Raw genomic sequence first — 144,179 nt, forward strand, 5'->3', positions numbered from 1 at the left:
CATAGAGCACTACAAAGACCCTCTGAAGCAAGGACTGAGAGCTACAGCCCCACTCTGATGATGACCAGGTGGAACAGATGACTGTGGGACGTACTGCAAGCACCAAATGAGAGAAGCAGGAAAGGCCTGGCTCTTGTGGAGGTGTTGCTTCATCTTGCTGCTGTTCCCATGCAACTGCAAATATAGACTTCAGACATTCTGCTAAATGGGTTTGGGTGGCTGTCAGTACCAGGCTTACACCAGCAGGGGGACCTGGGGTGGTGGTCGCTTCCGCCCAAAGATGAGTCACTTCCGCCCAAAGGGGAGGCTGATGCAACAGTAACTGGATGTTGCAAATCCACGTAAAGTGCATGCACAGGCTTTCCGAGATATAGCCCCTCCCCTAAAATAAAGAGAGTTCCTGCTTCCAGCCAAGAGAGTGCACGCGTCTTTTCATCCCCAGCCCCTCCGCCGTGTTCCTGAACCCCGTCGGCCTGCAGGCAGGACCGGCAGGGGGCAGGCCAGTGTTATATTGCCAACCCCAACCTCTTTTACCCAGGACAACTATGGGCTGGGTATGGCCTTGGACAGAAAATGTTCCCCACATGCGCTGGATGGACTTGATAGACCCTTGGGAAAGCAGCCTTGAGGCCAAACCACAAATAACACCCTGGGTAACTGGGCAGTGCCCCCCATGGCTTGTGTTACCCACCCTGGGGTAGCAGGTCAGAGGGCAATCCTAAAGGGAACATTTGTATTAACTGTGTGGCCTACTATGTGCTTTCCTCTTTTGTTGCATGTAGTGCCTCTGATGCCTTTTTGTGGCAAAGCATGTGTGGTACTCAAGACCTGGGAGGCCACTGTTGTCATCTACCATGTTGCCCTATGACAAAAAAATTGGCTTGTATAATGTCAGATGGGGGTGATCTGTTGCTGGTGCAAATAACTTTGTCTTTCACCCCTAGGGTGGTATCCCCTAACACCTTAGTAGACTAGGTTTAGTTGTAATATATTGTATTCAGCTGCATTGTTAGTTTGTATTGCTTTTGCAGATTACAGCTACAGTGCCCTACACTCCTCCCCAAGGGAACTTAAGAAAGATTGATGGGCAGATTGTACTTGGAGTGGGGGGGCGGCAGGGGTGTGGAGCGTAAGGAATATGAATAAATCAGGCTATTTTTCACCTTCCTCACAACAGACAGCACATACCTTGGAAAACTTGAAATGCTATGTTTTCCACCCTTCGGACATCTATGAGCACTTAACAGTATAAAGGGGCCTAGGTAGGGGAATTGCTATTTTACCTCTATTGGTATTGGGGTGTCTGTCAGTCATTCTCTGACTGCCTATGTATATGTCTATGTCTCAGCATTAAAGGACTGCAAAATCCACCAAAGGCTCCAAATTCTTTTTTTGTCTGTGAGAACTGACAATGAACCTACCTGGCCTAGGATTGTTGCACAAAAGACTCTTTAACAAAAAGTCCAATAAAACTCCATTATGTAGTTGGTAAAACATTTTCTTGAGAACATTGTTAGCTATGTAACAGCATCGTCTTTATGAGAACTCAAAGGGGAAAATTTTCTATGGACTCAGTATTAGGAATAATTGTGCTTCTTCCATGAAACAAGGGAGTCTTTTCTCCTGGGTACTAAACAACATGTTTTTTTCACTGTTATTATCCTTCTTTGAATGTTTCAAAACTCAAGAGGATATGTAGGACCGCCTCAAGCAAATTTAGTTGACTATGGCACTCTTGCATTACTTCCCCCTTTCTTTCTTTTGGTTTCCTTCTCCTTCTTCCAACTGCCATAAATCACTTACTGGAACAATGTGATGAAGATTAAAAATGTAAGAGAATAGTATCTATTTTTCTATTTTATAATGTATGCCCCCCCCTCCTTTTGACCAAAAGATAGTGAGTCAGCTTTTGTCCATGGGAACAATTTTCAAAAAGAGAGCAGAAAAAAAAAAATAATCAACCCACTTCATTCTTATCTTCTAATTGTTGAATGATTTATCATATGTACAATTTGAGACTGTAAAACGAAACGACCAATGTTTTTTTTTTTTTCTTTTTTTCCAGTTACTACACCAAATAAAGAATTCTCAGAGCTAAGAGAGACAGAACAGAAAAGAAACTGGACTTAAAGTGTAGGTTCTCTGTTTTTATACTCTCCTGGTGTCGTTAGCATCTTTCCTATCTTGGTTGGAGCACCAGAGATGGAGGAGGACAATAAGATCCCAGTGACAACTGATAACTTGTCCTCAAAAAGTTGTCAGTGAGCAGTCAGATCTTTCGCAGTGAGAACCCAGGAAGACACAGCTAGGGACACAGAAGATTGAGCATCAAGGAGCAATGGGATGTTTGCAATAATAGCAACAGAACTAGCAACACAAGGGAGTGAAATCTGATATATTTTCATTCCGTGAACAATAATTTGTACACAAATAATTACCAATTTTGAATTTATGTTTTCAATCTTCAAGTATTTTCTGAGTGCTACCCCTGCATATGTAATTATTGACTTAATTACTCAGTTGCTCTTCATTTAGCTCTTCCACAGGTTCACTGACTTGAATATTTCCAAAAGAGAACTTAGTATCTTTACCTAAAACTAATACCTCTCCTTTGTCCCCAATTTTAGTTAATGATTATCATTGTGATTGTCAGTTACCCTTGTCAATAACTACTAACCAGATCCTATAACTAGCTTCTTAAATGATTATCCAATTTATCATGTCTTCTCCATATTAGCCTCAATGATATTCATATCCTCAACATTTCTCATCTGACCTCAATAAATGTACTCTAAATAGAAAGTATTAAATATATATGTATACATATAAATATATATATATATATAGTTGCAAAGAGTGTTCACTCTTGTGAATCTATTTTTGCCTTTGTTAAAATAGTAAGTCCAATTACTTACTATCTCTAATCTTAGCCAATTTATATAATCTCTGTGCTTCAATGTCCTCTCAATCAAGAAAAAACGTAGTATCCTTATCTGGTCAACTATTACTTATTCTTTCAGTTTTCACCTCTCCAAAGATCTTCTCCCAGTGACATTAAGTCACTGCATTCTCTTGATATCCTCTGTAGCCTCTGTCTTAAAACATACACTTTAATATGTTCTACCATACTACATGTTTATTTAATGAAAATAACTAATTTATGGTTGCTAAGTAGGAGAATGATATCAATATAATGCAGAAGGAACACTAATATTGGTTCACTCATAACATTTTCATATCTATTAATATTTCAAAGAAATTGAGAGCAAACTGTCTCAAAATTATAGATAATGTGTAGATCTTAGTAATTATGAAGATACTGGACCTTCCCTGGTGGCACAGCGGTTGAGCGCTGGGCTGCGAAGCTATCCGCAGCCTCTGTAGTGCTGGTTCGATCCCCGGCCCCCAGCGAGGATCCCACATGGCGCGACAGACCTCTCCTGCTGTGCCCGCTGCTCCCCTCAGCAGTGTATTTTGTCACTCTGCCTGTTCTGTTCCCCGCTCTGGCTCTAGTGAATCCTCTCACCCTCCTGCGCTTCTGACTGTACCCAGTGCTTGTATAAATAAATAAAATAAATCTTTAATAAAAAAATATTATGAAGATACTTCTCATCTGTTATATAACTTGGATAATATTTTTTTTATAATCAAAACCACAACATACCACCTCACACTTGTGATAATGGCTCATATCATTGAGACCGGAAATGATAAATACTGGGCTTCCCTGCTGGCACAGGCAGTTGAGCGCTGCACTGTGAAGCTGTCTGCAGCCTCTGCAGTGCAGGTTCGAAACCTGCTAGCTGAGGAGGGTCCCACATGGAGCTGCAGACCTCTCCTGTCATGCTCACTGCTCCCCTCAGCGGTATATTTTGTCAGTCTGCCTGTTCTGTTCCCCACTCTGTCTCTGATGAATCCTCTCACCCTACCGCACATCTGGCCTGTACCCCAGCACTTGTATAAATAAAAAAATAAATCTTTAAAAAAAAAAGAAATGATAAATACTGGCAAAAATGTGGAGAAAAAAGAACCTTACTACACTGTTGGTGGAAATGTAGATTGGTTCAGCCCCTATTGAAAACAGTATGGAGGTTTTTCACAATACTAGACATGGATTTGCAATATGATCAGCTTTTCCACTCCTAGGTATCTATCCTAAGAATACAAAAACACTAATTTAAAGAAAATGTGCACTGCCATATTCATTATATGCTTATAAAGTCAGGGTATAGAACAGCCTGAATGCCCCTGACCAAATGAAAAGATTAAGAGGATATGGAACACATACATACATTCACACACACACCCCTACACACACACATACACACACAATGTAATATTACCCCGTTATCAAAAAATATAAACTTTTCTTTCATAACAATGTGGATGGGCTTGGAAAGGATAATTCTAAGTGAAATCAGCCAGAAGGAGAAAGACAAGTCCTGGATGGTATCACTTATATGTGGTATACAGAAAAACACAGCAAAAGATCAGATCAGGTTTAATTAAAAAGCTAACGTTTGAAAACTGACTGTGAAATGGAGGCAACCAGTGGGGGAGAGGGAATTGGAAGGGAGAGAGGATAATGAAGAAAGGAGGAAGCACAAAGGTCTATGGTGGTAGACAATGGGTTCTGTGGTGGTGGGTGCACTCTGGCAACAATGCCTGAAGTGGGGAATGTGCACTTCTATTATGGAAACAATGATGCAAATCAATATTATCCCATTAAAATATTTTTAAATATAATTTTACTAAAATATTATTTTTATTGAGGTAACATTGGTTTACAATACTGCACATAATTCAGAAATGTAGACTTTCATCTTTTCAGGTGTATGTTACCATAACACACCCACCTTCAATTCACACACATGCTAACAATAGTTGATTGTGTTCTCTACCCCCACCACCTTTGCCGTACTTCTTCCCCCTTCATTGTTCACCTTCCCCCTTCCTCACTAGTAGCCTCAACTTTAAGTCAGATTTCTATGTTGGCTTTGGTTTAGCCTGATTATTTGTTTTATTTCTCTATATTACACATATGAATGACAGGAATGTTTACATGTATATTTTCTGTTGTAGGTGATTATTCTCAAAGACTTTAGCAGTAAGTATGAAACTTCTCAGTAGTAAGTATGAGACTTCTCAGAAAACTTTTCTCACTATATTCTCATTAAAGTAACTATTGTGTAATATGCTTTTGTCATTAATCATTTGCTCTCATACACTATTACAGATCTTTTTGTTAAGTATAGTATATTTTTATGGTACAGTGTAGCCCTGAAATTTACATTTCTTATCTCCCCTTCAGTTAAAAATGGAAGTGTGTATTTACTATAAACCTGTAATTGAGAAAAATATAGACCTAATCCAAAATAAATCGTTTTGAACTGAAGTAAAAACCAGGTAACTATGGCTCATTAGGGATTATTGCAACAAGTTACAGGTGATATTTTGTGGAACTCAATTATCTTTGTTTAAGTAGGTACGGGAAAGAAGAAACAAATAATGGGAAAATTGGAAAATAAAACTTCTTTAGGTAAGTAAAAAAATAAGCATGAGTAAATACTGACTAAGTTATGTTAGTAATTGCTTACAAATCAAATAGAAGGAAGTTATAAAAACTTACTGTATGACCATTTGACTCTCACTTATACAGTTTAAGGTAATTTATTTTAGTCCACTACCTCCCAGAGATTTGGTTTTAACATTTTTTTTTTAAAGATTTATTTATTTATTTATACAAGCACTGGGTACAGTCAGAAGCGCGGGAGGGTGAGAGAATTCCCCAAAGCCAGAGCAGGGAGCAGAACAGGCAGACAGATGGAGGACACTGCTGAGGGGAGCAGTGGGCACGGCAGGAGAGGTCTGTGTGCCATGTGGGACTCTTGCCCACAGCTGGGGATCCAATGGCGCTGCAGAGGCTGCGGGCAGCTTCGTAGCCCAGCGCTCAACCACTGCACCACCAGGGAGGCCTTGGTATTAACATTTTTAGTTATCTTCTGAAAACTATATATAAATAAAAGGTTAAAAACATATATTATATTCCTAAAAGAATAATGTAAAACTTCATTCCTCCACTTATTTTACAATATAATGGTTATAGCAAGGTATTTTAGAAAATAACTATTTCACATAAGTTGCTGAAATATTTGCTTGTCTGTTTTAAATTAATTTCCTCCACCAAAATCTCATTGTACGAAAATCTAACAAAAAATTTAAAATATAAATATTTTATCATGATGTTAATATGGATTTAATGAAACCATCATATATGATGTCCCTACAGCTTAAACCAATATGAGGTGTGATCTGTACACTTTTATTTACTTTTTACAGTGGAAGCTAGCATATGAATTCAATATTCCTTAAATGTATAAGTTTCTATTTTTTTAATATTTTCTCATAAGTAGAGTGTGAGTTTCATTAACATTTTAGAATTATCTTAATACAATCACTGTAGTCTTTAATATATTCATTGATTATGAAATAAATACATTGATTTTAATTTGTTTCTTATGATGACTACGAAGATTTTCTGAAAGTCTTACTTTTTTTATAAGATTTATTTATGCCTATAAGAAGTGGGGTACAGGCCAGAGGTGTGGGGTGAGGGTGAGAGGATTCTCCAGAGACAAAGAGGGGAATAGAACAGACAGATTGACTGAAATACACTGCTGAGGGGAGCAGCAGGCAAGTCAGGAGAGGTATGCTGTGCCATATGGGTAGCTTCCTGGCTGGGGATCAAACTCGTGCTGCAGTGGCTGTGGATAGCTTCATAGGTTGAAGTCTTAACCCCTTGCATCACCATGGAGGCCCTCTTAAAGATTTTCTCAAGGAAACATTATATATTCTCAAGTAAATCTTCTAAATACACAACTTAAATTTAAAGCAACAATTATTCCTCCCATTTAGTTCTCAGAAGAAATCAAAACAACAATTACATTTTTTATTCTGAGCACATTTTAGAATTCATTGATGATAATAATTTAAACTAGTATTTATTGACCACTTAGCTTTGTCAGTCACTACGAGTCATGCTTTATAGTCATTAAGGTCTTCCCAAACTCTGTGAACTAAGTGGTAACTTTATACTTATTTCATAAAGTAACAAATTGATACTTCAAAAGGTTATATAACTTGTCCAAACCCCACATAATTAGAAAACTGTCAAAGTCATATTTAAACATATGTGTGTATTAAGTTGTAAACTTTATCCTATATTGAGTAAAGTAAAATGATTCTATCCTTCAGTTGTTTTTCCAAATGAAATGTAACTTTCATAGTGTATTTTTCATATATTTCTTCTGAAATTGTAAATAACATATCTTTATTATGTTGCCTTAAATTAAAACCTAAGTATAATTTATAATATTAAGAAAATGATAGTAATTCCAAATAGTATTAAGGTTACTTTGTAATACAAATCTTTATGCTTCTGTCAGAGCCACAATTTTAATGTCTTAGTTGCGTTATGTGTGTGTAAGTGGTTATTGAAATACTTGGAGGTTTTTCCTTGCTGAGAGCTAAGCAAGTGTCATACTGGTCACTTTTCAACTTCAGGCGGAGTAGTTATAATTGTTTTGTTTTTTTTTTTAAGATTTATTTATTTATTTATACAAGCACTGGGTACAGTCAGAAGCGCGGGAGGGTAAGAGAATTCACCAGAGTCAGAGCAGGGAGCAGAGCAGGCAGAAGGACCGAAGTACACTGCTGAGGGGAGCAGCGGGCAGCAGGAGAGGTCTGCCCGCCATGTGGGACCCTCCTCCAGTGGCCAGGGAGCAGCTGGGGATCGAACCGGCACTGCAGAAGCTGCTGGCAGCTTCTCAACCCAGCGCTCAACCGCTGAGCCACCGGGGAGGCCCCGGATTAGTTATAATTGTTCAACTAGAAAGTCATTGCCCACGGCAGTGTTCAAAGTGTTGAATTCTGTGATAGACATAAATTGGCAGAGGGACATTTAAGTATGTGAGAGTAGAGTGTCCTCTTAGTGAGTATATGGTAGAAAACCAGTAAAACAAAATGTACTTTGAGACTCTGTCAGGCTTGATAGGAAGGTTACTCAAAAAGTCACCTTCTAACTGAACAAAAGATAATATCCTCCTTGCACATTTGTATCCGTTTCATGGCCTTTTTTTTTGGGGGGGGGAGGGGAAGTAATATGATTTAACACTAATGTCTACTAGATAAGAAGAGTCTGATTAACATGTGATACTTGATGTTATATTATATATACCCATGCAAGTGATGGAAGACCTTCTCATAATTGGATCTGAAATGTAATAAAATGATGAAAAATTTAGCATAGTCTCTGTCTTCATATGCTACAATGGAGATAGCTGAGAGGTCAGGACACAAGGGAAACAATGAGAGGAATTCCATAGTATCTGCTAGTAAAAAATTGTTTAAAACAGTCCCAAGATTAAAAGGAATATGTATCCTGTTGTGACAGTAAGGTACAAGAGAGGGAATAAAAAATTGGTGCCAGTGACAACATATCATTTGTTATCTGCTTTAAAATGTCAAGTCATGTTATTATGGTCAAATATATTCTCCCTTGATGTACACCTTACGAAGCAGTTTCAATGTTTGCCACTATTCTATTTCAATAAAATAAAACAGCTTTTAATCTAGAAAGCACTGTTGTCAGGAGGAAAATAAGGTCATTGGAAACTCTTATTTGGCTGTTTCTACATAGTGTTCAATTAGCACCATATTCCAATTACCCTTTGATCCAAATTTTTTATTTAATTTATCTTTTGAGGGTTGTAATTATCAATCTGTTCTCTTGACTGAAGACAGGAAGAAAAGAAGATTTTTTTGATATTGCAAGATAGCAAAAAAGGTAAAACCTGATAAGTGCATATTCTATTTGTTGTATACCGTTAATAGATTCATCTTAACAACTTTATTCCAGTCTCAGAATGCAAATCTATTCATCAAAGCTCCCCTGTATTATTTTAATTAAAAATAAGTGAAGTGCGCTGGGTTGCAAAGCTGCCCGTAGCTTCTGTAGCGCTGGTTCGATACCCGGCTGCGCCCCGGCTGCTCCCCGGCCACTGGAGGACAGTCCCACATGGAGCACAGACCTCTCCTGCCGCCCACTGCTCCCCTCAGCAGTGTACTTTGATCTTTCTGCCTGCTCTGCTCCCCGCTCTGGCTCTGGTGAATTCTCTCACCCTCCTGTGCTTTTGACTATACCCAGTGCTTGTATAAATAAATCTTTAAAATAAATAAATAAATAAATAAATAAATAAATAAATAAATAAATAAATAAATAAAAATAAGTGAAGTGAGGGCCTCCCCTGGTGGTGCAGCGGTTGAGCGCTGGACTGCGAGGCTACCTGCAGCCTCTGCAGCGCCAGTTAGTTCCCTGGCCACCGGTGACTGTCCAACAACAACAACAAAAAAAGTGAAGTGAATTTTCAAAACCAAAATGAAGAAAATATAAAAAATTATATAATTGAAGGTTATGTCTGGTACTGTTACCCTAATATACAATTTTATAACCATAAAATAAGATTGAATGAACACATAGCATTAAGAGATTCATCAAGTTGTTTTCCATATTTAAACTGTCTGGTTTTATCTAAGTAAACTCATAGTGATCCTGGACAGAAAAGTCATGTAATGCACACACTAGATTTCCTGGTATCCTAAATTATAGAGCCATGATTTTTGTTGAGCTGAAAGCAAAATCTGTCTTAGGTAACAGAAAACAAATGAAGCACCAAATGAGTAAATAAGAGGTTGTCATTTCATTTTAGACATATTGTAGTTCAATATTATATACAAAAGCTACAATAATAAGTATTGATCTACAAAACTAGAAAAAATGAGAAAGAACAAAAGTTTTCTGACCTACTGCCATGTCACAAAAGAAAGATAATATAAATGTGCTAAGAGATACAAGACATTTTAAAACAATATTTTGTGGCTCAAAGGGTCAAGTCTCAGTATTGGGAAGCTATTGGCAGCCTCTGCAGCAAGAGTTCAACCCCAGGCAGTGAGCTAACCCACATGACGTAGGAGAACTCTCCCTTGCTAGATGCTCTCCTCAGCAGTGTATTTCAGTTGATCTGCCTGTTTTGCTCCCCACTCTGGCTGGTGAATCCTCTCAATTCCCGCATTTCTGACCTATTCCCCCCCCCCGCTCATACATGCATATATAAAATAAATCTAAAAAAAAACCCAGTATTTTACATATAATCTGGGATGAAATTTTGCCTTAAGGATTCTCATATATTTTTTCCAAATAATTTTGGAAATATAAGTGGTAAGTATATTTTTTATTTACCACTAGAGTGGTTTTCAAGTTGTATGATTTTGATGCACAGGATAACATGGTGTACATATCAGAGGTTTAGTGAGGACTGTCAGAAGAGATGACACCCACACCACATTTCAGACAAGCAACGCCATATTGATATTGCTGCTTTCCTTTTTAAAAGGCACTGATTTATTTTTAAAAGTAGTTTGAAAATACAAATTATTTACCAGAAATCAGTGTTACAAAATCCATGTCCACAATAATCAGACAAATCACTTCCTAATTCAGAGTGGAAGTATTCTGTCTGAATTTGCCAACTCAAATTCACATTTACAAAATCTCTATGCCACTTCTCATTTTTTAATAATATTTAAAATTTCAATGCTTAACACTGAAAACTGATTTGCTTTTTAATGTTTATTTATGTCTAGATACACATAATATACATATATAAATAAAATTATGAAGACTATGTTAAACATGTACAAAAAATAGGATGTGACCACTTTCGAGTTGCTGTAAAATAATTTTTTTTCAAATTACTGAATTGTATTTGCTCACAATACTTTATAACAAGTTAGCTATAAGAATTGGATTTGCATTATTATTATCTTATTGTTATAGGCCAGAAGAAGTTAAAAAGTATCTTACAGGTTAACAAAAATCCCAGTAAACTTATACCCCTAAACTTATTCAGGAACCCAAAGAGAAAAGGTCAAGTTATTCACCTCAGAAATACCATTGTTTCAAACTTAGCTAATAGTGTATTGGATAATATAAGCAAATAAATCAAAGCATAAGAAAATTCCTAAAAAATGGCTGATCTTGAAAGCCTTCAATACATAAAAGAAAAACTTAATGAGTTTCAAGGATGGCCTCAGAGGAGAAAAAATTACTCCTTTGAGAAAAATATGAACTTTCACCCACACTTCTGCATGCGGCAGCCCAGTTTTCCCAGCACCATTTGAAGAAGAGACTTTCCTTCTTCCAGGGTATATGCTTTGATCCATTGTCTTACGATTAGTTGACCATATATGAAAGATGTCTGGAAGCTCCTCAAAACACTGAAAAATTGATTTACTATATGATCCTGCAATTCTACCCCTAGGAATCTACCCAAAGGACACAAAAACACTAATCCAAAAAGGAAACCTGTACTCCCATTTTTATTGCAATGGTATATATACACAATGGAATACTCCTCAAACAAACGAGAAAACAACACAGGGCCTCCCCAGTGGCAGAGCGTTTGAGCGCTGGGTTGTAAAGCTGCCCGCGGCCTTTGCAGCACCGATTCGATCCCTGGTTGCTCCCCGGGCACCAGAGGAGGGTCCCGCATGGCGCGCAGACCTCTCCTGCCACCGCTGCTCCCCTCAGCAGTATACTTTGATCCTTCTGCCTGCTCTGCTCCCCGCTCTGGCTCTGGTGAATTCTCTCACCCTCCCGCGCTTCTGACTACCCAGTGCATGTATAAACAAAAACAAACAAACAAATAAATAAATAAGTAAAACATGCCTCTATAAAAAAAAAATAAAAACAACAACACAACATTTGCAACAACATGAATGGAGCTAAACAAAATAGAAAGAAAAAGATAGATATTGGATGGTTTCATTTATATGTGAAATATAGGTAACCAAATCCAAGGGTCAGAAAATAAACAAAATTTGTAAGCTGGCCATTGATCTGAGACATGCAGCAAGGGAGGGCAAAGAATGGGGTTAAACCAGGGGAGGAAGAACACAAAGGACTATGGTGATGAATCATGGGTGTTATGGTAATGGGAGAACTAGGAGGACTACAGCTGGGGAAAGAAATCAAGTACTACCCCAAAATAATAATCATATAAGAAAATTATGAAAAATAAGAAATCAACAAAAATAGGGTATTCAATAGCAATTTACAATTTAATCTTATGTTGAAGTAATTTTGTAAGGAAAATGAGAAATTCTGGCTATTTTTAGCTTTCCACACAACAAATAGTCCTTACTAGAAATGCTGTATTTTCCACCATTGTCACATCTAGGAACAGATGGCCCTTGCATTTACAGTAATGTATCAGTTTTGTGGCTAGGGGCACTTTGTGTAAAGGGGGCTACTTAGGAGAGTTGCTGCCCTGCCTCTTTCAGAGTTGGAGTCTCTTACAGTCTCTCTCTACCTTCCTGTGTACATGGTCCCGTTTCAAAATTAAAGGACTGCAAATCCACTAAAGGCTCCAAATTCTCTTTTCATGTTTGAGAACTGACAATGAACTCAACTGGATTGGGTTGCTGCTCAACAAGTGGCATGGTCAGCAGGATAATTTGGTACAGATGGATATGCAGCCCTATGACACCTAGGGGGAGACTAAGGGGTGGCTAACCATGACTAGATAGTACAAGGTGGTCAGCCTCCTCGCCAGTGGGCATCTCCCCATGAAGAGCCAGAGATACATGGACCCCTGTGGGAGATACAATGGATCCTATACAGAACAGAAGGGACCTATAGTGCATGGGAGGTGGCAGGGGCTGTGGGATGGGTATTTCTCACTGCTCTGAAAATATCTATGTGGAAAGAGGAAGCCAAGGACCGGATGTGGCAGGAGGAGACATAGGCCCTACAAGAATGAGTGGCGAGGCTGAAGGAAGAAATCTGTTGCTCTGGAGGTGCCTGTTCCCCTCTAAAGAGGAGAAGAAAGCTGGCCCCATGCTTCATATTCACCTGGTGGTGACAAGGAAGATTAAGCACTAGGAGACCATGGTCCAGGAAGCTCAGTTTGCTGGGCCAACACAGATGGTGGAGTTTACCACATATTGCCTGTTCCCCCAAGTGGAACTGGTAGACTTGGGTAAACAGTTCTATCAGAAACTAGGAGAGTCCCTGGCAGCCTGGTTGCATCATTTGTGGTACCTGGGAGGAGATGGGAGACTTTGCATGGCAAAGGAAATAGAGAAACTGGCCTCAGTGTCCCTGCACCCACTGTTGAGACAGAATCTACAAAACAGCTGGTGGTTTGGCCAGGGTGATCACACTTTGTTGGATGGGTTAATGGCTGCTGTGGAAATGGTATAGGCCGATGCAGACAGTGTACCAGAAACCATGAATAAATGATAAACATATGTTGAGCTTGTGTAGGTACTTCGTGAACTGGGAATGAGGCAGGCCAGGTTTAATGTAAATTCTCAGGACCCTGACAATGAGGGATTTGATATTGTAAAATGCCCCTTTGTCCTCATTTGGGTCATTCATGGGAACTCTGTCATCCTATGTGGGATGCTGTATAAATGAAGCCCCCACAATGGTAGCCAACTTGGGTAAAGCTGAGAGCCAGTGCTCTCGAAGGAAATATGCACAGTTGTTAAGCAACCAAAAAGGATGCCATGAAAGCTGAGTAAACTTCTAAAGGCAAGAGAGCCTCTTAAATTAATCCATACCCAAAGGTGGGTGGATCTCCTGAGATTGAGAATGTATATTTGTTAGAGTTATGGAGACAATCGTGAAAGGCCCAGAAGTTCACTCCCATGAGAAGATGGGCTGCTGTGAAGGTGAAAGCTGGGGACTCTCTGCCCCAGGCACAGTGTCATGCCCCTGGAGGACCATTTGCACCTAGCCCAACCCAGAGGGAGGCCATGTTCACTTCTAAATAGGAAGAAGGCTGAGGGACCTGTCACAGGGGACAGACAGGCACTGGAGGTCATATGTGTAGCTTGCTATAGACAATGGTCCCCAACCAATGAGCAAAGGGTTTTGGCCTTAGTAGATATGGGGACAGACTGTACTCTATTATATGGGAACCCAGAGAAGTTTCAGGGGTCTGCTTGTTATATTGACATCTATGGAGGCCAGAGTGTCAAGGTGACAGCAGTGAGAGTGTAACCAGTGGCTGAAGCCAAATACAGTTACAGGTGGTGCTCCCTGGAGGGGGTTGATGATGAGAAAGGATAGCCCCAGGGAAAATGCTAACTAAGTATTACATTTTGGGGTGGAGACTGATGAGAAATATAAGGGACTGTAGAAGCAGCCCCCAGGATTCAGTGTTCATGATTCAGCACTTGAACATTTAGTGTTTGGAACTGGAAAACACTGCACACAGCTTCAGGTGAGGTAAAGGCCATATTAGCCTCAGTAACTCTTTGTTTTTCCCTCATTTGCTCAATAAATCCCATTATTGTTCTTCGAACCTCAGTAGTCTTGCAATTGTGCACATGGGTGAAATAGACAGTGACTGATAAACTATTTGGGCAGTGTCCTTGGCCAGTTTTCATGCCCCATTGCTGTCCTGTATCAAGAGTACCCCTAGGGCTTGTGCAGTTACCCCCAAAGGCATATAGAGTGTATGTGTCGCCAACCCCAGAGTACACCCTAGGGGTGGATGTACTATACGGCTTGTGTTTGGAGACCATATTTGGGGAATTTTGCTTTAGTGTTTGTGTGTGGTTAAGGCAGTGTTTCCTGCACATGTTGAATATCCACCCATGCAACTGTCAGTCTCTAGGCGAGTGACCAGCACTAAATAGAATTGGTTGCCAGGTGTCCATGAAGAGATTACAGGCACAATCATAGAGTTGGAGAAAGTGGGCATGTGCATGCTGCCCACAGCCCTTATAATTCACCCATGTGGCTGGTGAAGAAGTTTGATGGCTTGTGGTGTATGACAGTAGATTACTGTGAGTTGAATAGTGCCCCCCGCCCCCCTGCACACAGCAGTGCCTTCAATGGCAGACTTGATGGATCTCCTGAGCCATGAGCTGGGCACATATCACTTTACAGCTGATCTAGCTACTGCTTTCTTTTCCATTGCTATAGAGTCAAGATCAGTTTGCCTTCATGTGTGAAGGCAGGCAGTAGACATTCACTGTGCTTCCACTGGGATACCTGCAAAGCCCTCTTCTACCATAGGCCAGTGGCAGCTGATTTGACCTGGTGGGAGAGGCTGTTCTCAGCACACTTGTACATTTCATTGATGACATTTTGCTGACCAGTGATTTTCTTGCAGATTTGGAAAAGGCTGTCCCTCTCCTATTGACAGACCTGAAAACATGTGGAGTAGACTTGGTTGTATTTTGTTACAGCTTGCATAGCATTTGTAGATTATGGTTACAGTGTCCTATGCTTCTTGCTAATGGAATTTTGGATTGATGTGTGGATTGTACACCAGAAAACACCCTGATGTGGTGGAGTGCAAGGAAAATGAATAAGTCAGACTAATTTTTGCCTTCCGCATGACAGCCCATACCTTGAAATGCTATTTTTTTCCAACATTAGGATATCTAGCAACAGATGGGCTTGGATTTGCAGCAATGCATCAGTTGTGTGGCTATGGGCACTTAACAGTGTAAAGGGGCTAGATAGGGGAGTTGCTGTTCTGCCTTTCCCAGAGTTGGAGTCTCTCTCTTGCTCTGCCTTCCTGCCTGTGTGTATGGTCCCCTCTTTCAGCATTAAAGGTCTGCAAAATCCACAGAAGTCTCCAAATTCTCTCTCTCTCTTTTTTTAAAAGATATATTTATTTATGCATACAAGAACTGGGATACAGGGCCTCCCCTGGTGGCACAGTGGTTGAGCGCTGGATTGCAAAGCTGCCCACAGCCTCTGCAGCGCAGGTTCAATTCCCGGCCGCCAGCGAGGGTCCCACATGGCGCGACAGTCCTCTTGTGCCATGCCCACTGCTCCCCTCAGCAGTGTATTTCATCAGTCTGCCTGTTCTATTCCCCGCTCTGGCTCTGGTGAATTCTCTCACCCTCACGCACTTCTGGCTGTACCCAGTGCTTGTATAAATAAATAAATAAATCTTAAAAAAAAGAACTCGGATACAGGTCAGAGGTGTGAGAAGGGAGAGGATTCACGAGAGACAGAGTGGGTTGCAGAACTGGCAGATCTACTCAAATACACTGCTGATGGGAGTGGTGGGTGAGATAGGAGAGGTCTGCTGCGCCATGTGGGTAGCTCGCTGGCAGGGGATTGAACTCGTGCTGCAGTGGCTGTGGATAGCTTCATAGGTTGCATCTTAAACTCTTGCACCACCAGGGAGGCCCCCGACTTCTCTTTAAATCTGTGAGAACTGACAATGAACCTACCAGGCCTGGGATAGTTGCACAATAAATGTCCTAAACACAAGGCAAGCTGAGCTGTATTTACATGCGACAAACTGTGATACAATTTCACACATCTTGTCAATGCTTAAAAATCCATATATATATATATATATATATATATATATATATATCCATATATCCATATCCATATAGCTAAGTGCTTCAAGGAACACTCAGTTATAACATTTTATTCAATTAGTTGAAAAAGCATCTAGTCAATAATTAATTTTTCTTTCCTCACTATACAAATATTTGATTTTTTCTTTCAACAGTTATTTTTTTTAGAATACAATATAACATGTGACCTCTCTTGATATGCCTAAGAAGTGAATAAAGCAAAAATGTAATAGAATTCCAGATTAACATTGTAATATGTGTTCATTTCAAACATTCATTACAATTACCTATGAGGCATACATTTTACTTAAAACATTTACTCACTAAAACTAAAAGATGAAAGATGTCTTAAACACAAGTTAAATAAGTTCTTGCACTTGAAAAGTTCAACCAGACTGCAAAATGATCCTTTAACAACATAGGGTCTCCCCGGTGGCACAGCGGTTGAGTGCTGGGTTCCGAAGCTGCCTGCAGCCTCTGCAGCGCCGGTTCGATCCCCGGCCACCGAGCGAGGGTCCCACATGATATGCAGACCTCTCCTGCCACCCGCTGCTTCCCTCAGCAGTGTATTTCATCAGCCTGCCTGTTCTGTTCCCCGCTCTGGCTCTGGTGAATCCTCTCACCCTCCCGTGCTTCTGACTGTACCCAGTGCTTATATAAATAAATAAATAAATCTCTTTTTTTTAAAAAAAGAAAACAACATAAATACCTCCAAAGAGTCTATGGTTTGACAGATAATTACCATTAGGAAACAAATACATTGGAAAAAATGTATGCAGTGTTTACAAAGAGTAAACACATCAAGTTCCATTTTGCGTTCTTGCAATGTCATACTTTGACTCAGATAATTTTTGTTGTGGGCCACTATCCTGTAAGTCCTTCAGTAGTAACATGTCTGATGTCTCCCTGGTGGCTTAGTGCTTCACGACCTGCAGAGTTACCCCCAACCTTTCTCTAATTGAGTAAGAACTTTTTGCCTTCCCATGTCATAGTTGATCAGCATTGTCTCAACGATAGAACCCATGTATAGACTGAAAAAGAAAATGTCACATTTCTATGAAAAACTAACTTGAGCAACTTACATGCAAAGCATAGTTGATTAGTCCTTTAATTGCTTGAAAACTTCAAGAAATCTCCCAAGGAAAACAAATGAAGCCAACAATGGACATGTGGATTTACAGATTTCTGTGTGAGAGAAACATTTTTTTTTTTGAGGAGCTCTCTGGTCAATCTGGGAAAGTTAAATTCAGACAGCTGTTTAAATAGAGTGACTTTCCATATGTGCTTGGATTTTCCCCTCAAGATCCCCTGAGTGCCAGGATCTTTGAAAAGAAATCAGACTAATGTTTAATCAGAATTGAATATTTAGGGGCCTCCTCTGGTGGCGCAGCAGTTGAGTTCTGGGCTGTGAAGCTACCCACAGCCTCTGCAGCGCTGGTTTGATCCCTGGCCACTGGTGAGGGTCCCACATGGCACGCAGACCTCTCCTGCTGCGCCTGCTGCTCCTCTCAGCAGTGTATTTTGTCAGTCTGCCTGTTCTCTTCCCCGCCCTGGCTCTGGTGAATTCTCTCACCCTCCCGTGCTTCTGACTATATCCAGTGCTTGTATAAATAAATAAATAAATCTTTGAAAAAAAAATTGAATATTTAGGAATGCCTAATTTCACTGAATTTTGTCATCCATTGCTAGGGCTATTGTTTTTACCAGTAACAAAAAAGCTGCAGCAATAATTGGCCTGAGAGGCGTCATTTCTTTCCCTGTAAATATTGAAATAAATGGCTTTATTTTAAAATATCAGTGAAGCAAACTATTAAAAAATATGCAATCTATGTTACTGCTGTTAGAATGTTGGCTCTATTACATAAGTTGTTTATATCAAATAATATGAAAAATGAGATCCTTTTTCCTTCTCACTAATGAGATAATTAGAAGTATTTAAAGTGTTTGACATATGGAGGGGAAATCCAACGATAACAGGGACTTTTAATCTTGGCGTTATCAACATTTTGGACCAGATTTTGTTGTAGGGTAAGAGTTTACCTGTGTCACTTGACTCTACCCAGTGGATTTCAGTATCACTATGACCTATTGCCCTGTAATCACCTGCCTCCACACAAACCCCAAGGTTGTAGCAATGGAAAATGTCAGTTGACAAGGCAGAGAATGTGGGGATGCCACAGACTGATCCTACTCTCCAATCAGGTAGACAAACTGGGAATGATTCAGCTGATGTCCATTCCCACACCCACTGGAAATTGGAGAGATGGACTGAAGGGTCATGCTCCCAAGCCCAGGAAAGGTTGTTTGTGACATTCTCATCAAGCTTGGAAAAAGGACTACACAGATACCAGTGAAGGCAGGCTAGTTGTCAGCATTCATTGCTTAGTAAAAGAGCAAGAAAAAGAGATCCAGGGAGGTCTCTCTGGGAATGAAAGACTTGCCAAGTATCCAGAATGGAGCTGCTAGAGGTCTATATAGGTTTTAGGACAGGTTTGAGAACAAATGAATTAATCTTTATTGATTAAAAAAGCAAGGAGAATGGGCTTGCTTAAGTCAATTAATTCTTGATAATTGTGAGCACCAATTTGTTATAACTCAGTAATTGCCCAGGGTTGTGACCATCTCCAAGGTTAGCATCTCATAAATGCTATGTGCCCACAGATCCAGTTTGAAATAGTCTGGCCTCACAGTCTGTGATTCATTCCTTCTGCATTTATAACTAATTTTTTCCCAAAGCAGCCATAAGCTATACAAAGTATGCAAAGCCATACAAAGCTATACAAAGCTATCATAAGTTATACAAAGATAGTTCAGGAATGTCTTAAAAATGGGCAGAGAGATTCTTTCAAGATAAGCTCATTTTCAAAAAATGGTTTGATTATTTTACTTTTCTTGCCGTTTCATTCATTTTTTTTGTTAGTTTGCATATATCCAATATAAATTATATAGAGAGGTAGATAAATAGGATTTATAATTATAAGTGATTTATATACAGTATAAGTACTATATAGATACTGCTTAAAACAATGTGTAATATACTCATATAAAATATGGGTTATATGTGTGTGTGTGTGCGTGTGTGTATGAAAGAGATTATTATTGTTTTTTGGGGTTAGTTGTTTTTTCATTGTTGAACTGTGTGATCTTTTTATATATCTTGGATATCAATAATTTATCAGTTATATATTGTGTAATTTTTTCCCATTTACTAGGGTGACTATTTTATTTTCTTATATTTTATTTTGTTGCATAGAAGCTTTTTAACTTGAGGTAATCCCAATTGTTTATTTTCAGTTTTAATTCTATTGCCATGTCGAATCACACACACACAAATCTTTAGTGTTTGTTAATATGAAATATATAACCGATGTTTTATACTACGCATTTTATTGTTTCAGGCCTTACATAAAAATAGTTAATACATTTGTATATGGTGTTAATGAGTACTTCAACTTCATTCTATGGTATGTGTCTTTCTGATTTTCTCATCACCATTTATTAGAGACAGTCTTTTCCCCATTTCATAGATATGGATGTTTTACCATAGATAAGGTGCTGGTATATGCATGGATTTATATTTGGAATTTTGATTCTTTTCCTGTACCATATTGGTTTTAATTCTGTTGCTTTGAAGTTTGGTAATGTGACATCTCCATTTCTTTTTTTCTTGGGGTTGCTTTTGCAATTTGAGGTTTTTTGTGGTTCCGTATAAATTTTGATACTTTTTTATTCACTTTCTTTGAAAAATATTGCTTTTATTTTCATCAGTATTGCATTAAATTTGGATATGATTTTAGGCAAGATAGTCATTTTAATATATTGCTTTCCCTCATCCATGAGCATGGGATATACTTTCATCTAATGTTGCTATATAAGTACTTTACTAACAGCTTGTACTTCTCATTGGTAAGTCCTTTAATTCCTTTTAAAAGTTGATTACAAAATATATAATTCTTTTTGATAAAATTATAAACTGATGTTTGTTTTGTTGAGTTTGTAACCTTCCACTTTGCTATACTCATTTATAGTTTCTTTTCCTACTTGGATTTTCTTTATTGTTTTTATGACAGCTCTGATAAAAAACCTTAGTACTAAATTAAACAGAAGTAGTGACAATGGGCATCCTTGTGCCAATCTCATGGGGAAAGCTTTCAGTCTTTCACCACTTACTATTATATTGGTTGTTGGTTTGTAATACATGACCTTTATTATATTTTTTAATTTAAATTTTATTTTTATCTTCCCCATACAATTACAACCCCTTATTTTTACCCCAAGCCCGCCTTTCCCCAACCCCACCTTCCATAGAGTGTCTCTTGTTCATAGTTATTTGTTGATTTTGATATTTTCTTTCTTATAGTTATTCTTTTTCCTGGTCCCTTATTTAAGTTTTCTAGATTCCTGCTATGAGTGAGACCATCTGGTATTTTTCTTTTTCTTTCTGGCTTATTTCGCTGAGCATGATCCCTTCCAGCGCCATCCATGTTGCCGCAAATTGCATGTGCTTATCTTTTATTATATTGAGATGAGAACTGAAAACCTTCTGTTCCCATGTTGATTACCATTTTTACCATAAATGGGTGCTGACCCTTATCAATTATATTTTTGTGTCAATTAATATTATAAACTTTTTATCTTTACTTTTGTAGATATGGTGAATTTCATTAATTGATTTACATATATAAAACCATTCTTGCATCCCTGGGATGAATCCCACTTGCTCAAGATGAATAATCATTGTGATACATGTTGAATTCAATTTGTTAGCATTTTTGTTGAAAATTTCTATATGATTATTCAACAGGGATATTGCTTTATAATTATGTTCTCATATTGTTGTTCAGTTAATTTTGTCATTAAGGTCAATTTTATTTTTTTTAATTTTTTTAAAGATTTATTTATTTATTTATACAAGAACTGGGGTACAGGCCAGAAGTGTGGGAGGGTGAGAAGATTCACCAGAGACAGAGTGGGGAACAGAACAGGCCAACTGACAAAATACACTGCCGAGGGGAGCAGCGGGCACGACCGGAGAGGTCTGCCATGCCATGTGGGACTCTCCCGGTCGGCTGGAATCAAACCAGCACTGCAGAGGCTGTGCACAGCTTCACAGTATAGTGCTTAACTGCCTGTGCCACCTGAGGAGGCCCCTATTAAGGTCAATTTTAGCATCAAAAATGTATTAGGGATCATTCTTTCTTGCATTTTTTTCAAAACAATTTGAGAAAAATGGACATTAATTCATTTTTAATAGTTTCATAAAATGTACTTGTCAAGTCACCTGGAGGTTTTTTTTTTTTTGCTTGCTTGTTTGTTTTATTTTCCCAGATTTCTTTTTTATTGTTTAAATTTCCATGTTTTTTAATCAGTTTGTTCAGTTCATCTATTTCTTTCTGGGTTAGATCTAGTCTTTGGCTGGTTCTAATAGGCCACATTGTGTTACTTTCCTCCTTCTGCTCCCTGTTTAGTATTTAGGATTTCTTTTATGTGCTGCTTAGTGTTGACAAATTCTTTTAGTAGTTAATTTTAAGTGAAGCTTCATATTCTTCCTTTTATCTTAATTGTTAATCTCCCTGAGTAAAGTATTCTGGGCTGGGTTCTTTTCTTTAAACATTTTAAACATCTTAATCCGGTCCTTTTGTGATTGCTAATGTTTCTGCTAAAAAGTCACTGATAGACTTTTTCTTGCCCTTTTTCTAAAATCTCACAATTTATCCCAGTCTGCTGCAGACTTCCTGCAAAGTACCCATATTTAAGACTAAGAGGTGTGAAGATGGGAAAGGAAGAAAATGTGATTGGGCATTTCCTCTACAAATCCCAATTCCATTGGCAGTGAGTAAGTCCCCATTCCATAGATTAATGTTCTTGTTTACCACTGCAATCCACACTGTTACTGCTTCCATGGAGTCATTTGGGCCACAGGTAGAAAAATAACAAAGACAAAAACAAAAAGAGAAAATAATGGTGACATTTCTTACTTTCTCTATTAGAATACCATTTTCTTGTTCATCAAGCTGATTTATTGATTTTTCCTGGTGTTCTCTATGCACTTGCAGATTTTAGCCTACATTAAATTAAGGTTTACTTCTGTAGCTTAAAAGAATGTCCTCACAGAGACTTTTTGATATTTAGAGTATTTTAAATGAAAACAAATAAAATAATCATAAAAATATAATTTTCTAAGAAAGATTTGCCAAGTAAGCATTTTCTTAAGTACTTACTTGAACAGTACTTTTTTTTTTTTTATTTTATCTCTTCAGATTTAGGTTGACATTTGCAGTATAATCATTCAATGGGGGGGTAGAAATAAATAACCTTTTAAATGATTACTGCACATACAATTTTCTTTAGACAAAGGTATCTTTTTATAAATGTATCATCATATTGTTGAGTCTTTCTTTAACACCTCATATTAACTGTACATTTAAAAATTTAGGTTCACTGGGGGCCTCCCTGGTGGAGCAAGGAGCTGTCCACAGCTACTGCAGCACGAGTTTGATCCCTGGCCAGGGAGCTACCTATGTGGCGCAGCAGACCTCTCCTGACTTGCCCGCTGCTCCCCTCAGCAGTGCATTTCAGTCAATCTGCCTGTTCTGTTTCCTGCTCTGTTTCTGGTGAATCCTCTCACCCCCGACATCTCTGTATGCACAAATAAATAAATCTTTAAAAAAAAAAAAGATGATTATGCTAAGTAAAATAAGGGAGAAAGACACTATATGGTTTTACCTATTTGTGGAATACAAATAACCAAAGAACACATACAAGAAAAGCACAGCAAAAATAATTTGTTGAGGGCCTCCTGGGTAGTGCAGCAGTTGAGCTCTGGGTTGCAAAGCTGCCTGCAGCCTCTGCAGCACCAGTTTGATCCCCGGCCACCGGGTGAGAGTCCCACATGGCTCGCAGACCTCTCATGCCGCCTGCTGCTCCCTCAGCAGTGTACTTCATCACATTGCCTGTTCTGCTCTCCGCTCTGGCTCTGGTGAATTCTCTCACCCTCCCGCACTTCTGACTGTACCCAGTGCTTGTATAAATAAATAAATAAATCTTTAAAAAAAAGAGAGAAATAATTTGTTGACCCTGTGAACATATATACTGGTTACCAGAGGGAGAAAAGGGGGCAGGCCATTAACACAGGCGTATTGGTGGAAGGTCTGTGAAGCATATGGGCATATGGAAATGTAAACATGTACTTTCAAAGTTATACAGATATGTAAATGCCTGAAAAATTAATACTAATTAAATAAAATAAAAACTGAAAAGAAATACACAGTCCAATTAGGAGATGGGCAAAATATACAAAGAGGATTTCACTGAAAATTACATGCAGACGGCTAAATAAGCACATGAAATTTTCCTAGAACATTAGCCTCTAGGAAAATGCAACTTGAAGACCATAAGGTATTATTACTACACACCTATCAAAATGACTAACATAAAAAATAATAACACCCTGTTGGTGGGAGTGCAAACTGGTCCAACCACTGTGGAAAGCTGTATGGAGATTTCTGGACCTACTAAACATAGAGCTTCCATATGATCCAGCAATTCCACTCCTAGGTATTTACCCAAAGGACACAGAAACATCAATTCCAAAGAACACCTGCACCCCTATGTTTATAGCAGCACTGTTTACAATAGCTAAGCTTTGGAAACAACCCAAATGCCCAAAAATAGATGACTGGATCAAGAAGATGTGGTACATATATACCATGGAATATTACTCAGCATTCAAAAAAGATAAACACATGCAATTTGCAGCAACATGGATGGCGCTGGAAGGGATCATGCTCAGCGAAATAAGCCAAAAAGAAAAAGAAAAATACCGGATGGTCTCACTCATAGCAGGAATCTAGAAAACTTAAATAAGGGACCAGGAAAATGAATAACTATAAGAAAGTGAAAATCAAAATCAACAAAAAACTATGAACCAGAGACACTTTTAGGGGGGCGGGGGTGGGAGGGGAGGGATTGGGGTCAGAATGGGGGGCTGCAATTGTATGGGGAATATAACAATAAAATTTATTAAAAAAAAAAAAAACACTCCTAACTGCTCTTCCTATAAAAATCCTAAACAGTTGTACCTCTACAAGTTAGAAAATGGTTCATACAGGGAAGAATGCCAATTTCATAGTCCTTAAATCCTAAATCATCACCATGCCTGAGAAGAACAAAAAAAAAAAAAAAATAATAACACCCAGTGCTAGAAAGACTGCAGAGAAACGACTACCCATAATTGCTGGTGGGAACATAAAATGGCACAATTTTGGAAAGCTGTTAGTGGTGTCTTGTAAAACTAAACATGCATGTTGATTTTCATTTTTACTTTATTATAATTAGTCTTTTTCCTGGTCCCTTATTTAGGTTTTCTAAATTCCTGCTATGAGTGAGACCATCCAGTATTTTTCTTTTTCTTTCTGGTGTATTTCACTGAGCATGATCCCTTCCAGCGCCATCCATGTTGCTGCAAATTGCATGAGTTTATCTTTTTGATTGCTGAGTAATACTCCTTTCTGTATATGTACCACATCTCTTGATCCAGTCATCTATTGGGGGGGGAGGGGGAGAAAGGAGTAGGATCAAAACAAGGGTGGTGGGAATTGTATGGGGACTATAACCAAGATGAAAATGCATACATTGTGCAAAAATGAAAAATGATGTAAAAAATATATAAAATAAAAAAAATAAAATAAAATATATAAAAAAAATACTAAACATGCAGCTACTCTATGACCTGGAAAAAAAAAAAATTTAGGTTCAAGTGTAAATGGGATTTTTGTGATCGCACACACATTTGGTTAGCGAATATATATGATTAACTCACTGCCCTAAGACATGTTATACTGAATGCATTTTTAAATATCAATAGTTACATAAATGAGTAGCAACTTTGGTAATAAACACAGGCCATATTTTAATTGATTATTTTTCTGTGATGGGGACACGTTTGAATACATAGAATAAAATATTGATTGCATTTTCACAATGGTTTGATATTTATTTATTTTCATTTATTTTCTAAGTAAGTATACCTGCTGCATATATGGTACAGGTATTAGGGAGAATTTAACGGTGATGTGATTTGAATTCTCCTTTACATAGCTCACATTTTAGTGGGATAAATAATTATTTGTAAAAGATCAAGTTATATAATTCAGTATAATAATTTTATACATAAAAATTAGAAGTAGATTGGAGGAGTTAATTTGGAGACTACAGCAAAAAGAACAACCTTGACACATGAGACAAAAGAGAACTTTTCACAATAATATTAAACATTATTAATTTTATTCATGTTATTTTTAAAATATTTATTTACGCATACAAGAACTGGGGTACAGGCCAGAGGTGTGGGGGGTGAGAGGATTCACCAGAGACAGAGTGGGGAACAGAACAGGTGGATTGACCAAAATACAGCTTAGGGGAGCAGCAGGCAAGTCAGGAGGTCCCTGGCCGGGGCTTGAACTCGAGCTGCAGTGGCTGCGGACAGCCCCATAGGTTGCGTCCCAACGCCCTGTGCCACCAGGGAGGCCCTATTCATGTTATTTAAAATAATAATTATAATTTCTTTCTTGCAAAAATATACAATTTACAAATTAATTTTTTTTCATATTACAGGTGAGAAGTCTTGTCTTACATTGTTAAGGTCCTTGAATGAAAATTAAATTGTCTGTCATAACTTGAACCCAGGTGTCTGATTCCAAACATTGACTTTAAGCTTATTTCATTATTTTTGGCCCTGTTTTTGAGAAGATGTAGGGTAAATGATTGCCAAGCTTTTATGCCCTCCTGCCATTAGGACTGCATGCCTGATCGCGAGCACCTGGATTTTGTTACATTGTTATATTTAGTTGTATTCCATTTACTTTTGAGGGCCAGTATTTGTACTCACCAAGAGAAGCAGAGGTATTTATATTCACCAAGAGAAACAGAGGTACCAGAGACCCCAGTTAAGAGTGAAGATTCACCAGGAGCTGGGAGGCCTGCCAGCCTCCTGGCCCCTGGGCACTGCTGCCTGTCATGTACCAGGTCGCTGCACTACATGTAAAAGCTCAATAAAAGTCTGAAAAAGCCACCAAAGTCTCCAAGACTCTCCTTTACCCGACTGCTTGGATCACAGAGAACCAGCTCTGTGCCTTCTTGGCACTACAGAAGGAAAAATTAGAACAGAAATAATCAGGTCAACAGATATATTAAATCTCAGAAAAGAAATAGTGGTGATGCCAGTGTGTGCTGTTAAGATACACCTTGAACTACCACAGGTTCTTGCCCCACAAATCCATAAAAAGGAATTCACAGATTTTAGATAAGTGAGAGAGAGAAACAAACTGTTTAAGAAAGTAAAGAAAAAATTATTTAAAGGAAGAAAGTAAGATCTCCTAGGTACGTGTACTTGGGAGGGGCAAGGAAGCCATCGTGGGCCCATGTCTAGGGGTATTTAAATCTTTTTTCCACTCTTATCATAGAGTTTACCTCCCCTGTGCAAGGTCTCATTCTCTTATTTTATTGTTTTTGTTTAGTCCTCCTGGACTTTCTGATCTCATCTTTGGAGTATGTTTTGGAAAGCACCTGTTAGAATTTACTGCCCTTATCTCAGAAGACTCTTTAACTCTCCCAAAGTCCCTACCTGCACTGTCCCTGAAGCTGCCTAATTAACCCTAATATGCCCTGGGGCTCAGTAGGACAAGGGTGATAGTGATTGAGAGCTTATGCCCAGTTATAGCAATGCAAAAACATAAATGAAAGCATCCAAGTACAACAACATTCAAAATCAAGTTTTATCATCTCACCATGATTTCTCTGGCTTTGGTGACTGGATTTAGGTCCATTTTGCTTCCTACTATCATGTCCCTTAATTATGATTGTTCTTTTTCTTTGAGAAACCTAAGCATCCTCCAAACTTTGATTTTAATGCTAATTCTTAACTCGCCCTTCTTCTAAATTTAAACTTCTTCATTCGTATCATTCAAGTATGACCTCCTCAAGAACACCTTTAGTTTAGAATTTCTCAAACTTAGGAAGATCTCTATCACACACACAAACATAAAAATTAATCCCACACTTTCCTTAAGCTATGATATTCTTGTGCTAGTTTTCAACAGCATTGATTGCTATTGAAAATTACTGTCTCATAGTTTCAATGTTTATTGTCTTCCATTGCCTAATAGAATGTAAGTTTTTTCATGTTTAAGAACCATGCACATAGTTATTTAATTGTTTATTGTAATAAACAATTGTCAGTGAAGAGTGTTGCAGTGGCTGCAGTACCTAGTATTACATTCTTAATTTCTTCTTCTAGCTCATTATTTTTGTCTAAGCAGTCAACTGATTTTTGTATATTGATTTTGTACCCTGACATTTTGCTAAACTGATTCAATTTGTTTTTGCATGAACTCTTGAGGGTTCTCTGTATATTATTGTGTCATCTGCAAATAATGATACCTTTGCATCTTCTTTCAAAATTTGGATTAATTTTATATATTTTCTTGCCTAACTATTGCTATAACTTTCAAAACTATGTTTAATAGGCAGTCGTGAGAGTGGACATCCTTGAATTCTACCAGATCTTAGTGAAAAAGCTTTCAGTTCATCACCATTGAGAAAATTAGTGTTGTGTATGTTGTAAATGCATGTTAACATAAATGCATGTTGAATCTTATCAAATGCTTTCCTGTTTTTTTAATGTGAGCTTGTATTTGTAGATATTTACCCTTAGTACTTTTGATGTTTTCCATCCATACTTTTTGGATGGTTGTGTGCTAATTTTCTTTTTCTTGAGGTTTTTTTTTTTTAATTCTTCTTTTAATTCCTCATTAACCCAATGGTCTTTCAGTAGTATGTTGTTCAGTCTCCATCTATTGAACAATTTTCCTGCTTTCTTTTTACAGTTGAGTTCTAGTTTGGTAGTTTTGTGGTCTGAGAAGATGCTGAGTATGATTTCATTCTTTGTGAAATTGTTGATGTTTATTTTATGTCCAAGAATGTGGTCTATTCTAGAGACTCTCCCATGTGCACTTGAGAAAAATATGCATTCTGCTTTTGGAGGATATAATGTCCTATATATGTCTGTGATGTCTAATTCTTTATTTATGACTATTGTATCACCATTTATTTTAGGTATAGATTATCTGTCCATTAGTGAAAGTAGCTGTTGAAGTCTCCTATCAAAAATGTGCATTTTTTTCTATATTTTTTTCAGGGTTGATAGTCTGGATTCATAATGTATTTTGGTGTTCCTTTCCTTGCTGCATATGCATTCATGAATATTATGATTTATTGATGTATCATTTCCTTTTTTGCCGGGGACCAGCCTCCGGCAAAATGTCGTGTCAGGGGTTCCAGGAAGGATGAGACGGCCTAGGCGACATGTTAGGGGCTAAAGGGAAGGGGATTAGGTAGTGAGGAGACACTGACACTGGATGAGGTGCAAGTATCTTCTGCTGAGAGACTCAGCAGATCTTTATTTATTCATTTTTAGTAATCAGAAAAATTACATCATCATGTGCAAAGCAGAAACAATTAGTGTATTATATTCCCATGGACTACTGGCTCCTATGGGTCTCAGCTAGATGGTAGCCTTCAAGGTTAATAGATAAGAAAACAAACCTAACAGTAAAACTTATTATTTCAGCTAGACAATTACCTAAGACAATTGATAGCTGCCAGTGCTTCCCTATCAGCTAAAGCCTAAGCATCAAAAGACTATTCTATTCATATGGCCTTCAGCCGGAGACCAGCTGCTACTCAGCTATCAGAACTTTTTCTACCTAGAAACTTCTTAACACAGTTAACTTCATTTAAAACTTTCCTAAGAAACTTCTAAAAAAGCAAAAGAAGGATTTACTGTAATTGTTGTGCTGGATTGCTTGTCAGATATATACAATAAATTGTCTCCCATTGTCAAGTGGGCCAAATTGTTTAATAACTAATTTCTAAACAGATAATTTTCCGTGCTGTTTATTTACAGTATACTGATGCATATAATTTATTGCCTAATGTACTTTTTGAGAAATTTTGTCTCTTTTTATGACCAAGAACAAAAAAAATGAAGGAATGTTAGATCTTCAGCCCCACGGTGTGAGGCTCTTTAGCTTCGGCCCCACTGTGTGAAGCCCTTTAACTTCGGCCCCACAGTGTGAGGCCCTTTGACTTAGCTGCTTGCCAGTGTCTTATCTGGCTGGGGCATCAAGGCCCCCTGCAGCCCTTTATCATTACAGTGTCCCTCCTGATCTCTTGTTACCATTTTTAACTGGAATTATAGTTTATCTGAGATAAGAATAGCTATCCCTGCCCTCAGCAGAGCCTCATTTGTTTGTAGGATTATTTTCCAATCCTTTATTTGAAAATTATTTGCCCTTGGTGTTTAGGTGTGTCTTCTGAAGATAGAAGAAATTTGAATTCTGCTTCCTGATCCAACTGGACACTCTGTGTCATTTAGTTGGTGAGTTCAATGCATTTACTTTTAAATTGATTATTGATTTGTTATTGTTGTCATTTTATTCCTAATTTTTGTTCATAAATATATTTCCTATTTTTTTTTTTTCTGTATGTCCCTCTCTTCTTTTTGGATGCATGTATGTCCCTCTCTTCTTTTGGATGTTAATTTCAATATTTCTTGGCAAGCTGGAGTAATGTTTGCACATGCCTTGAGTGTCTCTATATCTGAAAGGGCTGTTTTTCCTCCATCATATCTAAAGAACAATTTTATAGGTTACAATACTCTTCCCTGACAATTTTTCTCATTAAGTAACTGAAACACACCATTTCATTATCTTTTATCTCAAAGTGTTTCTTCAGAGAAATCTGATTTTAGCCTGATTTGGGGTGACTTTATAGATTATCTCCTTCTTTCCCTGTGCCAACATCAACATACTTCCCTTTTCCTGAATTTTTGGAAATTTCACTTTTATATGTCTTGGTGTTAATCTTATTTTATCTAGGTATGCCAGGGTTCTTTTTTTTTTTTTTTTTTTATTGCATACTTTCTTTTATTTTTTTTTTTTTTTATAAATTTTATTGTTATATTCCCCATACAATTGCCGCCCCCCATTCTGACCCCAATCCCTCCCCTCCCGCCCCCGCCCCCCTAAAAGTGTCTCTGGTTCATAGTTTTTTGTTGATTTTGATTTTCACTTTCTTATAGTTTTTCATTTTCCTGGTCCATTATTTAAGTTTTCTAGATTCCTGCTATGAGTGAGATGTATTTACCCAAAGGACACAGAAACATCAATTCCAAAGAACACCTGCACCCCTATGTTTATAGCAGCACTGTTTACAATAGCTAAGCTTTGCCAGGGTTCTTTTAACTTCCTGGATTTGTTCATGTATTCCTTTCTCTGGGTTTGAGAAGTTTCCTCATTATTTATTTAAATACATTTTCTGTGCCTTCTTCTATCTCTTTTTCCTCTAGTATTCCCATTATTCCATGTTATCTTTTTTCATGGAGTCAGATGATTATCAGAGTGTTTCTTCATTGTTTTTAAAATTTGTTCCTCCCCTTCTCTACCCAAGTCTTTGTATACTGGCATATCCAGTAACACTGACTTATTGTACAACTTGATCTATTATACTTCTGTGACTTTCTTATGAATTCTTTATCTTCTGTATTTCTCTTTTGAAATCCTGAAACTCCATTATTTTCTTATTTTCTAATTTAGGGTTTCATTTTCTCTGTTCACTCACTGACTATGGAAATTCATTTATTTTTCTGAGTTTTCTGTTTTTTTCTGAGTTTTATTCCATTTCTTTGAGTTTCTTTATTATTGCAATTCTAAACACTCTATCAGATAGGGAGAACATGGCTTCTATATCTATGATTTGGAGTTCCAGAGGTTTGTTTTCTCTCTCTATTGTACTGTGTGCCTGAGGTCTCATGTTGCCAGTTGTTGGGTTTTTCTTTTTCCTGTTATTAGTTTTTGAACTGATACTGCTGCTGCCTGTATAGTTTCGTCTGGTGGGTTTCTTCCTCCCATCCCCACTGGTCAAGTTTCTCACCTAACTGGGTGAGTTTCTGATGGGGTCTCATGGAGGGTTGTAAGATGGTTGACATTTCTGGCTTACTCACTGATGTGGGTCCACTGACTCACTAGCCTGTAGGGAGCTGGCACAGATCTCATTGGAAGTAACACAGCCTCTGTAGGTACCAGCAGTTGCTGGCAGATTCCAGTAGAAAGTTGTGAGGCTTCTGCATTTCTGGCTGATTTGGCAGCCTCCCTACATCATGACCAGAATCTCGAGTCTCACATGGCTGAGCAAAGCTGGCAGATTCTCGTAATGTCATGAGACCTCTGCTGGTCCCAGCAGGGACTGGCAGGGTCTAATGGAAGTTTCCAAGGTATCTGGAAAATCTGACACCCCCCTAACTTTGGTCCAGGGTTTCCCCAATTTATTTTATTTTTAATGCATTCTCATTATTCCCTTTCCTTTACAGATAACCAATCTAATATATTTGATATATATTTTTATTATATGTGCTCTTATAAATTATATATTTTATATGGATTTTTTCATCATGGTTTGTGCCATAAATTGTACTTTTTCTTAATTTCATAATTCAATATAATCTTTACAAGCCTTTCTTTACTGAAACATGTGGGACATTGGTCAATACTAAGTGTTCAGTGGTCCATTCCATCTATTTTCTGATGCTCTGTGTTCTTCAATCTCCATGATATCTATGTAAATATTTAGATAGAAAAAGAGATAGATATGTGTGATTGTGTGTGAGTGTATATATATATATATGCATACACATATATGTGTGTATTACACATATGTACACATGCTATGCTTACAAAGTGCAGTGATCATGTGTGTCAGAAAAGAAATTTCTGGAGCTCTGAGTTTTAGTTTCAAAATATTTCACCTGGAAAAGATATATTCTGCTCTCTCACTCTTTCTGTGTGTCTAGAAATAAAGGGATAGTAATTGTCCCACCATGAGATAGAGTGCATATGTGTGTGGTGTGTGTGTGTGTGTGTGTGTGTGTGTGTGTTTTGGAACCAGAGAGAGACAGAGAGATAACCAATATGCATGTAAAATATACAGAAATATGATTTATATGTGACCAAGAGATATCAAAGATCAACTGGAAATTTCAAAGGTGTCTATGCTCATATGTTTCTTGTTCTCTGGAGTATTTCCTGGTACTGAGTAACTTACTTTTATTTGTTACCTCATACAATTCCTAGGTATATATGAAGAATGTAAAAACACTCTGAAAGGGTCCTTCCTCCCCGGTGGCGCAGAGGTTGAGCGCTGGGTTGCGAAGCTGCCCGCAGCCTCTGCAGCGGTGGTTTGATCCCTGGCACCCGGGTGAGGGTCCCACATGGCGCGTAGACCTCTTCTGCTGCCTGCTGCTCCCCTCAGCAGTGTATTTCGTCACTCTGCCTGTTCTGCTGTCCGCTCTGGCTCTGGTGAATCCTCTCACCCTCCCGCACTTCTGACTGTACCCAGTGTTTGTATAAATAAATAAATCTTTAAAAAAAAAACACTCTGAAGGAACATATGCACTCTTTTTTTTTTTTTTTTTTAAAGATTTATTTATTTATTTATACAGGCACTGGGTACAGTCAGAAGCGCGGGAGGGTGAGAGAATTCACCAGAGCCAGAGCGGGGAGCAAAGCAGACAGAAGGATCAAAGTACACTGCTGAGGGGAGCAGCGGACGGCAGGAGAGGTCTGCGCGCCATGTGGGACCCTCCTCCGGTGGCCGGGGAGCAGCCGGGGATCGAATCGGTGCCGTGGAGGCTTCGGGCAACTTTGCAACCCAGCGCTCAACCGCTGCGCCACCGGGGAGGCCCAGGAACATATGCACTCTTATATTAATTTCATTATTATTTGTGACAGTCAAACTATGGAAATACCTATGTGTCCAATAAGTGATGATTATATATAGCAAATATGATACAATAGACTACTACTCAGCTGTAAAAGGAGATGTAATCTTGCAATATGCAACAAATGTAGATGAAACTGGAAAGAAAATACGGTAATTGCAATAAACCAGAAAGAGAAAAACAAATACTGAATAATGCCATTCTTGTGTGAATTATAAAGAAATAAAGCAAGAGAACATACAAAACCAAACCAAAACATACACTTGGAATCTGACTGAAAAACTGATGTTACTAGAGAGAAAGAGAATGGGATCAAAGAGTGCCAGAAGTCTAATTGATTGTGGCAAAGGGTTATTGGTACTTTGGTGGTTGGTGTAGTAACATATATTTTGAAGAGGTATGAACATGTCTCAAAACGTACAGTGTTATAAACCAACATTATATGAATTACCTCCATATCTATCTATCTGTCAATCCTCTATCTATATCACTCCATACAAAATTAAAAAATATATATATATAAAACAAAAAACAAGTTCTGTCTTAGAGAACCCAGGCTTGAACAAAGAAAAATATTGGTACATTTGCCTGCTTTATGCTTTAGTCAATCATTCAAAAAATTTCACTGAGTTGTTCTCTGTATATCAAGGATTTTTTTTTAAGATTTATTTATTTATTTATTTATACAAGCACTGGGTACAGTCAGAAGTGCCGGAGGGTGAGAGAATTCACCAGAGCCAGAGCAGGGAACAGGACAGGCAGACCGACGAAGTACATTGCTGAGGGGAGCAGCAGCAGTACAGGTCTGTGCGCCATGTGGGACCCTCACGGGCGGCCGTGGATTGAACCGGTACTGCGGAGGGTATGGGCAGCTTTGCAGCCCAGTGCTCAAGCACTGTGCCAGCAAGGGAGGCCCAGCAAGTATTTTGTTAACCACTAGGTACAAATAGTGGAAATTAACACAACAGATATAATTCTTGTCTGCCAGGCACTTAAAATTTAGCTTCATGGAAAAGAGATTTTGCAAATCTATTCCTAATATGTGCCATATCTGAAAAGTGAGGTTACTTCTTTTTTTTTTTTTTTTAAGATTTATTTATTTATTTATACATACAAGCACTGGGTACAGTCAGAAGCGCGGGAGGGTGAGAGAATTCACCAGAGCCAGAGCAGGGAGCAGAGCAGGCAGAAGGACCAAAGTACACTGCTGAGGGGAGTAGCGGGGGGCAGGAGAGGTCTGTGCGCCATGTGGGACACTCCTCTGGTGGCCAGGGAGCAGCCGGGGATTGAACCGGCACTGCAGAGGCTGCGGGCAGCTTCGCAACCCAGCGTTCAACTGCTGTGCCACCGGGGAGGCTCAGTGAGGTTACTCCTTGAGTCACTTGAAAATTGTGGCTTTGGTAAAGTAAGTAATCATATTGGAGAAGGTCACTAGTCAAGAGATTGAGGGAAATTTCGAAAAGTGGTCTCTGGCTAAAAGTCTGCAAAAAATGAAGTTCCCCATCTGACAACCACAAGGAAATGATTTCTACCAACAAATTGAGGCATCTTATACAAAGCAGCAAGATGAGTCTAACATAAATCTACTAGCAAGATGAAATCTGACACAAGAATGGACATAGCAACTCAACATTTCCCAGATATTCTTTTACTTAAAATTATAAAGGTTTGGGACTTCACTGGGGGTGCAAGTGGTTAAGACACAACCTGTGAAGTGATCTGCACCCACTGCAGCACAAGTTCGATCCCCTTCCAGGGAGCTACCCACATGGCACAGCAGATTCTCCTGTCTTGCCAGCTGCTCCCCTCAGCAGTGTATTTCAGGGTATCTGCCTGTTCTCTTCCCCACTCTGCCTCTGGTGAATCCTCTCACCACCACCCCCACCACCACCTCCGGCCTGTTACCCAGTTCTTGTATGCATAAATACATAAACCTTTAAAAAAAAATGGCAAAGGTTCAGCTCACTCTCAAGTGGAAGGGTTTATACAAGAGTGGGAACATCAAGCAGCATTAATCATGCAAAGTCACCTAAGAATCAGTGTGAGTTTAAACAAATTGTTTAGTACTATGGATTTTGAACTTATCAAAAATGGGGAAAATATTCACACTTTCCTTGAGAGATAACATGTAAATGCCCTGATATGTAGTAGTTATTTTATTTATTTATTTATTTGTTTGTTTGTTTGTTTGTTTATATTTATTTATTTATTTATACAAGCACTGGGTACAGTCAGAAGCGCAGGTGGGTGAGAGAATTCACCAGACACAGAGCGGGTAACAGAACAGGCAGACTGATGAAATACACTGCTGAGGGGAGCAACGGGCATTGCAGGAGAGGTCTGTCACACCATGTGGGACCCTCGCTGGTGGCCAGGGATCGAACCAGCACTGTGGAGGCTACAGGCAGCTTCCCAGTCCAGCGCTCAACTGCTGCACCACCAGGCGAGGCCCGAGTAGTTATTTTATTAATACCGTTGACAAAGAAAAAGGGAAAAAGAAAAGAAAAATAATTATAAGACTTAATGATATAAATCCAAACCCCTTCCAATTATGGGGTTATGTCCAAAAATTAGGTTCGCACTTTTATTGAATATATTTATAAAGGTAACATAAAGTCTACCCTAATATACCTAACCATTAAGTGCTTGTTCAATTAATAATTTTAGTAAATGCCCCTTTCCTTTATTGCCTTAAAATGAGCTTTTAAATGAATATTCTTTCCAAAGACAATGACAAAATGACCTCTTTGTCATGTTTCATTGAATAGTTTCAAGTTGGAACTAAAAAAAATGAATTTATCCATTGGAAATAAATTAAGACTACCCAAAGTCAACGTAGACTATACTTTCATAGGGAAAATAGTATAAGAAGAACAGCTGCTTCAACTGGGGTTCTTAACATGACTGTTTGGCAGTCCCCACTGCTGAGTGCAAACAATTAATAGTACTGTGAGCACTTCTCTTGCTATTCATGCACAGAATAAGCATTCCCCCAATTGGCTGTTTTCCTCAGCATTTTCATTCCACTTTTGTAACTGGAAATCATGTAGACATCTGAAAGCAATAATTTTAAATGTGGTCTAAAAATAATTAGGTGGGAAAATTGAAGACAAATCTCTATTTTTTTCCTTGTGTACTATTATTTCTTAAGTAAATCTAGTCATTCTTTGACTTCTCTGTATGTATTGTGAAAATCATCCTTGTTTACTCCATAATAAACTTGTTTAATTTATCAGTAGCTATCCAATTCGGAAAACATCACCTTGTTATGTTTATGAAACTGTTCCAATTAGTCATATATTTTTTTCAGTTATTCAGTGTATTATAATTTTGGAAATGTCTTTGCCATCAGTTAAGTGTCTTTTTTTTTTTTTTTTAAACCACAAGTTTTCAAATCTGCACATTGGCAGATTTTGGAAGTTGGTATTGCTTAGTTGAGAAAATAAAACAACACAATAAACTCATTTAATAAGTATTTCCTGGAAAATGAGGTAAAATAGATGATGATATACTGCAAAAGATAGATGATATACTGCAAAAACAAAAATCCCTGCAAAACAGCATAATAAAATGTTAAATCTAAACTGAATATGAGAGAAAATTAACCCAAGCTCAAGTTTTGAGTGCTTGTATAAGAACATGAAGCTGGCTTGTGTAATAGCTAGAAGTGGAAGATGTAGCCCTGACTTCACATATGTTTGAAAAATCAAGATCAAAAAAGGGAATTATAAAATTTCATAACCTGTTCCTACATTATATACACTCTCTTTTTTTATCCTAAGGAATTAGCATTTTTCGTGTCTCCCTAAACTCTTAGGATAGTCCAGGTCACTATCAAAAGGGTGCAATGTATTGACAGAAATAAATGCATTCATGCCTTGCAGTCTTGAGGGAATAACAAAGGAAATAGTTTAAAAGTAAATACAGACTTATGGCAAGATGGTGGCAGGATAAGGACAAAGATTTTCCTCTTCATTATATCCTAAGACTTAGTGCTACAGAAATAAACTGGAGACACCCCAGGATAAGACAGAGGGCTATGGAGTGCACCTGAAAGGACATCCATAGGAGGAAGCCTGAAACTGGCTGCCAGTCACACTGGATGACTGACTACCATTCTGGCTGCACACAGTCAAGGAAGGAAAGAGTAGGGTTTGGGCCACTTACAGTTAGCTCTCATTTCCACCTTTTCAGAGATGGGAGTCTGACTGCCCCCAGAGCCCAGAAAACCCCTTGGCCATTAGAAAGGAAACCGTTGCAGGGCCAGAGAACAGACTCCAGCATTCAGTCATTCTTAGCTGAGCAACAGCCCCATATCCATAGACCACTATTGCCTTTAATCAGAGAGTCAACCACACCCACGACAGCCTTACCCTCTGACTGTCCAGACCTTGATCATCTGAGTGGCAGCCCTGCCTGAGACCATAGTCATAATTTCATGTCCGTAGAATTCTTCAGCTTAAGCATCATCTAGTCCCTCTGGAATTGTGGTCATTGGAACTGCAAGCCTGCCCCCAGAGATTTCTATAGATGCACAGGGAACACCCACTCAGTAGTTGTTGCTATTGGAGTGGCAACCCAGCTCCAGAAACTACTTTCCTGGCCCCACCATAATTACAGCATTCTCAGCAACAGTGCATCACCCAGGGAAGCTATTATCTGTGAGAAGGGCACCCAGTTCTGCTTCTGACTGCCAGAGCCACAATACTCCACTTCATGAGTCATACACATTTACCCCTTTAGTAATCATCAATGTGGTGGGAACCCTGCACTCATATATGAGAAAAAGCTGGGCAACTCCTTAACTTGTTCTGCTGGTAGTGAGAGCCAAGTACCCATATAGGCTCCAGTAACCACTTGCAGGAACACAACCTCTAGCCACCAGTTTGGTGAATAAGAAGCAAGTTGCTCCTCTCTCTGAGTTACCAATAGAGAAAGCCCAGTCACCAGCACCATAAATCAGAAACCTATTTCTTGAGCTGGAACCAGAATCCCAGAAACTTCCAGCTACCAGTTGTGGGAACCCAACTGGTAGCCAGAAAGACAACAACTGGGTGCAGGTTTCACTATATATGACTGGTGGAGCAGCAAAAAGAAGGATCACAGGTCACAGAAACAGTACTGTAGATAGTGCAATTATCTTTGTTAATTATCTTTGGAGAGCAGAGAGCAGCTCAGACAGTGAAAGGTTTCACACTATGTTGAACAGGCACTTTCTGAGTGAAGCACTACTGTTGACTTCAATACCACTCCATTAAACAAATAATGGGGAGAAAAAAAAAAAAACAACAATACAGTGACAACCAAATTCCCCATGGCAGTGTTTCACCATAGAGAGAGAACAAATACCCAGAACACAAAAGCAAAAAGATTGCTTTTCCTATCAGATTCAGAATTCAACATAACTATGATAAATAAATTCAAGGAAATGGGAAAAAAAAACTCAGAAAAAATGAATGTTCTTAGAAATAAAATGAACAAACAGAAGATATAAAACGAAACTTCCAATAAAACAAAAATGGAGATACAAGATATAAAAATATATAGGACATAAAAAACTCAAAGTTACAAAAGCAGAACAGATCAAATAGAAGAATAAGTAAGCATACTTGAGATGAGACTAAGTGAAGAATCCAGGTAAAATAGGAAAGACTCAGGACAAAGTAGTCAATATTGCATTTCAAAGCTTTGAACATGTCAATAAATGTGCATTTAGCTTATTTTATTTTATTTTTTGTTTTTATTGATATATAATTGACATAGAACCTTATATTAGCTTCAGTTATTCAAAATATAGATTCCATATGTCTATATATTGTGAGATGCTCACCATGGTAAGTTGAATTTAACAATTATCCTTGTACATAGTTACAAATATTTTTATTTTGAAGAGGCATTTTAAACTTTACTGTCTAAGCAACATTCAAACATGCAATATATCTTTATTTGCTGTACATTATATCACAATGACTAATTTATTTTGTAACTGGAAGTTTGAACAGTTTAGTTTCCTTAATCATCTTGTTTACTCCCAATCTCTGGTTACATTTGGCAGTCACCAATCTATTCTATTTATAAGTATATTTTATATTTGTTTTTATTTTTTATAAAATATAAAAAATAAGGTAATTTTATTGTATTCATAACTAATATAGTTCCAGAACATATTTATCACCCAAAAAGGAACTCTGTACCTATTAGTAGTCTAACTCCATATGCCATTTCATCCAGTTCCTGAAGATGCAATTTAATTTTTCTATCCACAGATTTGTTTATTCTGGTTATATTTCATATAAATCAAATCATATACCATGTAGCATTTTATATTCATCTTCTGTTACATAGCATGTGGTCAAGTTGATCCAAGGTATAGCAAGTATCAGCATTTTATTCTTTTTATACAAAACAGTATTTTATTTATTTTTACTCTATATTTCACATATGATTGAAATTATCTGTTATGTGTCTTTTCCCGTCTGTCTTATTTCTTTTAACATAGTTCCAAACAGTTTGATTCATGTCATCACAAGTGAGAAGAGTTCACACAAAAAATATTAAATACATATGTATAAACCTAAAAAGGAAGGTGGAAAAACCATAGCAAGAAACTTACTAGACACTGTGTAAATAGAAGTAGGTACAAACAAATGGAAAGATAAACACTGCCTATGGATTAGCAGATTCAAGAATGTCAAAATTGTGATCTTACCCAAAGCAATATACAATGCAATAGCTATCAAAATTTCAATGGTGTCCTTCATATAGAACAAACATTACTGAAATTGATATGGAACCACAAAAGACACGAAATAGTCAAAGCAATTGTGCAAAAAGAAAGAAAGAATGACCCTTCCAGGCTTTAAACTATACTAGAAAGCCATAATAATTTGAAATGGTAAGTTGCTGGAACAAAAACAGATATACAGACCAACGGAATGAACTCCATCCAAGTTGTTGTAAATAGCAAGATTTCATCTTTGTAATAATTGAATAGTTCCAACATGTATATATACCACATCTAATTCAACTCACCTTTTATTGGGCACTTAAGATTTTTTCTATAACTCGGCTATTGTGAATAGTGCTGCAATGAAAAAGGGGGAGTATATATACTTTCAAATTAATGTTCTCATGCTCTTTGAATAAATACCTAAGAGTGAAATTGCTGAAACATATAGAATATCTATTGAGGAATTCCCACACTGTTTTCCAGAGGGTTCTAATTATATTCAAAATAATTCATAAAGGCTCCTTTTGCTCTACATCTTCATCAACATTTTTTTTTCCCCTGGGATTTTTGAAATGGGCCATTCTCATGGGAATGATGTAGTATCTTCTAGTTTTCATTAGCATTTCCCTGATGATATGTGATTTTTACATTTTTTTTTCTTGAGTCTGTTGGTCATCTGTGTATCTTTTTCTTCTTTAAAGATTTATTTATTTATGCATACAAGAACTGGGGTATAGACCATAGATGTATGGGGTGAGAGGATTTATGGGAGACAGAGTGGGGAACAGAAGAGGCAGACTGACTGAAATACACCACTGAGCAGATCAGAGGGTGAAACAGGAGAGGTCTGCTGTGCCATGTGGGTAGCCCTCTGGGTGGGAAATGAATTTGTGCTGCAGTGGCTCCGATAGCTTCATAGGTTATGTCTTAACCCCTTGTGCTGCCCGGGAAACCCCTATTTAATGTTTCTTACATCCAAGACTTTAATAATTTTGAGTTAAGTTTTATGTATAGTGTGAGAGAGTGGTCTAGTTTTGTTTTCTGCATGTGGTTCTCCTGCTTTTGCACCGTTATTTGTTCAGGAGTCTTTCTTTTTTCCATTAAATACTCTTGGCTCTTTTCTTGAAGATTAACTATTCATATTGATGCTGATTTATTTCTGGGCTCTGAATTCAATTCTATTGATCTATGTGTCTCTTTTCAGCCCAATAACACATTGTTTTGGTAATATATGCTTGCAGAATCGTTTGAAGTCTGGAGATGTGATTTCTCCATACCACTTCTTATTTTGGTCAAGATTGCTTTGTCTATTCAGGGTCTTTTGAATTTCCAAAAATAATATTTTAATGTTTGTCAATTTATTTGAATAACTCCATTAAAATTTTAATAGATGTTACATTGAAATCAAATATTATTGTTACACAATGGAATTCTTAACAATGCTAATTATTTTGGTTCATGAGCATGGGATATCTTCCCATTGCCATGTTACTTATTTATTTTTTTTCTTTTTAAATAATTTATTTATTTATATATATTTTACATCATTGTTCATTTTTTTAAGTTTTTTAAAAATATTTATTTATTTATTTAAGCACTGGGTACAGTCAGAAGCACAGGAGGGTGAGACGATTCACAGGAGCCAGAGCGGGGAACAGAACAGGCAGACTGATGAAATACACTGCTGAGGGGAGCAGCGGACAGGGCAGGAGAAGCCTGTGTGCCATGTGGGACCCTCGCCGGCTGGCTGGGGATCAATTGGGCACTACAGAGGCTGCGGGCAGCTTTGCAGCCTAGCACTCAACTGCTGCGCCACCAGGGAGGATCATTGTTCATTTTTATACAATGTTTGCTTTCTCCTCTCATGTGTAGTCCCCAAAGAACTCCCACCACATTTCCCTTGCACCATCACCATAGTCCATTGTGCTCTTCCCTCCCCTGTTTTGATCATTCTCCCTTCTCCTCCCCTGTAGAATGTCTCTGATTTATAGTTGCCTATTAATTTTTTTTTAATTTATTATTATTTTCCTCTGGATTCCTTATTTGGCTCCCTTATATTCCTCCTATAAGTGAAACCATCCAATATCTTTCTTTTTACTTTGACTTATTTCAATGAACATAATCCCTTCCAGTTCCATCCATGTTGCTGGGAATGGCATGAGTTTATCTTTGTTGATTGCTGAATAATATTCCATTGTGTATACTATTCAGCAATCAAAAAGTTACTTCTTTCTTTTAACAACGTTTTTCACTTTTCATGGAATACAGCATTAACCTCCTTTGTTAGTGTTATTTCTATGTATTTAACAAGTTTTGATACTGCTGTAATAGATTGCTTTATTATTTCATGATCATGCATTTCATTATTTATATTAAGAATGAAACAGATTTATGCATATTGATTTTTTAGCCTGCCACTTATTTCTAATTTATTGTTTCTAATAGTTTTTTAATGGACTTTTTAAAAGTTTCTATGTATATCATCACACCATTTACAAGTAGTGACAGTTTAACTTCTTATCTTTCAATTTTGATTCCTTTCCTATATTTCTCATTCCTAATTGCTCTAGACTGAACTTCCAATATAGTTATATAGATACTTTTCATCTACCTGATTTTAGAGGGAAAATTTTCAGTTTTTCATCATTGAATATGGTGCTAGATATTGGCATGAATAACTTTATATTATTTTGAGGTGTGTCCTTCAATTTCCATTTTACTAAGTTTTATCAATAATGGATGCTGAATCTTGTCAAATGCCTTTCTTCATCTAATAATATAATCATACAGTTTTTGTCCTTCCTTTATTAATATGGTGAATTACACTGATTGACTGCATACATGAAATTAACATTACATCCTTGGAATGAAATCCATTTGGTCAGGATGTATGATTTTTTTAATGTGTTGTTTGAATTATGTTTGCAAAGATTTTATTGAGGATTTTTGCATGTGTATTCTTGTATCCTTTTTCATATCAAATTAATGTTGGTCTCATAAAATGTGTTTGGAAGTTTTCCCACTTCCTCAATTTTTTGGAAGTTTTTAAGAAGGCGCGGTATTAGTTCCTTGTTGAATGCTTAACAGAACTCTCTAAAACCATCTGGTCCTGTGTTATTTTTTTTTTCCATTTTGTTGGGGTGGGGCATTAGATTTTTAATTAATGCTTCTGTTACCATGCTTGTAATTGATCTGTTCAAGTTTCCTATTTCACCCTGATCCAATGTAGGAAGGTTGACATCTTTTAAGTATTTTGTCATTTTCCAATTTGTTATCATAAAGATATTTATTTCATAGTAGCCTTTTGAGAACTTTTATATCTCTATGATATGTTACAAATTTTCTTTCATTTATGATTCTATTTAAAAGTTTTCTTTTTTTTTTCTTATAAAGTTTATCTAGAGGTTTGTTTATTTTTTTCAATGAAACAGATTTTAGTTTCATTTATATTTTGAACTCTCTTTTTGGTTTTTATTTCCTTTTTTCTACTTAAGTATTCTTTCCTTTTCTTTCTTTTTTTAAAAATTTATTTATGCATACAAGAATGGGGTATAGGCCAGAGGTATGGGAGGGTGAGGGAATTCACCAGTGACAGAATGGGGAGCAGAACAGGTAGATCTACTGAAATACACTGCTGAAGTTAGCAGCGGGAAAGACAGGAGAGGTCTGCTGTGCCATGTGGGTCAGCTCTCTGGCCAGGGATCGACTCATACTGCAGTGGCTTCAGATGCTTCATAGTGCTGTGACATAACCGCTTGCACCACCAGGGTGGTCTAACAAACAAAATTATTATGAAAGCAATTCACATAGGATATCCAGGAAAATAAGTTACAATAAATGCAGACTCAGCAATATATAATCTCAGTTTGAAGTTTCCTCAAAATGTCTCATGTAATTATTTATTCATTCATTATCTTGACTTTTTTTCTTTTTTTCTTTTTTGTTATATTTATTGAGGTATTGTTGACTTACATCACAGTATGTGTCTTTTTAGTTTTTTTAGGTTTACACATCTACAATCATATGTGATATCAACCCACACACTGCCAAAGACCCAGTAATCTTCTTTTGCTCCCACATTCTCCTTTGCTCCGACCACCACCTTCCCCTTCTAGTAATCTTAGTAATAGTCCAATGTACTCTTCACACTCCTGTTTTTTTTTTTTTTTAAAGATTTATTTATGCATACAAGAGCTGGGGTACAGGCCAGAGATGCAGGGGGTGAAAAGATTCACCAGAGACAGAGTGAGGAAAAGAACAGGCAGACTGACCAAACACACTGGCCCGCTGGGGATCAAACTCATGCTGTAGAGACTGCGAATTGCTTCACAGTGTGGTGCTCAACCCCTTGCGCCACAAGGGAGGCCACCACACTCCTGTTTTAGCATTCCTACCTTCTCTTTCCCGCTCTTCCAATGCTTCAGATACATGGTCAGCTTTCAAGGTTTCTCTTTCTCTCACATTTTGTTTGATTTCTTTATATTCCACATGTAGGTGCAACCATCCAGTATTTAACTATCTCCTGACTTATTTTGCTTAGTATAATTCCTTTTCAGCTGCATCTATGTTACTACAAATGGCATGAGTTTTATCTGTTTTGCTTGCTAAGCAGAATTCCATTTTGTATTACTACAAAGATATATACTTCATCTTCTTAATCCATTGCATTAAGTTTGTTTCTATATCTTGTTAATTGTAAATAGTGCTGCAATCAACATAAGAATGAAACTTGCCTTTCAAATTAGAACTTTTTAAGATTTATTTATTTATTTATACAAAAACTGGGGTACAGGTCAGAAGCACGTGAGGATGAGAGTATTCAACAGAGACAGAGTAGGGAACAGAACAGGCAGACTGACGAAATACACTGCTGAGGGGAGCAGCAGGCGAGACAGGAGAGGTCTGCCTTACCATGTGGGACCCTTGCCAGCCGGTTAGGATGGAACCTGTGCTGTAGGGGCTGCAGACAGCTTCACAGCGCAGTGCTCAACTGCCTGCACCAACAAGGGAAGCCCTCAAATTAGTATTTTTATATTCCTCAGGTAGATACCTAGAAGTGAAATTGCTGGGTCAAAGGGAAGATCCATTCTTCATCTTTTGAGAAACCTCAATACTGCTTTCTGCAGAGGTTAAACCATTCTCTATTCCCATCAACAGTGTAAGAGGGATCTATTTTTCCTGCTCTTACTAGCATTTAGATCTTGTTTTTGTATTGTAGGTATATCTTAGTGTTACAATGTAAGGGGGTATTTCATTGTGGTTTTGATGTGCATTTCACTGATAATAAGTAATGATAAACTTTTTTTATTTATTTATGCACACAAGAACTGGGGTATAGGCCAGAGATGTGGAGGAGTGTTAGGGTTCAACAGAGACAGAATGGGGAGCAGAACAGGCAGATTGACTTAAATACACTGCTGAGGGGAGCAGCAGGTGAATCAGGAGAGGTCTGCTGCACCATGTGGGTAGCTCCCAGGCCGGGGATCAAACTCATGTTGCAGAGGCTGCTGGTAGCTTCATAGGTTACGTCTTAACCCCTTGCACCACCAGGGAGGCCCAGCCTATCAGCCATCTGTTTATCTTCTTTGAAGAAGTGTCTTCTTAGTCCTACTGCCCATTTCTTGACTGGTTTAATTGTTTTGTTGTTGTTGTTGAGATGTACATGTTCTTTGTAGATCTAAATGTAAATCCTTTGTCAGATGTATGATGTGGAAATATTTATTTACATTCAGTAGGGTGTCTATTCATGTTTCTATTGTCTCCTTTGCTGTACAGAAGATTATTTTTATTTTGATGTAATCCCAGGTGTTTATATTCTCCTGTGTCTTCCTTGCTGCTTGAAATAGTCCTCAAATATATTTCTGAAATTTATATAATGGAGTGTTTTTCATGTTTTCTTCTATATGTTAATGGTTTTGGTTTTATATCTTGTATCCATTTTGAGTTGATTTGAGATAGTGGTCTAATTTCATTATTTTTCACTTGGCAGTCCAGTTTTCACAACATCATTTATTGACAGATTTTCCTTGTTTGGTGTATATAATTCACTCCTTTGTGGTTGATTAGTTCACCATAAATGGGTGGTTTTCTTTCTTTCTTTTTTTAGAATTACAATTTTATTACATTGGTGTAAGAGAACCTAAACTATGCCACAGGGGAAAAAAAATACCAAAACAATGAACTAATGGGGCCTCCCTGGTGGTGCAAGGAGTTAAGACGTAACTTATGAGGTAATCTGCAGCCAGTGCAGCACGAGTTCAATCCCTGGCCAGGGAGCTACCCACATGGCACAGCAGACCTTTCCTGACTTACCCTCTGTTCCCCTCAGCAGAGTGTTTCAATCTGCCTGTTCTGTTCTCCACTCTGTCTCTGGTGAGTCTTATCACCATCCTCCACACCTCTGGCCAGTACCCCAGTTCTTGTATGCATAAATAAATAAATATTTAAAACAAACAAACAAAAAAAATAAACTAGCTCAATAAAGTTGTCGGATACAAAACAAACACATAAAAACAATGACCTTCTTATGTAAAAAAAGATGAGCAGTAGAAGAAATTAAGAAAACCATACCACTTACAATTTCTCCAAAAATAATTTAATAACTGGGAATAAACTCAACAAAGGAAGTAAAATACCTAAACGAAGGAAAACTATAAAACATTCTTAAAACAAATAGAAGACACAAAGAGATGGAAAGATATTCACTGCTCATAGATAAGAAGAATCAACATGATCAAATGTGGCCATCTTTCTCAAGCAATTTACAGATTCAATACAATTCAATACAAACCAATTAAAATCTAATGGAATTATTCTAATAAATTGAATGAATATTACTGAAATTCATATGTGAATAGCCAAAGATCTCCTGTCAAAAAAAGAGGAAGAATAATTGCTCTGTTTTTCAAGTTTCTATTCATGTGCCAAATGTCAAATACAAAGGTAGGTTTTCAGAGAAAACAAAAAGTTTGTTTCAGAGATAACAAACTCTTAGTGAATAAATTTATTATCCACTTTTGCCAACATAACTGATTATTGGGTTTCTTATTTAAACATATGATGAAGGACTGGGCCTCCCCGGTGGCGCAGCGGTTGAGCGCTGGGTTGCGAAGCTGCCTGCAGCCTCTGCAGCCGGTTCGATCCCCGGCTGCTCCCCGGCCACCGGAGGAGGGTCCCACATGGCGCACAGACCTCTCCTGCCGCCCGCTGCTCCCCTCAGCAGTGTACTTCGGTCCTTCTGCCTGCTCTGCTCCCCGCTCTGGCTCTGGTGAATTCTCTCACCCTTCCGCGCTTCTGACTGTACCCAGTGCATGTATAAACCAAAACAAACAAACAAATAATAAATAAATAAATAAATAAGACATGCCTCTAGAAAATTAAAAAAATAAATAAATAAATAAACATATGATGAAGGACTGTGGGTGTCTTACGACTGGGTGTGGAGTAATAACATGCTTTTGAAAATGTATGAATTCAAAGCTCTAAGTCATGTACAGTGTTGCATGTCATCATTGCCTCAGTAAAGATATGCAATAATATAAATAAATAAATAATTCCAATTAGAACTATCTTTGAAAATGACTTAGATTTTCCTTTAAATATTCCATTTCCCAGAGTATTGGAGTTAGGTTTCGCTCATAATCTGTTATCAAATTAAATGATTCAATGCTCTGATAATTTGACCAATCCTATACAGAATTAGAGAAAATAGTAAAGGTGGTACCAGCTTGTTAGCTTTGCATGTATAAGTACATACCCAGCTGGCATTCATTATTTGCCATTGTGATCTAGATGGGTAAAAATGCAACTTAAGATGGTGGCTAAAGGTAATCACAGGTCATACTGCTGAGGAGACAACACAGTAGCCAGAAATACTTATCTGAAGGCCAGGTTGGACAGTTCTAGATGCTAGACTGACCAACATTTGAGGCAAAAGCACCAGGATACATTGCCAGATAATCAGTAGCATTGTACAGCTCTCAGAAATGGCCAGTCAGAGCTCAGCAGTGCTGACCACAGCACTGGTCAGCAGGTGGGAGAGCCAGATGAACAGACACCATTGTTAAGGTTCTCAAAGATGTCAGGTATAAGCCAATGGAAATTAATTCTTTTAAATATGGTGCAAGAGGGCCAGAGACTGTACTGAGTCTGATAGTGGAAGTTAGTGGGTAATGTCAGAGGCAAGGCCAGAGATGGGATCAGTGGTCAGGCTGAAGTTTGAAGTAGAAATAGGATGCAAATCTCTCAGAGGACTACAGAATTCATAAAGGTCTACAAAGTTCTAAAAGTCTCCATATAATGTCTGAAGCCATCTCATGAATCTTCTGACAAACAAACTGAAGTTGGTGGCCACCATGGCTTGTATCTACTTCAGGGTCCCCAGTTTTTCAAGCCTGATTGGCTTGTTTACAATTTAAAATGCTTGATTGGTGCTGCTTGAACTCGAATCTGACTGTTACATTTAAATTTTTGAATGGTCTCAAAAATCTTGAATGGCACAAATTGGAACTCAGACCGGATAGGTCATTGACAGCTTGAAACTGATTGGTCAGTTTCAATCCTGGCAGTTATTAATTTTTTTTATTTTTTTATTTTTTTATTTTTTCCAAAGTTTTATTTAGTCATACATACAAGAACCGGGATACAGGACAGAGGCGTGGGAGGGTGAGAGGATTCACCAGAGATAGAGTGGGGAACAGACAGGCAGACTGACGAAATACACTCCTGAGGGGAGCAGTGAGTGAGACAAGGGAAGTGTGCCACGCCATGAGATTCTTGCCGGTCGGCCGGGATCGAACCTGTGCTGCAGTGGCTGCGGACAGCTTCACAGTGCTGTGCTCAACCACCTGTGCCACCAGGGGAGGTCCCTCTGGCAGGGTATTTATTTATTTATTTATTTATTTAATTTTAAAGATTTATTTATTTTTATACAAGGACCAGGGTACAGGCCAGATGCATGAGAGGGTGAGAGGATTTACCAGAGACAGAACGGGAACACAACAGGCAGACTGATGAAACACACTGCTGAGGGGAGCAGCAGGCAAGACAGGAGAGGTCTGGTTCGCCATGTGGGATTCTCACTGGCCAGCCGGGATTGAACCTGCACTGTAGAGGCTGCGGACACCTTCACAGCGCAGCGCTCAACCGCCTGTGCCACCAAAGAGGCCCTGGCAGGGTATTTAAAACTGAAACTCTAACTGGTGAATACTGGCTCAATGTACACTGAGTTCTGGTGGCCTTTCATTATTGGGGGACCCTTCAACAGAGTGGTGGTTCTGGAGTGGTTTTCAGTAGGGCCAGTAGATCATGGACTGCCATCTATCAGAGCCCCAGACACCCTAGCACAGAGCTGAATACTTACCTAACAGGTCCTGGCCCAGAAGCTACACAGCTTTCTCCCTGAGGCACATGCTGGAGCAGAGTCAGGCAAGTTACACCACCAGTGTTGTTGGGGCCCGCCAGTCAGGCCTGGAGGTTGCCAGAGCCCCAAAGGCTCCTCTGAGAATGTCTCTCCTCTCATTGTCACCACACTTATGGTGTTCAGTTTGATGAGCCTCCAATTGAGAATTTTATAGGCAACATCTAGAATTATTACATTCAAAAGAAAAACAGTCATAAAATGTATGTGTACATTAGTTTTCAATCAATTCTTTCAAAGTCAAATTTCTAGAAGTTATTACAAAGTCAATCAACAGTTATTAAAAAAGAAAATATTTTTTTTTCTTTCTCTTAAGCAAATATTTCAGGCTCTCTACAGGTTCAGAAAATCAATGAATTTTGGTCTCCAGAAAATCATCTTTTGAGTTTTTCTTTACTTTAGAATGATATACCTAGACCTCCCTGGTGGTGCAGGGGGTTGAGTCTCAGCACTGTCAAGCTGTCTGCAGCCACTGCAGCATGAGTTCTATCCCTGACCAGAGAGCTGGCCCACACGGCACAGCAAATTTCTCCTGTCTCGTCCTCTGCTCTCCTCAACAGTGTATTTCAGTAGATCTACCTGTTCTGCTCCCCACTCTGTCTCTGGTGAATCCTGAGCCCCAGCACCTCTAGCCTGGACCCCAGTTCTTGAATGCATAAATAAATAAAATGAATCCTTAAAAAAATAGAATGATGTACCCAAGGTTTTTTGCCTGCTTGTTAATTTCAAAGAAGTGTGACACATTATATGCATCAGACCATTTCTCTAGCAGTTGGGTATGGTCATCTGTACTATATCAGGTTTTATGTAAGACATGATTACCAGATATGAAAGAAGGCAATATTTCATCTGGGGGCAAAAAATTCTAGAGAGTGCAAAGTTATGAGTTACTGCCAAAATCTCCTGGATTTATTTTATGTATTTTTTAATCCTGCATTCTTGTTTTATTTCTGCCATGACATTCAAAACTGAAGCCTGGGACGGTCTTCCAAAAATTTCAAAGGGACTTAACTGTAGACCACTTCAAGGGACCACTCTTATCTGAAGGAGGGAAATAAGTAATACCTGATCCTAACACAGATGGGTTTCTTAGCATAGTTTTCCTAAGGTCTTTTTCAGAATATGTTTCACTTTTTTAGTTTTTCCAGTAAATAGTGATCTCCAAGCAGCATGTAACTTCCAACTACTCATAAGGCACTCCTTACTTTCTGTATCACTTCTGAGACAAATGCAGGTCATTATAACTCTGAATAGAATTTGGCAATCTAAAGTGAGTAATTATTTCCTTCAATAATTGTTTATAATCATAAGTAGACTTATTTGTCTTTGTGGGGAATGCTTCCACCCATCCTGAGAAGGTATCCACAAATGCCAGAAAATACTTATAGTTGCCAGCAGTTCAGAGCATTTGAAAAAATCCACTTGCCTGTCTTCAAAAGGGCACCCTGATATAGAACTCCCATATTTTAGGTTGTGTGTCAGTCTTGTGGCTCATTAAATATAGGCATATAAACTTCAATAAGGATTCTCTCCCATAGTGGGATCTGTCATGTATATTTTCAACATTTGGCAGAATAGGGGTCTTGGAGGAGTATCATACCATGTGAGTTCATTCACCAATTTGAGTTGGGGGTTTAAGTCATTAAATCCCCATTTTGTGAGTCCTTTCATCTCTGGCAGTATCGTCAAGAACATAGCAAGATAAGTCCAAGAAAAGGGTGAGCGTACATTGGAGAGAAGAAATAAAAAGCAGCCTAAGTCACATGCTTAGCTTCTCTGTTGCCTTGCACAATTTTTGGTGACTGGAACAATGCATCACTGCTACAGCTGAAAATGAAGATGCTCCTTTTCATTGAGGCCAGTATTTCTAGTGGTGCTTAACAGCTTTATTGCTGACTATATGGAATCCCATCTCTTTCCAAATGTCCTCATGCACATGGAGAATCATGAAGGTATACTTGGAATTAGCAAATATACCCTCTTACCTTTAAAGTTCCAATATAAAGTGGAATTTTTAATTAAGCTTTCTGTGCCAGTGTCCCTTGTCCCTGTTTTCTGTGATGTTCTGGAGTATCACTACTGCATATTCTGCACATCAGTGGCCCTGTTCCACAAAGCTGCTCCATCTATAAACTGCTCCCACTTTGAATATGGTAGTGGCTGGTCAGACAAATATGGTCAGCTAACATAAACAGTCTCAGTAGTTTCTATACAAGTTATCGGATAAATTCCCATCTCAAGATTCTCTGCTTTACTTGCGAGCAAGGGAACTGGATTTCATGACTATTAACTCACAAATATATACTGGAATTTTCTAATAGGGTAGCTTGACATTTTCTCATACACCCAGCATTCAACCAAAGTATGCCCTTTGTTATAATAAAAATCAAATCCTGATGTAGTGCAAATACAGTGATGGGGTGACCCAGAGTAAATTTTTGGTCTCAAGCAGATGGTCACAAGAGCCAGCTAAGGCCAGCAAACACAGAAGTCATGCTTAAGTTGTGTGGTCTAGCTATTTGGATAGGTATGCAATAGACTTCATTTGTGCTCTCAATAACTGAGTTAGCACTCCCAATATAACTCCCTGTCTCTCATGTATGTAGTGCTGTAAAGGCTTTCAGAGATCTGTAAGCCTAGAGGTCAATTCTTTGATTAAATCTATCTTTATTTCACCAAAGGCTCTTTGACATTCAGGGATGCAAAACAAATATTCAGAGTCCAGTCCTTTGAGGTCTTCAAATAGAGGTTTTGCTATGAATCCAAAGTTGGAGATCCAAATTCTATATGGCCAGCTATTCCACACAATCAACATAATTGCCTTTAATTGCTGGAGACTTTGTGGGTTGAAACCACCTATTTCCTCTCAGTCATGAGGATTTTTAATTTCCAATCCCTTTTTCTTATATATCTGGGTCTTCTAGGGTGACACCTTATAGTCACATTCTTCTAGATAGTTCAAAACCAGTATAGAAATTTCCAGAGAGTTATAGTCAGGGCTGGCAGTCAATAGATTATACACATATTGTGGGAGGATTCTATTTCATATCTATGTTTCATAGATCACTAGCCAATATGCCCATGTAAATAACTGAAGAATTCTTAAACCCTTGTGGATTCACAATTCAACAGTATATCAACTGCTTTTGGATACAGAATTCTTCCACTCAAAGACAAAAAGTTGTTGATCCCAGGTATCTACTGTGATGCAGAAAAAGGCATTTTTTAAAAAGATTTATTAATTTATGCATACAAGAACTAGGGTACAGGCCAGAGGTGTGGGGGGTGAGAGGATTCACCAGAGACAGAGGGGTACAGAACAGGCAGATTGACTGAAATACACTGCTGAGGGGAGCAGCGGGTGAGTCAGGAGAGGTCTGCTGCACAATGTGGGTTGCTCCCTGGCCAGGGATTGAACTCACGCTGCAGTGGTCACAGCCAGCTTCACAGGTTGTGTGTTAATCCCTTGCGCCACCAGGGAGGCCCTAAAAATAAAAAAGTCCAATAAAAATATCTAGCCAAAATCCCCAACTATAAGGATTTGGCTATATCCTAGAAAGCTTCATTAATGACCCTCAAATCCTGTACACATGGTAATTATACATGTGGGATTTATTTATTAATAAAATCATAATGTTGTAAGGGAAATGATGAGACCTCTCAAAGCCTTTTCCTTCAGAGGATATTGCTTTCTCCTAGGAGCCTGCTCCCTTCCATCAATTCTATTTTCACAGGGTTTACATTTTTGCCCCAACTAGGAATTCCATCAACCAAAACCTTATTATTTATTCTTTTTTTTTAAGATTTATTTATGCATACAAGAATTGGGGTGTAAGCCAGAGATGCATTGGGGTGAAAGGATTCACAAGAGAGAGTAGGGAACAACAGGCAGATCTACTGAAATACACTGCTGAGGGGAGCAGCGAGACAGGAGAGGTCTGCTGTGCCATGTGGGTCACCTCCCTGGCCATCCAGGGATCTGGTATAGAACTTGTGCTGCAGAGGCTGCAGATAGCTTCACAGTGCTGTGCTTAACACCTTGCACCACAAGGGAGGCCCTATTTATTTTTCCATTGATCTCCTGGGGCAGTACTTCACCTTTTGGTGGAGCATACTAAGTAAATATTGAAGGAGGAAGTTAGGAAATAGGTATAGGCAGTCAATTAGCAACAAACCTCAGGTTCATTTATCAGCCTGATTGAGAAACAGTTGCAGACCAGGAGGTTGCCCTTCCAATTAAATGAAAATGGAATGTTCAGAATACCAACAATAGCACAATAGCAATGGACCAAAGCTGGCTTCAGAAAAGTAGGCTGGGTAATGTGTGAATCTTAACAGACCTTGGTAGCCTAGGAGATCCCATGGGCCCAGCCCATCAGCAAAATACACAACTTGGAGACACCCAATGGCCAAACCCTCTCTCCTTGCCACTGTGCCATGTAAGTTCCTGCTTCTCACCACTTCAGTGTCTACTCCCTCAGGATTCCTCTCTTATCTGAGAGCTTTCCTGTCCTTCTACCTACCTATCAAAAAAATCTCTTGCTTTTCTGTAACTCTGGTCTTGAAGTTGAATTATTTCTTCACTGAAGTCAAGAACCAAGGATGAACCCACCTGAGATCCTCAGATTTTGAGTAAACCCCACAAAAACCCTATTCAGTACTATTTGGTATTATCAGGCATGTTCTGGAGGTACTCATAAGTGCAACTTATTATCCTGAAGTGAAAAAATAATCTGTGTCTTTAATTGTTAAGGAGATCATGACCGAAGTGTAGAATTGGGCGTTCCTCCATGTATAGGAAAATATGCTGAAGGTTTGTTTCACCAAACTGACACTTCAAATGTTGTAAGAAGGTTGTTTTCTGTGGTCTTCCCATAACCCCAGTTACAGGTAGTTTTCTTGCTGGCCCAAGCTACCTTTGAATTTAAAAACAAATCAGTCTACATTGTCCACTAAAACACCAATCAAATGACCCCCATATTAAAAGTTATTCATAGTTCCAAGGGGATTATTGCAATAGATTTTTCTATTTTTTTAAAGATTTATTTATTTATGCATATAAGAACTGGAGTACAGACCAGAGGTGCATGAGGGGTGAGAGGATTCACCAGAGACAGAGTGGGGAACAGAACAGTCAGACTAACTGAAATATACTGCTGAAAGTTTCAGCAGGCAAGACAAGAGAGGTCTGATGAGCCGTGTGGGTAGCTCCCTGGATGGCAGGGGATTGAACTCATGCTGCAGAGGCTGCAGAAAGCTTCATAGTGTTGTGTTTAAACCCTTGCACCACCAGGGAGGTCTCTACATCAGATTTTTCTAATCAAGTAATGCCGGTGGGCCCTGCTCTTCTTCCTATGGACCATCATTCTGAACACCCTTTTGCCTTCTTTCCTCCCTCTTTAAACCTTCATTCCCTCTATTTAGCCCATATTCTGCTTTTTAAATAGTATCGATATTGCAAATTCAGCATTTTTTAATATCCTCAGATGCGTAGAACCTAAACGCTTTCAATTCAGTTTTTTTTTTTCTTTTTGCTTGAGAAAGCTAGATGTTTATCTATATATACCCACTCTGTATTGTCATGCCTTACCTTTCTTTCCTTTTTCTCACTCATTCTCTCCCTTCTAGTTTCCAACCTGGGACACCTATTCTCCACTGACCTTCTTGCTTAAAATATGCACACTTATCTTTCCTTGGGATTTCTTATTCTGCTTTCACTCCATATGCATTGTTTCTTCCTTCTGAATTCTGTCCTATATTCTTTTTCTTTTTTTTAAAGATTTTTTTTTAAAGATTATTTATTTATACAAGCACTGGGCATAGTCAGAAGTGTGGGAGAGTGAAAAAATTCACCAGGGCCAGAGCGGGGAGCAGAACAGGCAGATTGACGAGGTGCAGTACTGAGGGGAGCAGCGGATGTGGCAGGAGGGGTCTGCATGCCATATGGGACCCTCGCTGAGGGCCGGTGAGCGAACCGGCACTGCAGAGTCTATGGGCAGCTTCACAGGCCAGTGCTCTACCACTGCGCCGCCACCGGGGAGGCCCAATTTTTCTTAATTGTATTTATACAATAGCTGGGGTACAGGCCAGAGGTGTGGGAAGGTGAGAGGATTCACCAAAGATGGAGCAGGGAGCAGAACAGGCAGAGGGACCAAAAGCACTGCTGAAGGGAGCAGTGGGCAAAGCAGGAGAGGTCTGCCGTGCCATGTGGGTATCTCCCTGGATGACTGGGAATCAAACCCGCACTGCAGAGGCTGTGGACAGCTTCACAGAAATGTGCTCAACCCGCTGCACCACTGGGGAATCCCTGTCCTGTATTCTTTTTCAACAAATACCATTGCTGTCCTACGTTTCCTTTCATCTTTACATTATAAAGACTATATCCACCAATTGAGAAAGACTCATCTCATAGAACCCACTAACTTATTTAACTTCCTCCTTTTATCTAGAGTACTCTACCCAATGAATATCATGTTAATCATCTGACCATATTATGGAGCACCAGGATTCACATCAGAGTAGGTATGTCTGTGTTCCTCTCAAGTAACACAGAAGGATTACTACTGACATTTTGCTGAAGTTCCAGTGCTTTTTCAAAAGTTTTCTGTTTAGCAATTCCCTGGCTTAGTTCTACTAATAAGTGTTTTTATAGTGTTCTAACCTTTCCATACTCCCATTACTGGGGTCCAAGTTAGGGTTTACCATTGGGGCATCTTCCTCTGGTTATGGGTTTCTTTATCCTCTGGGTAGAGACAATGAACTTTCCCCAAAGCCATTCTCCATTCATCAGATTTTTGTAATATGTGTTAACAGTTTCTATGTCCTCCCAAGTAGGCTAATAGGAAAAAAAAAAGTGCAAAACTTGTCCATACTTGGGGCCTCCCTGGTGGTGCATGGGTTAAGCACAACACTATGAAGCAATCTGCTGCCTCTGCAGCATGAGTTCAATCCCCGGCCAGCCAGAGAGCAACCCATATGGCTCAACAGACATCTCCTGTCTTGCCCACTGTACCCCTCAGCAGTGTATTTCAGTCAGTCTGCCTGTTCTGTTCTCCACTCTGTCTCTGGTGAATCCTCTCATCCTCCGCACCTCTGGCCTATACTCCAGTCCTTGTATGCATAAATAAATAAATCTTTAAAAAAACTGTCCATACTTTTAGGATCCTACCAATATGGAAGGACAGAAGTTTTCCAATTCAGGCAATCCTCAACAATAAAAGGGATATAAGACCAATAATACACAACATACTGACCCTGTCATTTCCATCCTCCCATTGGGAAAATGAATAAGAGGTAACTATAATGCCTCAGTGCAGCTACCTTGGTCAAACTGGGTGCCTTGTCTGGTACAAAGAGGACAAGTCATTTTAGTCCTATTCTGATGAAATGTCTGAAAGCCTGTTCAAATGAGCTATCATGTTCAAATGGATTTAGGAAATTTTAAGTAGCAGTCATGTGACAAATTCAGTCCTTCAATTTGTCCTTTCATGTTTAGTTTCTTGTGGGGATATTCCTTGGATGATAAAGTCCCTTTGACTTTTTTTAAGATTGTACTTTAAATAAATGATGCATTCCAAAAAATGTACCATATTGCTTGAAAAAGCTAAATTTGTCATGTTAAACTTATTCCATATTTAAGTACTAACACACACAACATTATAAAGTGATTTATTTCATAATCTTGGCATTTTGATCATATTCAGGAAGCTAAAGGCAGATAGTAATGCAATGTTGAAGAACAATTAGCAGTTAGGATAATTTTCTCTGAAAGAAAATCACAAGAGTACCTGTTTCTCTAAAATCACTCTCTCTTTAAGGGGAGGATGGTAAACCTGGCATTGGCTAGTAAAATTCATTAAAATAAACACAATATAATTGTAAATAGAAGAAATACTGCTTGAAATAAAATGGTGTAACAAAGTGCTAAGTCTAGTTAACAGTAAACAGCTATATTTTTGAGACTAGTAAATCAAATTGACTGAGATATTGGAGGTTTTCTTAAGTATATTATTTTTCCTTTAAAACCATAATTGGTAACTCTAAATAACCAAGCCAACACTTGAAACATTCATGATAAAGGCATTTTAAACATTATTTCTATTATAAATATTAAGTAGTGTCACATAATTTAGAAAACTGAGTACTTCCTTTAACCTAATGATGATCATTAATTTTTCACAAGACAGTAAGTATTCCTAACTAATAAATAGTAAAAGATCCATTTCAAAGTTACTACCTGAGCTATTGTCATGGAGTATATATTTTATGAATAGCTTCAAAACAATTTCTTCAGGTTCTCCAGAGGCTGGCATAGTAGAAAGTGGTGCTACCCTCTGAGTCTGTTGTACTCTTGTTAAATATATATCCAGAGAAAGAAAATGATGTAGCATCTCAGAGTCTAAGTTTTATATCAATTTACATTGAGAGCCAAAATGTCTTCTTTATAAATATTTATAAGTAGGTATTTCAGACTATATTGTAAGGATTGAATGGTGCATATTATTCTTATTAATGTTTCATAGACATTTGTAAAAAGCAAAACAATATGCTTTGCTTTGCTTCTAAGTATTAAGTAGAATTATTGCAGCATCTGCTTCCAATGGATGAGTGCACAAGCTATTCATGCTATGTCATAAATTTCATGATGCATTAAGATGTCATTAAAGGTGCCTTCTGGTGGTCTCCTAATTTACATACCTTGTAAATCATCAGGTAAAAATCAAGTGAACTGGGGAATAATCTCCTATGTTCTTCCCTTCTGTCATAAAGTAAATGCAATTCATATTATTGTCTATTTCAGGCTCTAGCCACTGCACATGCCTCATGTCTGAGACTATGTCTCAGAATATATGAAAACATTGTTAATGGACACAATTATTAATGGTTTTTAAATGATGCCTACAATGGTATAGAAACAAAATTGGGTCATAGGATACGCAATTACTGACGAAGTTAGAGATGCCAGTTCAATTTTGAACTCTGTTACAAAGAGTAGCTGCTTTGCAAGGAGTCTGCAAGCAGAGAGAACTAAAAGAAGACAGGGGATTTAATAGTGTTTCTTTTCTCTCAGTCATTTTTCCAATGTCCTTACCATATGGTTCCTGAAGCCATGATATCTCAGCATTAGACAGGTCTTATAGCTCACCTGGTGCAAGTGCTACCCAGTGCAAAGATTTCCCTAGATTACTGTCCATCTGTCTTCTGAATATTTCCAGTAATAAAGACCCACAACTTTGTAATAAAGTTCATTCAATTTGTTATTATATTGACTTATTTTTCAGTTATAGAAGGAAAATCCTCATTAATTTTAAAATCCTTTTTTGCTCCTGCTTCAAAATCTTTAGCAGCAGCAATTTTTTTTCATCCCAAATGGAGAGATTAGTCTTCTCATGTAGAGTGCTACTGCTTTGTAAAGGGACTGTTTAACTCCAATTTCCTTTGATTTCTGTAATCTAGTACTATTAAAGTCAATATAGTTTCCAACTGCCCAGTAAAGATGCCAGGAAATTGGGCAGAAAGAGCACATTAAGAGTTGCATTAAGTTACATATAAAGAATTAATTGTTTTTTTAACTGAACCAAAAGATACAGTATCTTAGGAATTTTAATATTGAGTCTTGTGTGTTTTACCGAATTTGGACATGACTAACGTATCAGAAAAAATTAACATCAAAAGTTTTGAGAATAATGTCATTGAAATGAATAATATTTGTATTTTATATCCAAACACCAGAAAGGAGGGGACATTAGTCAGATCTCTCTGTAGAAACAGAACCTACACACACACAAACACACAAACACACACACACCCCAAACACGGATATCCATTATGGAGGCCAAGAAGTTTCATAATCTACTATTTACAAACTAAAGAACCAGAAAAATCTGTGATAAAATTCAACCCAAGCCCAAAGTGCTGAGAAATTCAAGTGGGGTAATAGAGAGTTCTTTATGCAAGTTCATGAGTTCCAAGTCCTGAGAAAGAGAAGAAGAAAGAAGTCTTAACTCAAATAGAGAGAAAATCCCCCCATTTCTCTGCCTTATTTGTTCCTTTCAGCCTAGCAGCTTTGGATGATGAGAGACTGCAGTAGAGAGGTCCTCTTTACTCAGTTTTAATCATATGATAATCTTGCAATCTCATCCAGATACATCCTCAGAGACACACACCTAAATAATTTTTACCACCCATTAGATCATCAGAGTAGTCAAGTTAACACATAAAATTATATGTTTGATGGAGTATATGAAAAGAGGTACATATCATTAATGAAAAATACAAATATCCAAGACGAACCATAATTTTGCTGGATTAAATCATTTTAGTTTTCACAATAAGCATACTGTTATTTGTGGGCCATATTAAGGTATGTACCTTCTATGCATATTTTGAGAATTTTTATCATAAATGAGCTTTGAATCTTGTCAAATGCTTTCTCTGCATCTATTGATATGATCCATTGATTGTTCTTTCTCCTAATATCAGAACAAGACAAAGATGTTCATTTCAGAAATCCAAATTGGAAAAGAAGAATCAAAACTATCACTAGCTGAAGATGGCATGGTAATATACTTTAAAAATCATCCATTAAAATATATTAAAAGCAACAAATCAGCTGCAACATTCCTCAAAATAGTAAAGGCCATATACAACAAATGAATAAAAAAATTAAACTCAATGTTGGAAGACATTTCCTCTAAGATCTGGTACAATATAAGAATGTTTATTGTCACCATTAGTATTCAACATAGTATTAGAATCCCTCACTAGAGTTATCAGGCAAACTAAAATACAAAGGGAACTCAATCAGGGAAAGAGGAAGTAAAACCATCACTATTTGCTAATGACATGATAATATACATGGGAAATACTAAAGATTCCACTATAAGGCAAATAGAAATAACAAACCAATTCAGTGAAGTGGCAGGACACAAAATGAAATTGCAAGGCCTCCCTGGTGATGCAGCAGGTTGAGCACCGTGCTGTGAAACTGTCTGCAGCCTCTGCAGCGGGAGTTTGATTACTGGCTGGCCAGGGAGATACCCACATGGTGCGACAGACCTCTCCTGTCATGCCTGCTGCAGTGCTTTCAGTCTGTCTGCCTGTTCTGCTCCCCACTCTGTCTGTGGTGAATCCTCTCACCCTCCTGTGCCTCTGGACTATACCCAAATTATTGTATAAAATCATAAATAAATAAATAATATTTTTTAGAAATCAAATTGCATAAGTCAGTTGGGTTTCAACATACAAACAATGAGTTACAAGAGAAAGAAATCCAGAAAACTGTCCTGTTTACAAGTGTAGAAAAATAATAAAAAAAAGGAGTACTCTTAAGAAACGAGGATAAGTTCTTACAAAAATGAAAGTTAAAAGAAATAGAAACAAAAAGAAAGGAAGGAAAGAGAGAGAAAGAGAGAGAAAGAAAGAGAGAAAGAGAAAGAGAGAAAGACAGAAAGAGAGAAAGAAAGAAAGAAAGAAAGAAAGAAGAAAGAAAGAAGAAAGAAAGAAAGAAAGAAAGAAGAAAGAAAGAAAGAAAGAAAGAAGAAAGAAAGAAAGAAAGAAAGAAAGAAAGAAAGAAAGAAAGAAAGAAAGAAAGAAAGAAAGAAAGAGGGAGGGAGGGAGGGAGAGGGAGGGAAAGGGGAGGGGAGGGGAGAGGGGAGGGAGGAAGGAAGGAAGGAAGGAAGGAAGGAAGGAAGGAAGGAAGGAAGGAAGGAAGGAAGGAAGGAAGGAAGGAAGGAAGGAAGGAAGGAAGGAAGGAAGGAAGGAAGGAAGGAAGGAAGGAAGGAAGGAAGGAAGGAAAGAAAGTTATGCCCGGTTATCAATTAAAACAATTAACATTATTAAAGAGGCCATGGTACCCAAGGCAATATGTAGATTCAATGTGTTCCCCATTAAGGCTCCAATGACGTTCTCAAAGAAATAGAAAATACAATACTGAAATTTATATTGAACAAAATTTATATTGAACAAATATCCAAAATGATCCTGGCAAAATGTGATAGAGTGTTTGTACCACATTTCTAGACTTTAAATTATATTTAAAAAGATAGAGTAATCTAAACTTACGGTACTGAGCAAAAAACAAACACACAGACCAATAGAATAGAATTGAGAGTTCAAAGGAGCCAAAAGTATGCATTGGAAAAAGCAGAGTCTCTTCAAAAAATGATGTTGGGAAAAATAGACAGCTTCATGCGAAAGAAACTACATCATCACCTCACACCTTACATAAAGCTTAACTCAACGTTTATTAAACACATGGAAGTAAAATTAAAAAAATTATGAAATATGGGCCTCCCCAGTGGCACAGCGGTTGAGCACTGGGTTGCGAAGCTGCCCGCAGCCTCGGCAGCGCCGGTTTGATCCCCGGCTGCTCCCCGGCCACTGGAGGAGGGTCCCACATGGCGCGCAGACCTCTCCTGCCACCCGCTGCATCCCTCAGCAGTGGACTTCGGTCCTTCTGCCTGCTCTGTTCCCCGCTCTGGCTCTGGTGAATTCTCTCACCATCCCGTGCTTCTGACTGTACCCAGTGCTTGTATAAAATAAATAAATAAATCTTAAAAAAAAATATGAAATATATTTAAGAAAAAATAGGCAAAACACCCCATATTACATTGGTCAGAGACTTCTTTGGATATTCATCTCCATTGCAAGGGAAGAAAAAGCAAATATAAACAAATGTGATTGTATCAAAAAAAAAAAAAAAAAAACCTTCTTTGGGCCTCCCCTGGTGGCGCAGCAGTTGAGCACTGGGCTGCGAGGCTGCCCACAGCCTCTGCAGCGCCAGTTCGTTTCCCCGGCCGCCAGCGAGGGTGCCACAAAAAAAAAAAAAGCTTCTTCAAGTAAAAAACAAAACAAAACAATAACAACTATATATATAATACATTATCTGTCTATGTATCTATATCGGTAAAACAAAATGACACCCTGCTGAGTGGCAGAATATATTTACACATCATATGTCTGACAACAGACTTATATATGCAAAATATATAAAGATCTCAATGGATTTTAAATGGATTTTCATATGACCTAGTAATCTACCTGAAGAACACTAAAACGCTAATTCAAAAGGAACTTCAATCCCATATTTGCTTGCAATAGCCAGGATATTGAAGCAGTCTAAATGCTCAAAAACACAGCAGAAGAGAATACTACTCAGCAGATAAAATTATTAACATATTATTTTTTATCAATATGGATGCAGTTGGAAGATGCAATGCTCAGTGAAATAAGTCAGGAAACTGAAACATAAATACTGAATGATGTCACTAATTAGTGCAGTATATAGAAACCAAATCAAGGACCAAGGAAAGACAACCTTAAAAACTAGCCCTTAAACACTGACTAAAGAATGGACGCATTCAAAGGGGAGAGGAGATGGTTGAGGAGTAGGAACCAAGAGGGAAGGAAGTACAACGGACTATGGTGGTAGGCTGTGGGCAATTTGGGTACCCTACAGTGGTGATACCTGATTGAGAGAATCCTATGTTATCACAGTTAAAAAAATAAACTAATTAATAAAAAAACTCATGCAACTCAATAAAAAGTGAAACAATTCACCCAGTCAAAAAATGGGCAGAAGAGCTAAGAAGATACATCTTCAAAGAAAACATACAGACATAAATAAATGCTCATCATCACTTATCATCAGGTAAATTGAAATCAAAACCACAATGAGATAACATCTCACACCCATGAGAATGGCCCATATCAAAAAACCTCAAATAAGCGTTAGCAAATATGTGGGGCAAGAGGAACCCTTGTACACTGATGGTGGGTAATACACCGGTCAATCCCTATGGAAAACATCATGAAGAACACAAAAACAATTATTTGAAGAGATATATGCACTCCTGTGTTCATTAAACCCCTATGTATAATAACCAAGGTATGGGAACATCCGAAGTGTCCAAAGACAGAGAAGTGAGAGAAGTGGAGCAGAAAAATATGACATAGATAGATAGTGTAGGGTAAATAGCTTTCAGGCTTTTTTGCCCTCCCACCATTAGAATTGCCTTGCCTGATAAGATACCTGCAGTTGTTACATTGTTGTGTTGTTTACTTCTGTGGACCAAGGGAGGAGTATGGAGAGAGTCACCAAGAGACGCAGAAGCAGGAGAGATGCAGGAGAGAGAAGCTGCGAAAGAAGCCAGAGAAGCCCAGAGTGAAGACTTGCTGGGGGCTTGAAGGCCTGCCTGCCTCCTGGCCCCCTGGCACTCCTGCCTTTTGTGTACCTTGTTGCTGCGATGCATGTAAAGCTCAATAGAAGCCTGAGAAAGCCACCGAGGACTCCAGTACTCTCCTTTACCCGTTTGCTTGATCGTAGATAACATGCTCAGTGCCCTTCCTGGATCAATAGATAGATGATAGATAGATAGATAGATAGATAGATAGATAGATAGATAGATAGATAGATAGATGATAGATAGACAAAATGTTACATTCATGTGTAATGGAATACTATCCAGCTATATGAAGGTAGGACTTTTTAATCCATTTGTCACAATAGGGATGAAAAGGGAGAGGATAATGTTAAGCAAAATAAGTTAGAAAGAGAATACATATGCAGATGGTAGTACATATATGTGAAATATGTATCATATGTAAACATATTTTATATCTATATAATGTGATATATATATATACATATGTGCATATATACATATATACACCCACATATATGGATCAGACATCCAAACCAATTATAAACCCTGAGGTGGAGATGGGGGGGATGGAACCCAATGAAGCATGTTGGAGGATTTTTGGTATTGTGGGTATTGTGTGGAAATATACATTTATTGAAATTTGAGTCTATAAACCCTAAAACAAAAAGAATAATGTAAACTATCTTTACATCGATAAAAATAAAAATGATAATATCTTGCTATTTAAGAAAACATGGATAGGGCCACCCCTGGTGGTACAGGTGGTTAGCGTGGTACTATGAAGCTGTTCACAGCCTCTGCAGTGCTGGTTCGATCCCTGCCAGCGAAGGTCCCACATGGCACAGCAGACCTCTCCTGTCGTGCCGGCTACTCCCTTCAGCAGTGTATTTTGTCACTCTGCCTGTTCTGTTCCCTGCTCTGTCTCTGGTGAATCCTCTCACCCTTCTGCGCATCTGGACTGTACACTGGTTCTTATATAAATAAATAAATCTTTAAAAAAAAAGAAAAAGAAAGGGCCTCCCAGGTGGCGCAGCCATTGAACGCTGGGCTGCAAAACTGCCTGCAGCCTCTGCAGTGCCAGTTTGATCCCCGGCTGCTGGCAAGTGTCCCACATGGTGCTCAGACCTCTCCTGCTGTGCTCACTGCTCTCCTCAGCAGTTACTTCATCAGTCTGCCAGCTCTGTTTCCTGCTCTGTCTCTGGTGAATTCTCTCACCCTCCGGCGCTTCTGACTGTACCCAGTGCTTGTATAAATAAATAAATAAATCTGTAAAAGGGCCTCCCCCGGTGGCGCAGGTGGTTGAGCGCTGCACTGTAAAGCTGTCTGCAGTCTCTGCAGTGCCAGTTCGATCCCGGCCAGCTGGTGAGGGTCCCACAGGGCAGGGCAGACCTCTTCTGTCGTGCCCGCTGCTCCCCTCAGCAGTGTATTTCGTCAGTCTGCCTGTTCTGCTCCCTGCTGTCTCTGGTGAATCCTCTCACCCTCCCACACATCTGGTATGTACCCTAGTTCTTTTTTAAAATAAATAAATAAATCTTTAAAAAATAAAAAATAAATAAATCTAAGAAAGAAAAGAAAAGAAAAGAAAAAAGAAAAGGTGGATATAACTGGAAGGGTTACAAAATAAGTTAGAAGGAAAAAGACAAATGCCATGTAATTTCACTTACTTGTAGAATATAAAGAAACAAAAATGAACAGACAAACCAAACCAAATCAAAACCTCAAAATTTAACTGTAGAATAGAGACTAATAGGAGTGAGGGCTATTGTGGAGGATTATGGGTGCTTTGGTGGCAGGTGTATTTTGGTAACATACATATAAATAACTGTTCGTTTATATTTCCAAATAAACCAATATTGTCTCAATAAAGACAATATAATTAAGAAATAAAAACAGATAGCTTCACAGTGCTGCACTCAACCCACTGCAATTAGAGTCAAAAAAAAAGGGGGTGGGAATTTTATGGGGAATATAACCAAAATGAAAATGCATACAATTGCAAAAATGAAAAATGATGCAAGAATTATATAAAATAAAATAATTCATAAAAAAGAAATAAATACATTTTTTTTCATTTTGAGCTTATCTAACAGATAAAATATTCTTTTGTTTCAGTGTCATATTTACCTCTTCTGTTACATGATTTACACACTGTAATGATTCCAACCACCAATACCATATATATCATTTGTCATAGACATACTATAAAATGAACCTCTAAAATTTGTCTTACAGGGAACACATGGTTACCAAATGATTGAAAATATTAAAAACACTGTGACATACACAAGTCTTACTTTAAAAAAAAAAGATTTATTTATTTATGCATACAAAAGCTGGGGTACAGGCCAGAGGTGTGGTGTGAGGGGTAAGATGATTCACCAGAGACAGAGTGAGGAACAGAACAGGCAGATAGACTGAAGTACACTGCTGAGGAGAGAAGCGGGCAAGTCCGGAGAGGTCTGCTGCACCATGTGGTTTGCTCCTTGGCCAGCTGGGGATCAAACTTGTGATGCAGAAGCTGCAGGCATCTTCATAGGTTGCATCTTAACCCCTTGTGCCACCAGGAGCCCCAAGAATTCTTGCAACAATGAGCCTTTGAGTGACCATTGAAAGTGGTATGGTGAAAAATGGGGATTTCCTGTTTTATTTAAGCCTGTTAAAGCCCCAATTTCTTTCTTTTCTTTTCTTTTTTAATTTTTTGCCCCTCAGGGCAAAAGATATCTCATTATCTTGATGAATCAAAAGAAGAGAAGCAGATGAATACAGGGGAGGAAGGTCATCAAAGGAAAGCAAAGAAAATATTTTCTCTATAAAATGTACTAAAACATTGCACAATGCCCTAATATATCATTTTTCAATGTGTTTTCCTTCTGAGGCACTAGATACTAGCCACAAAACAGGTATCAATAGAAAAATGTAGGACTCATAAACAAATCCAAGTATATGAGCTTCTCTGACATTCTTCTCATCTTTCATCTGTGAGGTTTCAATGGATACACTAGGTTTGGGAAACTAATTTGAAATGTCACTTTTATTAGAACACAATCATATTTTCTATCAGATATAAAGGCAAATCCATTCTCAACAACAGCACATATACAAGATTAAGCCTGTGTTAAGTCAGCTTTTCAGACAGAATTAAGATCTTGTTAATACCAAGGAAAACAAACATACATTTCCCACATGCTATGATTTAGAAACTAAAATTACCTTGTCTTTAATTCAATGATAACAATTTCTAAGTCTCTGAAATGAGTTTACACATATAGGATAGGGCTGGAAAATAAATATGAAAAAAGTTGGCAAAGAGTAAATTTGCATTCCTTATTTTTAAGTCATATATTTATGTGTGGAGGATTTCCTGGAGCAAATAAATAAAATACTTGCAGATTATGCCAGGCCTTCGATTCAACCCCATATCTGCATACATTTAAAGATAGAAGGCATCTTTGATATCATTTATCTTCTCCCTTGTCAGAAAAGAAGATTGAGCTTCCTTCCTATAGTTTTACCTAAGGACACCCAGACACTTGATAGAAATAATGGAACTATATTTCCCCACTACCTATTTCCATTTTATTTTACACAAGCATTGAAAAGTGCAGCAGCTTTACTTTTTTTTTGTTAATTAATTTATTCATTTATACAAGCACTGGGTACAGTCAGAAGCGCGGGAAGGTGATAGAATTTACCAGAGCCAGAGTGGGGAGCAGAACAGACAGACTGACGAAACACACTGCTGAGGGGAGCAGCGGGCATGGCAGGAGAGGTCTGCGTGCCATGTGGGACCCTCGCCGGCCGGCCGGGGTTCGAACCTGTGCTGCAGAGGCTGCGGGGAGCTTCTCAGCCCAGTGCTCAACCGCTGCGCCACTGGGGAGGCCCTAAATTTTTGTTTTAATATCTTTAACAATCTGGAATCCTGTGTGTCAGTAATTATATTTTGACATAAAATGTTATATGTCATATTTTGCTTTTTGTGCATTATACATTCTACCGGACAATTTGTATCCATTTATTCTGACTCATGAGTCTAAAGTTTTGAAGGAAGTTTTAGAAGCTAGCTTCAGAAAATATAGCAGTCAGAATATCCTAAGCTCCTCGTTTCATTTCTGCATTTCATTTTATATTAAATCTATTTATATAATATAAAATCTACCTCATATCACCTGTCTTTTTCTGAAAAATTATTAGATTCTGACTTCCACTTTCCAGGATTTTGACTCTCTAGAAGACTTTAAACAACCATAGGTTCATGAAACTGCTGATTGACTTAAAGACTGCTTAAAACAGAAAAACATGATTTTGTAGATAACAAAAAAAAACAATTTTATTTCTGGTTTATTTTATTTCACTTCTCTGGATGAAAGGTAAGGGGGAGTGACTAATGAAGACTAGTAAGTAAGTAGCATTTTACCGTTAATTGTACATCAATGAGATTTTTTACTCTGCAATTTACTGAATTAAACACCATGGTTCTTTAATTACCTAACTTTTAAAAATATTTTCTATTATTATTCAACTCTAATCAGTTATGATGCTATAGGTTAAGTGATTATCAGGCTTTTCTTCTCTCCCGCCATAAGCTTTGATGATGGATCCCAGGGGTCCTGAATGCATGCCTGATAGCGGCTATCTGGAGTGGGGTGTGGGCATATGTAGGTGGGTACACCTGTGCTGAAACTGGGCTTACAAGTGCAGTGTCATGGGGAATGGAACCATCAGAGGAGAGCAAGAGTAGCAGTGGTGGAACCAGAGAGAAAGAGACGAGAACTAGAGCAGAACAGAACCAGAAAGTGAAGAAGAGAGAGAACAAAACCACGAGAGAACACCAGAGAGCCCAGAAAGAGTGACGATTCTCTGGGCGTTTAGGAGGCCTGCCAGCCTGCCTGTCCTACACATGGGAAAATCCCAATAAAACCCTAAAAAGCCACCCAGGGCTTCAGGGCCCACTCTTTTACTCACCTGTTCAGATCATAGAGATCCTGCACTGTGGCTTTCCTGCCACTACAGATGCCAAAATCCTCACCAAGAATTCACAGTGTAGTAGTGTCTATTGGACACCGTTTTGAGAAGCATGCTGGCTGGTTCAAATGCTAGATTCTTGTAATAATCCAGGATCATTTGTGTTATGCAAGGAATCTCTTTGTTTGGCAGTGTGGGACCTGTCTTCCATAAGGTCAGATAGATTTTTTTGCATTATGACCACTGTCGCCATTTTCCAGTCAGAGTCACCTTGGTAAGGGGAACTAATGTCAACTGAGTCCCTGTATGTCATAGGAAGTCTATTATCATTACTTAAAATGATGTGAAGTGAAGACCATAGAAGCAAAGAAGTTTTATACTTGTCTCAGTTGTTTGCCCTATTCTTAGTCAAACAAGTAATCATTACTCCACCATCTTTTGACCAAAAAGTATATAGTCTGGGGGTATTATTCATGTGTAGGTTTGTAAGTGAACTTGCCCTCCCAATCAGATTTATGAAAAAAAAGATGCGTTTCTCTTAAATAATGGTGAGCCAAGATTTGAATCCATACAGGTAATGGTTGTAGTGTGAGAGAATTATGCTTGCCTCATTCTCTATTATCAGCTAGTTGCACGTATTTAGATTAATACAAATAGGAAAATATGTTGTTTAATAAATACACTTTGAAAAAAAATATTGATGAGCAAAATCTTACTCCCTTTCTAATATTTCCTAATTTCAACATTAAGAAAGGACAAGTCAATTTCCTATGCTAACACATATTTTTAATGGATAAAACTTTTATTATTAGTATTATTTTTTTATTTTATATATATTTTACATCATTTTTCATTTTTTGCACAATATGCATTTTCATCTTGGTTATACTCCCCATACAATTCCCACCCCCCTTGTTCTGATCCTACTCCCACCCCCCATCTCCCATAGCATGTCTGGTTTATAGTTACTTGTTGATTTTGATTTTTACTTTATTATAATTAGTCTTTTTCCTTGTCCCTTATTTAGATTTTCTAAATTCCTGCTATGAGTGAGACCATCTGGTATTTTTCACATTTTTAAGACATACCCCACTATTAATTTGGGTTTTTTTTTTAAGATTTATTTATTTATGCATACAAGAGCTGAGGCACAGGCCAGAAATGCGGGGGGTGAGAGGATCCACCAGAGACAGAGCGGGGAACAGAGCAGGCAGACTGACTGAAACACTCTGCTGAGGGGAGCAGCGGGCAAGACAGGAGTGGTCTGTTGCTCCATGTGGGACTCTCGCCAGCTGCCGGGGATCAATGCGGAGCTGTGGAGGCTGCGGGCAGCTTCGCAGCCCTGCGCTCAACCACTGTGCCACCAGGGGAGGCCTTGTCTAACTCTTCTTTTGTTTGACTATTAGACACTGAAAACCAGTTAACTTTCACATTTATTTTCCCCTCAAACTTAACTTCTCCAATTGCCTCTGTTTTCCCTCATCTAACAGAATTCTTGGATCACTAGCTGTTCTTTCCAATTTCTGACTTTTGGACTGATTAATAAGTATGTCATCAGATTGAGGTGATTCTAGGATTGTGGCAACCCATGTAAGCAGCCCTAAACCTAGGCATATAAATGCTTCAAGGTTATGAAATAAAACCTTATAGAAAACCAATCATGTACAGCTCCATAGGACTGATAATCCCCAAAAGCACAGGTAGGTTCTTCTAAATATGCTCAGCATAGGTCTCTTCCAATAAGTGGAAACCAGTGGTAAAGCAAGACTTCATGAACCTTAGAAGATAGACTGTCATTACTTAATGAATACAGATTGTTTCAGGTTAAACACATTAAAGGCTGTAGAAACTGAGAAGTTTTTGTAATTTCCTGAGTCCTTCCTAATCAAAGAAGAAATTATCACTCCTTAAACTTTTGCTCTTTCCCTAATCAAGTAGTAATCACTCGACTCAGAAAACTGTGGTTTGGGGTTTATCAGTGAACATGTTATGTTCTCTCTGATAATCTGATTTTTACTTTGAATATAAATGAATGAGGTCATCCCCTTCATTTTGTTATATGAAGTCATAATCTTTTTCCTGATGTCCCAAATCTCTAAACAAAGAATAAATATACATATCTACTACATTACTTTCTGGAATTTACAACCATATGCATTTTCCATATGAATGTTATTAAATTTTGATTTTTTTATCTTACTAATTTATCTGAGGTTAATCTGTTCCCCTTTACAGAAGAACCTAGGTAGGGAAGGATAATTTTCCACTGTAACCCAACATAATAAATTCCTTTCTTTCCTTCTGCACCTTTGCTATATAAAGCTTTCACTCAGATGCTATTGCTATAATACTCCAAGCCATTTCTATTTCTGTTCTGCATGATTTAAATTAATTTTGCTTAAATTAATTCAAAAATATGAATTTACCCCAGTTTATATTTTAACACGGACTCATACTAATTTTTTCCATGTTAAAATGTGCCCCTATAGCAAATATAGAAATTAAGATATGGCCAGATTTGGGCCTCACTGGTGGTGCAGTCATTGAACATTGCACTGTGAAGCTGTCCTCAGTCTCTGCAGCACGGGTTTGATCCCAGCAGGCAAGAATCCCACATGGTACGGCGGCAGATCTCTCCTGTCTTACCTGCTGCTCTCCTCAGCAGCGTATTTTGTCAGTCTGCCTGTTCTGTTCCCTGCTCTGTCTCTGGCAAATTCTCTCACCCTCCCACACATCTGGCCCATACCCCTCTTCTTGTATAATAAATAAATCTTTAAAAAAAATATGGCCAAATTTCATCCCACTTAGAACTCTCACTCTCTTTTCTTGTTTCTGTTAATAATACAGACTAAAAATTATGTTTGTAGTCATAGCTCACTCTTGCCTCAGTATGCGCTTCTAGATAATTAACATTACTAAGTAATCCTTATTTAAAATTAAGGTAAGCCAGTTTTCACAAAAATGTAACATTCAGTTCATAGCATCTGTGTATATTAAATATCTAGAAGGGCCAACTGTCCTCACTTGAAAATAAACTTAGCTCTATAATGAAGTTTCTATTGAGTTCTTTTATTTTATCAATACCTAGCACTGATTTTTACCTACCTGATAACTAGAACACTAATTCATCTTTTACTGTAATCGAAGTTAAAATATGCTTTAATGTAGGCAGGGAATAACTATATATTAACACATTGAGTACCATCTCAAAGAGAGAGAATTTTGTAATAAGCAAGATTACTTCACAGTACTCTACCATATTATTTTAGTTAAATGTTCAGAAGAAAACATTTGATTGAAAAAAGCACAATAAAATGTGCACAAAATTCATAGAACAAGAAAAAAGTTAGGATACAGTGAGGGAAAAAAAAAACTCTAATTAAAATAACCACTTACTATTTGTCTCCTTTTTTAATAGGTATTTGCATGATGAAAGAGAAAGTTGTTAGGAAAAAATGAATATCATCACTTTTCTGACACTTTTAATTAATTAATTAATTAATTGATTAATTTATTTTTTTATAGAGGCATGTTTTATTTATTTGTTTGTTTGTTTGTTTGTTTGTTTATACATGTGCTGGGTACAGTCAGAAGTGCAGGAGGGTGAGAGAATTCACCAGAGCCAGAGCGGGGAGCAGAGCAGGCAGAAGGACCGAATTACACTGCTAAGGGGAGCATCAGGCGTCAGGAGAGGTCTGCGCACCATGTGGGACCCTCCTCCTGGTGGCCGGGGAGCAGCCAGGGATCAAACCAGCGCTGCAGAGGCCGCGGGCAGCTTTGCAACCCAGCGCTCAACCTATTTTCTTTTTACATCATTTACCTTTTTTTTAAGATTTTTAAAATTTTATTTATTTATACAAGCACTGGGTACAGTCAGAAGCACAGTAGGGTGAGAGAATTCACCAGAACCAGAGTGGAGGGCAGAGCAGAGCAGGCAGACTGATGAAGTACACTGCTGAGGGGAGCAGCGGGCTGCAGGAGAGGTCTGCGCGCCATGTGGGACCCTCACCTGGTGGCTGGGGATCGAACCAGTGTTGCAGAGGCTGTGGGCAGCTTCACAACCCAACACTCAACTGCTTTGCCACTGGGGAGGCCCCACCATTGATCATTTTTAAACAATATTTACTTCCCCCTACCATATGACCCTGCAATTCCACTCCTAGGGATCTACCCAAAGGACACAAAAACATTGATTCAAAAGAACACCAGTACCCCTTTGTTTATCACAGCACTATTTACAATAAGTAAATCCTGGAAACAACCCAAATGCCCAAAAATAGATAACTGGATCAGAAAGCTGTGGTATATATGCACAATGGAATATTATTCAGCAATCAAAAATGATAAGCTCATGACATTTACAGCAACATGGATGGGACTAGAAGGAATTAGGCTCAGTGAAATAAGCCAGAAGGAAATAGAAAATATATTGGATGGTTTCACATATATTAGGAATATAGGGAAACCAAGTAAGACAGCATTGTAAAAAAAATAATAATACAAAACACACAACAAAGCAAAAACAGACAATTATAAATCAAGAGACATACTGCAGGGAAGGAGGAAGGAGAGGGATCAGAGGGAGAGATGGAGGAGAACAGGGGACTGTGGTGATGGTGCACTGGTGCATTGGGGAAGGAAATTTTATTTGTTTTTTTAAAGATTAAGTACTTATGCATACACAAACTGGGGTACAGGCCAGAGATATGGGGGGTGAGAGGATTCACCACAGATGGAGTGGGAAATAGAAGAAGTGGATTGACTGAAATACATTGCTGAGGGGAGCAGCATGCCTGACAGGAGAGGTCTGCTGTGCCATGTGGGTCAGCTCCCTTTTCTAACACTTATTTGTCAAGGCAGTCTAATATCCTAAAATACTTGTTTTTGATCTAGAGAAAAATGATTACTACTTATTTTAAATTTATTTAATACTCAATATTAATATGAATTAGTCCTCAAATCTAAATTTATTTATTTATTTATTTGTTTGTTTGTTTATTTATTTATTTTTAAGATTTATTTATTTATACAAGAGCCGGGATACAGGCGAGATGTGCGGGAGGGTGAGAGGATTCACGAGAGTCAGAGTGGGGAACAGAAAAGGCAGAGTGACTGAAATACACTGCTGAGGGGAGCAGCAGGTGAGACAAGAGAGGTCTGCTGTGCCATTTGGGTTTCTCCCAGGCTGGCCAGGATAGAACCTACTCTGCAGAGGCTGTGGAAAGCTTCACAGTGTGGTGCTCAACCACCTGGGCCACCAGATAGGCCCTCAAATATAAATTTAATTCACTGCTAATTTTCTAAAGATAGTTATCTTAGGAAAAAGTGACTGTTACAGGTATTCCTCTTAAGGATCAAATATGAATTGTAGCTCTAATCTCTTTGAATTATGCAGAACCATTATTTTGTCATAAACATGTCACTGTTGTGTCTTGCAACTAGATATTCTGAATGAAGACAACTTTCTCATTCAAGGTAAATTATATAAGAATATAAAGGAAGGAAAATCATTTTATTTTTTATTAGGTTAGAATGTAAGCTTTATGTTAACATGTGTAAAATAGTATATATAAACAAATGAAATCCAGGTTATTTCAAGTTTTCTTAGAACAGATTAGTTACATATGGCTATTCAATTCTCATATTGAGCTATTACCTTATTTTCTCAAATGTTTGTGTACTACATTGTAAACACAAGTTTAATGAACCTTAATAAAGTAAACAAAATCCTTCAGGCCAGTTGTACCCTGTCTAGCATGCACATAATTAGCCCTGTTTATTTTCTGAATTCTATTACATTCCAAGGGATAATTGATTTTACTCTCCTCTTCTCTCCCCTTCACTCCCATCTGTACCCCTTCCCTCCCCTTCTCTTCTCTCCTCTTCCCTCCTCTCCCGAATACTGTTTTCCATAGAGACTGACTAGAATACATTCCCACAATAATACATTTCCTTTTTCTGCATACTCACCAACACTTGTTGTTTCTGGTATTTTTTACTATGGGTCATACTCACACTTGTGAGGTGGTATCTCATTGTGGTTTTGATTTTCATTTCCCTCATGATAATGATAATGAACAATTTTTTCATGTGTCTATTGACCAGCCATGTGTATGTCTTCTTTAGAGAACTAACTATTTAGCCCTTTTACACATTTTCTGATTGGGTTATTTGCTTTGTAGAGGGTGTGTGTGTGTGTGTGTGTGTATACATATAAAATATATATCCTTTGTGTGTCTGTATATATATATATATATATATATATATATATATATATATATATCACCTTTGTCAGGTGTGCAGATATTTTTCTCCCATTCAGTTTGGGAGGTCTTTGATTCACTGATTTTTTTTTTTCACTGTTTAGATTTTTAGTTTGATCTAGTTCCATTTGTTTATATTTTCATATTTTCCTGGCCGTTGAAGACCAATCCACAAAGATATCATTGTAACTACTATTGTAGAGTGCTTTACCTATATTTTGATCTATTTGTTTTATGCCTTTAGTTCTTTATTCAATTTGAGTTAATTTTTTAATATTGTGTAATAAAGTAGTAGTCTAGATTCAGGCTTTTACACGTGTCTCACCAGTTTTCCCACCACTATTTATTGAAGTACTTTCCTTTTTTCGATGTACACTCTCATATTCCATTTCATAGAATATGGACCATATATGTGTATGTCTGTTTTCAGGTTCTCAAATATATTCCACTGTTTCATCTGTCTATTTTATTATTGCATTATCATTATGTTTTGAGTGTTATACATTTGTAGTATAGTTTGAAGTCTTGAAGTATGATACCACTGCTCTTCTATGTATGTATGTATATATGTATACATGTATGTATGTATGTATGTATGTATGCATGTATGTAGTCAGAGTTACTTTGACCCTTCTAGATCATTTGTGGCTCCATAAAAAATTATTCAGTGATGTTTGCTCTATTTCTATGATGAGGGCCATTGAAGTATAATTAGGAACCGATTTGAATCTGTACATATTGTGGGTAATGTGGCCATTTTAACAATATTCATCATACCAATCCATAACTGGGGAATCTTCCTTTTGTCTCTCTGTTTGTGTTTCCTATTTCTTTTATTTTTTAAGATTTATTTATTTATGCACATGAGAACTGGGGTGTAGTCCAGAGGAGCAGTGGGTGAAAGAATTCACCAGAGACAGAGTTGGGAACTGAACAAGCAGACTGACTGAAGTACACTGCTGAGGGGGTCAGCGGGCAACGCAGGAGAGTTCTGCTGCACCATGTGGGTAGCTCCCTGGCAGACCAGAGATTGAACTCATGCTGCAGAGGCTGCAGATAGCTTCACAGTGCTGGGTTTACCTCCTTGTACCACCAGGGAGGCCCTGTTCCTTATAATAATGTCTTAGAGTTTCTATCATATAGACACTTCCTTTCTTTTGTTACATTTACTCCTCCACATTTCTTTTTAATATGATTGCAAGTGGGATTATTTTTGATATGTTTTCTCTTCTTGCTTGTCACTCGCATATAGGAACACAACTGATTTTTCTAAATTTATATTGTAACCTACAACTTAGATATATTTATAGTTTCAATTAGCTTTTCAGTGGAGTCTTCATAGTTTTTCATATATATTATCCTGTCATCTGCAAATAGTGATAATTTAACTTTTTTTCCAAATTTATATTTACTTTACATCTTTCTCTTGCCTAATTTTCTAGTCAGAAATTCCAATATCATGTTGAGTAGTTGACAGTTGAGATCCTTGATTTGTATCAAATTTTCTTTGATGATATTTTTTTCAGTGTTCCACCTTTTAGAACTATGTTAGCTGTGTAAATATACATTTGATTTTATTATGTTGAGGTATGTTTTATTTTTCCCCACTTTTGAGGATTTTGATAATAATGGATGTTGAATTTTTTAAAGATTTATTTTATTGTATTCATGCATACAAGAACTGGTGTACAGACCAGAGTGTGGGAGGGTGAAAGGATTCACCAGAGACAGAGAGGGAAACAGAGCAGGCAGACTGACTGAAATACACTGCTGAGGGGAGCAGTGGGCGAGACAGGAGAGGTCTGCCGCACCATGTGGGTATCTCCCTGGCTGGCTGGGATTGAACCTGCACTGCAGAGGCTGTGGACATCATCACAGTGCTGTGCTCAACCATCTGCACATCCAGGGGGGCCCTGGATGTTGAATTTTATCAAATGCCTTTCTGCCTCATATCATCAGATGATTTTTAACTTTCCTTATGTAGATGTGTTGAATTACATTCATCTATTTATTTTATTTTATTTTTGCATAGAAGAACTGTCGTCGGGCTTCCCCAGTGGCACAGTGGTTGAGCGCTGGGCTGTGAAGCTGCCCGCAGCCTCTGTAGTGCCGGTTGGATCCCCAGCTGCTGGCGAGTGTCCCACATGGTATGCAGACCTCTCCTGCCATGCCGGCTGCTCCCCTCAGCAGTGTACTTCATCAGTCTGCCTGTTCTGTGCCCTGCTCTGTCTCTGGTGAATTCTCTCACCCTCCCGCACTTCTGACTGTACCCAGTGCTTGTATAAATAAATAAATCTTAAAAAAAAAAAAAAGAACTGTGGTGGCTGTATAAATAAATAAATCTTAAAAAAAAAAAAAAAGAACTGTGGTGGCTGCAAGAGATGAGGAATGTGAGAAGATTCACCAAAGACAGAGTAGAGAGGAAAGCAGGCAGTGGGTGAGACAGGAGAGGTTGTTGTGCTGTATGTGGGCTATCTCCCTGACCAGAGAACAACCTCAGGGAATAGGGATGATAGTACTGAGACTTAACTCCTATACTACCAGGAAGCCCAGGTCATATTTTTTTGTGTTTAACTATTCTTGTGTCCTTGGAACAAATCCCACTTGGTTAGAGTATATGATCATGTATGATGTATGATCCTTTTAATACATTGTTGATTTAGTTTGCAAGGATTTTGTTGAGATGGTAACATCATGTTCATTAGGAAAATTGATTGTAGCTTTGTTTTTAGTACTGTATTTGTGTCTTTAGAATCAGGATAACATTGGTCTAAAATAAAATGTTTAGAAGTATTCCCTCTTTCTTAATTTTTGAAAGAATTTAAGAAGGATATATATTGTCTTTTAAGGTTTGGTAGAACTTGCTAGTGAAAAATTTTGTTCCTGCACTTTTGTTTTTTAAAAGACTTTTGATTATGGTTTCATTGTCCTTGTATGTAATAGATCTTTTCAAGTTTTCTATGTCTTCCTGATTCAGTCTCATAAGGGTGTATATGTTTAAGCATTTCTCCATTTCTTCTAGGTTATTCAACAACACTTATAATCAGGGAAGTGCAAATCAAAATCACAGCGAGATACCACCTTACACCAGTGAGAATGGCACATATTAAAAAAAAAAAATCTAACAACAAAAAATGTTGGCAAGGATGTGGAGAAAAGGGACCTCTCCTACACTGCTGATGGGAATGCAAACTGGTCCAACCACTATGGAAAGCTGTGAGGAGTTTCCTCAAACTACTATAAATGGAGATACCATATAACCCAGCAATTCCACTCTTAGGAATCTACCCAAAAACAATAACGGGACACCCATTATTTTTATGTTGTGTTTCCTAGTGGTGTGAGATAACTTTTGAAGTATTTCTTCATGTTTCTTTCTTCATTATTATATTTCCTTTTTCTAAGATTTATTAATTTATGCTTAAAAGAACTGGGGTATATGCCAGAAGTGTTGAGGGAGTGAGAGGATTCACCAGAGACAGAGTAGGGAACAGAACAGGCAGATTAACTGAAATATACTGCTGAGGGGAGCAGCGGGCAAGTCAGGAGAGATCTGCTGCTCCATGTGTGTTGCTCCATGGCTGGAGATCAAACTTGTGCTGCAGTAGTTGCATATTGCTTCATAGTTTGTGTCTCAATCAATTGCGCCAGCAGGGAAGCCCTATAATTATATTTTCCCCTCACCTGTATTCTTTTTGCATTACTCTCTTTAAGGTCATTGATTATGTCTCCCATTTGGTTTATTCTTCCACAGCTTTTTGCAGAATTTTTTAGCTCATCTATTGAGATTGTTACATACCATATCTACATAATTTTCTTATTTAAAGGTTCAATTTCCACCACCCAACCCCATACTGTGTGTCTGGTTTATTGATTTTGATTTTTACTTTGTATTAATTAGTCTTTTTCTTAGTCCCTTATTTAGGTTTTCTAAATTCCTGCTATGAGTGAGACCATCGGTATTTTTCTTGTTTTTCTGACTTATTTCACTGAGCATGATCCTTTCTAGCTCCATCCATGTTGCTGCAAACTGCATGTGTTTATCTTTTTTGATTGCTGAGTAATATTCCATTGTGTATATGTACCACATCTTTTTGATCCTGTCATCTATTTTTGGGCATTTGGGTTGTTTCCACAGCTTAGCTATTGTAAATAGTGCTGCTTTAAACATAGGGGTGCAGGTGCCTTTTGCAATTAATGTTTCTGTGTCATTTGGGTAAATACCTAGGAGTAGAATTGCTGGATCATATGGAAACTCTATCTCTAGTAGGTCAAGAAATCTCCACACAGCTCTCCATAGTAGTTGGACCAGTTTGCACTCCCACCAGCAATGCAGGAGAGTTCCTTTTCCTCCACAACCTCACCAACCTTTGTTTTTGCTAGTTTTTTCAATATGTGCCATTATCACAGGTGTAAGATGGTATCTCATTGTAGTTTTGATTTGCATTTCCATGATTACAAGAGGGAAGGGGAGAGGAAGGACTAGGGTCAAAATAAGGGGGGGGTGCAATTGTATGGGGAATATAACCAAAATGATAATAACATACATTGTGCAAAAATGAAAAATGATGTAAGAATTATATAAAATAAAATATTAATTTAAAAAAGAGAGAACTTATCCATCAGGGTAGGGGTTCTCAGTCAAATGCACACTCTTAAAGGACTGAACTAAGGAAAATTCAGTGCCAAGTGGAAAGTTTAGCTCTTCATGGATAGTATTTGAAGAAATACGTTTGAATAGAAAAACAAAGGAGCATCCCTAGGAGTATATCATTGGTTTATAAAATTGCATTCAAAGCAGAAACCATTTCAATAAAAATTTGAAACTGAACTCAAATAAATTGTATATCAAAATAGTCTGAATAAAGTTACTTTAGAAGACAATTAGGAGCACTGATACTCAGGGCCACTCAAAGTCAAAAGAAGGCCCCAAACAGGCTTTACTACATACACCCAAGGACTTTATCAAGTGTACTTTGAAATGACTGAGCAGTGGTAATCGTAAAAAATATGACAACAGAGAAAAAAAATAAAATAAAGCTTCAATTTCCATCTCTGTACATCAATTTTATTTTTCTGGACATTCATTTGCTTTTTCTATGAGTTCTGTTTTTTTTTTATTTTTTATCAATTTTTTGGTGTTTTGTTCCATTTATTTGAATTTCTTTATTATGGGAATTTTGAAATCTGTCTCTTATATGAAGGAAATAAATTCCATATATTTATGTTTGGGTTAAGGAACTTTTTTATCTCCTTATGGTGACACATTCCCTTGATTGTTCAAGGTGGTGTGTATTGTACTTTTTCATGTACTGATTTTGCAGCTTTCTAGTTTGCAATGTTTCTTTTTCTATTTGAGATAATTATTTTCTTTATATATATATTTAAATCATTTTTAATTTTTGTACAATGAATGCATTTTCATCTTGGTAATAGTCCCCATAAAATTCTGAAATACTTGGGAATAAACCTAACTAAAAAGGTAAAGGACCTACACAAAGAAAATTATAGTTTGCAATTTTTCAAGTGTCCTTAGCATTGACTTATAAGTCCGCAGAAGTTCTTTGCCAGCAGATGATACTTTTGCTTTTAGTATTTCTCCAACTTTGACCTTAGATGTTTGGCATTTGTGGACTTCTGTATGTGCATCCCTACAGAGGTTAGGGATGCACATGGAAGTATCAAGGTCCTGGTTATATTTGTTGGACAGAGCCTGGATCATTTTTGTGCCACCATTGATAACTCTCCTCTCTGGGGTTGCAGACCCACATCTCTGCAATCTGTTTACTGTCAGTATGCTTAATAAGTTCAGTTCCAGTATCAAGTGGTTGGGGTAAAGAAATTATAGTCCCATGTACTGTGATTTTCACTTGAAACCAGTCTTGCTGTGTGTATCCCAGCTCGTTCACATTTATCTTTCCCCATTCAAGGATGTGCCTCCACACCACTCAGTTCTTCCTTCCCAGGGCCACCAACCAAAGATGGGAGAATTGTTCTGAGATTTTCAAGGCAGACTTCCACTCAGGCTGTAGCATCCAGGGTTCTCTCTACCCACACTTTGCTGTATGGAGTTGATTCTCCTTTGGCACTCCCTGGTTCAATCCATTCTGGTCTCCAATGTTGAAGAGATGTTCTAGTTCCTTTCCAACTCTCAGTGCTCTCTAACCCTAATTCTATTCTGAGTCACTTTCAGATTATTATCCCAAAAGCATTGAAGGAAAACTCCTCTGATGTCATCTTGTTCAAATCTCAGCATTTTCTTTTTCTTTTTTTTTTTAAGATTTATTTATTTATTTATGCAAGCACTGGGTACATTCAGAAGTGCGGGAGGGTGAGAGAATTCACCAGAGCCAGAGCGGGGAGCAGAACAGACAGACTGACAAAGTACACTGCTGAGGGGAGGAGCAGGCTTGGCAGGAGAGATCTACACACCATGTGGAACCCTTGCTAGTGGCCAGGGATCTAACCAGTGCTGCAGAGGCTGTGGGCATTTTCGCAGCCAGCGCTCAACCACTGTGCCACTGGGGAGACTCTCAGCAATTTTTTTTAAAAGCAAAAATTGCTTTTAAATATATTATTATATATAATATATTTTAAATATATTATTAAATGATATATAATGTAACATATATATGTCCTACAGTGAATAATATGTGATATATAATACTATAATATATAATGCATATTTATAATTTATAATATATTTATATAAAATATATGTTATATAAAAAAGTGATAATATCAAAATAATAATCACCCAGAAATAACCTGAGTTTGATATATCTTGATAAATATGTAGATCCAGTTGTTCATATGTTATGTTAAAGTAAACCTAGACCTATCAACTTAGTGTAATTTGTTCCATTAAAACAGATTAAATATTCTGTAATTGGAATTTTTAATGAGGTGAAAAGAGTAGACATAATAAAATAAATTAAATGCAAGTACAGCATTAATTTTTTAGAAATGTAATTAAATGAACTTATCCTCATTATTTCCATTCCTGTATGGTCAGTTGGAACTGACCCTAGAGAAAATAAAGCTATAGCTTTCATTGTTTTTGTCACATGTAATAAGGTTTATCTGCCATATATGTTTTTAAGTAACTCAGAAAAAAAAATCTATAAAAACAAACTAAATATGTACAAACGTTTGTTTGGGTTTTCAAACCATTTTGAAACAATGTGAATATGATACAGGGATCCATAAATCTGTGAGACAGCACATGCGTTGAGTAATACTTGAGTAATTGCCTACTTTGTTAGGATTTCCAGTTCAATCTACAAAGGGGAAAGCAGAGATATATAAAGGCCCACACCCTTGGCCAAGTTGAATTCAATTTTGGTGGAATTAGGGTGCATCACAAGGCTGGGGCTTGAGTTGAGAAAGTGAGAGAGAATGCTCTCTCTTTACAACTTCTGACTCTCACTTCCCATAGACTCTTTATTAATGCCTTCAAAGGTTGACAGATAATCAAGTCCTACATCTGGCACCCCAATACCTCTAATGAACATAAATGCAAAAATCATCAACAAAATATTAACAAACTGAATATAGCAGCATATCAAAAGAATCACCAACCATGACCAAGTAGGCTTTTCCCCAAGAATACAAGGCTGATTCAACATCTGTAAATCAATCGGTGTCATCCACAAGGTCAACAAAAAGGAACACATGATCATCTCAATAGATGAAAACATTTTACAAGATCCAAGATCCATTCATGATAAAAAAAAAAAACTCCAAAAAATGGAGGTAAATGGAATCTATGTAAATATTATTAAAGTTGTATATGGCAAGCCCATAGCCAACATCATACTCAATGGTGAAAAGCTGAAAGTATCCCACTAAGATCAGGGAAGAGATCAGAATGACCACTGTCACCACCGTTCTTCAATATAGTTTTGAAAGTTCCAGCTGAAATAGGCAAGAAAAGGATATAAAAGGATCCAAATTAGAAGAAGTGAAACTGTCACTATTTGCAGATGAAATGTTAATAAACTTATGGCCTCCCTGGTGGTGCAGGGGTTAAAGACAGTGCTATCAAGCTATCACTAGCCACTGCAGCATGAGTTCAATTCCCGGCTGGCCAGGGAGCAACCCACATGGTACAGCAGTCCTCTCCTGTTTCACCCTTTGCTTCCCTCAGCAGTGTGTTTCAGTAGATCTGCCTGTTCTGCTCCCAAATCTCTCTGGTGAATCCCCTCACTTCCCACACCTCTGGCTTACATTCTAGTTATTGTATGCATAAATAAATAAATCTTTAAAAAAATAAATGTTAATAAACTTAAAGAAACAAAATATTCCATAAAGAAATAAAAAATTTCCATAAAAATATTTCTAGAATAATAAATGAATACAGTCAAGTACCAGGATACAAAATCATCATACAAAATCTGGCACTTCTATATCAAGCAATGTATCAGAGGGAAGGGAAGTAAGAAATACAGTCACATTTATAATCATATCAAAGGGAATGAAATACTTACGAATATTTTTAACAAATTATGTGAGGGACCTGTATATTCAAAACTAGAAAACTCTGTTAAATGATATAAATAGAGACACAATGCAGGGAAAGATTTTCCATTTTGTATGTAGGAAGAATTAATATTATTAAAATAAACATATTACCCAAAGCTATTTGCAAATTTAATGTAATATCTATCAAAATTTATAATTACAAAATTATAATTAACAATTGTCAAATGTATATGGAAACATAGGAGATTCAAACTAGCTCAAACAATATTGTGATAAAAGAAAAATGGAGGCCTCACACTTTCTGACTTCAAACTATATTAGGCAGCAATAATAATAAAAATTGGAACTAGAAAAAAACAGAACTCAGAACAATGTAATAGAATTGAAAACCCAGAGATAAAGCCATATGATTACAGATATATAATCTTCAATAAAGGAACTACAGCTATATAATGGGGAAAAGTTAGCCTCATTAATAATGGGTGCTGGGAAAGTTACATAGTCACAAACAAAAAAATAAATAAAGCAAGAACCATATTAATTCCAAACACAAAATATTGATTCAAAATGAATTAATGAATTGGGGTAAGAACCACAAAATGCTCAAAAGAAAATATACACACTACGCACGATAGGACATCTATCACAACGAGACATTTAGAAATAAGATGCAACCATAAAGGCTTTTGTAACTTGAAAGTAACCATCACAAAAACAAACAAACAAACAAAAAAAAAACAGTCTAAGGAATGAGAAAAAAAATATTTTCATCCTACATATTTCATAGGGGGTTGATTTTCAAATTTTACAAAGTTCTTTCACAATCCAACAACAAAGAAATAAGTAACCCAATTAAGAAATGGCTAAGGACCTAAACAGACACTTTGCTAAAGAAGACATTCATTTTGTCTACAGATCTGACAAAATGTTTAGCATCACTTATAAAGGAAATGAAATTAATACCACATTGGATACCGATTCACTCCTGTGAGAATGACCTATATATTAAATAAAAAAAAAAACTGGAACTAACAATTATTATCATTATTTTTTTAAGATTTATTTATTTATCCATACAAGCACTGGGTACAGTCAGAAGTGCGGGAGGGTGAGAGAATTCACCAGAGCCAGAGCGGAGAGCAGAACAGGCAGAATGACAAAGTACAATATTAAGGGGAGCAGAGGGCAGCAGGAGAGGTCTGCTTGCCATGTGGGACCCCCTCTTGGAGGCCGGGGATCTAACCGGCGCTGCAGAGGCTGCAGGCAGCCTCGCAACCCAGCACTCAACCGCTGCGCCACGGGGGAGAGCAGGAACTAATAATTATTGATGAGGTTGCTGTGAAAATGGAACTCTCATCACTGTTGGTGGGAATGCAAATTGGTACAACTGTGGAAAACAGTACAAAGATTTCTCAAGGAAATAAAATGGAAATTTCATATGATATAGCAATGCATCTATTAGGTATTTATAACAATATAAATACAAAATGATTTATCTGTGCCTATGCACAGAGCAACACTATTCACAATTACCAAGTCATTGAACCAACCCAAGTGCCCTTCAAGAGATGGAAGAGTAGAAAAATTGTGGAAAATGTATTCAATGAAATATTACACAGCTGTGAAAAAAGTTGAAACAGTAGCATTTGGGACACCATGGATGAACCTCCAGGTGACTATGTTGAGTGAAATCAGTTAAAAAATAAAACACATATTAGGATTGTTTCACTCATCTGTGGAATATAAATTTTTAAAAAATGTGCAAAGAATAGGAGAAATAAAACTTGAACTTGGTGAAAAAAAGATAATGGATATCAGAGGCATTGGGAAATGGAAAAGAAGGGGGAGGGAAGCAGAAGGTGTATGAAAAGGGGTGGTTTGGTAAAATGTAATTTTTTTTTTTAATTTTCATAGGATTCCATATCCCATTTAAACCCTAGTCAGTTGAATGCTAAATGCCAGATCAATTACTTGAGACAGATCCTCCACTATGGCAGATAACTTCAGACTTTAGAGATATTTTATTTTGGTTACAAAGTAAACCCTTACTTTCTGCTAAATATATATTTATATACTTTCAACTAATAATATATTTATGGTTACATATATATGGGTTATATATATATATATATATATTTATATTTATATATATGTATATATTTCTCCCTCCAGGTATGAGAACTTGGTGAGAGAATGTTTGCACTTGAAAATACTTACTTTATTTTAAGTGAAAACATTTTTTTATTGAATTAACATTGACTTTCATTACTAAAGGAGATTCCACATAAAGTTAATTAGGAAGAGAAGTCAGCTTCAGGGGCAACACTTAAACAAAAATGAAGCTAAGGATAGATAAGTACATAGTGCTGGAAAATTCAGAGAATTTGAGCTGGAAAACCTATATAAATTTTGCTGCTTATGTAGGAATAAGGAGTTAAGATAAATTCTTTCCTAGAGATTGAGGATATATAGAGAGGGAAAACACTGAATTGGGGACATCAGAAGAATTAAGTTGTATTTTTAACATTGTGTCAAATAAACAAATTGTAAGATATGAGGAAAATTCCTTCTTTCATTCCTTTACCACTTGTCTGTTTCTCTCTAAAGTGTAGAAAACCATATCTCCAAAACTTAATACATGTAGTATTATGGGGATTGGTTAGATAATGTCTCAGAAAGTTTTCTAGAAAATATAAAGGTCCCTAAAAATATAAATTAATTATATACAAATGCGTCAGTAGTGCATGATGACACACTAAATGTGAGTCAATTTTTTTCTATATATGCATAAATTAGAGACTATCATTATATATTTTAGAGGAACTTTCTATTCTTAACATCTTTTTGCACTATTTTTTTTTCTTCTGCACAGTAATTCAGCTTATATAGTGAATACTGAATTAAAAAAAAAAATCAACTATCTTGTATGTGCAAGCCACTGTACTAATATCTCAGATAACTACCAAAGAATTCAGATGGGGGAGGGTGGGGGGATGGAGACTATTTGGGTCAGTTGTTCATGGATAGTCTTGAGATAATAAGATTTGTCTCCAATTTAGAGTCTTTTACACTTCAACAAGATAGATTTTCCTCGGGCTGTGTAAAGCAGATATCAAAGTGAAACCTGCCAAGAGTCTCTTTTCTTGATAGGATTCTATTGCCCTCCCCCCAAAAACACAAAAAACCTAGATAAGGCACTTTTTTTTTTTGAGGGAACTTAGCTCATTATAAAAGACAATCCCAAAGAACTGCAATAAAAGCAGACTCAATTTATTAAAGATCATTCACCAAAATATAGGCAGGCAAAAATTAACAATCAGGGCCTCCTTGTTGGCTCAAGAGATTAAGACACAGCACTGTGAATCAATCAATCAAGGAGACCCACATGGCTCAGCAGACCTCTCATGACTTGTCCTGCTGTTCGCCTCAGCAGTGTATGTCAGTGGATCTGCCTGTTCTGTCCCCCACTCTGTCTCATGAATCCTCTCACCGCCCTCACCTCTAGCCTGTACCACAGTTATTGTACGCATAAATAAATAAATCTTTAAAAAAATTAACAATCAACAAAAATACATAAGTCAACTAGAATGTGTATAGTTAAGTAAATGCAATAGTTTACTCAAGTTTTAAAATGAAATGTGTTTTAATTTATTAAGAAGCATCAAACTCATTTCTGAATCACAGAAATGTTACCTCATAAGAAATTAGACATAGATTTCAGTAAAGAACGTGATTCTTTGGTTACCCTGATTCATTTTCAATAATTGAGAAAAATCAGTTGCTTAGCTGTCAAAGATTTTTGTTTCTCTTTACAAAGAGCTTTGTTTGTCATGCTTTATTTTTTTCACACCATCCTCAAATAAAATTTTAGTTGGCTGCTATTATTATCCTCATTTTTAAATTAATGGAACTAAGTTGCAGAAAAGTTACTTGCCCCAAGATGAAAAACTGTAAATAAGTCAATACTCCGACCAAAGTTCTTGCTCTTACTATTGTGTAGCATTTAACCAATAATGAACTTCAGTATTGGAAGACTGAGGTTAAACAACAAAACCCTACTTAAGCACTATAGGAAACAGAAGGCCAACTTCACTGGATGTTCCTCATGCAGATTAATATCCATTCACTTTCTTGAAGAACCTATTCCATATTTGCACATTACTAGACTAATACCTGAGTGAATAGTTGCAGTTTAGTCAATAACCATCAAAAGAAACAAAGTACAGGGCCTTCCTAGTGATGCAAGGGATTAAGACCTAGCACTATGAAGCTATGCACAGCCACTGCAGCACGAGTTTGACCCCCAGCCAGGAAGCTACCCACATGGCACAGCAGACCTTTTCTGACTCGCTTGCTGCTGCCCTCAGCAGTGTATTTCAGTCAATCTGCCTGTTCCCCACTCTATTTCTGGTGAATCCTCTCACCCCTCATACCTTTGGCCTGTACCCCAGCTCTTGTATACATAAATAAATAAATCTTTTTTTAAAAAGTACTTTATTGCTACCTGATAACATTGGAAAGTTCATTCATTATGATTATACATGCATACTATTGTTTATAAATGTTTTATTAGGGGCCTCCCCAGTGGCGCAGTGGTTGAGAGTCACTCTGCAAAGCTGTCCTCAGTCTCTGCAGCACCGGTTCAATTCCCCGCCAGCCAGGGAGAACTCCACATGGCTTGGCATACCTCTCCTGCCTCACCAGCTGCTCCCCTCAGCAATGTCTTTGCTCTGTCTGCCTATTCTGCTCCCTGCTTTGGCTCTGGTGAATTCTCTCACCCTCCCACGCTTCTCGTATAAACAAACAAACAAACAAACAAATAAACAAACAAATAAATAAATAAATTCTTGTATAAATAAATAAATCTTTAAAAAAAGTTTTGTCATTTAGGTTCACAGTATTAATGTCCCAATCTACCTATGTCATTCTAAAGTATGTCAATCATTACATCTATATCCCAAAACTTCTTGTTGCTGACCAAAGATATGTCATGATCTCTCTATTTTCTATCTGTTGTCAAAATATAAAAAGACAATTTAAGAAATGAACTCACAGTAAGATTTTTAATTTTATGAAATCAAGAATCTGAGACTATCAATTGTAACATTTAGATACGTGATTTTTTTCATGCAGATCATATGTGGCATCACAAAATGACTCCAATTTGGGGCCTCCCTGGTGGTGCAGCGGTTGAGCGCTGGGTTGCAAAGCTGCCAGCAGCCTCTGTAGTGCTGGATCGATCCCTGGCTGCTCCCTGGACACTGGAGGAGGGTCCCACATGGCGCGCAGACCTCTCCTGCCACCTGCTGCTCCCCTCAGCAGTGTACTTAGGTCCTTCTGCCTGCTCTGCTCCCTGCTCTGCCTCTGGTGAATTCTCTCACCCTCTTGCACTTCTGACTGTACCCAGTGCTTGTACAAATAAATAACTAAATCTTTAAAGAAAAAAAAGAAAATGACCCTAATTTAAACATAATTCAAATACTTATAGAATAATTGGTAGTATTATGTTAGCATTTATAATATTTTACTGGTAGTTTACTCTATTTTCATTGCTTCATTTGAGCTTCAATGATAGCACCAATTATATTTTCTGTATGCTGCAGTTTGAAAATTGTTTAATGTGGATTCTATCAGCATTTATTGTACAATATGTGACTAAAACAACAAAAACCTTAGTATTAGAATCCACGTTTCTAAAAGTTATACTTGTCACCTTTAGATTTCTGAAGTCAGGATATGAATTTTCTGAAATGTTGGTGAATCACCCCTGAAAGACCTTCCCTTTCTCTTCCTAAAGCTAATAAAATGCTAATGTGTGATGTGTAGATAATTGTGGTAAATGATGAGTAGTGCATTTTACAATAAAAAAAAAACACTTCACGCATGAATTAAATGCTATTTTGACTTCTTGCACTAATGGAGAATGCATGTGCCTCCCTCATCATACATCTTCCTTGAAGTACATCTTTGATGCCATTGGCATCAACCAGATGAAACATTAAGCTAATTGGTTCCTTAAGTGGAAAGATCCAGTTTGACCCAAGTCAATGAAAATAAAAAGTGTGATGATTTAGGGGCTCTAATGCAGTAGTTAAAAGCTCAGCAGGAGTAGCATGTTTTATGTCCCTTGTCATGCTTCCTGTTTCATTCACTTTAATTATACAACTTTCCATCCAATTTCCCTGTTGTTTCAGAGTTAATTACTGTTCATAATCATAGTAGTGGATCATTGAGGAAGAAGAAAGAATTCATTCTCTGAAGGCATTTGTTTTCTCTGCTGGTAATCGGATTATTCCTTTAAAATATTTATGATTTTTGTCCATTTTAGTTACAGTTATCTCCAGAGAAATGATTTATATAATTTCCCCTAAAAGACCATTTGACCCTTTATTAAACTAATGGATTTTATGATTTTTTTTATTTTAAACAAAAAATATACATTCAATTTTCTTAATTTCACCTAATTTTCAGTAGATAAGAGAACACATAGTAACCTCAATAATTTCTCCTCACTTTTAAACCACATTATCTACATAAGATAGTGATATATAATATCATAAAGTATTTATATCTGTAACACATAATATTACACTGATTTTCAGTCATTTTATTGTAAGAGTGGAGCTATATTTAGGGTATTTATCTTTATATACTATTATATAGCTACATAATCTAAGAGAAATTGAATTGTTTTCTTTGATAATTATAGTCTTCTAAAATTTCATTTTCAAAAGTTGGTAACACATCCATTTAGTATCAAATTCAGAAGGTACCAGCATTTATTCAGTCAAAAGATAAATCTCTCCTCAATTTTCCCCCCAGACAACATTACCCCAATCAGCTTCTCCATTTCCAAATTTTCCAAAGATACTCTTGCTTACTTATTATCCGCAGAAGCAAAATCAACTGTGTATATAAATATAACAAATGATTATATACGGTGAGTGTAATGTAACCATCCCAAACCAGATAGGTTCATCACTGGTTCAAGCAGCTGTGTTGATTGGTGTTTTAGCTGTTTTCATCTTCTCTGCCATAAGCCACTGCTCTCTGCCACATTCCACCGTACTCCTCTGTATTCCACACCACACCACTCCACCCCCCATGGCTGAGTGTGCATGCACTATGGGAGGGTGGAAAATGGTGATACTTTTTTGCTTACCCTACAGTTAGAGATTACCCTACAGTTAGAAACACAGCTGGTACAACGAAACAAAAAAATAATTTGCAATTTTATTATCTCACTTATATTTCATATTGATCGTAACATTACCAATAGATCTGTCTCTTTTTTTTTGATGACTAATACAAACTTGTAGTAATAAATATATCAAGAAGTTATCATACTCTAACTAATCTGAAAAAAAGAACTAACCAAATTTTCGGGATATCAAAGCTGATTCCAAGTCTCTGCCTGATAAACTGAAAGATTATAGTTGACTTAATCTAAATGCAGAAGATTGTGTTTTTTGAGATGATCAAATGCTTACGTTTTAATATGTTAAATTTGATATACATATCAAAAATAAATATACATTTTATAAGTAAGGAACTTTATATCTTCTTCCACCTTATTAAGAGTTTTCATTCATAATCAATGCCAAGTTATGTCAAACATTTTCAAAATCTATGAAAAGCTCACATGAATTCCTACATATTTTGTTCAGTTTGATATAAACAGGGATCTGGTCATTAGTTCTGCATAGTTAATACCCTGATTGTCTATTAATTGAATATAATTTTTAAATGGTAGCCCTTTTTAGAGTTTTTGCCCTGGATATTGTTATGTATGTGGCAAATATTTATTTGCTTTCTTTTTGTTGAATTGTATGAGATTTTTGTAGATATGCCATACCAGTCCCTGGTTTGATGTATGGTATGCAAATATTTTTTTTCCATTAAGAAAGGTTTCTTTTGGGGGTCTCTGTGGTGCTATGAGGGGTTAAGTCTATCCACAGCCAATGCTACATGAGATTGATCCCCAGCCAAGGAGCTAACCCACAATTCTGTCTCATCCACTGCTCCCCTCAGCTGTGTATTTCAGTCAATCTGCCTGTTCTGTTCCCCACTCTGTCTGGTGAATAATCTCACCACCCATACCTCTGGCTTGAACTACAGTTCTTATATGCATAAATAAGTAAATCTTACAAAGAGAAAGGTTTCTTTTTGTCTTGGTGACAGCTTCTTTTGCTCTGCAGACAAGCTTTAATTTGATATAGTCCCAATTGTTTATGGTCTCTTTCATTTTCCTTGTTGTTGGAGATTTATCTGCAAATACATTACTGAAGTTCATGCTGGGAAATGTTTTGCCTAAGGTTTCTCCTATTTGTTTTATGGCTTCAAATCTTACATCCAAGTCTTTTATCTATTTCAGGTTGATTTGTCTGTTTAGTGTGAGAAAGTGCTCTAGATTCATTATATTGCATGTGGCAATCCAGTTTTTCCAACACCATTTATTGAAGAGGTTTTTCTTACTCCAATATTTATTCTTGTCTCCTTTGTCATATATTCACTATCCATATAGGTCTGGACTTATTCCTGGGATCTTGTTTCTATTGCATTGATCTGGGTGCCTGTTTTTGTTCCAGTACCTTATTTCTTTAGTTACTATCGTTTCATAGAATAGTTTGAATTCTGAAATTGTAATATTATCATTTATCCTCCTTTTCTGTCAGAACTTCCTTGAAAATTTGGGATCATTTGTAGTTCCATATAAATTTCAGTAAATTTTGTCTGTTCAGTGGAAGAATGCCATTGACATTTTGTTTCGGATTGCATTGAATCTGTGTTGTTCTCAACTATGAGCAGGAAATATATTTCCATTTCTTTATGTCTTCAGTTTCTTTAAATAATATCTTAGAGTTTTCATTGTATTGTTTTTTCACCTACTTTGTGAGAGTAATGTTGGCCTCATAAAAGGTTTTGGGTGGTATTTCTTCTTTTCCATTTGAGTTTAAGATGGATTGGTTTAATGCATCTTTGAATATTTGATAGAACTCACTTAAGAAGCAATCTGGTTCTGGGGAGGACCTATACAAAGAAAATTATAAAACACTGTTGAAAGAAATAGAACACAAAGAAATGGAAAGACATCTCCTGCTCATGGGTTATGTAATTCTAAGAATGTGTCCATCTTATCTAGATTGTTGAACTTGTTTGCATATAAATGTTCAAAATAATCTTTAACTAATCTCTGGATTTGTGCTGTGTCTGTTTTAATTTGTCATCTTTCATTTCATTTATAACCCAATTTACTTGAGTTTTCTCCCTCATTTTCCTTAAGCCTAGCTAGAGATTTGTCTTTTTTTTTTTTTTCCAAATAACAAGCTTTTGTTTCCATTGATCTTTTGGACTGTATTATTTCCATCTATTTCATTTTATTTTTGCTTGAATTTTTATAGTTCCCTTCCATCTACTTGCCTTTGGGTCTTATGTTGTTCTTTTTCTAGTTCCTTGAGGTGGAGTTTAGGTTGTTTCTTCTCATTATTTTTGGTTTTTTGATATGGTTATATACTTTCCTCTTAATAATATTTTAGCTGTGTTCCAAATATTCTGGATGGTTGTGTCATCATTATAATTTTCTCATGGTATTTTTTTAAATTACTTCTTTGATTTCTTCATTAACCTATTTGTCTTTCACTAGTATATTGTTAAGTCTACACTTAATCAAGGACCTTATTTTTTTTTTTTCTTTTTAGTTAATTTCTCATTTGATGCCTTTAAGGTCAGAAAAGATGCTTCTCATGATTTGCACTTCATGTATTTTTTGATATTTGTCTTATAACCCAGTATGTAATTGATCCTGGAGAATGAACTCTTCTTTGGCCATCTGTAACTTTCCTACTCCACATTGTCTATTTTGGGTTTGCTTTGCTGTATTTGGGACTTTTGCTGTTTATGAGTCCTTCTCTCCCAATGTTCTGGGTGTTTACCTGTATATAGCTTGGGTTCTTGTAGGAACTATGGTGATGCTAGAGCCTTCCCTAAGCTCTTCTGTTATGGTGGCTGCAAGGGTAGAGGTGATGTTAAGTCAAGAGACTGAGTTGTGAACTCATCTCACCCAGGAGTGATGGCTCAGACGCAATTTCTGGTGCTTAGGAGGACAGAGGGTTGCTGAAGATTCCTGATATAGAAGGAAGCTCTATGGGGCTGAGTTGTGTGCACTTTTGTTGTGGCAGAAGGCCCCTTTGAATAGTTAGGTCCTGCAAGATTGTGACTGGGTCTTCTATCTGTTCCATAGGACTGTCACCAAGGGATTTCTGAGGGTCTCCAATGCAGAGGAGAGTCCTGTGAGGTCCAGGCTGGATCCTCAGTTTGCTGCAAGGCACAGGCAGGCTGAGTGAAATGCAGTTCCTGGTGCAGCTGGGGACCAGCACTGGAAAGTTAGGTTCTGCAAGACTGCAACTCAAGCCTCTGCCCACTTTGGAGGAGCTGGTGATCAGGCCTGGAGTTAAGGGTGATCACTTACCGTCATTAAGGGCCTCTGATGTAGAACAAGACCCTGTGAGGCCTTGGCTAGTAAAGAGTGTGCTGGGAGGTGCCAGGAGGCTGAATTGGATGCCAAAAGGTTATTTTTCTATACCAAAAAATAACTATGAAAAGATTTTTCATTAAAAATTACATTCTGAGCCTCCCTGGTGGCCTAGGGGTTAAGACTCAGCACTATCACCTCTACGGCCTGAGTTAAATGCCTGGCCAAGGAGCTGACCCACATGGCACAGCAGACCTCTCTTATCTCATTAGCTCTTCAGCAGTGTATTTCAGTAGTCCACCTGTTCTGCTCCCCACACTGTCTCTGGTGAATCCACTCACCCCCTATCCCCTGCACCTCTGGCCTATACCTCAGCTCTTCAACAACAACAAAAAAAAAACATATATTAAAAAAATTAAAAATTACATTCTTAAGTTAACTATTATTTTACAATCTCATTGCATAATGTAATGTTGATGATAGCATTGGATGACTATTGAAACAAACCTATAATTATATCCATTAATCATATTTTCGGTATTTAAAAATTAATTGTGAAAAAAATATTAGCTATCCTACTGCACAAATTTTCCTAAAGACTACTTAAATTCTACTAACTAGAAATATTTTTTCTTCTTTTCAAATATTTTATAAATTCCTATTTTTCCTCTGGGTGCATGGAGGAAAAAAGATTAAATTTACAGACAAGAAATTCTCCTATGACTTAAGATGATTATATAATTATGCTTTGCCACCATAGCTATTTACCAGGTGCTTCCTGTGTACATAGTAGTGAGGTTCCAAAGACACAGGTCAAGGAGGAAGACCAAAACATAGCCACTATCAGAAGAGTCCCTGGAAAATTGACAGCTATTTTTTCCTATTCCAAGGTGTCTGTTCCAACATGAGAAGCTTCTGAACACATAACTGTTTAATAAGCTCCGTGATCTCTAAGAAACACTTGCCAAAAGAAATCCTGAGGATCATGATTTCAAAGTGACTCAAACAGAGCTTTTTACTACAAAGTGTCTTTTCAATTAGAATGCTGGAAATCAGACAGTGTTAAGATGTAAGGTAAGGAGGGTGGGCTAGTTAGGCTGCCTAGGGCCTTTCACATTCAATTCAGACTTTGAAGAAACCTGCAGTGCAGTAGATACCAATTTCTTGTATTTTCTCCCCTGTTTTGACTTTGGGTGCCTTTATACAGGATTTCAGTCCTTCAAAACTACTGTGAAGCAGCTATTAGTTTTAAAAAGCTTTTGTTTCCAAGAAGTAGCCTTTTACCTCTCCCACAACAATACAATAAAATTTCTAAATACTACAAACTTGTGGTTGTTTCTAATCATAGGGAGATTAAATGAGGGGATCATTTGAAAACTCTGTGTGTTGGAAACATTAGCTAACGACATTTATTACTAATAACCTAGGCCCTCTGGCAATGAACCTAGACAACACTGATTAAGAGAGAAGCCTGCTGATTTTTTACAGCTATATAAAATAGTAGGAGTCTTTGTGTTAATAGAAGGTAGAACAGAGAAAGAAATGTAAAAATGAATGAGCTATAAAAAGGAAGAGTCTTTTTTTTCTTAATTTGTACTTTATGTTAGAAAATTAACTAGAAAATATATAAAGGCTCAGAAACAATTTGAAATTAATGTGTGAGACCGAGTTTCTGCAATTAACAAACCCAAGAAAGAATAAACGTTATCCATCAAATTCTATGAGTTGGTTTACTCATGTTCCAGATAATTTCTAAAGGAAACAATGTCAGGTACCTGAGACTTAGTGATATCCTGGGGAAGTTCTTACCTCACTTTTAGTAGCAACTTTAACCATTCAAATAATATTAGACCTTAGGTTTCTGTCCTGATATGTAGTCTTTCTGTTCTCTGTTCTCTTTAAGTGGCATCAGTGACCTGCTCTACAGCTTCACTGGCAAGGTTTTAATTTGTTTTTGTTTTTGTTTTTCCCACACAGGCACCTTCCATTGCTTGAAACACTGCCTTGATATTATTTTTGATATTTTTTAGTCATAGCTAGTCTACTTGTTCCTGTTTTAGAGGTCTAATAAATGCAGATGGCTCATATTCCTTTTTGCATTTTAAAGAGATTTTAATACTTAAATCTACATTGATCTAGACTTCTCCTTTATTTTCAAATTATTCAGATGTCCACACAATAAATTTTTAGCAGTTGCATTAGAACATTTCCTCATTAAAAATAATTTGTCATAGAAATATTATGAAAAATTATAAAAGCAGATTGAATAAAATGGAAATCACCTACAATCTAAAATCTTCCTGGAGATAACCATTTTTATTTTTTAAAAAGATTTATTTATTTAGGCATACAGGAACTGGGGTGCAGGCCAGAGATGGGGGGTGAGAGGATTCACCAGAGACAGAATGGGGATCAGAACAGGCAGACATACTAAAATACACTGCTGAGGAGAGCAGTGGGAGACACAGGAGTGGTCTTTTGTGCCATGTGTGTTACCTCCCTAGCCGGGGGATCAAACTCATGCTGCAGTGTCTGTGGACAGCTTCAAAGTGCTGTGTCTTAACCCCTAGTGCCACCAGGGGGGGTCCAGATATAACCACTTTTAAAAGCAACTGTCTTTCTAAAAAAATCAGTTCACAAATTTTCTTTAGTTGTGAAAATATTCCCATGATATTAAAATCATGAGTTTTATCGGTAATCCAATGCTAAATATGCAGAATGTAATATTCCAATGGGTATTTCATTGATTAAAAAAATCAGTTTGAACAACTAGCTATTTCAAAACAAATCAGCACATAATTAATAATTAGTTGTTTAATTTGACTTTTTGCTTAACATAAAAATGGATTGCATAACATGATAAATCATTGTTTCTAAGCTAATGAAATGACTATTTAACTTTCCTTTTAAAATATTCCTTATGTGAAGAAAATATTTCTTAATGGATCCATGTTGTGAAATAAAATTCCTTTTTTCTTTCTGGCTTATTTCACTGAGCATGATCCCTTCCATCCATGTTGCTACAAATTGCATGAGTTTATCTTTTTGATTGCTGAGTAATATTCCATTGTGTATATGCACCACATCTTTTTGATCCCGTCATCTATTTTTTGGCATTTGGGTTGTTTCCATAGCTTAGCTATTGTAAATAGTGTTGCTATAAATATAAGGGTGCAGGTGCCCTTTTGAATTAATGATTCTGTGTCCTTTGGGTTAATACCTAGGAGTGGAATTGCTGGATCATATGGAAGCTCTGGTCTCACTCATATCAGGAATTTAGAAAACCTAAATAAGGGAGTAGGAAAAATACTAATTATAATAAAGTAAAAATCAAAATCAACAGAATTATAAACCAGAGACACACTATGGGGGGAGGAGAGGGGAGGAGGGGCAAAATAAGGGGGTGGGAATTGTATGAGGAATATAACTAAGATGAAAATGCATACATTGTGCAAAAATGAAAAATGATGTAAAATATATATAAAATAAATAAAATTTAAAAAAATTAAAAAAAAGTTAAAATAATCACTGTATATGACTGTTATATTGAGGGTATTATTTGAAAAATTTGAGAGAAAAATGACTGGATTTTTTTTCTACTCCTTGTTGGCATTTAGTTGAATTCAGTGGTCATATTTTTGCATCCGTCTTATTAATTTGACATATATTTATTACAAGAGCATATGATTGCTTTTGCCAATACTCAGAAAACTGAAAAGAGTTTGGCACTCATGGAACTTACATACCTGAAAATGAGAGAAAGTAAATTAAAGGAATTGTGGAAGAAAGAGTTATGTACCAGACAACTTTGTGAGAAAGTTGATTCTACTCTATGCAGAACCCTCACTGTTGAAATTGAGGGCAAACAATGACAGTCTGAAGAAATGTGTGTAATTTATTCAATCAAAAAGGAGTCTCATTTTGGCTTAAGAGCACTCAGATAGAGTGAAATTCTCTTAAGATCCTACTCTCTAAAAGGTAAGCCAAGACCCAGACCTGGTTTTTAGATGTAAATCAGTTAGTCTACATTTCTCTGTGAGGCAGTGACCCTTAATGCCTGTGTCTCTCTACAAACTTTAAACTTACCCTAAACTAGATGATCTAAGATCCAACTGAGTAATGAATACATTTTTGTCATATTATAACAAACATTTATATAACAAACATTTAATGATGCTGTCCTACTGCTTAAACATATGAACTCTTCCAATCCTCACAAGAGGTGGGCATGATTATTTTTTTTTTCCATTTTATATGAAAAAAAGCTGATAAAATGGAACAAAAACAAAATAAACAGCCCAGTCAACAAATGGGTAAAAGAACTTAAAAGACACTTCTCCAAAGAGGAAAGGCAAATGATCAACAGGCATATGAAAAAATGTTCAACATCCCTTATAATCAGGGAAATGCAAATCAAAACCCCAACGAGATACCACCTGCTACCAATAAGAATGGCACCTATCAAAAAAAAAAAAAAAAACCAAAAGCAAAACAAAACAGCAACAATAGATGTTGGTGAAGATGTAGTGTAAAAGGAGCTCTCCTACATTGCTGGTGGGAGCGCAAACTGGTCCAACCACTATGGAAAGCTATCGGACAGTTCCTCAGTCTACTGAAAATGGAGCTACCATATGATCCAGCAATTCCATTCTTATGGATTGACCCAAAGGACACAAAAACATTGATTCAAAAGAACACCTGCACCCCTATATTTATTGCAGCACTATTTATAATAGGTAAAATCTGGCAACAAACCAAATGATCAAAAATAGAAGACTGGATCAAGAAGATGTGGTATATATACACAAAAATGGAATATTATTTATATTTATATTATTCAGCAATCAAAAAAGATAAACTCATGCAATTAGCACCATTGTGGATGGAGCTAGAAGGAATTATGCTCAGTGAAATAAGCCAGAAGGAAAAAGAAAAATATTAGCTGATTTCACTTATAGGAGGAATATAAAGGAACCAAATAAAGCATCAGGGGAAATACAAAAGCAATACAAAACACAACAAAACAAAACAAAAACCCTGATATTGCTGTATGCCCTTATTATTTCCTTTACAGTTGATCATGTTTCTTGATTATAATTACTAACTTGTGATTAGCACCAGATATTGTATATAAATTAATGCAGTATATCCTTCAGAGGAAGAAGAGGGAGAGGGATGAGAAGAAGGGAGGGAGGAGCACAGGGGACTGTGGTGATGGTGCATGGGTGCATTGCTGAAGGAAATTCTATGGGGACTACACCTGGAGGGGTTGCAAGTATTGTTTAAAAATGAACAGTGATGTAAAAAAAATATATAAACAAAAAAAAAACAATCAAGTATATTAGAAGATAATAAACATAATTAAAAAAAAAATGGGCAGAAGAGCTAAAAAGACACTTCTTTAAAGAGGAAATGTAAATGGCCAACAGGCATATGAAAAAGTGTTCAACATCACTTGTAATCAGGGAAATGCTAATCAAAACAACAATGATATACCATCTTATACCGGTGAGAATGGCACATATTAAAGAAAAAAAAAACTAGCAACAACAAATGTTGGCGAGGATGCGGAGCAAAAGGAACTACCTCACACTGCTGGTGGGAATCCAAATTGGCCCAACCACTATGGAAAGATGTATGAAGGTTCCTGAAACTGCTAAAAATGGAGATTCCATATGATACAGCAATTCTACTTCTAGGGATCTACCCAAAGGACACAAAAACATAAATTCAAAAGGACACCTGCACCCATATGTTTATTGCAGCACTATTTAAAATAGGTAAGTGGTGGAAACAACACAAATGTCCAAATATAAATGATTGGATCAAGAGATGTGTTATTTAAACACAATTGAATATTACTCAGCAATCAAAAAAGATAAACTCATGTCATTCACAGCAAAATGGATGGGGTTGGAAGGGATCATTCTCAGTGAAATAAGCCAGAAAGAAAAAGAAAAATACCGGATGGTTTCACTTACAGGAAGAATGTAAGGGATCCAAATAAGGGATCAGGAAAAATATAATATATAATAAAGTAAAAATCAAAATCAACAGGTAACTATAAACCAGAGGTATTCTGCAGGGAGGGGAGGAGGGACTTGGATCAAAACGGGTGGGAAGAGCACAAGGTACTATGGTAATGGTCTATGGGTGAAATTATGGTGGTTATTCAATGGGGAATACACCTGAGATGATAAAGCATACATTGTATAAAAATGAAGAATTATATAAAAATTAAAATAATAATAAAGGAAAGAAAAATAAGTTTTATAGCCATTGTTGATGGTGTTGTGTTTAGCTAGCATAGTCCACTCCATGCCATTGCTTTGTCAAAGCATACATTTCCCTTTTTTGTCAGACTGTGCCCTACTTGGATGTGCCATACCTCTTCATCTATTTTTTTTTCTATTTGCTCTTCCTAGAAGCCCTTCACTGTTTTGAATCGTTAAAGAAACATCTGGTCATCTTTCAACATTCAATTCAAGGTTTATTAAAATTGTCATCATTATTGAAATACCATTATTTTACATCTTTGCTAGACTTTTTTGACAACATAGGATTCCCCACCCTCAAGTGTAGTCACCATAGACTTCCCACAGCCAAATAATCCATAGTCTTACAACATTGCCCATTGTGTTCTTCCTCAAATCCTTCTGTTTTCATTCCTCTTGAACCTCTCCTCCTCTGAAAGCCAAAGATATATGGTCAATTTCCAAGAGTTGGTTATAAAGTTTTTCTTTGTCTGACCCTTTGTTTGTTTCAATGTTCTACATATGACACCATTTTGTATTTATCATTCTCCCTCTGGCTTAATTCACATAGTATAAGCCCTTCTAGATCCATCCATGTAGCTGCAAATAACATGACTTATTTTTTATTGTGCAGTAGTATTTCATTGTGTATGTATAACACAATTTATTGATCCATTTGTTTGTTTTGAGACATTTAGTTTGTTTTCATATCTTGGCTAGTGTAAATAGTGCTGCTATAAACATTGGAGTGCCAATGTCCTTTGAATAAGTGTTTGTATATTTTGGGGATTACATATCTAGGAATATGATTCTCTGGTTATATAGCAAGCCACTTTTAGTCTTTTGAGAACCCTCCATGCTGTTTTTTTCATAGGGACTGAAACAGTCTGCATTCCCACCATTGTAGGAACAAACGGCTTCTTTTTCTCTAGACACTCACCAGAACTTGTTGTTTCCAGTATTTTTGATATCAGTCATTGTCACTGTTGTGAGATGGTATCTCATTGTGGTTTGATTTGCATTTCTCTCATGATATGTGATGTTGAACATTTTTTTCATGTCCTTGTTGGGCATCTGTATGTCTTATTTGAAGAGCTGTTCATTAAGCTCCTCTGACCAATTTTTAATGGGTTATTTTTATTCTTTCTTTTGAGTTGGATGCACTCTTTGTAGATCTTTGATATTAGTCCCTTGTCACTTTTGTGGTGTGCAAATATTTACTTCCATTCAGTAGTAAAAGTTTCCACTTGGCAAATTTTTACTTTGTCACTGCCCTGAAGACTTGATTAATATTTCGCCATCCAAATAAAATTGATCATTCCTAAATCTTTGTCCAAAGTCTATTTTCTACATATTTTAAAGATCTGTAATACTTTTGAAATATATTCATGCATATAAGAACTGGAGTGTAAGCTAGAGGTACGGGGGATAAGTGGATTCAGCAGAGATGGGGAAAAGAACAGGCAAATCTACTGAAATACACTGTTGAGGGAAGCAGTGGGCAAAAGAGGAGAGGTCTACTGCACCATGTGGGTTAGCTTCCTGGCTGACCAGGGATCAAACTTGTGTTGCAGTGGGTGGCAGTAGCTTCATGGCAGAAAAAGTTTTGTCTATTGTCTTCCAAGGGGTGATTTCCCTCAATAAATGGAGAAATAGTATGCATACAATAAATATTTAAGAGAAGTAGGTTAAAGAGGGAATCTTTACTCTCACCCTAAATATAAAAGATTCCTTTGCAAAAGAGGCATGGGGAGATAGAACCTAATGGCATGATATTGAAGTTAACCCATCTTCCCAAATAAAGTTCAGATCTATTTTCTAGAAAGTATCATGGATGAGAGAAGAACACACAAGTCTTAAGACAAGCCTTCAAAGGATTTCTGTGCCTTAGTTTTTCATGGAAATAACACCATCACTCTTGAACCTGTAAATGTCACATGAAAGTACTGGAAATTGAATCACTGGACTAAGCAAAGGGGGATAAGAGAGACCTATGTAGCAACATGCATGCAATTGTAAGTCTCAATAAAAGGATGGCTTTTGCTTATACAGAAAGGAGACATTGGGGATCAAATAAATCCCTCTAATACCTTGTTTTATGTAAGATTTTTTTTTTTAATTTAGCACTAACTTGGAAAAATATAGTGGATTGGTTATATCTAAAATAAAATTATGTTTCTGCCATAATGACAAAAATTCAGGTATGTTATAGAACAAAGCCAAACTTAAAAAAAGGATTTCTACCTCAAACATTTATCTGATACAGAGTATTTTCCCTTAGCCACAATTGATTTATTTATAATGTGTACTTTTTCAGTTATTTTAATAACAACTCTCTTCATTAAATATTATAACTGTCACTCAGGTGATTGAGTGAGTCAGACATTCATATTACTCTAATTGCCAGATTTCAATTCAGTAAATTTCGCCAATGAAATATAAATACATACTCCTCACTGCCCAGAACTTTTATGTTTATGGGTACTCAACTTCAATTAATTCCTGGCTAGATTTCAAACTCATCATATTTTGAGGAATTCAATGTGTGATTTTACAAGAAAAAAACCTTTACAAAACTCCATATCACTGCTGGTCTGACTGAGAATGACTGATGTATACTTTTACCAGGAAATTTACTGGTATACAATTTTATAAGGGAAATTGCTACTTCATATTTTGTGTTATGGAAATTTGTGTGATTTCCTTGTTTTCTGTCCGGGCTTACAAATTGCTGGCGCTAATTATTTCTCGGTGTTAAATATTTCTGTAATCTTGAAGAGTAAACAGTTCATGCAGTACAGTAAACTTACTTAATGATAGAGCTGCTACTGAATGAATAAAAAAGGTAATTTGCAATTGTATTATATACATCGACTCATAAATGCATATTAGAAGCAAAAAAGAATTATAATATAAAATTATTTCTACAGTCGAAGAATATATTAATATAACACTGATTACTTTTTAAATAATATTAAAATTCAAAGTATGTTTAATAACAATGTCTTGATAAGTTTCAAGTTTTCCTGAAAGTGAACTGTGTGCATTATAAAAATTTTAGTTTATCTGTGGAGGTTTTGGAAGTTACATATTGTTTTGGAAATATCTTTAAGTGGATATTTATGAAGTGAGCTTGGTAACCCTTCCTGAGGGGACATTTTATCTTTGGGAACATGGAAGTCTGAATAATATTGACTTGAAGATTATCTTATACCAAGAAGTGATATTCTCTATTTGGTATCAGCTGCAATCTCCACAGGGCTTTCTCTTCCAGTTTCAGAAGCACAGACTGTAATAGAGAGATCTTGACATGACAAATGTACGGATCTCTTTATCAGGCCCTGTGTTCTGTAGGAAAAAAAATGCAGGCAGATAGTCAGAGGGAGAGTTTAAAAGGGCATCCCGGCTGCCTAAGCAATCTGAAAACCATCAAAAGTGATAAATCTAGTGATATTTCTAGGTCATGTTCCAACTTCACAGTTTGAGTATAACCAAAATTCAATTTATGATTCAATTTCTACTATCAAAATGTGGTTTCCTTCTTGACTATATAACTTTTGTTAACTGGGTTTTCACTCACCTGCCCATACTGGACACTGAACGCCATTAGTACTTTTATTATGCATTGCCACAAATGAAAGTATTTATATAACATTATAATCTAAATGTTCAGCATAGTCTTATTGCAATTTTCTGTCATGTATTTATCATTCAGATATGTTTATGCACCCTGTCACTCATACTATATTAACAGTGTCTTCCTTGGATTCTATCTACTGGATGTCTCAGTGAAATTGATGCAAAATGACAAAAATACTGTCATTAAGAGCTGGCATTAGAGGGCTATCTGATAAAATTTAATTTACCAAATATTTTCAATTTTTTAGATATTTGCTCTGTCTGGACACTGTGACAGACTCTAGAAATATGTCTGTTCTACATTTGCTGAAATGTCCTGAAAGGGAAAGTGGTCACCATTGACAAAAAATAGAGTACATCCACAATGACAGTAATGAAGACTTTTTGAGTTAAATGGAAGAAAGTTCAAGATGCCCGATTGACCAGTCCTCATATTCCCAATGAAACATAACACAAAACAAAAGGTGGTATGGGAAGATGTAACAACACTGTAACTATTTTTTAATCTATCAAATATCAATAGAATGTACACTAACCAAAGTTCTGATGAAGTCTTGAGACAAAATAGCAGGTGCACACAAACAAAAACTAATACATTACTGCTCACTCCCTGGTATTGCAGACACACACAACACACAAAACCTCCTCCCCAAACAGAACTCTTTTTTGTGGTTATAGAAAAGTCAGTCAATTCCCTTATAATACTGGACCTAATTTATAGAGTATTTAAAAATTTTAACCCTTTTCCCTACTTCCCAATACTCTTTACACACTAATTCTCTCTATATCAATTTCTAGAAATGTGTTGTATTTGAAAGAGGAAAATAAGATGAATTTTAGTATTTTATGCCTGGTAGTAGCTGTCAGAAACTTCATTTAGCTAAGGCAGAAGAACAATGCAATTTGGCTAGCAAAGTTTACTATTTATTACCCTGGAAACAGACATTCTATAAAGCCTTTAGTTTATTCACAAATAGGTAATTTCTGGAATAAAATTCCCATTTTGTCTTTTCATGGATGCAACATTCTTACAATGCTACAATATAACATGATACAATGAAATGGAGAATAACACAATTTTGAGAATTGTATGCCAAACTATAAATAACCAAGTCCCTTTTTCATCTCTATATTTTTTCCATTTTCTATTTTTCTAAAATAAACCTTTATTATTTTTGCAGTTCCAAAAAACTAAACGTTCTCCAAAATGATGTTGAGAACCAACTTAAACTAGGTCAGTCTTAAGTTTTCAACAGACATGAGGACAGATGGGATCTTGCTCTATTGGACTTGACTCAAAGATGAGCAGAATTTATTGTTCTGTACAGGAATTGCCATGTAAGTGAACAGACTTCGTGATCTTGCTCAGACTAACTTAATTGACTGGATAAACTAAGCACTCTGCCTCTGAGGAAACTTAGAGTGAAATGGGAATTAAAGTAAAAAAAATTACCAGAGCATAGAGATGAAAAATCCTAAATTAGGCAAAAGTTAATATTTTGCAGAATCTCTCCTCTATCCAGAAGAAATAGAATAAATTTTGATAATGATATCATGATTTGCAGAAACATATTTATTTCCAACTTTTAATTCAAATATTAAATGTAAAAAATAAACTCAAATATTCAGGTGGTACTACATAAAGGTGAAATAGATTTATGTTTAAGTTTTATAAGTAACAATTGCAAAAACTGGGGCCTCTCTGGTGGTGCAAGGGGTTAAGACGCAACCTGTGAAACTGACGCAGCTGCTGCAGCACTAGTTCGATCCCCAGCCAGGGAGGTGACCCACATGGCACAGCAGACCTCTCCTGTCTCGCCCGCTGCTCCCTTCAGCAGTGTATTTCATCAGTCTTCCTGTTCTGTTCCCCACTCTCTCTCTGGTGAATCCTCTCACCCCCACACCTCTGGACTGTACCCCAGTTCTTGTATACATAAATAAATCTTAAAAAAATAGCAAAGACCAAAATAGATAATGAAAAATATAACAATAATGGCAAGAAAAGTAGGAAGCAGAGGAGGAGGAAGAAAGTGGGAGTGGGAGGAAGAAGATGTTTGGGCTATAATTTTTATAAAGGCCTCATTTTATTTGTTTCAAAATCATCCTAGCATATTTCTTTTCACAGTATAATCAATAGTTGAAGAATAATCATTTATCTATTCTATTATATTTTCTCCTCATTAACTGACATTTCATGATAGCTTGCAAGTAATTGGTAACATATCCCTCTTCCATATCACATCCCTCAGATATATTTTTCCAAACTAAGCACTTTGAATCCTGAGGTACCCATTCATTAAAATCTAAAAATTGTTCATATTCTGAAAGTATGATTAAAAGAAAAAAAAAGATTTAAGTTGTGGATCAGTTTAATGTCACATCATGAGACTGGCATGTCAATGGATTGCATCACTTTCCCTGGAACAATAGCAAAATCTATATAAACTAAAACTTCATTAATTTCCTCATAACATGGGCCTCCCCAGTGGTGCAGCTGTTGAGCGCTGGGTTGTGAAGCTGCCTGCAGCCTCGGCAGCGCAGGTTCGATCCCCAGCTGCTCCCAGGCCACAGGAGGAGGGTCCCGCATAGCGCGCAGACCTCTCCTGCCACCCGCTGCTCCCCTCAGCAGTGTACTTCGGTCCTTCTGCCTGCTCTGCTCCCCGCTCTGGCTCTGGTGAATTCTCTCACTCTCCCACGCTTCTGACTGTATCCAGTGCTTGTATAAATAATAAATAAATAAATCTTAAAAAAAAATTCCTCATAACAACAGTATGAACAAGAACACTGGATTTCATCAGTTTGCAAGTCTTGCTGACACCTGGTGGCTAAATATAAATGGACTCCCCGGTATCTGAAGATGAACTGTTTCGGTGATAAAACTAGAATTTGCAATACACTTGACACTGAGAGAGCACTAAACGCTTAATTTCAGAATAGCCAGATTTTGACATTCAGCGTCAGAGGAAAATTTGGCAATTTATTAATATTCAAAGATACTAAGGGGCATTTATTTTCAAGTTTTTATAACTGATTTTGAGAACTCAATTTATCTATTTTAAGGAATTACATAAACAATATCTTCTGAGATTTTGGGGTTTGGAACTAAAGTTCTAAGAGGTATTGCTAATCTTAAACAGTTTTGTGTCATATGTGTGTATGTCATATATATCTATATATATATAAATAATATACATACACATGCACAAATAAAAGCACCCCCATTGTTTAACATTCCAATATTATGCAGTAGGTCTCTTTTTGTCCTCTCATTATTTTTCTTTTATCCAGACTGAAAGAAACAAAACTTACATAATTCACAGCTCAGTGAATTTCTAGACATTGAATCACTGAGGCACGGACCTTCTCACAGTATAACTTTTTTTTTTTTTTTAAGAGGCATGTATTTTTATATATTTATTTGTTTGTTTGTTTATACATGCACTGGGTACAGTCAGAAGCGCGGAGGGTGAGAGAATTCACCAGAGCCAGAGCAGGGAGCAGAGCAGGCAGAAGGACCCAAGTACACTGCTGAGGGGAGCAGCGGGAGGCAGGAGAGGTCTGCGCGCCATGTGGGACCCTCCTCCGCTGGCCTGGGAGCAGCGGGGATCGAACCGGCTCGTCAGAGGCCGCAAGCAGCTTCGCAACCCAGCGCTCAACCGCTGTGCCACCGGGGAGGCCCTCATGGTATAACTTTAATCCAATGATTCCCAAACTTTGGATTGCTGAAGAATCACTGTACTCTTACTGTAAAATACATGTCTAAGGATACCCCTGGTGCATCTAGATCCAAATTGGTGAAGATCTTGGGTGAAGAGCAGAAATAGGTACATTTATCATATGTTTGGGATGTTTTTAAATTATTTTTAGTTATTACTGTGCATTATTTTCTTATTGTTGTTCACTATATAGTCATCTTAAAGGAAAAAGTCACTAGAAATATTCTATACTTGGTTTTAAAAAATGCTCTAATTTATTTTTTTTAATTATTTGTGCTTATCGGAAAGAGGCATTCCACAAACAAAATTCACCAAAACCCCGAGAAAGTGAATCATACATTTTCATTATTTCTCTATCTTAGGACTGCAAAAAGAACTTCAATTCCAAAAACAAATGACCCCCAAATTACCAAAAACAATAACATTAATGCAGTTTTCTTTAAATTTGCATATGTTGGTTGTTTTAAAATTCAAGATCACAATTTTGCACTAAAGCAACCTCAGTTTTTCATACAGCTTTGCTTATGATCAGGAATAAGTAAGAGCAAACTATGTACAGAGTAAGAATTATATTTTGTGGTTATAAAAATGTTTTCTTTGTTTCGCTATAACTTGTATGATTTAAACTGACATCCATCTCAAAATCACTTAATGAATAACTTGAGCATTTTAACTGAAATATTCTGTTATTGATCAATGGGGAAGATGATGATAAGCAGCATAAACTTGAAAGTAATGCTTTATCTGCAAAACGGTGAGTGAGAGGCAAGAGGTGCAGTGGGACCACAGAAAGGATAAGTCAGTGATGACATCTCTATCTTGTATGTGGTCAAAGGTGATGTGGTCAAGTGGTAATCACTTATTTTCTCTGAATCATTGAGAATGAATGTTAGTTCCATTTTATCTGGCATGAATTAAGGTTTAGTAGGCCCTGCTTCAGTTTCAGAACCCAGAAGAGATGCTACCTTCAGATACTGGAATCAAATTGTCATCACCATTAGGACTTCCAGCCCATCTATCAATAGGTTCATAAGAAAAGCAAGTCATTGAGCTTGATACTACAGAAAGTCATAGCTTATATCATGTTGTAAATTTATGCTTATGCATGATCTATGAAAAGGCTATTTGTAAGCAAGTTGCCCACACAAATACACTTTGTATCAACTGGGGGAGACAAGAGACTTTCAAAAACACACTGGCTGATTACAATTTTGTCTTCAAGACATATATACATCTTCTCCATGAAGCAATGCAGCATTGTAACATTTTCAGTATTGTGTGTTCATCATTGATGGCAACATGTATATATAATACATTAAGTCCATCAAAAACAGCCTAAATCTATACTTCACTTCACCATTGTTCCAATCTACCACCTGCCTCCCCCTTCTTGTCATTTCTAATTGGTCTTATTGCTTGAAAGTTATTTTTTTTTACATATTTGTATTGAACTGCCATTATTTCACATCCTTGTTATTTGTTGGAGGCGGCCACCCTGCGCAGTGAGCAGAAGGGCCTTGACCTGAGTCCCTAAGGCATGTGAAAACACATGCGTCTCGGAGGAAAACCTCTGGGTGACAGGACTTGGTGTTGAGAGCCTGGAAGTGAACTGCGTACATCTCCACAGATTGACAACAACAAAATAATGAGCGAACTTCCCAGGCTCTGGCTAGGAGGCAATAAGATTATGTGTGTGAGAACTAACCACCTGGTACCCTACTGTCTGAAGTAAATAGATAATAGTAAGAAAATAGACTAATCATTCATACATGTTATCATTATATGGTATGCTTTGATGTTACACCTGCTGCAATTAAAATAGTATATAATGAGCACTAAGACAATAAGATTTACTGCATGCTGGACATGACAGTCCCCCATGTCTGATTTCCCTCCCTGTCGTGTCCCAGGTTCGGACTCACTAGAAGTCCACATTATTTTTTTTTCACAAATAAATTTTCCATACAGATGTAGTCATAAGAGTTTTCCACCACCAAATCACTCATAATTCTCCACCACAGTCCCTTGTGCTCACCCCTGTTTTTTGTCCCTTCCCAAATTCCTCTCCCTCCCTTACCCCTCCTACGTGCCTCTGATCTATAGTCAGCTTTCAAGTGTTGGTTTTAAAGTTTGTCTTTTTCTGATCCTTTCTGTGGTATCTTAATATTCTACATATCAGTGAAAACATCCAGTACTTACCTTTCTTCATCTGTATCCCTTCCATTTCTATCTAAGTTGCCACAAATGACATGTGTGTATCTTTTTGATTGTTATGTAGTATTCCATTGTGTGTTTGTGTGTATCTTCTTCTTTTTTTTTTTTTTAACGTGGGCTGTTCTCACAGGTGTGAGGTGGTATCTCATTAAGGCTTTGATAAGTGATGATAGACTTATATTCCCCAATGATAAGTGATGATAGACTTATATTTTTTCATATACCTGTTGTCTAGCTGCATGTCTTCTTTGGAGAGACCTGTTTAGGTCTCTGCCAGTTTTGTGATGGGTTGTTTGATTTGTTTTATTGAGTCACTTAAGCTATTTGTAGATCTTCATTATTAGTCTTTTCTCAGGCATACAGTGAGAAAATATTTTCTATTCAGTGGGATGGCTCTTTATTTTGGTTGCTGTCTCCTTTGTTGTACAGAAGCTTTTTAGTTTTATGTAACCCCAGCTGTTTATATTCTCCTTTGTTTTATGTGCTGGTGGAGATGTATCTGCAAATATGTTTCTAAATTTTATGTAATGGATTGGTTTGCTGAATCTTTCTTCTAGGTATTTTATGGTTTCAGATCTTACGTATATGCTTTTATGCATTCTGAGTTGATTTTTGTGTATGGTGTGATAGTGATGTAGTTTCATCCTTTTGCATGTGGCAGTTTGGTTTTCACAATCCCACTTATTGGAGAAGATTCCCTGTTTCTGTTGTGTGTACTTCACTCTTTTGTCATAGACATTTGTCCATAAAAGTGTTATTTGCTTTCTGGGGTCTCAATTCTATTTAATTTGTCTGTGTATCTGTTTTTATTCTAGAACCATGCTGTTTTAATTGTTATGGCTTTATGGTATAGTTTAAAATGAGGAAGAGGACCTCCTCAGTGGTGCAGTGGATTGAGTGCAGCGCTGTGGGGCTGTCCACAGCCTCGGCAGCTTGAGTTCGATTCTGGGCCAGCCAGGGAGAAACCCATATGATGAGGCAGACCTCTCCTGTCACACCCACTGCTCCCCTCAGCAGTGTTTTCAGTTTGTCTGCCTATTCTGCTACCCACTGTGTCTCTGGTGAATTATCTTGCACTCCTGTACCTCTGGCCTATATCCCAGTTTTTGTTTAGATAAATAAATCTTAAAGAAATATTTAAAAAAAGTAAAATAAAATAAGGAAGAATGATAACCCCATATTTTTCACCTTTTAGTAAGGAGAGCTTTGGCTATTTGTTGCCTTTTCTGATTTCAGATGACTTTCAGGAATATTTCTTCCATATATTTGAATAATGCCATCAGGGGTTTTACTGAGATTGCATTTAATATGTGGATTGCTTTCGGTAGGATGGCGGTTTGACTATAATAATACTTCCTATCCATTAGAAAGGAATAGTTTTCCATTCCTCCTGTCTTGTTTTATTTCCTTTAATAGTATTCTTATATTTCCTGTATAGCGGCTTCCCCTTCTTTGTTAGGTTTATTCATAGGTATTTAGTTATCTATTAGTTTATTGAGTTTATTGTGATATTGTAAATAAGACAGCTTTCTTTTTTTAAGATTTATTTATTAATGCATACAAGAGCTGGGGTACAGGCCAGAGAAGAGGGAGTGGGGACTGGGGTAAGAGGATTCACCAGAGACAGAGTGGGGAGCAGAACAGGCAAATTTACTGAAACATACTGCTGAGGGGAGCAGTGGGAGAGACAGGAGAGGTCTGCTGCACCATGTGGGTAGCTCCCTGGCCAGGGATTGAACTGGTACTACAGTGGCTGCGGATAGCATCATAGTGTGGCAAATTAACCCATTAAGCCACCAGAGAGGCCCCAAGACAGCTTTCTTAATTTCTTGTACCTATAGGTCATTGTTTGCATGTAAAAAGGCAAATGATTGTTCATGTTGATTTTGTATTCCTGAACTAGTTTATTGCCTTATATTTCCATGGAGTCTTCGGGTTACCCTCTATATATTATCATATCATCTGCAAATAATGATAGTTTTATTTCTTCTTTCCCACCTGTTATATATCTCTTTCCTAATTGTATAACTTATATTTTCTCTTGCCTAATTGATTCAGTTAGAACTTCTAATACTATTTTGAATTATAGTGGTGAGAGTGGCTGTCCTTGTTTTGTACCATATATTTAAGTGAACACATCCATTTTTTCACCATTGAGAAAGACTTAGCTGTGTCATCATATGCAGTTTTTATTATGTTATGGTACATTCCATTTATCCCAATTATTCAAGGATTTTTATCCTAAGTGAATGTGGGATCTTATCAAATGCTCTTATCATTTTTATGTTCTTTTTTATTGATGTGGTGAATTATATTAATTTACTTTCAGATGTTGAACCATTCCTGTAGTAATGGTATAAATCCCACTTTGTTGTGGTGTATAGTATTTTTAATGAATTTTTTAATTTGATCTGTTGAGAGTTTATTTAAGATTTTTGCATCTGTGTTCATTAGGGATATTGGTCTGCATTTTTCTTTATTGGTGTAATATTTGGTTTTGGTATTAACACAGTGTTAACCTCATAAAAAGTGTTTGCAAGTATTTCATCCTTCTTGATTTTTGGAAGTCTGATGGGCATTATTTTGTCTTTGAAAGTTTGGTAGATTACATTTGTGAAACCATCTGCTCCAGGACTTTTTGTTCCTTGGGAGAGTTTTTATTAATATTTCAATTTCCTTGTTTATGGTTGGTTTGTTCAGGTTTTATATTCCTTCCTTATTTGGTCATGGATAATTGCATAATTTTATGAATCTATTCCTCTCATCTAGGTTATTGAATTTATATGTATGTAAATCCTCATAGTAATATTTTAGTATCTGCAGAATTTCTGCACTGTCTGTTGTAATTTCTCTTCTTATTTTTTTGTTGCTATATATTTGAGTTTTGTCCCTTTTTTTTTTCTTAGTGAGCTTAGTTAAATGTCAGCCTATTTTATTTTTTCAAAGAACCAAATTTTGGTTCTTTTGATGTTTTGGATCATCTTTTTACATCTATTTCATTTATTTCTAATGTTTTGTATTCCCTTCCTTCTACTGACTTTTGGGTTTTTTGTTGTATTTCTTTTTTTCCTAGTACCTTAGGTGAGAGCCAAGTTTATTTGCACATTTTTTAGTTTCTTTTTTTTTTTTTTAATAGAGGCATGTTTTATTTATTTATTTGTTTGTTTTGTTTATACATGCACTGGGTACAGTCAGAAGTGCGGAGGGTGAGAGAATTCACCAGAGGCAGAGAGGGGAGCAGAGCAGGCAGTAGGACCCAAGTACACTGCTGAGGGGAGCAGCGGGCGGCAGGAGAGGTCTGCGCGCCATGCGGGACCCTCCTCCGGTGGCCGGAGAGCAGCCGGGGATCGAATCGGTGCCGCAGAGTCCGTGGGCAGCCTTGCAACCCAGCTCTCAACCGCTGCGCCACGTGGGAGGCCCGTTTTTTAGTTTATTGATGAGGACTTGTATTGCTATATGCTTCTCTCTTAGCACTATTTTATTTTTCTGTGGCCCATGTTTTCTGGAACATTGTGTCTTCATTTTCATTTGTATCAAGATATTATTTAATATATTTTACTTCCTCATTAAACCAGAAGTCATTCAGTAGTGAGTTGTTAAGTCTCCATATATTAGAGGATTTCCTGCATTCACTCTGTAGTTTTGATTTCTAGTGCAGTGCATTTATAGTCAGAGAAGATACTTGGTATGATATCAATCTTCATGACTTTTTAAAAAAGATATATTTAGGAACTCCCTGGTGGTGCAAGGGGTTAAGCACAGCACTGTGAAGATATCCGCAGCCTCTGTAGCACGAAGTTCGATCCCCAGTCCGCCAGGGAGCAACCAACATGGCGCAGAAAACCCCTCCTGACTCGCCCGTTCTGTTCCCCACTCTGTCTTTGGTGAATCCTCTCACTGCCCAGACCTCTGGCCTGTATCCCAGTTCTTGTATGCATAAATAAATAAATCTTTAAAATATAAATAAAATATTTATTTACGTATGCATAGAAGAACTGGGTGTAGACCAGAGGTTGGGGAGGAGAGTGAGAGGATTTACTAGAGAACAGACTGAAGAGCAGAACAGCAGAGCTACCAAAATACACTGCTTAAGGGAGCAGTGCGTGACAGAGGAGAGGACCAGGATCTGGGACACCTGGGAGGTTAATGCTTGTTTTGTGATCAGTATGTGGCCAATACTGGAGAATGACTTTTGAGCACTTGAGGAAAATGTGTACTTGGCTTTTAGGCACTATAAATGTCCTATAAATATTAGACTCATGTGATCAAGTTCTTTGTTTAGGACAATTCTGTACATATTTATTTTCTGTCATGTTTATCTGTCCATTGATGAGAGTGGAGTGTTAAAGTCTCCAAAACATCTTTTATTCCTGTGTTCACTTTCAGATTTTTATATTTGTCTCATATATTTTTGTGCCCCTTCATTTGTTGTGTATATATTGGTGCAGTGTTATGCTGCCCTTTTGTATTGTTCAATGAAAAATTATATAGTGCCCATCCCCTGTTTCTTCTTACATTTTGCAGCTGGAAGTCTATTTCACCTAATAAAAGTTTGATTCTATTTCCTTCAGGTGTAATTTGCTTGTGAGCTTGTTTTCCATCCTTTGCTTTCAGTTTATATTTATCCTTGGTGTGTATGTGTATTTCCTACAGGCAGCAGAAGTTTGAATCATTTTCCCTAATCCAGCGAGATATTCTATGTCTATAGGTCAGTTCAGTCCATTGACATTTAGAAGAATTATTGAAATATGAAGTTTTGCTATTTCCTGTCATTTCCCCCTTTTGTTTTGTGATTCTAATTTATTGTTCAGTTTTGTGTCTGTGTTCTTCTCTTTAGTTTAAAATTTAAAGTCGGGCCTCCCCGGAGGCACAGCAGTTGAGCGCTGGGTTGCGAAGCTGCCCGCAGCCTCGGCAGCGCAGGTTCGATCCCCGGCTGCTCCCTGGCCACCGGAGGAGGGTCCCACATGGCGCGCAGACCTCTCCTCTCGCAGACCTCTCCTGCCGACCGCTGCTCCCCTCAGTAGTGTAATTCGGTCCTTCTACCTGCTCTGCTCCCCGCTCTGGCTCTGGTGAATTTTCTCACCCTCCTGAGCTTCTGACTCTACCCAGTGCTTGTATAAATAAATAAAAATAAATCAAAAAAAAAAACTTAAAAAAATAAAGTCTAAAGTCCATTTAAATATTTATTAGAAGGGAGGTTTATATGTTGAAAGCAACTCAAGAATCTTTTTGACTGAGAAAACCTTTATTTCTTTATTGGATCTGAAGAGATATTTGCAGCATAGTTTATTCTAGTTTGGAAGTTTTTATCTTGGAGTATTTTGAATATTTTCTCCATTCTCTTTTCCACGTTGTTTCTTCAGAGAAGACGGATGTCAGCCAAACTGGGGCCCCTTCATATGTTATTTGCCCACCCTGTCACCCACCCCCCCCGTCAGCTTCATTATTTTTTTCCTTTTCTTGAACTCTTGGAAATTTTATTTTTCTTTTTGGCTTGTTGTAGGTTTCCTATCGTTTAATGAGCTTTATGATTTTTTTTTAAATCTTCCTGTATTCTTATATATATATTTTTTTAATTTAAGATAGCAATGTTTGTTTTTTTCCACAATTTTGTTAAACAAATTTCAGTTTCCTTCTCTCTTTCTTCTCCTGGCATGCCTGTGAAACTTTTATTTCTTCTCCTCAAGGTGGCAGGTAATTCTCAGAGTTGCTTTTTTATTTCTTTGTATATATATATTTTTTCTATTTTATTTCTTTCCTCTTTCTCATCTTTGAGATCACTGACTTGTTCTTCCATTGGCTTATTCCACTTTGGTTTCCTTCAGAATTTTTCATCACCTCCACTGATCTTTCTATAAGTTGAAATACTGTTATCTTCTCTTTTTTTTTAAGATTTATTTATTTATTTATACAAGCACTGGGTACACGCAGAAGCATGTGAGGGTGAGAGAATTCACCAGAGCCAGAGCAGGGAACAGAACAGGCAGACCGACGAAATACACTGCTGAGGGGAGCAGTGGGCATGGCAGGAGAGGTCTGTGTGCCATGTGGGACCCTCATTGGCGGCGGGGCATCAAACCGGTGCTGCAAAGGCTGCGGGCAGCCTCACAGCCCAGTACTCAACCACTGAGCCACTGGGGAGGCCCTATCTTCTTTTTAAGGTTTACATTTCAATTCTCTATCCTTTGATTCTTTTTCTCATAGCATGCATTTTCTTTTCTGAGTATTCTTTTTAAATCTTTAAACTATTTTTCTAAGTTTTTGTTTTATTGTTCTCTACTCTTTAAATTTCTTAATCATGGCAATTTGAATTTTGTGTCTGACAGCTAAAAATGCTCTTCTATGCATTTGTGCTTGGTTCTTGAATTTTTGTTTTCTCTCTGGTGTATTGTTCCTCTGAGGACTCACTTGACTATTTATTCCTTCTTTTCTTTCTCCTCATTGTTTGCTTAGTTGCTCTGCTGGTGCTGGCATTTTGCTGTGTGAGTCCTTTCTCTCTCTCTCTCTCTCTCTGTCCTAGGTGGGCTTTGGGCTGGGCCTTGTTATGTCTGATGTGGTACTAGGATCTTTCCAGTAGATCATCTGGTTGGTCTTCCAGGCATTGTGCTGCTGGACTGCCCACCCAGAGGCTGGTTGGAATGATCAGCCAGCCAATGGGCCATCTGTTGTCAGGTGGTCATGTAGGCAGGGTTACAAGCCACTGCAATGCTCACATGAAGATTGTTGTGGCTGCTCTTCTGGCCAGCAGGCCATCCAGGGCTATGTGGAAAGTGTGGCCAGGATCATGGTTCACCCCAAAGCTTGTTTTTATTTTATTTATTTCATTTGTCTGTTGAAATTATATAGTGCTTGTCTTTCTCTGTCTAGTTTGTTTCACTGAAGAATAATTTCCTACATATCCATCCATATTGTTGGAAATCACAATATGTCTTCTTTTATATAAGGATTTTAATCCATTGTGCTTACCACATCTTCTTCATGCTTTCCTCAGTTAATTGAAGCAGGTTATTTCTATCATAAAATGTGCTGAATAAACATGGAGGTGCAACTGTATCTCTAAATTAATGGGGTTTGTATTTTTCCATGTACATATACATACATTGGATAACTGAATTGTATGGAATTTCTATTTTTATATCAATTTCTGTATTGTTTTTCATAATGGATTTGCCAATTTATAACTCTACTGTGTAAGGTTTCCCTTCTCTCCACCTCCAGTCCAACACTTGTTCTATCTTAGCTTTTGGATATAGTCATTCACATAGAGGAGAGGCGATAGCTTATTTTCATGTTAATTTGTGTGTCTTTGATAATGAGAGATAGTATTTTTCCATGTGTCTATAAGCCATCTGTATGTCTTCTTTGGGGAATATCTATTCAGATCTTCTGTAAACCAGAAGCAGCCACTGTGGTTGTTTCTTTTCTTATTGTTGACCTTTTTTTTTATGAGTTCTTATTATCTTTCATTAACTCCTTGTCAGTTACATGATGTATAAAAATCCTCTTTTATTAATTTGGATTTTTTTTTTTTTATTTCGATGTGTTTTTGTTTTTGCTGAGCTGTCACTTTAATTTAGTCAAATTCGTTTTTTTTTTTTTTTTTTGCTTTTGTTCACCTTGCCATTGGAGTCATGTCACTAGACACATATCTAAGACTGATATCAAGAAGCACAGTGTCCCTATATTTCTTTACATATTTTATGGTTTCAGGTCTTATATCCAAGTTTTAAATCAATTTTTGAATTAATTTTTGTGTATTGTGTTAGATAACAGAATATTTTCATTTTTTTAATGTGGCTTTCTAGTTTTCCCAAGAGCAGTTATTAAAGACTTTCCCATTCCATTTTAAAATATGGCTCTTTTTCCATAAATCAATATGTGCATGTAATTATTTCTGGGTCCTCAACTCTATTCCATGGATCTAAATTTTCTTTTATTCCAATACCAAGTGATTTTATATATTCTCATTTTGCAGTATAAAGTTAGGGAGGGTGATACCTCCATTTTTGTTCTTGTATTTCAGCAGTCTTTTCTCATTTGAGTCTTTTATATTTCCAAATATATGTATTCTGTGAAGAATACCATTTAGATTTAATAGGGAATTCATTGAGTCTCTATATTGCTTAAGTTAATACAGTTATTTAACCAAATAAATTCTTCCAATCTTTCCCACTTTTGATATTTTCTATTTCTTTCAGCAATGTCATATGTATACACACATACATAATACATATATGTATATTATATATACTTTGGGTCAAAGCATCTCAGCTTTCTTATAGAAGAAAACAGTACTGAAATTGATCCAGAGATATCCAAAACAACTGCCACCTCCCAACCGAGACTGAGACATAAAAAAATACCTGTCACCCCCTATCCCACACAGTGATCTAAAACACTTGCTATCCCTAAAAAAGAAACACATTACACTAGGAATTTCAACTCCCTGAATCTATAGGAAATGATCATTTAGTATCTATTTACTTGTTCCTCTCTTATACTACAACCTGTAACAGTACCAGCATTTACCTAATCCAACAAGTATAAAAACAGCAGTGGAAAATGTGTCCTTACAAAAATGCATACAAAATTGACAATGAAAAGAGAGAACACAGTACAGATGCCAGAACAACAACAACAACAAAAGTATAAAATGGGGCCTCTCTGGTGCCACAGGGGTTTGAGTGCAGCACTGTGAAGCTGTCCGCAACCTCTGCAGCATGGTTCTATTCCCAGCAGGCATGGAAGATACCCACATGGCGTATCTTCCTGTCTCTCAGTGTTTTCAGTCTGTTGGCCTATTCTGCTTCCCACTCTGTCTCTTTTGAATCCTCTCACCCTCCCGCACCACTGGTCTGTAACCCAGTTCTTGTATAAATAAATATTTTTTTAAAAAAGAACACACAATTATGGCTGATTTAGTAGATTGGAGGAACATGACAGAAAGCAATTCAGTTTAAAATATGTTTAAAACATAAAAATGGAGTTTTCAAAAACATAATAGCTGTAAAAATGGGATTATAAGAGATGCATATACATGTATTACTCAAGTTTGGGATAGGAAGCCTGAATGTTATATTTTCTCTTCAATTTTTTAGTATTATTCTTGAAAATTAAAACATAAGGAAAGTACTTGCTATTCAAAACATCTTTCTACCATATCCTAGTGCACTTTTTTCTTCTATGTTAAATGTACTGATCTCTTCATCCTTAGAAATTGCTAAAATTCTTTCATGAAATAGATGATTTCTCCTTTAAATCATTTAATATTTGTAGGGTAAATGATTTTCAGGATTTTCTGCCCTCCCACCATCCTTAGGATTGCTCGCCTGATGGTGGGCACTGCATTTTGTTACATTGTTATTTTAGTTGTATTGTTTACTTCTTTTTATCATGTCACAGTATTGATATAGTGGTCAAGAGAAGCAGAGGCAGGAGAGAGAACAGGAGAGAGAAAAGGGGAAAATGACAGAGAGCCCAGAAAGGGGAAAGAACAAAGACTTACTGGGGGCTGAGAGGCATGCTGGCCTCCTGGACCCCAGCACCCCAGCTTGCTGTGGACCTGGTTGCTGCACCACATGTGAAAGCTCAATGAAATCCTGAGAAAGCCACCGAGGGCTCCAGGACTGCTCCAATCAGAAAACCTGCTCCGTCCCATTCTGCCACTACAATTGGTGTCATCGGCAAGATTATTGGAAGCAGACATGTATGGAGCCCTCTGAAGAACTCAGGAGGGACTGAGGAGTAGCAGACTGTGACCCTGTGACAATACTGGAAGCACCATGGCAGCACAGGTGGAGACCAAACTTCAGGAGCTGCGGGAAGAGCTTGACACTGCAGGAGCACAGGAGGTGGACAAGGTTCAGGAGCTGTGGGACGAGACCTCGAGTAGAGAAGAAGTCAGCCCATGAAGACCAGCCCATGACCCCTGAGGCAGCAGAATCATCGGGGAAGAAAGGATCACTATCTGGAGCTCACCAGTGTTGACACAAGGAACAACAGATGGACTTGGACTGACAATCCTGCCAGAAGGCAGAGGAACTTCGGCCTGTTAATTTTATGATTTGGGGACCCTGGGGGAGGATGGTATTGTTTGTACACCCCAGGAGATGGGACTCTGGGGGTGGCCAGTGGGCCTCAGTGGCCAAAAGCAGCCTGTGTACTGCCCAGAAATCCTGGGGCCTCAGTCCAGAGAGGCAATGGCTAGAATAGAGGCAGGGGCAGGCATAAGAAGAGCCCAAGAGGCTGAGGGAGGAAGCCCTTGCCAAGTTCTCTGCAGCCAGGCAGACAAGATATCTCAAAAAGCCATCTTAGAAAGGCGAAAGCTGGTGCTAAGATTGGGAAGCCCTGAGCGGTTGTTAAACAGCCTAAGTATGGTAAAGAAGGCCAGTGAGTCTCTTAAAATCACCTATGGGCGATGCCCTGCTCACGGTTGAGTGAGGGTGAGGAGTGAGGAACCCGTACTTAGGGGACAGGTGGGGAACATGGCTTGTGGTGGAGCCCACAGCCAAAAAAGGGATCCAAGAGAGGCCACATGTGGACTTGTATCCATGGATCCCTGACCCATGTGCATGTGCAATGGGTTGGCCTGAGTGCAGGGGTCTGCGTGTCACATTGGTGGCTATGAAAGTCCAGTATTGGAGTGACCACAGACAGAAACCCTGAGGATTGGGCAATTACCCCCAAAGAGTCCAGAATCGCTAATCCAAGAGTGAGTGCTCCTGGGGGTGGATGAGGTGTGTGACTTGTGACTGAAACTATAGCCAGAGATGGCCAGGAAGCCTGATGGCTCCTGGTGTGTGACGGCAGATGCCTGAGTGGTTGCCCCTTCCCTGCATGAGCAGTGCCTTCAACAGCAGAAGTGGTGGATCATCTGCTGGTGCCAATAATCATCTTTTGGCACTAAGTTGGTGCTCTGCCTGGACTTACTTGTGTTCTGTTGTATTCTATTTTCTTTTGTGGGCCATGGCTGCAGTGTTTATATTTGCTAAGGGAAAATTGTATATAACTTATATGTGGACTGGATAGTAGAAAACCCTGAGGGGGTGAATTGTAGGGTAAATGATTTTCAGGCTTTTCTGCCCTCCCACCATTAGGATTGCATGCCTGATGGTGGGCACCTGCATTTTGTTACATTGTTATATTTAGTTATATTGTTTACTTCTTTTTACCATGTCACAGTATTGATATATTGGCCAAGAGAAGCAGAGGCAGGAGAGAGAACAGGAGAGAGAAAAGGGGAGAACACCAGAGAGCCTGGATGGAGGAAAGACTTGCCAGCCTCCTGGCCCCCCAAGACCCCTGCCTGCTGTGTACCTCGTTGCTGCACTATATGTAAGAGCTCAATAAAAGCCTGAGAAAACCAACGAGGGCTCCAGGGCTCTCCTTCACCCATCTTCTCCAATCATAGAAAACCTGCTCTGTGCCCATCCTGCCCCAGCAATATTGCTAGAATAATATCATTTAAAAAGCAAAGTGTGCTGTAAGTAATTTGAAATTTGTATTTGAAATATCATATATAAAAATATAAGTAGTGTCGATATTAAGTTAAATATAAAGTTTAAAAGATACACTAACATCTAACAAATCATATAGAAAACATGATTTGCTGTAAAGACTTTAAGTAAGTAATATATTCTCTCTCTAGTGTAAATGCTGCTCATTGATTTGCTTGCAAGACCAAATATTTCCCTTGTCCAACAATTTTCCCCCAAGCACTTAAATACTTCTACAGGTATTTTCCTGTATTAGAAGATTATGCAATTGACATTACTAATTTGAAACCACATAGAATCAAAGTCTGTGTTCCCATAGTTTTCCTAAATGTAATAGTTTTTCAGGATATGTTGAACTTTAATAAAATCCTTAAGAAAAAAAAAATTAGCATGACAGACTGATGTTAGGAAAAGAGACACTGCTGGGAAATTATAGTACTTCACAAAATCATTGTAAGCATTTCTCTTCCAATATAGTTTTGGTGATTAAGTTCCATTGCATGAAGATTCAAGTCAAGAGCTTTATTCACTATGTACTATTGAAAAATTAGTCATTTCCAGAACATATGAATTTTGACTATTGTTGCTGAATAAGGTTTTTAGCAATTTCTCTTGGGAAATTATGTCAACTACTTAAACTTCTAGTATAACATATTCTATAACTTTATGGCTCTTTTGTTTAATTCCTGAAAAAGTTAAAATCACTTAGCTCACTTATACATACAAGTATATGCAAGTTTATAATTAAGTCAGAAAAAGTTGTAGTTAAAAGTATCATGCCAAATAGGATGAACCCTTTTCTGTATTTTTTTTAAATTCTGTAATTTATTTTGGAGGTTATGTCATTTAGTTTTTTTGACTATTTGATGTCAGACCAGCTATAAATAATTATTGAATAATTAGGTGTTAAGTAAAATAAAAGACAAATGTTTTGTTGAAATGTAGGAGAGAGAATTAGGTAGATGTGGAATACCTGGATCTACCTGACTCAGGATGTTGAATTACTCATTTCTCTCCCCTAACAGCAGGATATATTTATTAAGACTAGAAAATCCAGATTAGCACAGTACCCTCTGTTATATTATATTGATTTCCTCAAAGACACACTGTTACAGGGAAGGAAGAACCAAATTTGTTTATTTGCAATTTATTCAGTGGTTAAGTGTAGGAAAATTCAGCTAAGAAGTAAAGAATACGGTGAAGGCTAGTGAACTTTTAGTAGTGAACTTAATGTAGCATATACAGATCATGATTTACAATGATGCACAATTGAAACTCGTAAGATTTCTGATGCTGTTTTGCATCAATAATTTTTTTAAAGAATAGAAATAGAAATGACATAAGGATTGGAAAATGCTGGTTCAAGTGTCTCAGTACTTATTTTTCTATAGATCTGAAAACTGATTTTCTGTAGATGATATCTTAAATTCTTCTGAGTCACAATGCCTAAATGAAGTAGTGGCTCAATATATACTCATTGAATAAATGCACTAAAATCCAGGCTATGAATAACATATTTTTGTGAGAAAGAAAATATGCATATAAATTGAGCATTTATATTCTAGAAACTACTGCTTAGTTAGCAAACTATTGTTCCAGCTGAATCAAAACTAAGTAGTAAGATCAATTTCTCAAAAATTTGTTTAGTAAAGAAAATATTGATAGCACATGTTGTGAAAAGCATGCTTATGATCTTTTCCCTCTCTCCTTATATTTAAAAAAAATCTATCAAATTACATTCTGGCATGCACAGGATAATAACAGAATGGGGTGGCCAAAGTACATTACAATCATTATTGAATTTGGAAAATATATATATATATATATATATATATATATATAGCCTAATAAGTCTCAGAGCAGCACCTATATTAATATTGAAAATGAAGGACCTCCCTGGTGGCACAAGGGGGTAAGCACTGCACCATGAAGCAATCTGCAGCCTCTGTAGCACCAGTTTGATCCCCCAGCTGACCAGGTAGCTACCCACTTTGCAAAGCAGACCTCTCCTGTCTCGCCTGCTACTCCCCTCAGAAGTGTATTTCGGTCAGTCTCCCTGTTCTGTTCCCTGCTCTGTCTCTGGTGAATCCTCTCATCCACCACCCCTCACACACATCTCTGGCCTGTATCCCAACTCTTGTATGTATAAATAAATATATATTTTAGGACCTCCCTTGGTGGCACAGGGAGTTTAGTGTTGTGCTGTGAAACTGTCTGCAGCTTCTGCAGCACTGGTTCGATCCCGGCCAGCTGGTGAAGGTCCCACATGGCGCAACAGACCTCTCCTGTCGCACCCACTGCTCCCCTCAGCAGTGTATTTCATCAATCTGCCTGTTCTGTCTCTGGTGAATCCTCTCACCCTCCCACAGATATGGCCTGTACCCCAGTGCTTGTATAAATAAATAAATCTTAAAAAATAATTTTTAAACAACTTTTTTTAAAAAGATTTATTTATTATTTGTACAAGCACTAGGGTACAGTCCAGAGGTGTTGGAGGGTGAGAGAATTCACCAGAGGCAGAGCTGGGAGCAGAATAGGCAGAAGGACCAAAATGCACTGCTGAGCGGAGCAGTGAGCGAGACAGGAGAGGTCTGCCAAGCCATGTGGGAATCTCCCTGGCTGGCCAGGAATCGAACTAGCACTGCAGAGGCTGCGGACAGCTTCACAGTGCAGTGCTCAACTCTCTGCACCACCGGGGAGGCCCAATAAATAAATCTTAAAAAAAAAAAAAAGAAAGAAAATGTAACATTAGTTGGAATGACTTATCAAACCTGAGTGTTCTTTTAGAGAGACATTTAAAAAAATCCGTATGTAAATGGTATTTAAAGAAATTATAATGGGGAAATACTTAATTTAGTTATGTATGTACTCTTTAGACAAATCGATTACTTTTTGAGTGATAACCATAATACATTTGGATGATAAAGTAAAATTAATTAACTCAATGTCACAGTGAACAGATATTTCAAATACAAAAAGGACAATGTTACCTGAGCATGAGCCAGAAACCATTTTCCAGTCTTAGATCTAGATGATAGCTAAAATTCATGTCATTTTATAATATTTTATGGAACATTTGGTCATTATGACATTTATGATGCAATGGAATAGGTCATAAAATGCTGTAAAATTTTGGGAACAAAAGACATTAATATTTGTGATGGACATTTTAGTTTCAATCATGAGAAGATTAAATCAAAACTCAATTTAGAGTTGCATATATAATTTTTAGCTTATGAGTCTTTCATTTTGCTTCCATGAATCTCAGCTTATCTTCTATTTCCTTCCTCCTTCTCCTCCTCTTCCTGCTTCTCCTCTTCACTTTCTCTCTTTTGCATCTATTTCCTTCTTAATTCTCTCTACCTCCCCCATTCTTTCTATACAAATATACATACATTTCTATACAAATATACATATATATATGTATATATCTTGTACTCAGGTAAAATGTGCAACATGAAGAATTTCCAGTATTAATTAATAGTGGTGCTTTTCCTAAACTTAGTAGTACTGTTTTCTGAAAGCTCTTTCTAGTACCTATTAAAATATTTTTTAATTGTCAAATTGTTTTTGTTGCATTAATAAATAGATTTGAAATACATAGATTTTGTTTTTTTCATTTTAGGATGAGAAAGACAAGCATATACCAGAGAACATTTTACTGAGTAAGCTTGGCTAGTTTTTTGTTTGTTTTTTAAGATCTGCTACCCTTTATTTATTTTTGTAAAGATTTATTTATTTATTTATGCATACAAGAACTGGAGTACAGACCAGAGGTTCGGGGGGTGAGAGGATTCACTAGAGACCGAGTGGTGAACAGAACAGGCAGATTGACTGAAATACACTGCTGAGGGGAGCAGTGGGCGAGGTAAGAGAGGTCTGCTGCACCAGGGTAAGCTCCCTGGCAGGCTGGGGATCTAAATCATGCTGTAGACAACCCAAATGCCCAAAAATCGATGACTGGATCAAGAAGATGTGGTACATATATACCATGGAATATTACTCAGCATTCAAAAAAGATAAACACATGCAATTTGCAGCAACATGGATGGCGCTGGAAGGGATCATGCTCAGCGAAATAAGCCAAAAAGAAAAAGAAAAATACCGGATGGTCTCACTCATAGCAGGAATCTAGAAAACTTAAATAAGGGACCAGGAGAATGAATAACTATAAGAAAGTGAAAATCAAAATCAACAAAAAACTATGAACCAGAGACACTTTTTGGGGGGTGAGGGGTGGGAGGGGAGGGATTGGGGTCAGAATGGGGGGGCTGCAATTGTATATGGAATATAAAAATAAAATTTATTATTTAAAAAAAAAAAAAATCATGCTGTAGAGGCTGTGGATAGCTTCATAGTACTGTGCTTAACCCCTTATGCCATCAGGGAGGCCCTTCTTTGTTTATATTAGAGTTTAGAAAACCACCAGTGTATCGTTTGAATATTAAAGTTTGATATAAGTTTCATTACTAGCAAACAGTTCCAAAAAATGTAATTAGTCACAATACTCAATCAAACGTATAAGAAGCCAGCTGAAATGAAACATAGAGACAAAGAAAAGTATTGCTATCATTATTACAAAGTTCAGCACAAATAAAACATAAAGGAAAATAAGAACGTTGGAAGCTCTACTATTATGTGTCTTGCTGTCGTTTTCTTTTCAAACAGTTTGGGGTTCTTCTAGCTTCATGTATGTCTATTTTGCGTTTCTTCTTCAAGTTTGGAAACTTATCTTCAATTATTTCCTTGAATACTTTCTCAGTTCCCTTTGCACCATCTTGTCCTTCTGGGATTCCTATAACTCTTATATTTCCTTTCTTCATGGTGTCAGATAATTCTCAGAGTGTTTCTTCATTTTTCCCCTTGTTCCTCTCTTTAATTTTAATTTTTGATATATTTATACAATGGGGTATTACTCAGTGATCAAAAAAGACAAATTCATACCATTTGCAGTAACATGGATGGAACTTCAATGAATTATGCTAGCCAACATTGTCTGAAGGAAAAAAAAGATAAATGCCAGATGGTCAAAATTATATGTGGAATAAAAAAAGTCAAGAAAATTTCAAAACTAGTAAGCTGACCATAGAACTGAGGCATATAGGAAGGAGGCAAAACAGGTGAGAGGTGAACATGAGAATATGATGATGGTTTATGGGTGATGTTGTGGTGGGAGAACTATGAGGACTACAATAATATAAGAAAAATAATTAGTGAATAAAAAATTAAAAGGTTTAGCATAAAAAAGGCAAATAAGAGAACAGCAATTATAACCAATAATGAAATATTCAAAACTTGAATTTTATGCCTGGACTACAAATAAAATATTAACTCACCTCATAAAATGCTTATAAACCCCTCCTACTAAGCATTAAATTCTTATCAATTCACTTTTCACCTTTTTTTAAAAAAACATAAAGAATATAAAGACTTTTATTTTAAAGATTTATTTATTTTTATACAAGAACCAGGGTACAAGCCAGATGTGTGGGACAGTGAGAGGATTCACTGGAGAAAGTGAGGGGGAAAAGAACAGGCAGACCAAAGGAAACACACTGCTAAGAGGAGCAGCGGGTGAGACAGAAGAGGTCTGTCATACCATGTGAGTCTCTCCACAGCTGATGGGGATCGAATGGCACTGCAGAGGTTGCGGAGAGCTTCACAGCGCTGTGCTCAATGACTGCACCACCAGGGAGGCCCTTAAATATAAAGACTTACTAAAGAGATTTTATTTACTATATTATTAAGTTAATGTTTGTTTAAAACACTGTATATAAAGAGCCTCCCTGGTGGCGCAAGGGGTTGAGTGAAGCGCTGTGAAGCTGTCACCAGCCTCTGCAATGCGAGTTCCATCTCCAGTCAGGGAGCTACCCACATGGCACAGCAGACCTCTCCTGACTCGCCCACTGCTCCCCTCAGCAGTGTATTTCAGTCTATCTGCCTGTTCTGTTCCCTGCTCTGTCTCTGGTGGATCCTCTCACCTCCCACACCTCTGGCCTGTACCCCAGTTCTTGAAATCATAGATAAATAAATCTTTTTTTAAAGTTTATTTATTTATTTGTTTGTTTGTTTGTTTGTTTATGCAAGCACTGGGTATAGTCAGAAGTGCAGGAGGGTGAGAGAATTCACCAGAGCCAGAGAGGGGAGCAGAACAGTCTGACCAATGAAGTACACTGCTGAGGGGAGCAGCGGGTGTGGCAGGAGAGGTCTGCGTGCCATGTGGGCCCCTTGCCTGCAGCTGGGGATTGAACAGGTGCTGCAGAGGCTGCAGGCAGCTTTGCAGCCCAGTGCTCAACCGCTGCATCATTGGGAAGACTGGATAAATAAATCGCTAAAAAAATAAATAAAACACTGTATATGATTTATAGGGAGAGGTTTACAACTCTTCAGATACATACCACCACATCACATCCATTACAAAAGTACCCTTACCACTTTACCATAGAACATTGCATTATCTACCCTTTTCTTCCCTCCCCACCATCCCTCTCTGATGGTCTCAAGTCTGTAGTCATAGTTCTAGGATTTGTTTTGCTTGTTCCTTTATCTTTTCTATATTTTGGTCTGCCAGTTCCATTGTTTTGTCTCTCTATATTCCACATATGAGCGAAATCTTAGTGAAATCATCCACTATTTGTTTTTCTCCTCCTGATTATTTTACTTAGCATAATCCCTCCAATTCCATACATGATGTTGCCAATGGCAAGATTTCATCTCTTTATAACCAGTAATGTTCCATTTTATACATGTACCATCACTTCTTAATTTACTCATTCATTGTTGGGCACTTAGGTTTTTCCAACACTTGGCTAATGTAAAACAGTACTGCAAAAAAAAAATAGGAGTAAATATATCTCTTCAAATTAGTGTTTCTGCAGCCCTTACAAAGGGGAACAATGCTAAATCATATTGTATATCTATATATAATATTTTGAGGAAACTCCATATTGTTTCCCAATGTGGCAAAAACAGTCTATCACCACCAACAGTATATGAAGTTTCCTTACTGTCCACACACTTGCCAACATTTGTTCTTTTTTATTATTTTTTTAATTTGGGCTATTCTCATGAGAGTGAGGTATGGTGAATGAATTTATAATGGTACGTAAATAAGTTCAACAATGAGAAAATGCAATTAATAAGAAAACTATTAGAATTATTCATATTGTTCATTGTAGTTCCTTATTTTGAATGCAATGATTTGCTTATTTTTTATTAAATAGTCTCTGAGTAACATTGAACAAAATATAATATATAAAAATTGTTATATAAGGGCATTAAAGCTATTTCCCACAAATTTGTATTTTCCTTCCCCAGAGACAAACATTATTAGTAAATTATTGCAAATACTTCCAACTAAATTTTATGTATTTTGCTATTTTATTTAAATGGCATACACCATCGTTCATTTTGCCTTTGTCCATTACCAACATAATTTGTAATTCTTATTACCTAATTATATACAGAACTGTTTTATTCTTTGAAAGCTGTAAATCTTTCATCATACAGCTTAATCTGTCTCCACTAATAGATATTTATGTTGTTTCACTATTACAACCAATGTTGCAATTAATATTTTTGCACACATGTGATAGTGCATATCTGTAAAATATTTAACAGTGAATTAACTTTCGAAGCAAAATCTTATTATGTCCATCTTACAGATGAAGAATTTCATATTAATTAATGGCAACAAGCTGACAGATGCTGAGTTTATTTAAACTCAGATCTGTCAAATACCAACTTTCCATTTTTTATTGTCACACAATATTTATTGTATATATATATATATATATGATACAAACACATTTATATACACATACAAACGTGGACAATCAAATACGTTGTTGATTTTATATTTATTTTGAAGAAATAGTTTTCTTTAGATCAGTTAAAACACTACAAAAAAGAAAACAACAAATCAATTTTAACATAAATGAAAAAATCCTGAACAAAATCTTAGCAAGCACTATACAACTCATTTCAAGGATTTTACAACATGACCAAGTGGGATTTATAACAGAGACACAAATATGGTACAACATGCCAAATCAAACAATATGATTTACCACATAAATAAAAGGAATGTGAAAATCATTTATTATATCAATAGTCTGAGAAAGCACTTGATAAAATTGAAGATCTTATAAACAACACAAACAGTAGGTGGGCTCAGAAAAATTGAAAGAAGATCTCTTATTTCTGTGGCCTGAATTTTACCCCGGTACTTCTAAGAACACATGGAAGGAGACATTTTTGCAAAGACATAAAAAGTACATGAAAAAGACCCATCCAACATGAGAGTTGGATCCATTAGTAATAGATATGTGGGGAAACTGAGTGGCAGTTGTTACCTGGATATGGTATCTCCTTTGTCCCAACTTTTTAGGACCTACTTCAGACCTCTTTCCTATGGTCTTATCAGAAGGTGCCTTAGACTTGTGACAACCTGTAAGATCCCAGTGGCCCCATTTTGAGTCAACCTGTATGACTAGTCACTTACCTCTAAGGGGATGGGTAGTTTGGGTGTTTAACTGGGAATCTATTGTCCTTTCTTCCCTTCTCTCTCTGACTAATTCTATTAACAAGATTTCACACTATAACTGTCTCTGTGCATATGTATGGATGGATACCTTTAGGGTGTACAAGTTTGGGGGTCCCTGGGTACCCCTCAGTCATGTGCTAACAGCTTGAGTCTGGGGGCTGTTTCCATGAAGTGAGAAAATGTCATCACTGGGAGTCATCCTTGTGGGGAATTTTCTTCATGGCACTAGCATAAGTAGGAATGTAATTTTTGTTTTTTTTATTGTGTTTGTATGTTTGTATTTCAGGTCTGTGTAGATTTGTTCCTGACCCTTAGAACAAGTTAGAACAAATTTTGACCTTGTAGAAACTGTGTTTGCTTTTTTTGTTGTTTGGTTTTTTGTTTGTTTTGCTTTCTATGTATTTACTCAAAATATGGTGTTTGAAATCACCTGACTAGGTCAAAGATGACATCTGAAATCTTTCATCGAAATGAACTTCTCTCTTATCCTTCTAAGTTTTTTTTTTTAAATTTATTTATATTTTATTTATTTTTTATTTTTTATTTATTAATATTTTTATTTAAGCATACAATAACTGGGTATGGGCCAGAGGTACAGAGGGTCAAGGGTTCACCAGAGAGAGAGTGAGAAACAGAACAGGCAGATTTACTGAAATACACTGCTGAGGAGAGCAGTGGACAAGACAGGAGAGGTCTGCTTTGACATGTGGGTTAACTCCCTGACCAGGGATCTCACTGATATTGCTGTGGCAATCACTTTTATTTTAATTTTTTCTTAATTTTTTTTACATCATTGTTCATTTTTAAACAATATTTGCTTCTTCCCACCCCCTCAGGTGTAGTCTCCATAGAGTTTCCTTCACCAATGTACCCGTGCACCATCATGTCAGTCCCCTGTGCTCCTCCCTCCCTCCCTCTGATCCCTCTCCTTCCTCCTCCCCTGCAGTATGTCTCTGATTTATAATTTTCTGGTTTTGCTTTGTTGTGTTTTGTACTCATGCCATGCGCAGCAACACGGATGGAGCTACAAGGAAATATGCTCAGCTAAATAAGCTAGAAGAAAAAAGAAAAATAGCAGATGGTTTCACTTATAGCAGGAATATAGGGGGACGAATAAGACAAAGTGTAAAAAATAATAACAGTACAAAACACAGCAAGGCAATAGCTTGATACTGCTGAGACTTAACCCCTTGTACCACCAGGGAGGCCCTAAAGTCTATGTCTTCTAAGATGATTTTTTTTCTTGTCCTTTTTTTTTTTTTTTTTGGTGGGACTCTCGCCAGGGGCAGGGGATCGAACTGGTGCTGCAGAGGCTGCGGGCAGCCTCCCAACCCAGCGCTCAACTGCTACGCCACCAGGGAAGGCCCTCTAAGATGATTTTTGAGGACATATTGTGTGAAGGGATGCTGTGGATATCATAAATTTGATTATATTCTTTCCTCTTAGTCTCCTTCTAAAATTTTTGCTTTTCAGTTTGTGATCATTTGTTAGCATATGTTAAGTTATTTGGGCTTTTAATTGTGGTCTATGTAGGCTTATAGGCTTAATTAACAATTGTAATTATTTTTTAAAGATTTATTTATTTATTTGTTTGTTTATACAAGCACTGGGTACAGTCAGAAGCATGGGAGGGTGAGAAAATTCACCAGAGCCAGAGCGGGGAACAGAACAGGCAGACCGACGAAACACACTGCTGACGGGAGCAGCGGGCACGGTAAGAGAGGTCTGCCGAGCCATGTGAGACCCTTCATGGCGGCCAGGGATCGAACCAGCACTGCATATGCTGCGAGCAGTTCCACAGCCCAGCGCTCAACCGCTACGCCACCAGGGGAGGCCATACAATTCTAAATTTAATGAATGTTCTTTGAATAAGAAAATTCATGCTTGGGGGCTGATAGATGAAGTCTAATGACTGAGTGTTAGTGATTGAGACAGTGTCTCTAATGAATATTTGGAGTGATTTAGGTTTTGCAAGGTCTGGATCAGAAAAATTAGGGGTTGGTATTTGGATTAAGTTTGAAGGGATTTACTACTAAGAATTTTTGTCTGCATCAGTTTGAATCAAGCTTGAGTCGGGGTTGGACTGCATTGACTTGGTCCTTGCCAAGGTGAAGAAAGAATTCTGTGACAAGACCAAAGATTAAGGCAATCTTAGGCAAAGATTAAGAAGGTTATTGTGCCTCCTTGGTGTGGTAGGGGTTAAGTCTCATTGCTATCACTGCTACTGCTGATTTGGATCCTAGGCCACAGAGCTAAGCCACATATGGCACAGCCGACCTCACATTTTTTTTTTTTTTAAAGACCTGGGATAGCAAGGCAATTTTTTTTTAAAGATTTATTTATTTATTTATGCAAGCACTGGGTACAGTCAGAAGCGCGAGAGGGTGAGTGAATTCACCAGAGCCAGAGCAGGGAGCAGAGCAGGCAGAAGGACCGAAGTACACTGCTGAGGGGAGCAGCGGGCGGCAGGAGAGGTCTGCAGGCCATGTGGGACCCTCCTCCGGTGGCCGGGGAGCAGCCGGGGAAACGAACTGGCACTGCAGAGGCTGTGGGCAGCTTTGCAACCCAGCCCTCAACAGCTGCGCCACGGGGGGGGGGGGGCAGACCTCACATTTATTCCCTGCTGCTTCCCTTACCAGTGTATTTCAGTAAATTTGGCTGTTCTGCTCCCCACTTTGTCTCTGGTGAATCCTCTCACCCACCATATGTCTGGCCTATATACAAGTTCTTCTACGCAAAAATTAAAGAAAAATGTTGTCATGTAGGGAGAAGAGGAAATTTCTCTGAATTGAGAGGTGCCTTGAGTGAGTCTTTGCTGTGGTGCAAGAAGTGTTCATATGTTTTTTTTCAAAATGAGCAGTGGTGACTCTGTGTTGCGTTATTTTTCAGATTGGCAATGAGATCAATTCTGGAAAGTGGCAAACAAAAGTTATAGAAAACTGGAAATGCACAAGCCTTATGTTTGTGGGCAGGAGACTTGCCTGTTAGCAGGAGATAGCCTACAATTTGACAAGAAGAAGAGCAAGAGGGGCCTTCCCAGTGGCACAATGGCTTGAGTGCAGTGCTGTGAAGATGTCTGCAGCCTCTGCAGTGTGGGTTCAATTCCCGGCCGGCAAGGGAGATACCCACATGGCACAGCAGACCTCTCCTGTCTTGCCTGCTGCTCCCCTCAGCAGTATCTTGATCTGTCTGCCTGTTCCGCTCCCTGCTCTGTCTCCTGTGAATCCTTTCACCCTCCCACACCTCTGACCTGTACCCCAATTCTTGTATAAATAAATCTTAAAAAAAAGAAATTAAAAAAAAAGAGGAGCAAGAGGAAGGCTGATGATGACCCTACATTTTGAGTTGTGTTACTTTTTAACAAGTTTCCTAGCCTTCTGGCTGTCTGTTAATCATTAGCAAGCAAACTCCCTACAGTTTTATTCAGTAGATAGAGGCCCCTTAGCAATGTATATTTAGTATAAAAGACCCTAGATATGAATGTTTCATGAGTACTATGCTTTCAGGCGTCCCCTCCCTGTCATTATAGAGAGTCCTCTGCTTCTTTATCACTAAATAAACTCTAAAACTCAATCCTTGCCGTCAGTGTTCTCAATTTTTGTGACATGGGACAAGAACTCACTGCCAGCATGCAACAGCAAGATTCCTCAGTAATTCTTTTCTGGTTGGTCCTGGCCATCCATCATCAGTTGGGTCTGGGGTCTCCAGAATTGGATGACATCTGGTTTTTGGAATGTACAATGGTGCTAAAGTTGGCCAACACAGACGTCACTCTCTTCATGGGTCAGCCTACATACTGTCCTGTTTTTGACATATTTTGACATGTTCCATAGGCCCCTGTAATCCTGACTAACTTATTTTCCATGCCTAACTTATTTTCTCCTTTAATTTGTTTTGGATGTATTTGCCAGTTGAATTCTTAGATTTGTTTGATTGCTGGTGAATGACAAAGATTGTAGGACACTGCTTCCTACTAAGGAAAGACTGTTTTGGAAAGCACTATATTTGATGAAAAAAATCTCTCTGTGGGCACCAGAATTGCAGCCCAGGACCCCAAGTTCATGGACAGCCACTTGTGTTATGTTTTACAAGAAGTGATTGCACGAGATTTTGATACCTCTGTGGCTGCCCCTCCTTCATTTGGAGGAGGTGTTTTTTTTTTTTTTACTTTAATTTTGATTTTTCTATTTCAGTTTTCATAACAGTATACTCCAAGTCAGACTTCTTTCAGACAGACTGAAAACCTTGAGATGATAAATAAGGCCATGAGCTTTCCTTGGTAATTGATTTAACTGAACTTTATTTCCTGTTTCCAAAATCTTAGGTATGCAAGACAGGACCCAAGACCCCCAAAGACCCAAGACCCCCTAAAGCTGCCATCCACCACATAAAGACAAACACACTCTTAGTGCACAAGACCTTCAATAGAAAATAACTTTAATAATATTAGTGTGCAATAAAGAGACAAGAAAGAATATAGTTAAAATGGTTTCCAATTAAACAACCAAAATTATGTATCCCTTAGTAGGAAAACTCCTAGCCAAATAGAGTTGACCCAAAGCAGGAACACTGAGACCCAATAGTTTTCCACAAGTCTAAGGCACCTTCTTCTGGGTACTCATAGGAAAGGGGCAGAGGGTGCTAGGCTAGGCTGGAAGGAAAAGAACAAAATCAAAATACTAGTTAAGATAAAAACTGTCATTGTGAGCCTCCCCACAGTTTCTCATCCATATTGCTCTCTTTCAACTCTCTCCTTCCATGTATCACATATCCCTGGTACAAGTCAAAGGCTGAGAAGCCAGTGTAGCTTCTTCATATGTCTCACAACAACTTGTGCCTCCTCCAGGTTTTCTTCTTGATTTCCTGCTTTACTTCCCCAGCCTTCATCCTCAGATATATTGTTGCCTACAGGATTTTTTTTTTATTTACCCTATGTTCAGTTTCCTCCTACTAGTGATAACATCCAATATTTTTTTTTCTTTTTCCATCTGACTAATTTCACTGAACATAATCCCTTCAGCTCCATCCATGTTGCTGCAAATGATATATCTTTATTCATTGCTGAATAGTATCTATTATGTATATTTACCACATCTTCTTGATTCACTTATCTGTTTTGGGGCATTTAGGTTGTTTCTAAATCTTAGCTATTGTAAATAGTGCTGTAATAAACATAGGAGTGCAGGTTTATTTTTGAATTAATGTTTTTCTGTCTTTTGGGTAGATTCCTAGGAGTGGAATTTCTGGGTCATATAGTAGACACATTTTTAGTAATTTGAGGGTCCTCCACACAGTTTTCCATAGTGATTGGACCAGTTGGTATTCCCACCAGCAATGTAAAAGGGTTCTAAAGGGGTAGGATTATTAAGAAGACACCTGCTTAGACACAGATGGGCAGTCTTGGGGTTAGGCCTGCATTTTGCCAGAACAAGGAATATCTTCATATATTATTCTTTTTTTTTTTTAAGATTTATTTATTTATACATACAAGCACTGGGTACAGTCAGAAGTGCGGGGGGGGGGTGAGAGAAGTCACCAGAGACAGAGCGGAGAGCAGAACAGGCAGACTGATGAAGTACACTGCTGAGGGGAGCAGCGGGTGGCAGGAGAGGTCTGCGCGCCATGTGGGACCCTCGCAGGCAGCCAGGGATCAAACAGGTGCTGCAGAGGTGCAACCTCTGCTCCACCAGGGAGGCCCTTTATGTATTATTCTTAAATGGATTATCTCATTGTTCTTCATGGAGCGTCTCCCTTTCAAGGTAAGTTGATTTGCTGAAAAGATTGTTTAATTTGTCTACTCCCACTTCTGTTTTCTGGCTTTGCCTGTAGACTTTATATGACTGTTAATCATGTCTATCTCTGTCTCAGACTATTACAGAAAACAAGTAGTCTAGGAACAGGAGTCAAGTTTTTATTTTTAAAGATTTATTTATTTATTTATGCATAAAGGAGCTGGGGTACAGGCCAGAGATGTGGGGGTAGGGAGGTGAGAGGATCCACCAGAGACAGAGTGGGGAAGAAAACAGGCAGACTGACTGAAATACACTGCTGAGGGAAGCAGCAGGAAAGGAGAGGTCGCTTCACCATGTTTGTTGCTCCCTGGCTGGCTGGGGATCAAACTCTTGCTGCAGAGGCTGCAGATTGCTTCATAGTGCAGTGCTTAACCTCTTGCACCATCAGGGAGGCCCCAAGTTGTTTTTCTTTTTCAGCAGGATGCACAAGTATGCAGTTGGGTACAGTCAATAGTTGGTCATAAGGAGGGGGTATTAGGAAACCAATTTAGTAAGCTTTAACAGTTAATTCTAAAGAGGGAACATGGTTCAGAGGTTTAAGTTTAATTCTGCTTATTTCTATAATTTCTGGTCTAGGCTTCCATTAGTTTGGATGGAAACATGTATGCCTACTCAGTTGTATTGATTATAATATTTTCCTCTTCTCTCTGAGTTATTGATGTTGGACACATTAAAAAAAAAAAAAGGCTGCATGGAGATTCCTCAACCTACTAAAGATAGAGCTTCCATATGATCCAGCAATTCCACACCTAGGTATTTACCCAAAGGACACAGAAACATTAAATCAAAAGGGCACCTTCACCCCTATGTTTATAGCAGCACTGTTTACAATAGCTAAGCTTTGGAAACAATCCAAATGCCCAAAAATAGATGACTGGATGAAGAAGACGTGGTATATATACACAATGAAACATTACTCAGCAATTCAAAAACATAAGCTCATGTCATTTGCAGCAACATACATGGAGCTGGAAGGGATCATGCTCAGTGAAATAAGGCAGAAAGAAAAAGAAAAATACCGGATGGTATCACTCATAGCACAAATCTAGAAAACCTAAACAAGGGACCAGGAAAAAGAATAACTATAACAAAGAAAAATCAAAATCAACAAGCAACTATAAACGAGAGACACACTGGGGGGGGGGGCGGGGAGAGGAAGAATGGGGGTCAAAATAAGGGGGGGAATTTAATGGGGGATATAAAAAATAAATCTTTAAAAAATGGCTGTAAAATAGAGTTGAGAAACTAAAAGGGTCTTGAAAGTTAAAATCTCCAGTGATGGTATTGACACATGACATGATAATGTGGGGACCATGGCTGGTGTAACAAAGAATTGAAACACTACACTCACACCACAGTAAGCAAGCTGAAGGAAGTTTATTTAAAGACAGAAGAAAGGAGTCTCTCTGGTGTCCTAGGGTTTAAATCCCAGCCCTATCATCACTATGTTGTGAGCTAGAATCCCTGCCAGGTAGATAACCCACATATGGCTCAGCAGACCTCTCCTGTCTCACCTGCCCCATCCCTTAGCAGTGTATTTCAGTAGATTCACCTGCTATGTTCCCCACACTATCTCTAATGAGCCCTTTTACCCCTCCCCCCACTCCTCTGGCCTATTCCCCAGTTCTTATATGCAAAAAAAAAAAATAATAATAAAAACACAGGCCAGCTCCTGGGAGCAAAGCTGCAAGGGTTAAAGAAACAGACTAGCTCTTGCCAGAAATAAGCAGGTCTGAGGAGGTTTATGCAAGAACAAATAAAAAACAAAATTAGCTCTTACACACAGAAGGGGTCTTCACAGGTTGCTGGTGAAAATAGCATAGTTTTTTTGTTTTTTTTTTTTATATTTGTGCTCATGTTTTTGGGCCTAAGGGTTGAGTTATTGTGGTCGTACATTTTCTAGATTGGTCAATATTGGCCAATGTCTTAACATAGATTAACTAGTGTTAGTGTTGCTTATTATTTTGAACTCCCCTCCTGTTTCTTCTGGGACCCCATTCTCTCCTTTTTGTCAAGGTCTAACCCCTCAATATTAAAAGGTTGAGGTTTGACTTGTAGCATTGTACTAGTGAGCTTTAGCTCGAGCTATGATTGTAATGAAATTGTTTTTTCCCTAATATTTATGACAAAAATACCAAAAATCTAACCTAAAAAACAATTGGTAGACTTTTGATTGGTCAGGAAAAATATTATGGAATCTCAGTATAGTTCCTGGGACACTCCATAAAATTTCTCCCTTTCCTAGTGGGAAATATATTAGATGAATTTAATATAATTTGTATATATCTGGTAAGTTGGAGCTAGAAGGGAAACATCATCACTTGGAAACATAATCACTTGCTGTCTCGTATCATTACTAAGGTGAAAAACTTCCATTCCTTGTCCAGAAGGAACATTTGGGAGACTTGAATAGATAAAGGGAAACCATAAAATTTCTCTAAGACCTGTCACCTTGACCCCTGGACTGTGGAAACAGAGCCAGTATACATTATGGGTAAAAGTTCAATGCCCAAGATCAGTCATCTCAGCAAGTTATAAGAGAGAGCCTCAAGCCCTTCTTGTCATTTGATGAAAATATCCGACTTTCTTTTTTTTTTTTTTTTGGGGGGGGATGCTCAGGGGCCCAGTAAATATCTATTAGACCCATATGGTCTACATATTTTTTTTTTTTTAGGTGATGAGGTCTTTATTTATCCTCTGTCTTATTAATTGTCCAGTGGTGAGAGGGGGGAATTAAAGTCTTCACCATGTATGTATTTCCTCCAATGTCTGTTTTGAAATGTGTTAGTAGTTATCTAATGTATTTTGGAGCTCTTTCATTTGGTGAATATTTTTTTTTTTAAGATTTATTCACATAAGAACTGGGGTATGGGACAGAGGTGTGTGTGGGGGGGTAAGAGGATTCACCAGAGACAGAGTGGGGAGCAGAACAGGTAGATTGACTGAAATATACTGCTGAGGGGAGCAGCAAGTGAGACAGGAGAGGTCTGCTGCACCATTTGGGTAGCTCCCTGGCCAGGGATTGAACTTGTGCTGCAGTGGCTGTGGATAGCTTCAGAGGTTGCATCTGAACCTCTTGCACCACGAGGGAGGCCCTATATTGATGAGTTTTATATCTTACTATTTTATTGTTCCCTTGATCATTATATAGTGCCTATCTTTATATTTTGTTAACTTTAAGTTGGAAGTCTATTTTTTCGTGTGTGTGTGTGTGTGTGTGTGTGTGTTCCTGTCTCCCTTTATGGGCCATTTACTTGTGAGGCTGTTTTTCATTTCCTTGGAATGTAGGTGTGTTTCCTGAAGGCAGCAGGAGGTTGTCTTCTTTTTCCTAGTCCAACAAGATACTCTGTAATTTTATTGGTGAGTTCAGTCCATTGATGTTTAGAGTGATTACTGACATGCAAAAGTCAGCTACTGCCATTTTGTTCCTAGTTTTGTGGTTTTATTTAATTTCCAACTTAGTTCTTTGTGTTAATCTCTTTCTTTTAAATTCTAAAGATTAGTCTTATATCTATTATGGTGGGGATGGTTAATAAATGCAAACTCCCTAAAATATTTGTTGTTTGAGAAGATTTTTATTTCCCTGTCATACAGCAAGGAGAGATTTGCTAGGTAAAATATTCTTAGCTGGATTTTTTTTTTCTTGGAGTATTTTTTAATATGTATTTCCATTCTATCCTTGAAATGTTTCTTCAGAGAAATCTGAGGTTAGCCTCATTGGAGATCCTTTATAAGTAATCTGTCTTTTGCCCTCATCACCTTCATTAACTTTTCTTTGTATTGGACTGTTGGAAATTTTACTACTTTGTTTCTTGCTATAGTTTTTTTTTTTCCCCTTTTATTTAGGTAACTTGGTGTTCTTTTCACTTCTTTCATTTCTGTGTTCATTTCCATCTTTGTATTTGGGAAATTTTCATCCATTACTTCTTTAGTTTTTCAGGTCCCTTTATTCTATGTTCTTTGGGGATTCCTATTATTCTTATATTTACTTTCCTCAAGGGGTCAGATAATTCATGAAGTGTTTCTTCATTATTTTTGCTTCGCTATACTGAGGTATTGGCCAAAGGTACAGAAGTGAGATATTCATGAAAGACAGAGTGAAGAACATCAATGGATGGGTAGGATATTGAAATACTCTGCTGAGAAGAGCAGTGGGAGAGATGGGAGAGGTCATCTGCACAGATAAAGGGTCCCAAGGTTCTAGATATGCTCTAGGCATCAGTGATTGGCTAGGATATCTAGCCGTTGTTATGTCCTGACTCATGACGCTGATTATCAGCTTAATGGCCCACTTCTCATGGCAGTCCCATCTATGCCCCTTATCCATTGAAGCCTCCCAAACTTGACTACCGGTAAAGTAATTGGGGTTTAATTTTTAACTTTAGTAATGATACCACCAGACATTTGCCCCTCTCTTGATAGGACAATAACAAATCTTTGGAAATGGGGCAAATATCTCACCTCTGTAGCTGTTTTAAGTTGAATTTTGGGGTGTAGTGCCTGCCCTTCATAGATTATTTTCATCTCTGGTCAGTGGGAAATAGGGTGAAAATGAGAACAAGATGGTTGTACCTGGGAATTTAAGCCAGAATTAATGTTAGGTGTTTCATGCTATTTTTAAAGACTATGGGTAGTGCTAGTGTTCCAAAGTGGATTTTGCCCAAGAGACCAGGTTCATGTGTTCTGTAACCATTTGTGCCTTTAGACCTTGGATACCTTGTGACCAGAGCTGTAGGTAGATGGCCTGCAAATGAGAATAAACTAAAGAAAAGGTTAAGAAAGCAATGACCAGGCCTCTGCTGGTGGCACAGCAGTTAAGCGCTGGGCTGTGAAGCTGTCTGCAGCCTCTGCAGTGCCGGTTCAATCCCCGGCCACCGGCGAGGGTCCCATAAGGTGCTCTCTCCTCTCCTGCTGTGCCCACTGCTCCCCTCAGCAGTGTATTTTGTCAGTCGACCTGTTCTGTTCCTCGCTCTGACTCTGGTGAATTCTCTCACTCTCCCACACTTCTGACTGTACCCAGTGTTTGTATAAATAAATAAATAAATCATTAAAAAAAAGGTCATTTATAAAAAAAAAAAAAGCAATGACCAAGTATCAGGAAGGAAGAATAAGCCAACATGAAACTATTAGGTAGATTTACCAGGACAGAAAGTTTGCCCAGATTAAGGGGAACAAGGGAAACATCATCTGTAGAGGAAACTTGTTAATTACCATGAGTAGCCCTGAGTAAGCATCATTTGTAGGTGTAGGGACTGATTTGTGAGTTAACAAACATAATAAGGATGTTGAAGAGGGGAGGGTCTGCAGTAAAGCATGGGAGAATGGAAATTAGGGGACATTGGAAAGAATGTAACAAGGATAGCTAAGATCAAATGTCTTTCCAGGAATAATAGCTACTACTGGCTAGATCAGGTAATTGTCAGGCTTGGCCCAGGAATTTGTGAATTTGTTGTTAGACCTGATCAGACTCAGATATTAGAGGAGTTGAATTTCCAAAAGTCAGTAATTGGGTCTAAGTCTATAAAGAATTTTTCCTGGGCCTCCCCGGTGGCGCAGCGGTTGAGCGCTGGGTTACGAAGCTGCGCTCAGCCTCTGCAGCGCCGGTTCAATCCCCGGCTGCTCCCCGGCCACCGGAGGAGGGTCCCACATGGCGCGCAGACCTCTCCTGCCGCCCGCTGCCCCTCAGCAGTGTACTTCAGTCCTTCTGTCTGCTCTGCTCCCCGCTCTGGCTCTGGTGAATTCTCTCACCCTCCCGCGCTTCTGACTGTACCCAGTGCATGTATAAACAAAACAAACAAAAAAATAAAATAAATAAATAAAGCATGCCTCTAAAAAATAAAAAAAAAAAAAGAATTTTTCCTGATTGGTATTGGATATTATGATGCAGTTTCTAGAAACCCTAGTCATGTCAGCTAGAATGAACAATTTTGAAGGACTGGATAGGCCATTTTAGGGTATGTGGTTATCAGTCTTTTCTGTCCTCCTGCTATTAGGACTAATAATGACCCCAGTGGTCCTAAATGCATGCCTGATGATGGACACCTGGAGTAGGGTTGGTCATGCATAGGTTGGTACTGGGCTGAGACTGGGCTTGTTAAGGTGTTGTCATGGTGAATGGACCCAGCAGAGCAGCGAAGGAGAAGCACAGATCCAAGAGAATGCCAGAGAGCCCAGAAAGAGTGAAGACTCACCTGCCAGCCTCCCATTCCCATCGCACCCCTGCCTGTTGTGTAAGGTTGTAAGGGCCAGGAATGACACTGAGCAGGTTTTCTGATCCAGCAGACCAGGTAAAGGAGGAATCAGAGTCCTCAATGGTTTTGCAGGTTTTTATTGGGATTACCAGGTACACGGCAGGCAGGGGCACTGGGGGGCCGGTAGGCTGGCAGGCCTCCCAGCCCCCAGCAGATCTTCACTCTGGGCTCTCCAGCTTTCTCTTTGCTTCTACTGGCATCCCTGTGACATCGCCCTTAAAAGCAGTCTTAGCCCAGGTGAATCCCATCTACCTATGCCCACACCCTATTCCAGGTGCCCGCCATCAGGCATGCATTCAGGACAAGGATCCATCATCTATCCTGATGGCAGGAGGGCAGAAAAGCCTGGCATTTTTCCTTACCCTACAGTACACCCCCTCAGGGTTTTCTGCCATATAGTCTTCATATATACTGTTTTCTTAGCAAACATGAACAATGCAGCCATGGCCCACAAAAGCAAAACATCACACTATAACCAAAAAAAACAAAAAAAAAAACAAAAAAAAAACAACGGAATACAAATAAGTCCAGGCAGGGCCCCAACCTATTGGCAAAAGACAATTATTGGTACCAGCAGATGAGCCACCACTTCTGCTGCCGAAGGCACTGGTCATAGGAGGGAGGGGAATCACTCACGACATCTACTGTAACACACCAGGAGCTGTCAGGCTTCCTGGCCTTCTCTGGCTGTAGTTTTGGCTACAAGACACACAGCACCCACCCCCAGGATGCACTCACTCTGGGATTGGCAATTCTATACTGTTGTTGGTAATCACCAACCCTCAGGGTTTCTGTCTGCAGTCGCTCCAACATTCGGCTTTCATAGCCACCTATGCGACTCGCAGACCCCTGCACTCAGGCCAACCCACTGCACAAGCACACGGGTCAGGCATCCAAACTCTACATTTGGCTTGGGCTCCACTCCAAGCCATGTTCCCCACCCGTCCCCCAGGGATGGGTTCCTCAGCTCCTCACCCTCACCCAAGAACGAGCAGGGCATCACCCACAGGTGATTTTACGAGACTCACTGGCCTTCCTCAGCTTACTTAGTGCTTAACAGCCACTCAGGGCTTCCCAAACTTAGCATCAGCACCGGCTTTTGCCTTCTCAGTTGGCTTTTCTCCTCTGCCTAGCTGCTGGGCATACACAGGCTGCATTTGGCCATCAAGGCCTGCTTGCCAACCCCCGATTCCCCTCTCCTGGAGTGTACAAACAATAGCATCCTCCCCCAGGGTCCCAAAAACTTAACTTGCCAAAGTTCCTCTGCCTTCTGGCAGATTGTCAGTCCAAGTTCATCAGTCCCAGTCCATCAGTCCAAGTCCATTAGGCTTCTCCCTGACATCAGCACTGGCGAGCTCTGAATTGTGGTCCTCTCTTCTCCAACGATTCTTGCTGCCTTGGGGGTCGTTGGATGGTCCTCTTGGGTGTCTCTTTCATGCAAGGTCTCATCCTCCAGCTCCCGGACTTTGTCCCTCTCCTGTGCCACCATGACGCCTCCAGCATCGTCACAGGCAAACACAGTCTGTTACTCCTTAGTCCCTCCAGGTCTTCGGAGGGCTCCATACCCATCTGCATGGATCATCTTGCCGACTTACGCCAATTTTAAGGGCCAGGAATGACACTGAGCAGGTTTTCTGATCCAGCAGACTGGGTAAAGGAAGAATCAGAGTCCTCAGTGGTTTTGCAGGTTTTTATTGGGATTACCAGGTACACGGCAGGCAGGGGTGCTGGGGAGCTGGTAGGCTGGCAGGCCTCCCAGCCCCCAGCAGGTCTTCACTCTGGGTTCTCCGGCCTTTTCTTGGCTTCTCTTTTGGCTTCTACTGGCATCCCCGTGACACCGCCCTTAAAAGCACAGTCTTAGCCCAGGTGAATCCCATCTACCAATGCCCACACCCTACTCCAGGTGCCCGCCGTTAGGCATGCATTCAGGACTGCAAGGATCCATCATCTATCCTGATGGCGGGAGGGCAGAAAAGCCTATTTTTCCTTACCCTACAGGACTCCTCTAGGCTGGTTGGAGAGACTTTTTGTCCTGAGGCAAGGATTGAAGGAGGATCTAGTCTCCTGGAAAACCCTTAGGATGGCTAGAGTTGGGAAAGAATAATCTTTCTGGGGACAGATAGCATCATGGAGAGACTTAATATTTAAGTCAAGGGAAATGATTTATTATTGTAAATGATTATATTCTGGATAGAACACTAAATCAGTAGTGAGAAAGGATCATCCATATAAGAGTTCAAATGGACTTTAGCCCAGAGAAACCTTGGGGGTTAAATTGTCAAGAAGCAAAGCCGCAGACAAGAGGTAGACCTAGGACTGTGTTTCTTCTACTAGCATAGGTCCTGTGCCAGGATTTGAGTGTGTAATTGGAAATTATTTTAAATTATATATTTTTTTCTTTTCTCTCTATTGCACACTAATTATACTAGACTTCCTTTCTCTTGAAGGTCTTGTGTACAAATAATATGCTTTGTTTTGATACAGCAGC

The sequence above is a fragment of the Talpa occidentalis genome, unplaced genomic scaffold (assembly GCF_014898055.3).
Source record: "Talpa occidentalis isolate TD23 unplaced genomic scaffold, MPIMG_talOcc4v2.1 talOcc4.6, whole genome shotgun sequence".
Classification (NCBI taxonomy): Eukaryota; Metazoa; Chordata; class Mammalia; order Eulipotyphla; family Talpidae; genus Talpa; species Talpa occidentalis.